Consider the following 102,319-nt stretch of genomic DNA (forward strand, 5'->3'; position numbering starts at 1 on the left):
CCCGCTTACTCCCCCCAGCCACTCGCTCTCCACAGCCTCCCTGGGCTGGGGCAGGGCGGGACGGCTGGAGCCCTGGCCATGGGGTGGGGCTCTAGTGCATGGGATGCGCCAGGCCGGGAGGGAGGCGGCCCCAAGTCTCAGACTCCAGGCGGCCCTCGCTCGAGCAGCACCACCACAAGCACCGCCCCGCCGTTCCCATTTGCCCAGCTCCTGCCTCAGCCCCGCTGCCAGGTCGCAGAGTCCCTCTGCCCGTAGCGCGGCTACTCAGAGCCCGGCGCTCCCAACGCGAAAGCCACCCGCCAGGGCGCCGCGGAGGGGTCACACCCACAGGGGCAGGGGCTGCCCGGCCCCCCGACTCCGCCTGCCAGCGCCTCTCCGGCCAGAGCGCGCCCCAAACTCGGGAGCGCGCACTGCGCCTGCGCCGAGGCGGCGCTGGGGAGAGGCAGGAAGAGGAGCCGAGGGGGCGGTCTCAGGCTGAGGGTTCCGGTGGCGTGTGTGGCGAGCGCTGAGCGGCCCTGCAAGGACCGATGGGGCGGGGCGAGTCCGGCGCGCGCCTGAGTGCACGCCTCCCGCCGGCGACGTTGTGCACGCGGGACCGAGGCGCGCACGCGCGCGCTAGGTCCCCCGTCAGGTTGGGCTTGGGTGTGGCGCCAGAAAGAGGAAGCTCCCCCCCGTCCGCTCTCACTGAGCGCATGCGCAGAACGGGGCGGCCCCGCCCCTGCCCCGTCCCTCCCTACCCCGGCTCCTCACCCATCCTTCTCGCGCTCCCCTCCTGTGGCACCGCCGCGCTGCTCCCCCACCCGCCCCTCACCGCTCCCTCCTGTCTGTGCCATGGATGGGTGAGTACCTGCCTTGCCCCCAGCCGCGCGGCCGGCCCTGTGGGGGGGGAGCCCCGTCTCCGCGCCCCCCCCACGCCGGTCCGGGCGGCCGCTTTGTAGCCGTGGAGCCGGGCGGGGGGCAGGTAGAGGGGACCCGGGGCGATCTCGTGTCCGAGGTGCCTGGCGGGGGTCCCGCTGTCGGCGGAGGGGAGAGTCGCGGCGGCAGGGGGGAGGCGCCAACTTTTCTCCGGCTCTTCCCTGGCCCCTGGTGAGCCCGGAACTTGGTGCGGAGCCTAGGCGAGCCCGCGAGGCCCCTGCGCGAGCCGCGGCTTGCCCCGCTGCCGGCCTCCCTCGCGCCCGCCTCGTAGGTAACGCTGTTGCGCCACCGGGTCACCCGCCCCACGCGGGGGAGTTTCGCTTTGCGGCGGGAGCGGCTGCCGGGCCGGGGAAGTGCCCGGGGAGCTCTGGCCCGGCCCCGGGCTGCCTACCCCCCCGCGCCCCGCAGGAGGAGGCGGCGGCGTGCGCCGTGCTAGGGAAACCAGCCGCCCCGGACAGGCTACACTGGCTGCTGGGAGGGGCGGTGCTGCGAGACGGTAACGCCGAGACGTGGAGCCGCCCAGGCTGCGGGGCATTGTCGGAGCGCGTGATGGTGTCTCGGAGCAGCCTCCCTGCCGCGCGGGAGGTGAAAAGGGTTGAACGCGACAGCGAGACGCTTGGAGTGGCAGGGACGTGTCTGTGCGTCGGAGTTTTCTCTGTTGCAGGCGCTTCGCCGTATGTTTGTCTGCCGTAAACAGCCGTGGGGGGCGGCTGGGGGGGCGGGACCCGCACAGCTGTCAGAGGCACGGCTTAGATTTTGGTGGGCATAGTGCCACTGAATCGGGCGTTGTTGTTCCTGATTTCCAGTGGTGATCAGACTTCCTAGAATCTCTCTCTCCTTTCAAGGAAGATGTGGTCGACTGCGCGAGTGTTTTTAAACGTTCCCAGCAGTGCTCCGTCTCCTCCCCACCCCTGGGCTCTTGACGGACGTAGGGCAGAGACCGATCGCGAGATACCTTCTTGACACTTCTGCATAAACGTGATTAAACCAAATCTATAGATGATGTTTTGAATTCACAGTTCTGAACTGCTTAGTGACAGGTTTTTGAAAACTGTAATTCAAAGCTGCAGTTTGTTTACATCTTTATGGTAGTAAATTTTTGTATGAAGCATGAAACTTCTGGTTTCTGGTAAGCTGGACTACAATCACCACGTTACTGGAACAGGATAGGAGATGCTGCTGTGAAGTTCTGTGTTTGAATGAAGCATAATTGGTTCTCCTCATTTCATTAAGTTAAACCGTATTTGTATCTGCTGTATACCTTAAATACCATTTTATAAAAGCATTGAAGCCATGATCCTGCAAAAACTTGTGTGTTTAACACTTTTTGTGCAGCAAATAGTCCTGTAGACTTCAGTGGACCTCAGACTCATGTCTAATTAAGCACATAACGTATATGTTAACAGAATTGGAATGTTAATCTGTACACTTTGTTCTACAACAAATTTTAAAGGGGGACTATTGATTCAAAACCTAGCTGGTTTAAAATTAAAATGAAAGCCTATCCTATTCCTTTGTTAATTCAAAATCACATCTGAATTTTTTACTTTTGGTATGTACAGGTAACACTTGAATATTGAAACAAATTATGGAACATTTGTATTTCTATAGCACCTAACACAAAGGAACCCAAACTGATCATTGTTTTGTGACACTATAGCCAATAGTAGTACATTCGTGAGGGAATGTGAAATATTCTGTGCACAGTATTTTAAAATTCCGCATATTTCATCAAAATAACAAAACATTTTCAGTTATTTGACAAGTGTTTTGAAATTATCAAAATAATTGAAAATGTTCTGATTAGTGTTTTACTGTTTGACAATTAAAACGTACAGAACTTTGTAGAACTTTAACTTTTTAATTCTTTCTTTCTTTTTTATTTATTTTTGGTGCTGAATACTCTCAAGCATTCCAGGGTTCTCTGTGGGTTAGGGTTAGGTCTGGTGTGGATAGCTTGGTGGGAGATCTGGGTGCAGAGGGAGGAGGAGGGAGATGGTGCACAAGAGGTGCTAGGGCAGTGGCACTCTGCAGTGGGCAGGGGCGAGATGAAAGTGGTTAGGAGTCAGTACAGAGGGCAGTGGGGCTTGGTGGGATGGGAGGGGCAAAGTATGGGTTGCTCCTGATGCAGGGAGTCAGGCTTTGGTGTGTTGGTTTTAGTGGCTGGGGGGGTGTTTCCAGATGCCTGGGTTAGGGAATGAGATCATTGTACAGGGAGCTGCTCTACCTTTCCTTCCAGACCCCCTTCTCCCTGCCCTGGAATCCACCCAAAACCTCTCAACCTCTTTCTCCCCTCCACCCTAGTTCAGAGCTTTCTGCGGTCATAGGAAGCTTCTGGGGCTTAATATGACCCAGTCCCGGCTGTTCCATGCAGAGAAGGGAAAGGTGAACTCCCTTTCCACCCTCCCCAGTCTGGGACTAGTGTCCCTGTGTGCTCAGGGGATGCTCAAACCCCTCTCCCGGGTTTATCAGAGCTGCTGGGAGAGGTGATTGAGCGCTGACTGGTGCAGTTTCGCTTTGCTTCCCCCCAGAAACCATTTTCTGCGGTGAAGAAAAGGGATTCTGTGGGGAGGCATTTTTCTGCTGAGCTGCACGTGTGCAGAATTTCCTCAGAGGTAAATAGGGTTGTTAATTTTCCAGTGGAACATGCTTTTGGAAAATTCTGATTCATTTAAAGCTAAATGTTTTCCAGAAATGCTTGGGTTTTGACAAAATATTGTTAATGGGAACTGATGGTTTTTACCGTCTTAGTATAGAAGTTTGTTTTTTTTTAAACCATTGTTTAAAAACTGCAACAGGTTTATATTCTTAAATATAAAAAAAATTCAAGTCTATCAGAACAAAATATTTGCTGTATCAGAATGAGTAATTTAAAAATTTTATTTCACAGGGAAATTGGGTGTGTTTTTTGTCCTCTTCCAGAACAGATCCCCCCGGCTGCAAAGTAACAGAATTTCATGAGACAAAAATTCTGGTTCCCACCCAAGTCCGGGGAATTCCTCTTTCAGTTTCACTTTTCATAGTTTGTTTTTCCAGGAATAATCATTTTTTTTCCTATTTTAAAGATAGATTGAAATGGTATAATGGGCAGGGGCAGGAGTGGGGAATGGAAGTGATAGGTGGTGCATGTATAAGATCTGAAAAAACTTTACTTTTTGTTGAGTGACAAGATTTTAAATTGAACAGCATCCTTTTCTGTGTATAAATAGTGAAGAGTATACAAACTGAATGGGTGTCTACACTTCCATTTCCCTTTCGAATGAGGTAGAAATTTGCATGTTTGGCACCTCATTTGCATGTTCTAATTTCGAAAGAAGAAAGCCAGTGTAGACGCTGCTCTTTCGAAAGTAAACTGCATCTTCGAAAGAATCTTTCTTCCCTTTATTTAATGGGAAGAAGGATTCTTTCAAAGATGGGGTTTACTTTCGAAACAGTAGCGTCTACACTGGCTTTCTTCTTTCGATAGAAGCTCTTGAAATTCAAATATGCAAATGAGGTGCCAAATACATAAATTTCTACCTCATTTATAGTTTCGATTTACTTCATTTGCATACCTCTTTTGAAAAAGGAATGCAAGTGTAGATGTACCCTATGGGTTTGAATACTTTTTAATTGTATTTGTGTAACTATTTTCAAGTTACTAGTGAAATAAAGATTTTCTTTTGCAGATGGTATTCTTTTAGGATAGTGTGAGACATACTACAAAGTTTTGGTAGCCAAGTACAGCCAGAATACGTAAAGATGGATTACTATTTTTGCCTCTAAATGAGGCTGTGAAAAACAGGAATTTGTCTTTAGTAAAGGATCTTAGGTTTGTTGGTATCTGTTCAGATTTTCAAAACCAACGTGACTTTGTGTCCAGTTTTTGGGATGACCATTTGAGACTTTAAGGAATTCTTCTTTTAGGTGAGCGGCTACTAAACACTCTGAAAATTTGGCACTTCGTAGGTTTCTCAACTTGCACTCCCAAAATAGTTAGTTTTAAAAATTTACAGGCTTAAAAGTCAAGCTTCTTTCAAGGAAGGCATAATAAAAATGTAAATTTTAAACTAAATTCAAATTTTGAGTTTTAATTTTTGAGCTGGTTTTATAACAAAAACATTTTATACCACTTTTTAAGAAAAAGTTCTATTCTGTTTATTGACATTATGTAAACTATATACATGAGGAATTTCATTTTTTTCTGGTATGCTAAGGTTAATTTATACCTAAAAGGAAGGCTTAGTGAATATAAAACTTAATTGGAGAGGATTGATATTTTCCTGTATAAATTTTGGAATTTGAACTTCGCAACATTGTTCTTATGTGTGACAGCCAGAAGGAGAAACAAATGCCCTCTTCATTGTCCCAGGTGAATGTAGTGAAGGGGAAATTGCATTTTAATTAATTTAGATTCTGTGCCAAGATAAAAAGAAAAGTCATGTTATCAGTATTTTTTGTCAACTAAAAGCAGCAGAAAAACTATATCAAATAAACTTAGTTTAGTTGCAACAACTGCAGGAAATACTGGAACAATAAAAATTAACTGAGTAAATGCACTTGAGTATTTGTTTACAATCTATCCAGCCAGTTTATTACTGCATTTAGTCTCTAGTTGCAAGTACTTCCAGCTGACAAGGCTATGAACTCTGCTACAGAATGTTCTAGCCTTTAAAGGTACAGTAATCTCTTGCTCACCTTAATTCTTGGAGCTTCACAGGCCACAACTTTTGGTTAGATTTATAATGCACTTCAGCATTACTTAAGCAGTTCATGCGCCAGTGTAACTACGTTTCTAAAGCAGTGTACTTAAATAGTGCAAAAAGAGTGTAAACAAAATCTGTTATGAAAAAACAAAAAGCAGTCAAGTAGCACTTTAAAGACTAGCAAAATAGTTTATTAGGTGAGCTTTCAAAAGAGCACCTATCCCAAGATCTGGATGTTTCTTGACAAAATGTTATATGTTTTTACTACGTAATCTTTGTCACTTACTGACAATATACCAGCAACGTTTTCCTACAACAGAAAATAAACCAACGTTATTTCCCCTGCCTTGCCCTTCTTCTAGCTTCTGATGGATCATATTCCCCTGAAGGTTAACCAACTCTGGTTGTTAAAGAACTGCGTGGGACTCTTAACTCTGATACCAGTCTCTCGATGTCTTACAAGTTTCAGCTGTAGCTCAGGCACCTTCAGTGATTGCAAATTACTAATCACATAAAATAATGATCTTCTGTATGCTTATTTTAACCAGATAAAAGTGTATCTATGCCATAATTGCGATAGGATATGATATGGTTGGATTTAGTTGTGTAATTAAAAATGGCTAGAATGTATTTGTAATTCTTAGTGTACGCTGGATGATTCAACAGTTGCACAATATCTGTATCCTTGGTTTCGTTTTGTCTGTGTGACTGAAGTGGAACACCGATAATTTTTTCTCAGTAAATTCCCAAGGGACTAGGTGTTTGGTGTGTGATTGAGTGTACTAGAATTTAAAACTTTGGAGGGATAGCCTGTTAATTGGAGTTGAACAAATCTCATAGAGCCTTCATCTTATGCTGAGGAAGAAAGAAGCTAGTAGCTTAATTCTTGAATGCTTGAAAAGTATAGCTCAGGAAATTGTTTCTGCACAATATAATCATAATAGTCTCACTCTTAAAAGGTGTGGCTATGGATGCAGACGTGTGTCTCAACTTTTTCCCATGGTCTAAGAATTCCCATCTGACACATATCACAACTAAGTGTTTTTAGAGCATAGGTCAATGAAAAGTAATACAACTTTTTGTTTAAATGTTCACTGTTCTGTGTTGGGTGGCCTTGTGTTCCAGAAGGTTAATTCTTCACAATGACTGAAGAAAATGGTGAAAATAGTCTGCCTTTTCATGAGTGTGAAAATAAAACCGTTTCTCAACAGAAGTAGCCAGTAAAGCAGGATAAAAGGGAAAAAAGTTTCCTTGGTTACTACTATTAGTACAGTTTCCCAAGCTTCTGTTCCAAAAGCTGGTGGAATGAACACTTATCCATGAAGTCAATGGTCTAATCATTGATCTAGCTGCTAAGATGAATTTTCTTAATCGTAGCACTTCGTCTCTTCAACTTTCTGCCATGCTTATTCATTAAAAGACATGATGCATGCACAATGGAATTTAGACTGGTTAGAGAGGACTCAGATCATCATGGTTCAGCAGTAAATTCTAGGAGCAATTGGATCAGAAGAATGGGATTTTTTTTTTTTCAAACTAAGTGTTTGCACAATTGCCCACATCTATGATCTCATCAATAATCCCTATTAGGACCCCGCAATTTAACCAAAGCATTACATTTTTTTTTAAATATATGCAGCATACATACTCATAAGAATGAAAGTGATACAAAACTAGTATTACATTGAGATATGAACAACAAAGTTTCTGGTCTGTTTCCAAAGCAGGATCCTTTCTGAAGAGTCACTGATAGGTAACTTCTACCTTCTTTAGATCCAAGATGTGCATATCCTTTGGTGGTCACTCGTAGGATGGTCTTTGGTGGGCTCATGAAATACAGTCCCCTTCCATGTGCCGTAGGCAAAAGCTATACAGTAGACCTTCGAGTTACATGAGGGTTGCATTCCCATGCACCTTCATGTAAGTCGGGGGGGCGGGATGGGGGCAATTTTTTCCCCCAGTGAAACGCATATTCTGCAGCTGGGGAAACATCAGGAGCACCTGAAGCTTCTTTGAAAGGTAAGTCCTGAGGTGAGGCGGGGCAGTTGGGGATGGTTAAGCCTGGGGTGGGTTAGGGCTGCAGGAGGGGCCGGGGGGTGGAGTTGAGCTGGGGCCATGTGGCCCTGAAGGAAGTGGGGTTGAGCCAGGGCTGCGCAGGGGTTTGAGCCGGGGTGGTCTGAACTAGGGCCTGACGGTGGGGTTTAGAAAGGGCCTGGGAGAGCAGGATTTTGAGTTGCACTTCACTTGTGTTAATGAGAGTTCAGGGCAACTTGAAATCGCACATTTTGAAGGTTTACTGTATAGAGCTGTTCTGCAGCTGGTTATAATGGTCTGAGGCAGTTTTCTTTTGAACCCTTATTTTAATACTCTTAACACCAAGAATGTGGTTCAGTGCCTCATCTGCCTGATATCTGCATACAAGTCATTTACTTTGCGGGTGCCTGCCTTACCCATGGAACTTATTTTCTTTCTGGCACAAGTTAATGATTTATACACACTGAGACAGCTTCAACAAGAGAGATTGGCCCACCTTAGAATCCCCCATAGGCTGATAGTGTACAGTATTCTCTCAGCTGCAAGTTGTATGTGCTATGGTTCTGTGGATACCCTACAGCACATCATCTGGTGCACTAATGGTCCAGCTTTTGTCTTGTATCAGCATTACATCTATTTAAATCTTAATTTTTAAGGAACAGTTTTACTCCAGTTTTTGTCTTGTAATTGTGGCCCAGTGTGTAGACTAGAATCTGGCATGGATCTGTAGAACACTTATCTGTTGCTTAGTTCATACTGCACAGTGGTGCACATGTTTACCAAGTGAGGATGGGGACTTGTGGAAGAAATAAATGAATATACAATTGAGAACAATAACAACATGATTGTCATCAAGAAGAGGGCATGTCAAGGCTGCAAAGCAAAGCATTCAAAATTTTTTTGTAACTGCCTTTCAAAAACAATGAGAAGGCCTGAAACACCTTGGGGTTAACAGGTTTACTCAGGCATAATCTTTCATGGGTGAAACTCACTTAATCAAATGAACTGAAGTGGAAATACAAAGATGGGTGAATATATAAGAAAATTATGGCAAAAGAAAGATTTTACCATCCATTGTAAATAAAAACTTCAAAACTCGATTACAAAGGGAAACAGCTGAATTGGAGCTCACTTGCAAATTTTAAAGTGTATACACTCATCTCTCATTTAACAAGTACTTTACTAATGAGTACTTGCTAAAACGAGGAACATATATACCTACCTTTATACTAGCCAAAAACTTCGAAATGGCCATGCAAATGGCCATTTCGAAGTTTACTAATGAAGCGCTGAAATACATATTCAGTGCCTCGTTAGCATGCGGGAGGCCGCAGCACTTCGAAATTGACGTGGCTCGCCGCCGTGCAGCTCGTCCAGACAGGGCTCTTTTTTGAAAGGACCCGCCTACTTCGAAGTCCCCTTATTCCTATGAGCACATAGGAATAAGGGGACTTCGAAGTAGGTGGGGTCCTTTTGAAAAGGAGTCCCATCTGGACGAGCCGCGTCAATTTTGAAGTGCCGCGGCCTCCCGCATGCTAATGAGGCGCTGAATATGTATTTCAGCGCTTCATTAGTAAACTTCGAAATGGCCATTTGCATGGCCATTTCGAAGTTTTTGGCCAGTGTAGACACGGCCTATATGAGTGAACTTCCCCCGCTTATGTGAGCAGGGTCCCTGGCCGGGGGCAGGGAGACCTGCAGCCCCAGGCTGAAGCCTTCTCCCTTCCTTCCCTCAGACATGCGGCTGTCTGATAGACCTGCGGCTGGGGGAAGAGAGGGAGAAGGCTCTTAGACTGGTTCACTCCCCTGCAGTGGCAGGAACGTGGAACTGACCAGCCATGAGCTGATCAGTTTCCCTGCCCCGCAAGCCATGGGGAGACTGGAACCAGCCTGCCCCAGGTTCCCAGCGTCTGTCACTCTGAAAGCCAGGAAACTGACCAGCCCTGGTGGTTCCTGGTTCCCCTCCCCTTGCAGGAAAACTCAAGCTATGCAGGGGTTGCAGGCACAACCCCTGGGTAACTCACAGGTTAACTGTATTAGACCCCTCTCCCCACCTGCCCGGCAGACCTCACCCTCAGCCAGGTTTTAACCCCTCCCCCGAGCAGCCCCAAACTACCCCCAGCCTTAGAGACCCCCCAGCAGCCCCACTCTGCCCCCAGCTTTACACCTCCCCAAGAGCCCCAAACTTCCCCCAGTCTTAGACTGCCCCTGCATCCCTCAACAGCCCCAGCCTTAGACATGCCTCTTCCTCCTGCAGCCTCTTCGTTAGGGTTGCTAGGCTGGGTGGCTCCCCTAGCCCTTCTGCTGCCAGCAGTGAACTCAAGTGTTAAGGTTTCAGCACCTTGGCATAAGGTAATTGCTATCTCTAGTGATGGAGATAGCTGCCATCTCCAGCAACTCTCTCTATTGATAGATAGCTGCCTGAGGCAGCAGTATTAAGAAACTGCAAAGAGCTTCTTTAACAGTTACATGCAGCTGGGAACTGCCCAGCTGGCAACCTTTAACAAATCTGGTGGGACCCATGTTTGGGTCCTGACTCACAGGGTGGGAATCCCTGCTATACATACATACAGTACATTATATTTCTGGTGCCAAACTATTCAAATACATTAGATAATTACCTACATTCAGTTAGTTTATGGCAAGTTACAGGCCCTTAGAACAAATTTGAGACTTTTACAGGTATTTTAATGGGAATTTAGTGTTGCTCTTATGAGTTTTCACCTATGAGTAGAAATTTGCGAACTAATTGTGCTTGTATAGTGAGGGATAAGTTGTAATTAGGCCTCACTAGGGATCTAAATTGGCTAACTGTACAGCGGCAACTTCCCCTCACTAGATGGATGTTTTCCCATCAGCTAGATTGAATGGCCACAATCATAACCATAATTTACAGTGGATAGTATCATCTTCCTTTTTCATTCACTGTAGTTCCACTTTAGTTCATCTGATGAGGTGGGTATTACCCATGAAAGTTAACGCCCTAATAAATCTGTTATACTGTAAGGGGCTACAGGACTCCTCATTGTTTTTACAGATACAGACAAATATGGCCCTTCCTCTGTGCCTCTTAAAAATGTTGTAGAAAATAAATAATGTAGAACTAGTTGCAAGATCATTTTATGATGCTATGTCATACATAAAATGTACACTCATTGTGGCAAGGGTTTCTGCAGAAACTTATGTTCTAATATGCCTTTTAAACATATGACAACATACAGGATGCTTTAATATGCAGATGGTTTCAAACTAAAATATTTTTAACCTCTTCAAGTTCTACATGCATACATAAACATATACCTCCTACTTTTAGAAAATTGATTTTTGTTTATATTAAAAGAATAACTGTTTAGATTAAAACTTCCTCATTAAAAATAATTAATAGTATGTGGTCGTAAATGTTATATCTCTGTACAGTTACCAAAACTCAATCTTTTTACTTAACTTATGAGAACATTAGTGTCTTCTGGGGAGCAGTGGGATCATAAGTATTCATTTAAATAAAATAGTAAGATTCCAGGCTTTGTTGTTGTGAGGAAAATTTCTCAAATTGTAAACAACGTATTAATCCACTGTTGGTTATCTGAGACTCCCAAGTAGCTTGAAACAGTTAATGTTAGAGGTAGTGGCTTCTTGGCTCCCCATTTATTTGTATAGTGGTGTTGAGAACTCTAAAGCTTGTATTGGTACAAGTACAGTTTGAACCCCTATAGTGTGGCACCTTGAGGCCTGACCAGTGCTGAATTAGAGAATTTGCCCCAAACCAAAGGAGGTCAGTGTTGTCTAGCAGTATTATCAACACTTTACACTGCTTACTGTGCTCTTTAGAACAGTGTTTTTCAACCAGAGTGCTGTGGGTACTGTCCAAGTTTGCCATGAAATGTCATCAGTTTCCCTTCACTGTAGCTCTTTGCAGTGCCGACGTCGGGGGGAGGGGCTGGGGGTGGGAATTGATGACCCTGTGCCAGCTGGAGCTCAAGCAGCGTGGCTGTCAGAGCATGTATGCTGTGGAGGATTTGAAATCTTAATGCGTTTGATCCTAATTTAGCTTGTTGTACGCACTACTATATTGCAAACCTCTTGAGTCAGACCATAACCATAGTAAATGCAAGTAGATGTGACATTTATGAGCAATCAGTTCAGCTGAAAAAAGTGGTGTGCCATAGAATTGTTTCTCATTGACGTGTGACCTATACGTGAAAGGTTGGGAACCACTGTCTTAGAAGACAAGTAGGGATAATTTAGAGTTTAACAGCAGCATAGAACAACTGAGAGCCAGGCCCAGTGGCTGTAAACAAACTTTATGGGACCCACAGGAAACTTGGTGACACCCATGGCTATCTAAAATCATGACAGATTATAGATGCTGCAGGATGAGTGTGTGCTGGTCTACAGAGGTTCATCCTGTACTGTCTGTTAAGGCCTGGTCTACACCTACAACTTAGATTTACTTTGCTACATAGCTTAGGGTGGAACAATTTGTTCCCCTCTGTGATCTAGACAAGTGTACCAAATTTTCACTTTTGGCACAGCTAGGTCATTGGAAATATTATTGTATCAACCTAGTTACAGCCTCTCAGTGGAGGAAGCATCTAATGTACAAAACAAAAATCAGTCATGTAGCACTTCAACAGAATAATTTATTAGGTGATGAGCTTTCGTGGGGCAGATCCACTTCTTCAGGTCCTAGCCATGCCAGCAAGTGAGTCTGTCCCACGAAAGTTCATCACCTAATAAATTGTTACTCTTTAAAGTGCTACATGACTGTTTTTTTTTATATTAGAATACAGACTAACCCAGCTATCTCTCTGTCACCAATGTACAAAGTTACAGTAGGAAAGCTGCAATAGTTGTGCTGCACTTCTGTAGTGTAGACACATCCATAAGTATTTTATTGCTACTCATTGGGTGGAACTGGAAGTGGGAGTTGGAAGTTGCAGGGAAGGGTATGCAGGGGAAGGAACACAGAGGGAGAGTCATGCTTGAAAAATAGAGGAGAGAGAATAGAAAGAAAAACAGACAAGAACAGTGCATGTCATAATTGTAAACTTTCATTACTGAGTGAAGCTGGATATTGAAAAGCAGTGAACAAATGCTAACAATTCTCTTAGTATATTCAGAATATAGTCTGTTATCCATCTCTATTATGTAATATTTTTATTGAAATCAGTGGGACTGAGATTGATGTGTAGATCTAAATTTATATCACAACCCCAGTCTTGCAAACTCTCATGCTTTTATTGCCACTCTTGCAACATATGGTATCTTCTTAAAAGCTTCTGCTCTTGGAATTGTGGTTAGGTGAGAATCTAGCTTTAGTTTTAGAAATTCATTTGTGACCCTCATGATTGCAGAGAGAAGCTTAAAAACGTTACTCCAAAAACACAAAATTAAAAGATGCATACTGCCCCCACCCCATTTTTATCCTCAATATTTTGGAGGCCTGACTTAACATCTTTGTCCTTTTGGGGTTGTCGTTGCTGAAACAGTATTGAAAAGGTTGAATTCTTTCTACAGATGAGTTTGATATGCCAGCCTAGCATCTGGTGAAGAAGTTAATGGTAGGGAAGGGCAGATGAAATTGAGATCCTTTTGATAGTTGACGTACGTTAATGACATTTTCCTGAATATGTAGAAGGAAGTGATTTTTAAAATGTAACTTTCAGTGCTGCTGCAAAATCCATACAGATAAATTCAGTTTTGAAAAAACAGTGGAAATTTGGGTTTCGCAAATAGACTTGGTGTGCCCTCAGGGGAAAGAAAAATAAATACTGCTGTCTAGCTTTCTTTTTAGGTTTCTTTATTGTGAAGGAATTAAGTCCAGAATGAAAAAATATGTAATTGTATGTGCCCTTTCCACAGTGAGTGAGAGGAATTGCTATCACTTCTGTTTTCCCATCATCTGAAACTTTGCTTTATTCCATGCTGTACATTACTAGATTATCCAGTGTCCTTTGTGCAAAAAAAGAAATATCCACAGCTCATCACATTCTTTCTTTCATAACAATGTTTTTCTTTCTTCGTTTAACCTTATTTATCACTGCCTTTGCAATAACTTGCTCTAACTTTTTCCATTTTTCTCTTCATTTTTTTCATACAGTGTTGTTACAGATCTTATAGCAGTCGGTTTAAAGGTAGGAATCTTTTTCTGTCCTTTTGTATGCACTTGTTACACTCTTTATAGCACATTTTATTTCTTGCTGATACCATGTTGATGTTTATATAAATCATGTTTTGTCCTGTTTGTCAGTAACGTTCCTGTATCTGTATTTCAGCCTTTAATTTTTTTTTAAATGAGCATTCAGCAATCAATCTCCGCCTGTCTTTTACAAGTCCATATGAGGTATTTTTTTGACCAAACTTTAAAAAGTGTTTTTACTGGAGCTAGAATTTAGTGTTACAAACAGCAGCACTAGCTTATACTCTGCGCTGAGGACCAGGGACACAAATTCCAAATTATAACTGAGACAGAGACAATTAGTGTGAATTGTTTTGCTTCTATTTAAGGCCTGTTACATATGTTTTCTGTCTGAGAATCTAGTTCTCAGATCCCTTTCGTTTAGATTTTGTGTGCTATATTAAAAAACTGGAGTAATATGATTTCATTGAAAAATGCCAAATGTTTTAACATTTATTTGTATTGTGGTAGTACCTAGAGATATCAGCCTCTTTGTACTAGGCACTCTACATCTTATAGGCTTGCATGCATATTTTATTATTGACTTGTTATATATTTATCAAGATTTGTATGTAGACAGACTTGTGATTAAAATTAGGACTGTCTCACAGACTTCTAAAATCTTGTTAGTGTATGTAAAACCTGACATTTTGGCATGTAAATATTTTTAGGCTTATGCACAATGATTCTAAATGATCGTATGTGCAGTACCACACCATCAGATCACTTAAAATGTTTGTCGGGTTTAATAGGAATCTTGTAATTAAACAAAAGATATAAATTTGGTGACTGTGAGTACCAGCTCAGCTGATCAGCTCTACAATGAAATCTCATGGCAAAAAACTAGACAGATGGGTGGGGAACTATGTTACATTAGATAATATTTCCCCTTAGGGGTTTGGAAGCAAACACTAATGAGCACTGAAATCAATGTTTCCGTCAACAGGGGGTATTCTTCCATACCCCTTTAGGAATATATTCTACTTATCTTTCTTCCTTCTAAAATATCATATTTCTTCCCCTAGCCCTCCACACACACACACACACACACACACACACACACACACACACACACACACACACACACACACACACACACACACACACACACACACACACACACACACACACACACACACACACACACACAGTCTCTCAGGGCAAAAGTATGAGGAAAAGACAATTTTACTTTTAGTAGGCACATTTGATGAGTTAAACTAGGTGTTCAAATAATCTTTTGTATAAATAAATCTTTCATAACCATGAAGCAACAGGCTCATTGAGCACAGTATAAATTCAGAGAATACTACGAATGGTCACAATATTTTTGTCCTTTTTGATATAGAGCTTCGAACGGAATGATTGCCTATAGGTCTTGATGTCTTCCTCGTTTCAAGTGCTGTTGTGAGAATCCATATAGATAAGTGTGTCAGCCTTTAAGTTAAGCATAGTTGGCTACAATTTTTTTAGTTGCTTAAGAATTAAAAGAAACTTTTTTACTCTGTCTTCTGGTGCCTGTATAAATTCTTTGTTTTGATTATCCACATTAATAGCCTGTCTTGATTCTGTAATATAGTTACACATAGGCAGAGAACCACAAAACAGTTTTGCTGGGCATGTGTAGAATTTCTTGTAGGTATTATTAAATAGAAATAGTGTGTTAGTTGTACAAAATTTAAAGTCTTCTCTTATTTCATATTAATGATTTGTATTTACCTTAAGCACTTTGAGGAACAGTGAATATGATATAACAAATTTTAAATCTCAAAAAGCACGTGTTCCAATATAAGGCCACCCCAAGGATAGAGACTTGTGCTCTATGGTTGTAAGCCTTATTGTATAGCTACGCTGGGAAGAAGTGTGTTCAATTATCAATTTCTTTAATCTAAATATAATTTTGTTAACTTCTTGGCCAGCTTTGGGGGGGCGGGATAGCTCAGTGATTAGAGCATTGATCTTATCAACCTAAGGTTGTGAGTTCAATCCTTGAAGTGGGGGAGTGGCTTTCAAGGGTTTGGGACAGGTTGGATTTAAAAAAAAAAGTCAGGCATGGTGGTACATCACTGCTGTGAGTGCAGGGAACTGAACTTGATAACCTCTCAAGGTTCCTTCCAGTTCTGTGATATGTGTAGAGAGAGAGAACAAGCTCAAAAATGGCATTTTTTTAGTGGCAATTACTTACGTGCAGACGTCCAAGCTCTTATAGCCAGCCCTCCTTTCATGGCCAGGGCTCCTGAGGTGCCGATACACAGTAGTGGCAAGTACTGGCGAAAAAAACACTGCTTATATGCAATCATTTTATAACCTTGTGGGTGTCTTCTTTATCTCATAGTCCTGAAATATGTTCCACCAGGTCAAAAACAATATCTGAGGAATGTGTCTGAGAGATGTGCAAGGTTGTTAGCTTGAGTTCAGTTTAAGCATTTATGCAGCATTATTCTCTAGACTTGGCAAATAAGATATGCTGTCTAGATTGGGAGAATAGTCCACCAATTTTCAACTATCTCTTTACAGGCCATGTTGTTAGAGTTCCACTCTCCAAAGTGGGAAGCCGCCTTGATATCTGAAAGAACTAGATGCAGAAGAGTAACTCTAGTACTCCCTCAAATTTTATCTCTATAGTAGTGAGTGGGAGAATGCGAGATTCTTTCACTTTCAGTCCCAGTTTTGCTCAGTTAATTTTTAAAGAAACTGTTCCATAACCTACTAGATTAAAGAAACAACTGCAGAATCCAGTCTGTTCTGCTTTTATATTCTCAGTGAACTAACCTTGGACAATGTTGTGGAAGGTCATGGGGGAGAATAGAAGAAAATGCGATTTCCTTTACAGATGACACCTTTTATTTATGTATTTATCCCTTGTGTCATATACAGCAAGGTAATACATTTATGGGTGAGGGCTAGCACTGGAGACAGGCAAACTGGAAATTTGCAGAGTATCCAGAAAAGCAATTTATTTTTGTTGAGAGGAAATAACTATTGAAATGTAGTTTTCCACAGTTTTGGGGACCAAAGGCAACCAAATAAATGTAGTGAATTTTTGGTTCAATGTAATAAAATGTAGGAAATATTGAGTGTTTTTTTTCCCCCTTAAAACTGTGTAATTCTTACATCATTTTTGCAGAATGGTTGAGACCTTATTAGCGTGATCAGAAATCTGCTAAATCACCTTTAATTGTGTCTGAGCAACACTGCATACTCTAAAATTTGTGCTGTTTTCCTATTTCTTACCCTCTTCACTCTGATCAAGTCAGTTAGTCTTTGACAAGTCCCATTAGTGTTGTTAACACAGAGACCCCTTCCATTTTTGTGTCTGACACATCAGTTATCTCCCCTTTCCCACCATATCCATTACATCTCAGCAGAATCACTTCAGAACCACAGTCGCATACTCACTCATCTGTTTCACTACTGCTATGTGCCTGACCTGGGTTCTTGAATGCGTCTTTAGTAGTATCATACTTTGTATCTTCCACGGGGACTGAGGGTTCTGCCACATTTCTTGCATGCTTGTGGAAGGGAGACACTAGAGCTTTTGGGTCTTGGACCCTTCTCTAGATGGAGCTGTAAGGAACTAAAGCTATAGCTATGCAGTAGGCAATAAGTTTTGATGTGGGGAGGAGACTCCAGGAGTTTGGTAAGTGGTGAAGGGCTGTACTCTTCCATGATATTAATGGAGGTGGGGTGAAAAAGGAAGCTTGGGGTAGGGCATTGGGCTGCAGGGTCCTGGTGGGGGAGGGGTTGTGACCTGTGGCAGGGGATTGGGAGGTGGAGTGGGGCGGGGTGGCCTAGGGCCTGGGGTGCAGTATGAGTGCAGGAGAGGATTGTGGCCTGGAGGAAGGTGTAGGAAGGAGTGCAGATCTGAGAGGTGTTTATGAAATGGGGGGAAGGTGCAGGGGATTGGTGTGTGACCTGGAGCAGGGATTTGGGAAGAAGGGGTAGGAGGCCAGGTGCAGGCGCTGGCCAGGTGGTGTTTGCTTTTGGCAGCTCCCATCCAGCAGCCCAACGGAACCTTCGGGTAGGCTCCCTGCCTGCCACATCCTTGCAAGCTATTCAAAGCAGCTGTCTTTGAGACTGTTTATGTGAAATTTAAGATGCTGTATAAGCTGATGAAGATAATTCAGTTTCTATTGAACACATATTTGCCATGGATGTGTACATTTTCTCACGGCTGGTTTCTATGATTAGAATTCTGGGCAGCTCATAGGGTGGACCAGGGGGTCGGCAACCTGCAGTTCTAGAGCAGCATGCAGCTCCTTAAGGAATCAGTTGTGGGTCTGGGTGCTGCTGCCGCTGACTCCTCTGAGGCTCTCTGCCCTGCTGCTGCTGAAATAATGGAAGTAAATTGAATTAGTTTAATGGCCTGCAGGATGGCAGGAGGGATCTGGCTGTTAAACCAATTCAATTAGTTCCATTATTTCAGGGGTAGCAGGGCAGGAAGCCGCCCACACTGCAGGTGAAGGAAGTGCGAAGTCCGTAGGAGAGCTGGGGGGAAGGGGCAACCAAGTCTGCCCCTGTTGGAGCTGCACAGCACCACTAAGGATGTGGTACCGGCAGTGGAGAACCAGTGGGAATATGTGCAGCTGGAGACACTTGTCAGCTGAGGCGGGTGAATCCTGGGGATGGAGGCCGTGGGTTTAGGGCTGAGAGGGATTAAGCCTGGGGATGGGGGGGGCGGGTTTGGGGGATGGGGGACAGGTTTGTGGGCTGAGGTGGGTAAAGCCTGGAGATGGGGGATGGGTTTGTGTGCTGAGGTGGATAAAACCTGGAGATGGGGGATGGATTTGTGGGCTGAGGAAGATAGAGAGGCTGGGAATGGGGATGAGGCGTGGAGGGTTGATGTGAACATTGCTCCTTCCTGCTGAAGAGCCTATCCCCAGGCGGAGCATTTTTCTTTTCCTCATTATTTTCCAATTCAGGGGTGAAAGTAACAAACTTTGTTTAACTGGTAAATCTTTTGTGTGTGCTGTCCTTAAAAAAGCAGTTACAGAAAGTACAGTTTGATATTATTTATTACAGACTGTCTCATATTCCCATGCATTACAGCTCTTGAAGCATTGATTTTGTAACTGAATTTGAAAAAATGGCTGCTCTTGCTATTTTGGTTGCAGACCCCTGGTATTGACAGTTTGCATGGCTTTTCATTCCACAGTAGAAATTTTCTGTTTCCTTCCAAAAATGCTGCTACTTAAGTGTGTGTAGCAAGTCAATTTGGAATGTCAAATATTATAAAAGAAAAGTGACAAAGGTCAGCATGAGTCACACACTGCAGATTGCCACATCTTTTTAAAAAATACGATTGTTTGCTTAATATGTTTCTCAGCAGTCGGGGGAATCCATGAAGTTATCCACAGCAACCAAGTTTCTGATAAATTCAATTAATACTTCTAGCTAATTTTTCATATTATTTTTCTTAATGTCATTGCAGAATCAGAAACTTTTTCCTTACTTTGGTGAAAAAGATTAAAATTTTGATATTTGATGACTTCAGAAGTGAAAGTTTTAGATAAACTAATTTATAAGAATCTATTAAATTGTATAAAGTCAGGAAGTTGGGCAGTATTTGAACTTGATCTATATTGAGGATGACCAAACGTACTGACGGTTCTGAGCCGCATAAGACAATCTTCAGAACTTCACAAGCTGGGGAAAGCCTGCTGGAGTGGCTTCAGCTTTTGCTCAAACCTCAAATGCTGACAGCGACACTTTACAGGGCTGAAATCCTGAGATCTTCTCTCTACTTGGCAGAAGCCCTTCCCCCATGATCAGGCTGTAAAGCGGGCATCCTGAGAACCTGTGTCCCCAGTCAGGGAGGTTAAGAGTGGGGGCAGGGGGCTCCATGAGCCACACTTTAATAATAATAATAATAATAATAATAATAGCTTCATGTGGCTCACACACCACAGTTCGGCCGCCTGATCTATATTAAAATGATATAATTTATAGATATGTCATCTTAAATTGCATTGAAACTTTGTCAAAGCTATAGTGATAGAATGCTGAGAGCCAATGATCTAATTATCCCATTAACTGAAACAGTAAAAAGGTGCAGAGGAACCAAGGGGGTAAGATGGGGATGTTATGGACGGATGAGGATGAGGTTTACTGGTTATGGTTAAGGGTATGGTCTGGAGCAGCTCACTGCAGCCAGGGGTTTGCTCCAGCCCTGCAGGGCTGCCATGGACAGAGGTGTGCCAACTGGGCCAGAGTAGTCCTATCTGGGGCAGCCCTGGGGGGGAGGGGTAGGTAGGAAGGTGCGGGGCTGCTGGGGCCACTGTGGGCAGAAATGCTTCAGCTGGGTCTGAGTATCCCTGGTCCCCAGCGCACCCCAAGTGGAAGCTCTCTAGTCGGCCTGAAGCAGCCCCAGTCCCTGGCAGCCTGGCCCAGGAGTACTGTGGGCCAGGGTACTGTGGCCCGGCCTGAGCAGCCTTGTCCACTGTAGGGGGCTGCTCCAGCCCAGCTTCCCTCTCCTCCCCATTTAATTGGTTAACTGGTTAAATGGCATGTTTAGCCGGTTAATCAATTAAATAGGATTTTACATCCCTAGTATAAGAGGCAATGAGAGAGACAGAGTAGAAGTAAAATAGACAAGATTAAGGGAATTCTGTTGGAAGAGATGGTTTCCATCTTGCAAAAGGGGATGATGATTGTTGTCAGATGCTACCAGCATGGTGCTCTGCTCTCTCCAATGTTGGTATCACTTGGCTGCGTGCGTGTTCCCTCTGTGCGCTGCCCCAGCTCTGCAGATAGCTGACACAGCAGACCTGAAGAGAACACCCAATGACCACAGAGTCTAGTAAGGTGCGAAGGCACGTCGGCCAGGTTTATTGCCATATTGGACTCAATAGTAGATCCCTGTAGACTTCTTAGTCTAAGTCAGGGCATACTACAAATATGCATCCACGATCAATGGACTCGGCTTAGTCAGTGGCAGGACTTTCCACTGCCCCCTCGGCCAGACCCAGACCACACCCCAGGAGTACATTCTTATACACAGGTACAAACAATTTACACATCACTCCTGACGTATTGAGGTACAACCCTTGTACGTAGTCAGGTGCCGCCTTCGAACAAAACAACTCTATCCATCATATTACCCTTTTGCCCCTGTCATTGGGATGGGTCGGCCTGTTCTTATCTGTGGAATGTTCCAGGGTAGGGTGTTCTGGTACCATGTCCATACTTCAGTATGCTAGGTAGATATGTTTATGCACCATCAACCCTCTTCTTGCCAACTTCTGTGAGCAATGCATTCCTTTAGCTCACAGCTGAACTTTGCTTTCTGTTAGCAAAGTCTTGACCATTACTTTAGTTCAGGCCTAAGTCCTCATACTGGGCCTGTACTTACTACATTGGTTGTGTTTCGTTGTACATGAAGTTGCTGCAAACAGTGGGAAAGGGTTGGTGGTTAACATAAGAACTCCCTTACAGGATCCGACCAAAGGTGCAGCTAGCCCATTATCCTGTCATTTGACAGTGCCCAGTGCCAGATGCCCCAGTGGGAATGAAGAGCAGGAAATCAAGTGATCCATCCCATGTTGCTCATTGCCAGCGCTGGCAAATAAGGACTGCGGACAGCATCCCTGTCCACCCTAGCTTGCACGCTGGTATTCCAAAAAGGCTTCTCTATGTCCGACATGGGCCTATCATTTTGAAATAGTTTTCGACATAACAGCTGTGCTATTTCGGCATCCCTGTACCCCTCGTTGCAGGAGGCATAAGGGATACTTGAAAATAGTGCATGGTTTTTGGTATTTGGCACTGCCGAAATAACCTATTTCGAACTATACTCAAAATAAGCTACACAGTTTGCATAGCTTATTTTGAATTTAGGCTGCCGTGTGGTTGTAGCCAGACTGTCCTTGAAGAAATCCTCATGACCCTTACTGTTGATATACTTCCAGTGGGTCTGCTGATTTTGGAGAATCATGTTATGTCTTTGCTACTTGCATCAAGTTATGCAGAGTCTGTGGGATTGTGCAAATATAAAAAAGTGACAGTTTTGGGATATAGATGGCATTATAAGATGGAGAAGGCTGCATGCCGTGAACCCTAGTTCTGAAAGGCTGCTGCACAAGTAATTTCTACACCACAGTGTGTTGCAAAAATGTCTCAAAAGTCATTGCACTGGCCAGCAGTACATGGTATACAGGGGTAGCTATTCATGGTGTACTGCCCTTTGCATCCACAGAGGGCACTTCTGTCGAGTATCTGCAGTTCCAAAGCAGGCAACCAAATGTGTCTTCCCGAGAAATATACAAACTTTGATTGCTTTACTCTGATATAATTTGCTTCACCCAAAGTTAGTAATGTAGATGTGGCCATTCTGTTCTTCCATTGGTTTCTAGAATACTGCTAGTAAGAGACTTTGTGATGGTGAAGTATTCAACCAGCAAGAGAAATGGCATTTATTCCATTCTTCAGCTGCTTGCTTATCAAAAACTGCTGCTAGGTTTTCATTGGAGTATGTCTAATTGCCCTTGTCTTTATACCATTAAACGAATGCATCACATTTCTGTATTGAAATAAAAATCTTTCCAGAAGAGAGGACTATTTAGTTTACTTTTTAAACTTGAAACGGATCACTTCAAAAACAATCCTTTCAGTTTCCTGCTACCACAAATGTAAAATGGCATTATCAACTTTGATTTTTAAAAACTGAGTAGAGTAAAAATATATATTTTTGTAGGGAATCCTTCTAATAGTATGCCCTGAATCTTTAAAAGAAAATATACTCTTTGTGGGTAAAAGGATCTGTTCAGCAGGGAAGAACCTGCTTCTGGAGAAGCAATCAAGAAGATGATACACAAAGTTCTATCAACTACATGATGATTTTTTTCAGTAGTTCTTTTTCTAAAGACATCTTGATTTACTAGCCTGTTAGGTGACCTTGGGCGAGTCAGTTCCCCAATGGAAAACGGAACTAATAATAGTGACTTCCTCTGTTTATAAGAACTAGATATTATTGTAACTAGTAGGTGTACAGGTTTCTGACATTTGTGCTTATCAGTTTGACCTTTTGTTTATTACCAGAAAACAGTGTGTCTCAACCTTTTATAAATTTTTTTAAAAAGGGATAAAGTACCCCCAGATCTATGTTGCATACCGTGAAGGGTACACAGACCACCGGTTGAGAAACATGGTGCTAAAATAATCTGAGGTCTTGAAACAAGTGCCATTCAACCTTTCTGGATTACTGTACCCTTTTCGGGAGTCAGATTTGTTTTACATACCACCAAATTAAACCTCCCGAAAATTACTTATAGTAAACTGTTTCATATCTGACAGCCCCAGGACCAGGAGGTTACCAGATATTGAGGTATTCTGGTTAATAGAGAGATACAGTAAACCCCCAAAATACGTGGTTTCAGTTTGCTCGTAACTCGCTTTAACACCAGTTAAGCACAACTTGAAGCTGCTCTGCTGCTGTCAGCCTGCCTAGCTGCCAACAGCTGCGGGCAGCTATGTGGGTTTAAGAGCCCCTTCTCCCTGCCTTCTCCCAGCTGTGTGGCTGTCTGCTTGACAGCAGTGCCACTGGAGGAAGGTGGGGAGAAGCAGCCAGGAAACTGACCAACCCTGCTGGGCTGTTCAGTTTCATGGGTCCCCCAAGGGCGAGGAGCTGGGAACCAAGTGGCCGCATGGTTCCTGGCTCTTCAGCCCAACTTGAGCAAAAATTGGGAGTTACATGGGGTTTGCAGGAACGCAATGCACTGCATAACTCGGGGTTTAACTATATACTTAGCAATGCATAACACTAAAGAAAAGCAAGATAAGATATTAAGAAACAAACAGATGTATGCGGAGTACTTTATTTACCAACAATGGTATTGTATTTGATGTATTTATTGGTATTTACTTTCACTATATAAAGTTATGGAGAATGTAACAAAAATATACTTATGGTTAAAATGCTGGTTATTTGGGAGTTCCAGATGATAGAATGCTGGGTAAGAAAGAGTTAACTGTACGTACAAAAGCATGCAAAAATATCACAAAAGGCTACTACTGAAAACTTGCTGACTTTCTACCATCTTATTTTCAAGTAAATGAACTGGAACTTACATTTCAGCATAAACTTATGAAGCAGTAGAAACAAGTCATTGAATGAATGAATTTTTAGTTCGTATTGACTTTGCTAGTGTTTTTTATGTAGCCTGTTGTAAAACTAGGCAGATATCCAGATAAGTTGATGTACCCCTGGAAGAGCTCTTTGTACCCCCAAAGGTACATGTACCCCTGGCTGAGAGACACTGATCTAAAGAAATAAAATCCATCCAGTCTTGAGTGTGTTTGCTTTTTCTGACTTTATGAATAGGACTTTCTGTGGTAAATCAAATAAATTACATTTGATTAAATTTTTATTGTATATTTCAAGTCCTCCAAGGTAACTATGTGAGCATTTTTAAAATAGTTTTTCCCACCATTTAAAATTGTAATATCAAGACCCACTTCACTAGTTAATTACAGATAGAGGTTTATGGTAATAAATGTAATTTTGAAAATGATTCATGCTAGTTTTAAGTATTTGAATGCTCATCTATTTCAGTATGATCAAGTAGTCTTAAAATGAGTAGGTACTCAAGATCATGTGAAATTAGAATAGCAGTTAATTATCCTCTCCACTTTCTTGCCTTTTAAAGGTCTGTATGATATTGGATGCTTTGTAGCTACTGGTTCACCATTGCACACTGATTTATTTGCATTTTTTGTTCCTGTGATAGACTCTTCAGGAAAGTATGGTAGGAAACACTATAAATATTGATCCCGCTATGAGCCACATGTAAACCAGCCATACAGTAACATCCGATGAATATTGCAGCAATTGGGTTTTCTGGTTGTGTTATACATAAATCTGTGTCAAGAAATATTTTATTTAAATCTGCTTATTTTTAAGATCAGAAATAAAGTTCCTTTGGTTCAGGTTTGACTCATAGTTGTCTTGTTACAAAATTGCTAAAAGGGGGGAAATAAAGTTCTTTTAGGTTCAGTATGCTTTTAAAGAACAATAGCTTTGTGTTTGAAAAGCTATTTTTAAGCCACTGTATCTGAAAAGCCTGGGAATAAGTGACTGTTTTTATTCACAAATATGTTTGAAAGAATATCAATTTTTTTTCTACCGTGTTGAATATGAAATGGGAATAAGATGGCAAACATTTTGTAGCAAGAGAGAAACTCCTATATCTTGGCCATTTTAAAAATCTTAATGAAGTGGGATAATGGTTTATCTTCTATCTCTAAATGCATCCACCAGAACTTCATAAGGATGAAATAATAGTTGAGCGGAAAACAAGACAACTGACTATATTTCATTGACTTCAATGTTGCTGAGGCAATGTGGGAGGATAGGGCACCCCCTTATGTTTTGTCTATGTTTAAAATCTTAAAATAGCAGTCTGTTTTATAGTAGTGCCCTGAAGATCTAAACAAATGTGGACTCCATTCTATTTTTGATGCTGCACACACACACAGCCAGAGTCTTTGTCCCCTAGCAGCCTCATCTACAAGTCCAGCAATATGTGTCAAACCAGCAAGTGGAGTGGGAGAAATGCAACAAACATGTTGTAGTATAGAATGACATAATACTCTTAGATGCGATAAGACAGTTAGTAGACTCAGGCACAACTCCCCATGTGCAAAGCTGTTGTCTGCTGCAGTGCCACCAGAACACTGCTTCTGAGGTGACTATTAAAGTGCTAAAGGAGAATAAGGAGGTCATTTTACAAATTCTACTGGACACATTTTCCCTTGTGTATAGGTTAATGTGCAGATGAATGCTAAATACCAAGTTCATAGTGAATCTGCATAGGTATAATGAATTCAACATAGAATATTTCTGTAGAGTCAGGCTCTGATACAGGCCATTTAACAGGATCTATGAAAAAGAGTAATTGATTCAAATCACCTATCAGAAGCCTTTGCTCTCTGTTTATTAGTCGCATATACCTTTTTTTTTTTATACCATCTTTTTTTAGCAACAAAAGAAGATGAATTTGCTTTAGGTCTTTTCTGAATTGGAAAGCTGAAAATGTTAGTGCAGAGTGCTCTCTTTTTCTTGCTTAGTGCTTCATGCACATATGTCTTAAGTCTGAGCTCATCTGTACTGTAGACAGAGCTGGTCACATGGTGGGATGAAACCTGTGGGAACTAAGGACCATTGCAAACTTCATCATCATCTGCTCCAAGTCCAAGGCGTAATTCTTCAGCATGCCTTCTCAAATATAATCAAGTAACAATGTGCACATTTTAAAACAAACACGAAACTCTTCCAAAACATACTGCAATGCATGAAGATTCCTTGGACAGGGTATGAAGAAGTGAAAGAAGCATGCTAGACCAGTGTTTCTCAACTTTTTATAAAGCACCTTGGAAAAAAAAAATTAAGTACCCCCAGATTTTTCTTGCATACCCCTAAAGGTATATGTCTTTGTCCACGAATGCTTGTGCTCCAAATAAATCTGTTAGCCTGTAAGGTGCCATAGTTGTTTTTACGGATACAGACTAACATGGATACCCCTCTGATAAGGGTTTTAAGGTAATCTGAGGGTTTGAACCAGGTGCCATTCAGCCTTTCCAGATTACTGTACACTTTTCAGGAGTCAGATTTGTTTTGCATTTCACCAAGTTACACCTCACTTAAAAACTACTTACAAAAACATGCAAAATGTTCGCTCCAAACAAAATATCACAGAAGACTACTACTGAAAACTTGCTTTCTACCGTCTTATTAAAGAAATAGTGTGCTTAGATTTCAGTGTAAGGCATATGAAGTAGTAGAAACAAGTCAAAACAAAAAGACAGTCCAGAATGTAGTGCCTTGCATGTTGGTTAGTAACAGAATAGATAGAATATAGACTAACATGACTGTTACTAGAAACAAGTCATTGTCGGAATGAACTTTTACATTGTATTGACTTTACTGCTTTTTTTTTTTAATGTAGCTTGTAAAACTAGGCAAATATCTAAATGAGTTGATGTATCTGCTGAAACTGGCAGGGATAGACACACCTAAATCCCATCAGTGAGTGATTGCGTTAAGGAAACACCCCCCTTGCCTGATCTGCATTGTAGATAAAACAGAAGGACATTGCCATTAGCATACTGAATGGAGAACAGCTTTTCTGAAGCAGAAACCTCACTGAACTATGGAATACTGAAAGCAGAGAAGCACTTTCTTGTGTGAAATCTCTGCTCCAGATGATAAAGATCCCAGGGCTGCTCACACCCAAATTAGTCATTATCAGATGGATTCTAGTAATGGATCCTATTGATATGCAAAATACTGAAACTGCCTTGTTGCACTGTGAGCTCCTTCAAAGAGCACCACCCATAGCTGGGCATGCCTCCATTTACCCATAAACAAATCCAGTGTTGCATGATCATGCTGGGGCCACTGCTTGGCTCCTGCTCTCTGAACCCTTGGCTACCATCACTATCTGGGACACCCGATCAGTGCAAGCTCCACAGAGTGGTGAGCTCTCTCTCGGTATAGCCTGCTGACCTTGACTTATGTAATCACCTATTGGGTTTGCTAGCTATAGCATTTGTAAATACATATTAACTACCCAGAAATAAAACTGGTGGCTTCTCTCTCTTGCTCACTCTTCGTCAGGGGTGTTCTTTTGGCTTTCTCATTTACTCTGCAACAACGCTTCTTGTACCCCTGTTAAAGGTCCCTGTAGTGCCCAGAAATCCTTTGGGTTTGCCCATCGAGTGGGTTACTAGTAGAACTGCTGTTCTGTGAAAGTAGGGTTGGGGGGGTGCTGAACTGGGGTGGCATATGAGGGTGGCAGCTGAAGGTGATGTTTAACCCAGCCACTGAGTCCAAGGGCACATAAGTAACAGAAGCAGCACACTGATAGAATTATTCAACCCACCGAACTCCAAATAAATTAGCATACGCCAGGGTAGCAGGCAAATCTGGTATCAACGCCCAAGGGTATTTATACTAAACTGCACAAGACAGATAAGTCGAAAGCATACTGTAAAGAGCTTCAAAAGGATCTCACAAAAGTAGGTGACCTGGGTAATAAAATTGTAGATGAATTTTAATGTTAAACACAATACATATTGGAAAATATAATCCCAACTATTCATATAAAATTTTGGGGAGTAAATTAGCTGTTACCGTTCAAGAGAGAGATCTTGAAGTCACTGAAAACATGCACTCAATGTGCAATAAAAATCAAAAAAGCAAACAATAGTAGGAATCATTGAGAAAGGGATAGGAATAAGACTTGAGAGTATCTTATTACCTGTATATAAATCCATGTTATGTTCACATACTGAATACTGTGTTCAAATGTGCTCATCTCATCTCATAAAAGACAGGTTGATACTGGAAAAAGTTCAGAGCAGGGCAACAAAAATGATTAGGGGTTTGGAACAGCTGCCATCTGAGGAGAGATTAATAAGACCTGGGACTTTTCAGCATAGAAAATTGTAGGCTGGGGGAGGATATGATAGAGCTCTATACAATCGTTGACTGGTGTGGAGAAGGTAAATCAGAGATTTTACTTACTCATTCCCATAACGGAGCTAGAAGCCACTAAGGCTATGTCTACACTAGCCCCAGCCTTTTGAAAGGGGGATGCTAATGAGACACTCCAGCATATGCTAATGAAGCACTTCTATGAATATGCAGTGCCTCATTAGCATAATGCTGGCCACAGCAATTCGAAAGTGCCATTTTCAAATTGTGTGCCGCCCATGTAGATTTAGGGTGGGGGGGCTTTCCAAAGGACCCCCGGCATTTCAAAAGGCCCTTCTTCCCATTTGGTTTTGGGAAGAAGGGGCTTTCAAAATCCGGTGGGGTCCTTTTGAAAGGCCCTGTCTGCGCGAGTGGCGTGCGTTTCAAAAGTGGCACTTCCGAATCGCCGCAGCTGGCATTATACTAATGAGGCAATATGCAGCATCTCATTAGCATCTGCTGAAGAGTCTCATTAGCATCCCTCTTTCGAAAGGCGGGGGCTAGTGTAGATATGCTTAGGTAAAATTGATGACAGGTTTAAAACCTTTAAAAAGAAGTATTCACTCAATGTCCAGTCAACCTGTAGAACTCTTTGCTAGAAGATACGGTGAAGGCCAAGAGTGTAACAGGATTAAAAAACGAGTTAGATAAATTCATGGAGGATAGGTCTATTAATGAATATTAGCTAGGATGGGCAGGAATGGAGTTCCTAGCCACAATTGTCAGAAGCTGGAAATGGGTAATGGGATAGATCTGTTCATTTCCTATGGAACACTTGCATTGGCCGCTGTTAGAAGACCAGATACTAGAGTAAATGGACTTTTGGTCTGACCCAGTAGGCCATTCTTACGTTCTTAACACTTAGGCCAAGATATTCAAAACTGTGATTGGGCTATGAAGTCCATATTTAGATGCCTAAAGGAAGCTAATGGTTGCCTCCAGAAAAACGGTGAATTCCATGACTAAGCTTCATGAACGGAGAATTTCTGAGAAATGCTGAATTCCATAACTACTGTATTGCAGAAACCCTTAGGGCCTTGATTGAGAGAGTGTGGTTTACGTCTTAGATCTGTTACATTCAGGCCGTCCTATGGATTTCATCTGGGCATTACTGCATCTGTTGATATTTGCTTCACTGTTTTAAAAATATCTCCGTAACCAAAAGCAATAGAAATGTTGTCCTTTAACTGAAAAGGAGCAAAGGGGAGTGGTGTTGTAGTCTCTTGCTAAAATCTGCTCATGATGCATGGACTGAAAATCTTTGTAGTGGATTGCAGAATGTAAAGAAAATTTCTAAATTCAGTTACTAAACAAATGATTTCTTTTCAGAAGGTCTCCTGTATTGTTAGTTAACTTTTGCAAACTGATGCTTAAAATTATCTCACACTGTACGAGTGTATTCAGATTTAAGAATATAGTTTGTGTACGTTGCAGTGAAGTGGTCAAGGTAAAAATAGCAATCACCAGGGGGCTGTCCAGATTTCACTGGTGGATGAGTGTCTGTCAGTAAATGAGCTAGTGCTGATTGAGATTGATGCTGCAAGATCTGTGTTCAAGATCTGGATGTGAGTAGTGTAGTGGTTCAAAAGTTGTAGGTGGGTGCAGTATTGCCAATCATAAGCTAGCCAGTACACCAAAATAAAACACCAAACATCAAGAGACTTGTGGTATAAATGTAATTGGTGAGAATTTAATTATAAAGGGATTTGCAGCATTTCAGAAAGACTATTTGATACATCAGTCTCAATCAGCAGTTTCCTCCATGCTTTCACTCTTTTGAAATGAAGGCAATTTTTTTACCACAGTTTTGAGGTAGGAAAGGGGACTTTTGATTTTAAATCGTAGAAGAATTCAGTGTATGGTAAAACAAATAATCATATAGGCAAAATACTGGAATAGCTATCTTTTATGAATCTCTTTATTTTGTGCTTGTATGGGTCTGTTTCTTTGAGTTGAATCAAATTAAATTTCCAGAGTGCTTGCAATGGTAGTATCATTGGTACATATTGGCCGTGTCACTAGCCCCAAACTTCGAAACTGAGCTCATGGGAATAAGGGGACTTCGAAGTAGGCGGGTCCTTTCGAAAAGGAGCCCTGTCGGGATGAGCCGCGCGGCGGTGAGGCGCATCAATTTCGAAGTGCTGTGGCCGCCTGCATGCTAATGAAGCGCTGAATATGCATTTCAGCGCTTCATTAGTAAACTTCGAAATGGCCATTTGCGTGGCCATTTCAAAGTTTGGGGCTAGTGTAGACATAGCTATTCTGTTAAAATCCTCAAACTTCTTTCAGTTATGTTTGTTAATTTAGTATCTCTTTGTAGTTTTATGTTGTAAGATGCTGTATGTTTTGATCAGTCATCTTCTCACTTGTCTGCAAATTTGAATACCCAATTTAAGTGTTTGCTGGGAGTAGCTAGATTAAGTGTTTTCATTTTTCTTTAAAGTACTCGTTTTATGCTATTCTGAAAGTAGTTTTTAGCATACTTTTGCCATAATCATACCTTTGTTTCTCTATTCCTTTTATGGCATTTTCCCTCTTGAGTTTTGATGTATTTGCTGCTTAAGACTACCAGACTAATGAATGAAACCGATAAAGATGAAAACAGATTGTCATCCTATGTTTTGAGGATGTTGATGGCATCAAAATGAAACTCTTGTAGCATTGAATTCTTTCACTTCAATACTCCAGATCATTCAGTAGCAAATATAATCTTGAAGACTCTTAAGAAACTGATTACAGTTTAGTTCTTGACATACCTGTGTTTTTATATTTTCGTTTGGTCACTTGTGTCCTTCTCCTTGTTTATTGCTTTAGGCACATTGAGTTGGATGAATTCATCATATACAAGTCACTTGTCTGCAGTATTGATGGGAAGCTTTCTCATTTATTACTGTTATAAGAAAATTCACCTTGTGAGCTGAATATTATAAAGACTGGAAACATAAAATAAGCTAGCTTTTATGGAACTAAATTATTCTATTTCTTGCTCACTTGATGTAGTTTCTAGATGGTAGCAAACCAGTCTCTCACAGTGCATCACAACTACACCCTCTCCCCACAACTAAATAAATACCTAAGTGAAATAAGTAAATCGCAGAAAAGGGTGAGGAAGTGAGGTGTGTTTTGTTTTTTTCCTCCTCCTCTCTGTCTGTGTCTGCTTGCCTTCCTCCTTCACCAAGCTCTCAATGGAGGGGACGTTGGTTTCATTTTTTAGCAGCCTGTAGGAGTCTTATGATGTTTGAACAAGAACAGGTCCCTTAGAAGTTCACAAACACTCATGGACATAGCCGTGTGATCGCTAGTAAGAGATGCAATTGCTTCTTGTTGACCCACTACAAAATGGAGAGAGAGGGTGAATCTTTTTATTTTATTTTTTTTTGAGATGATGGAATTGGACTCCCATGTTGACAAAGTTAAAAGAGCAGGTAATATGGTATTCAAGGTCATTTTTTCATCCAAATTTCTACATATAGGCATGCTAAAGAAAGATAAGGGAAGGCCCTAGCTAAGAGCTCAGTATGTAGAAGTAGTTATGGTTTCAGAGGTGCACAGTACCAACAAACAGAGCACGAAGCACTGAGGTTCTACATGACCACGCATAAAATAGCAAAAATCCATCTTTGTCTAATGTCCAAGCAAATGTATCTGCCAGCATTTTTCTGCCCATATATTTCCCTATGCAATGAAGTGGTGTTTGTGTAGATTTTATTCCCTTATTATGTTACATGCACTTTCTACTGTCCTGTAGTAAATCCATGTTTGTGCCTTAGTTTCCCTAGGCACAGCATCAGTGTACAGTGGGTGATGGGAGTTTTGGGTGTGAAGACTTCTTGCGCGTACTCAGTGGCCATGTGCTTTGTAACATGTGCAACCAGGTGACATCTTTTGCTATGGAAGCAGAACAAAGGCTGGAGGAGGTGCTTGGGTTTTGAACTTGGCATTTGGGGAGTGGGGCGGTCTCAGATGGCTGGAGAGGACAGGGGAAAGGCCAGGACCCTGGCTCTGACTCCTCTGGGCTCCTCTCTTCTCCGGATGGATTGCACTGACTACTTCTGTTTTCTGTGCTGACAAGTTTGTTCCACACTGTGTCCTTATTACCTAATAAACCTTCTGTTCTATCTGCTGGCTGAGAGTCTGACTACAGATGGGAGTGTAGGGCCTGCTGACTCAGAATACTCCTTGACACACTGTGAGAAGATTTACAACATCCAACTATTGGTTGCCCTAGCCCTGTGATGTCAAGTGCTTATTGAGCAAGTATGGCCGCTCACTGCTCCGACCGGTTGCACGTCATTTTTCCCAAGCAATGGAAGCTGCGGAAAGTGGTGTCCCAATTCATGCTGCTTTCTGCAGCTCCCACTGACTGGGAATGGTGATCCACAGCTGAAGGGAGCTATGAGCTGTGCAGGTATATAGTGCCCAGTAGCCTGTTAGGTTATTTATTTATTTATTTATTTTAAAACTACTTCTGTTATAATAAATTCTTGAAGGAACATCATCCTTTGGGAAAAGAGAACTTTCTCCAAAGTTAGGTAATGCTTGTTCCATGGCAGGGCAGCATAAGCAACAGTGTGACTTTACTTTGAGCTCATGGCAAAGCTTAACTTTAACCCACTATTGGAAGTAATTAGGAACTGTGCTGGTTTCAAATGAAGAAAACCTGCCTTCCATGTTTACAGTAATAATTGTGAACTTAAGACATTGATAACATGAGAGAAAAAACTTGCATTGTTTCCAGGCATCCAATAAATGAATTTTTTCTACTGAATTGGTTTGGCTTTCTAGTGGTTGGAAGTCTGGAAAAGGGAGTGATTCCTTCCAGTGCTGTCATAGCTTTGTTAAGGAACCAAACGGGTGCCAAATTCATTTGCCAGGTGAAAAAAAGTAATATGCAAGTCAATAGTCAGCTAATTTGCGCCTAAATGCAGCAAGGTATAAAACGCATGCGTAACTTTAAGCACATGAGTAGTTCTGAACTGCTGAAATGGAGCCTTATTGTTTGGGTGATGTAAAATTTAAATGAAGTGGAGATCAAAAACTTTATACGTCTCTCACAACTCTGCAGAGATAGGAAACGGCGTAAAGCCTGTATCCAGTGTAGCATATTTTCCCTTTCACATCTGCACTGAGTGGCATTTTGAAGGGGAGAATGAAGGATCTATACAGTCCCTATCCTGTTTGTCTTTTTCTAGCTATGTGAGTGAGGAGAAAACATGATGTTTGCAGAGTTGTTAACTTTCCTCCAGTACTGCTATTTGTGAAATGGGCATCAAGGAGATGGGCTAAAAGGTGCACTTTGTGTCTCCTTACATCCCTGTGACGCTAACTGGGTGCTAGTTTGGCTCCATTCTTTGAGTGATTGCTTACATCCATTCAACATAGTTGTGTGTTCTCACCACTTGCACCAGTGCCGGAAACAGGTAACTGTCTTTTTGAGTAATATGCGAGATTGTAAGACTTGCCCTTGGACTATACAATTACTTGTATTGAGTTAATGTGGGGCGGGGGGAGGGGAATGGGGTGGATTATACCTCTGCCTGAATTTTCAACTTCTTGCTATTGCAGTTCACACCGAATCCTGTTTGTTACCACAGTCTTGGGGAAATGTTTTCGTCTTTTTTTTTTTAACCTCGTGCCTTGCATATTACCATTTCCCTTATATTTTTTCTCTTTGGTGGCCTTTTATATAGAAATAGGTGAAGATGTGATCTATTTAAAAATTGTGAAACCAAATAAATTGACAAATGGTATTGTGTAAGAGGAGCATCTAAAATTGCTTTGAACTCATGGAAATTGACTGGATTTCAGTTTGACACTGTCTTTTAGAGCTCCTGTCAAGGAGTTTTTTTTCCCCCCAATATGGAACTATACACAGTTACAAAATCTATTTAGTGTACTTTGAAATTTACAGAGGCTTTATTTTTTGAGAACGGTCCATTTGTTCTTTCCCTCAAAGAGAAAGATGCTGTAATTTATGTACATGAAAAGATGCTGTTTAAAGGCACAGTTCTGAAAAAGTCTGGTGTAATATGGCAGAGGGGTTTAACCTTGTCAGTTCCATTTGTTTCTAATTTTTGCATAAAATGAGTTTTTTATTGAGGGAGTGTTACTGCATTTAAAAACTTCTTTTTCAATATTAAAAATCCCTTCCTTTCCCTTTTCTGTGGCTTTTTAATTACAATGTTGTGCGGCTTTTGTTAGGTGCCCAGTATCTTGTTACTGATCTAGCAGAGAGCCTCAATAATTGATACATGAGACAATAGTGTTGCCTACATGCAAACTGAGCCAATGAGCAAGCAGGCTTATGGGACAGCTGCTCTCTGTGTTAAACCAACAGAAGTGTTTCTAGGGAGATTGCTGATTAACCTGTTAAGCCACTGTGTGTTTTTTCTTTGCTTATGATGCTTGCCTTCAATTCATTTGGGCAGTTTGGTTGCATATTGACATGACAGCCTTCTTTGTCTAAGGTTAATTTTGTTTATCTACAATGCCAGACTTATATGGATTCATATTGTCTCTTTTACCTCCAGCCTTTCTGGAAGATATTTCATTTTGTTCTAAATGGCTTCATTATCTATTGTGTATATTATTCTCATTTACGGAAATAGGATTTTTCTCTGCATTTGTACATATGATTACTGGAGGAAAAAGTAAAGTGCAACAGGTATTTAGTGTTTCAAGATGAGAAAAGTATGCTAGGAAACTGCCTCCTCACCCTCTATTCTGCCTCCATTCTTATTTCCTGAGTTAAATAGAGAATTACTTTTTCTCCATTTTGTATGTTCTGAATATTTAATAGTTATGTTTTCAGTATTCCTTGAAAGGAAAAAGATTGTTTACAATGTACTTTTTGTTATGGCAGTTCTTATATTTTTGGGTAAAAATCCTGCAGAACAGCAGTCTGAAATTTAGAGGGTCTATGTGGAAAGAGAAGCTTTATGAAAGGAGAAAACTTCTATTACTCAAAACTAGTCCTTCATTATTGTTTGGGCGGGGGGGTGGCTCTGTGGTTAGAGCACTGTCCTTGTAAATACAGGGTTTTGAGTACAATCCTCAAGGGGGCCATACAAGTGTCCAGGGCAGGTTAGATTAAAAAATGTCAGGGATGGTGACAGGTCCTTCTCTGAGTGCTGGGGACTTGACTTTGATGACCTCTTAGGGTCCCTTCCAGTTCCGCAGGATATGTATATCTCCATGTTTCATTGCAATTATGCTCACTATTTAGAGCAATAGTAACTTACAATTTTTCTTTGTTTAAATTCTGAAGAATGTTAGGCTTGAGAACAGACTCAGTTTCTACTTTTTAAAACTGTTTATATAGCTTTTATATGCCTAATTTCTTCAGTATTGTAGCTGTCTTAGCAATGGTGCCACTTTTAGGCTATGCCTAAAGGACAGTATATGTTGTTGGTTTTCAAGGAATGTAATTATGTATATCTAATTTGTACTGTTTTATTTTCTTCTTTTGATCCTGAAGTTCCATTGATTGATTGATCACATTTGTATTGAGAGTGGTACTTGGTTACTTGATTTGAACACCCAGTAGCATCATGGAACAAAAAGTTTGTTCCCGGAACACTTGGCAACACCTCCTTTTGACTTTGAGAAAGTTCAACCCCCTTGCAATGGGGCAGTTCTGTTCTTTGTACTTCATGTTCCTGTGATTTGTGAGTCTTTCCTCTCTTATGTACAGGAACTCAACATTCAATTGTTTTCATTGCATCTTCTGTAATCTGTTACGGACCTCATATTCATGTTGAATATGTTGTGGTATAAAACATGAGCTTTCTCAAAATCAAAAGGAGGTGTTTGCAAGTGTTCTGGGAACAAACTTTTTGTTCCATGATGCTACTGGGTGTTCAAGTCAAGTAGCCAAGAATGCGAAGATTCTTCAACATGCCTGTATTATATTTTAACACTAGGAAATCTGGTACGAAGGGCTACATTCGCTCTCAGATTCTCCTAACTTTGATTTTTTTTCTTGGAGACAGCGATGGGCTTTTTTCAGCTGATGACTATAAGGCAGGGATCTCAAACTCATGGCCTGCTGGCCATGTGCAGCCCAAGCTGTTCTGCAGTCTGGCCAATGTGCAGCTGCTGGCACAAGTCCCTGCAAGGTTCATACCCAACTCTGTCCACTAACTCTACTACACCACTTCTCCCTAGCCACCTCCCTTGAGGGATGCAGCCTTAGGGATTACTGGGGTGGGGGGAGGGAGGGGTCTGATGTGGAAAGGCAGAAGGGTTCATACCCATTTTATGCATTTACTGTGGCAGCAGAAGCTGTGGGGGAGTAGTGTGATGTGGCTACTTTCCTAGGCCAGTCCGGTTGCTTTGCTTTACCGTGAAAGTAGGAAACAGAGCATCCCAACCCCAGCCCTTTTGGCTGGAGGGCTCTACACATGCTTTCCCTGGTCTACAGGGGTATGCTGGCTGTGGTGTCTAGCTAGCATTTGAAAGGCACTGCTGTGCTGGTGGTGGTGGAGACTAGGGGGTGGGGTGGGTGTTAAATCTGCCAGGTGGTGCATGCAGGCTGGCAGATGGGGCTGATAAATGCATGTGGTGGACGTGGGAAAAAAGGCAGAGGGGTGTTTGAAGGGCTGCTAGGAGGATTTGAGGACTGGCCCTGACCCTAAGCTAAATTGAGTTTGAGGCCCCTGCTGTAAGGTATGTTTAGTGCTGGGTAGTTCTGGGTTCTTTTGTGTAACTTTTGTCACATTCCAGGGTTACGTTTTGATAATGAGCACTAAAAACAGTTTTGTAAACAGGATTTTCTTGGGGATCTGTTTAGTTGTATACCTTGATTTTCTAGGGCAGTGGTGTCCAAAAGCAAGACTCCTGATTGCCACGATGTCCCCACTCACCAGCCAGGTGCCGTCCCCACAGCCAGCCCCCCATTCCCCCGCCTCCACATCCAAGCACCCCTACCCCCAGTGACTCACCGGAGCTACGCAGCCCCAAGAGCCATGCAATGCGGCACCCCCAAGCTCCCAAGCCACTGCTTTGTGCCAGAGGAGCTGCCACACCAGCCCACTGAGCCGCATTCACCACAAGACACTTCAGCAAATGGGGAGCATATTGGACACCACAGTTCTAGGGGAAAGATTCACGAGCTATGTTCTCCCTCACTCAGCCTTATTCAGTACAGTTTGTTATCCTCATTCTCTGTAGTGTGGATCCAGATGGAGTTCTTTTTCAGATCTGTTACCAAATAATTTACCAGACCACGTTATCAGACTACATTCTTCTAGTAGCCTTCCGTTCTCCTAATTAAGGAGCTAGCAGGTTTGAGGTCGTCTTCTATGCTTACTTGACACTGTATACTTTATATGGTATAACGGTGCCACACAGGACTGTAAAGAATCCTTACATTTGAGTGATGTAGTTATGCTGACCTTAAAAGCCCGCCCATATAGACAGCATTGTGCATGTGAGAGAGCATCTTCTATCAACATAGCAATCTCTTATGGAGATGGAGTTAGAGTTCTTTCCTGGTGGCTTAGAGAGTCTTCACCAGGTACACTCCAGTAGCACAGCTACATTGGTACAACTGCACTAATACAAATTTGTAGTGTAGCTCAACAGCAGGTCTACGCCTAGTTAATCTAATTAATACAATGGATAGTTTTTTACTGCTGGCTAAAAGAAAAGCTAGTCATCCTACTGTACTCTTAATGTAAGACTATGGGTATCTAATTTAATATTGCTATAAAATTACAAAATAGGCTCAGCAGAATATACAAGCATTTATAAATACTATAATAAAGTCCTGTGTTGTCTACAGGGAGCTGGATTTAAATGCTGCAGTAAGGTCCCTAGAGTCAGTGAAATTCTTAATTCTTCGCTCAGCCTTATTTCCTATGAAAATGTCTCTATATATGAAAATCTATTGTCTAAATACTCCCCCATTTATTTTACATGAAACAGTGTATTTTACTTCAGTTTTTGATGCTCTGCAGATTTTTGTACTAACAAAGTGTGCCTGTATAGTAGAAGTTTTATGAGGAAGCTGGAAGTTTTTGGTTACTGCATAGCACACAGTTGGACAGCTGTAAAAAGCAGCTTAGGTTCATGAGAAATATTATATGGATGTTTTAGTCAATATGACTAAAGATTTAAGTAGTTCTTATTTCAGTCTGTCTTCAGGCTCCTTAAGATGGCACCGCCTCAGTCCAGTGAGACAAGAGACATTGTTATGGGATAAATGAACCTTTTTCACAGTAATCATAAATTTGAAAGCAATTGTAACCTTACTAAACAGGGACAGCTCAGCACTTTTAATATGCAAATCTTTGGCTGGCTTTTTTTTTTTTTTTGTAGATTTGGGGGCACATTTATTGGAAACTGCTCCTTTCTCAAAGTATTTTTGACTGAATTATTTGTCATTAAGTGCCTTCTGCAAAATAGTCTTGCTCTGGATGTTGCAGGAAGAATATTGTCTCAAAAGAAGCCTGATTTGGGGCCACTGGATGTGTAGATTTCTGAAGGTAAGGGAGAACTTCACATTATGTTTGGCAGGCCTCATTCTGTGTTAGGCTTTTAGTAATGCAGTACAAATCATTGAGCATTACTAATTTTGTTTGTGAAGCTGTGGTAGTTGTTTGAGTGAAGGTGCCCATGTCTATTCCACATGTGGGTATGTGTGTGTTGCATGACCCCAAGTCCAGAAATTCTTCAAAGCATTGTTTGTTGACATGCACATACAAAGTCATTCCTGCTCCTTTTCCTGACCCAGGGCATAATCCTCCTCAGTTCCTTTTGAACACCTCATGGTCTGAGTTGGAATTGTGTCCTCCTTCATTTGCTAGAGGCCTTGACCTGTTCTACCGTCCCTGGGAATTTACACTTTAACCCCCCTGACAAAATACCAGACAAGACTGCTCCCTCTTACCAGTATCCACCTGAGTGTGTGCAAAAGCCAAATGTTTCCGAGGTCCTGCTGTTTCTCAGCCTCCTGTGTTGCCACAGCCCCCACTCACTCCGAACAGGCTAAGAGCCATTTTTTGACATACAAGTTGAGATCTACATACCACCACTGCTGCCGCCCACTTCTCCTGTCCTCTTTGGGTGGGACAGCTTACTCTCTCTGCCCACACGTGGAATAAAATCAAAATGGACATCTAGGTCCTGGAGATCATCAGTCAGGGATACTCTTTTCCTTCTCCCAAACTCCATTCTCAATCACTTTTTTCAGGGATCACTCCTTGAATCTCTGTTATGTGAAATCTCTTTTAGATGGGGTTGTGGAGGTCAGGGGTCATAGAACGTGCTCTGCTTCAGTATGAAGGGAGAGATGGTATTACTCCCCATGTTTCTGAATATCCCCAGAAAGATGGTGGGAGGAGTGCATGGTGGCTCCGGCGGTGATGAGAGCTCCTGCAGCTGTGGTGGCAACCCCAATAGCAGCGATGGCTGTGGTGAGTCGCTGGCATTTACAGTACTTTCTTGAGGATGTGAGAGGGGCCTGGTGGACATTTGGTATTCCTGAAGTCCACAAAATTGGCATCTGATAATTTGAGGGTTTACTGTACTTCAGGGGGTGGGGGAGGGAACTTCAACAGACTGTAGTGTGAAAGAGCAGAGCTGGAATTAATATGCAAGCTTGTCATTGTGACAGTCTGAATGGAGATGGGGAGTGGCTAGCTTACTACAAAAAATAATTTTCTCCCTGTTCATACAAACATTCTCATCAACTGTTGGAAGTGATCCACATCCACCTTGATTGAATTGGCCTCATTTAGTAGTGGTCTGGCTATGGTCTGAAGAAGTGGGTCTGTCACATGAAAGCTCACCTAAAAACTATTTTGCTAGTCTTTAAAGTGCTACTTGACCGCTTTTTGTTTTGATAGTGTATAGACTAGCGTGGCTCCCTCTCTCTTACTATTAAAATTCCTCAGTTTATTTTTCAAATATGGAAGTTCTGGCATTGCACTGGAGAGCACAGGCCATGATTGCACATAGGTGGGAGTTCACTGTGCAGTTGTATTCACCCTCTACCCCCGCCCCCCAACATGCACTCAACACCAAGGCTGCATCCAACCCTGATGTAGTGCAAGGATTGTCCCTCCCCAGAAACACTCCAGGGACCCCTGTCTCCTAGTCAGGTGCACCAGGTGTGGCCAAGCAGACTTAGCATGCCAGGAACCAAGTGTGGCATAGCTTAAGATTTGGGGGCCGGGGGGGGATGGTGGGGGGTGGGAAGCCAAGTGTATATTGAGGGATGCTGTGTGTGGCAGTATAGGTGCAAGCAGCTTATTGTGGGATCTGGGTGCAGGGAGATTGGTATGCACAGGAGCACATTAGGCAGGTTCTGGGTGCAATGGTAACAGAACTCTGTAGGGAATCCAGGTGAAAGTGATTGCAACTTAGCAGGAGGGATATGGATGTTGGGGGATAGAGCTTGGTGGGGAGTGTCTTGGTGTGGGATGTGTAGGTGGTGTAGGCATAGGTCCAGATGCTGGAGAAGGGGGATTCAACAGGGTGGGGATTCAGGTGCAGCTGGTTGGGGCTCAAAAGTTTGGGGATCCTGGGTATGTCTGGCTTGTTGGGTTGGTCTGGATGCAGGTAGAGTGGGGCTCATTGTGGGGTGTTCTGAGTGTGGGAAGGTGACACTTGTTAGTTCCTTTACTTCCCTTTCAGAAGTCATTTTTCGTTAGGGAAGCAAAGAAATATGCAGAGGACATAGATTCTCCATGTGAAAAGGGATGCAAGATTCCACCAGGAGTAACGTCACTGTTCCTGTTTTTCTTTCAAGATTTATTACTTTTCTCAAATTGAAGGTCATTGTGGCTACGTCTACACGTGCACCCAACTTCGAAATAGCTTATTTCGATGTTGCGACATCGAAATAGGCTATTTCGATGAATAACGTCTACACGTCCTCCAGGGCTGGCAACGTCGATGTTCAACTTCGACGTTGCTCAGCCCAACATCGAAATAGGCACAGCGAGGGAACGTCTACACGCCAAAGTAGCACACATCGAAATAAGGGAGCCAGGCACAGCTGCAGACAGGGTCACGGGGCGGACTCAACAGCAAGTCGCTCCCTTAAAGGGCCCCTCCCAGACACACTTTCATTAAACAGTGCAAGATACACAGAGCCAACAACTAGTTGCAGACCCTGTATATGCAGCACGGACCCCCAGCTGCAGCAGCAGCAGCCAGAAGCCCTGGGCTAAGGGCTGCTGCCCACGGTGACCACAGAGCCCCGCAAGGGCTGGAGAGAGAGTATCTCTCAACCCCCCAGCTGATGGCCGCCATGGAGGACCCCGCTATTTCGATGTTGCGGGACGCGGATCGTCTACACGTCCCTACTTCGATGTTGAACGTCAAAGTAGGGCGCTATTCCCATCCGCTCATGGGGTTAGCGACTTCGACGTCTCGCCGCCTAACGTCGATTTCAACTTCGAAATAGCGCCCAACACGTGTAGACGTGACGGGCGCTATTTCGAAGTTGGTGCCGCTACTTCGAAGTAGCGTGCACGTGTAGACGCAGCCTGTGTCCAGTTTACGATTATAAGGCAAGCAAATACATGGAGCTAGGTAGCCTGCCTGCTTGCTTTATTGTATCCTTTCTTATGTAGTTGTTTGTTTTTATTATACAAGATAATAGATTGATAGCTTATCATTGAAGTTTTGGCAGTATGGGTTGAACCTCTCTAGTCTGGCACTCTTATCTGAAAACATCCATTATCTGAGGGTGCCAGACTAGAAAGGTTCAACCAGTACTACAAAACTTACAGTCCCCATCTTGCGTGATGGGATATGATATGTTTGTGTCCTTTAGCACAGATAAGTGGCCTGCTCATTTGCCGTCTGTAAACTTAAGATGCATACCACAAAGAACCTGGAAATAACCACCAAACTGATTCAGATGAGAAATAACAGATATGACAAGGGGATGATTGCCATTAATATGTGTGAATATGCTAGCCCAGGGGTTTGTAACCTGTGGCTCTGGACTTGCATGCAGCTAGCTTTTTGAGGACTTCTTTGTGGCTCCCAACTCTGTAATTGCGAAGTTAAAAAAAAAAAAAAAAAGGGGGGGGGGAGGGAAGCGTCCTGATTATTTTCAATGAATGGGGAACGTCTGAAAGCCCAGATATGAATAACTCCTGTCTGAATAGCAAACAATGTGTTCTTGAAACATTGGATAACTCCCATAATGTCCTCCAGGGAGTGAAAGTCTGGCACACAAGAAGAAATAGAATATGTAAAAGTTTGCGAACATCCTGCAGTAAACATGTATCACGCTACAAATCATTGTGTGCGCTCTTCCTAAAATGGGAGTTCCAAAAAGTAAGTGTGGTGGTGTTTATTAAGGACCATCTTGTATGTATTCACATGCATTGCAGTTCTTGAATTACTGAGTTGTTGTTGTGTGTTTTTAAAAAACAAGTTCGGAAGAAAAAATGTCTCTTGCTATTTTGGTTGCTGACCCCTGCTCTAGTCTATAGAGAAAGCATGCTCCTGATATAATGTGGGCGAAGAAACTACGTTTGGACGTGCAGGTTGGCAACGTAGAGAACGAGCTGTAAAAAAGAGTATCCCAGTATGTTCATTAAGTGTCTTAGATTTTTTCTTGTCTTTCTTAGCTTTATTTTGTGGCTTTATAGCTTTTAAGTTTTTTGTCTTCCACTTGAGCGTTAAGGAGATGTTGGACTTTTTTGGCAAGCCAGAGGTAAGGCTGGTTATTTTGTCTCTTACCACTAGAGTCTCAAGGAAGAGGGTACAGGACTCTAGTCTAGAGGTTTTAGATGAACCTCTGGAATAGTACTGTTTCCTTTTTAATTCTTGTTGGTTATTCTTCCATTTATATCGATAAAAGTCTTTTAAGGCTTTATTTTATTCTCGGCATGAGCATCGTTGTCATGTATTCTGAGGGTCCTTGCAAGGCTGAGTGTAGTTTGACTCTGGGACAAGAACCTTATTTTCTGATTGGATCAATTGGCTAACTTATAACCTTTATCAGCCACAGTGTTCTGCCATGAAGCATACAAATAACTCGCTAATGCAGACATATAGCTTTTTCACATGAACATTTACACTGGAACACATCATATGCTAATTTGTACTAGCAGGATCTTGAAAATTTTGTAACCGCTTAATGAAGCTGCAGATATACACGGTAGACCCCCAACTTACGCAGAGATTGCGTTCCTGCGCAACACCACATAAGTCAAATGTCATGTTACTTGGGGGAGCTAGGAAATTGATCAGTGCTGCAGCACTGGTCAGTTTTCTTGCTCCTGTGGGAGCCCAACTCCCCGCTGCTCACAGGAGACAGAAAACTGAAGGGTACTGCAGCACTGGTCAGTTTCCCCACTCCTGTGAGTGGCGGGCAGCTGAGAGCCAGGCTCTGGTCTGCCCACCACTCACAATAGACAGAAAAATGACCAGCATTGCTGCTCTGGTCAGTTTCCCCGCTCCTGTGGGAGCTGAAGCATGGCTCCCTCATTCCCTGCTCACAAGAGACAGGAAACTGACCAGCACTTCAGTGCTGGTCAGTTTCCCAGCTCCCCTGAGTGGCTGGCAGGCAGGCAGCCTGGAGCCAGGTACCAGCTCCCCACCACGCTGAGTCCTGGTAAACCGAGATGTGTGCAATGTGCACTCAGGGTTCTACTGTACATGTTGGCAAAACTATCATTATCACTGTTCGCTGTAAACTGTGCACTTAGGTGGCCATTTCCTAGGGCTGCTGTCCAGCTGATTGCCCACAGCTAGGTTTTTTGTTTCTGCTGGTGATGCACTTATTTACACGTCCCTCAGTGCACAGACAAATTTTATTCTGTACGTGGATGGAAAAAAAATCCACTGATGGAAAATATTAGAGGGAACATTGATAACTACTGGTCTCTTTCCTGATAAGCTTGCCTGATTCTACATCTAAAGAGCAGCCAGTTCTGTGGTATAAAATGCATTTGAGTATTCCCTGCATTATGTGACTGTAATGGTGACCTTTCAATCCATTTTCAGTGAAACAGCATTGAAACGTAGTTTTGTTGGAATCTTGTCATACCAGTTCTTTGCGCTTCCTCTCATGTTCCAGGCCTCTGTTCATATGTACACTTAAAGAATATGCATAATATTAAACATATATTTAAAAGCTCTTACTAATTCAGACAGACTGTTCTCCACAAGACTCTGGAAGCTTTGTGGAACAGCAGATGTTTGTGCAAATTTGAAGATACGTATTTGTCCCATTGATTTGAATGGAACTTGAATGTGTGCTTTAAGTGAAATAGGAACTTAAGTTATCAAAGTCTCTCTGTCATCTTCTCTCTCTCTGCCCTGATTGTGCCACTTCCCTAGGGGACCTTAGGCCTGGCCTCTACTCCAGGTGCGAGCTCAGGTACCTTCTAATCAGGTAAAATCTGTGAGGTTCCATTTTCTGCCATTTCCCTGAAACTTGTGCTAGTCCACAAATCTCAGGTGGTCATTCCACCACTGTTCTGGATATACCTTTATTTCAGGGCCTGGAGTCCAAGGTTTTATTCATCCCCAGGGGGTTTCCTTCCCTCCCTCCCTGGAAATCAGAGTGGCTGTGGGCTGTCTGTGCAACCTTTTTTTTTCTGCCAAACTTCTGGCTTTACAGTAGCTTTTTTCTGTTCCTTCGCAGCTGGGGTCCTTCATCAGTATGGGATGACTTAGGCTAGTGGTGTCCAGTAGGAGCTCAAAGATGCCACACTTGTGGTAGTCATCTTTCCCTATTTGCCACATTCATCCCCCCCCCTTAAATAAATGCCCTGCCCCTCCCCCTGAGCCAGGCACCCCTAGCCCAGGGGTCAGCAACCTTTCTGAGGTGGAGTGCCTGTCAAGGCCGCCTGCCTAGGTCTCCCTATTCTTCTGCCCTGCATCCCCATTACTGGTGGGGGATCCACTGCAGGGGGCAACGGCCCTGGCCCAGTCCTCCAGCAGAGCCCCATGTTGGGGGCTTGGGCTCCGGCACCATGAGCTGGCAGGGGGCCCTGTGGCAGAGGCTCAAGCTCTGACCCCACACTCCAGAGGAGGGCCCTCCCCAGCCCCACAGCCAGGGCTTGGGCTCCAGCCCCGTGCTCTGGCAGGGGCCCCACAGCAGGGGCTCGGGTTCTGGCCTTTCCCCACACTCTCTGGTGGGGGCCCCACAGCAGGGGCATGGGCTCCAAAAGCCCCATTCACCACAATGCTGTGAGTGGAGACCATATTGGACACCACAGACTTAGGCTGCCTAGTTCTCATGAGCTATGACTGGTCTGCTTAATGGGCTCTTTCTCAATCTCCATAATCTTTCCATTCTAGTGTGGTTGAAACTCCACCACACTTTCTTCCAAAAGTCTTTTTTTAAAAAGAAATATAACTTTTGACGGGCTTGGTCCCAAAAAAAAAGACTCAAAAGACATGTCACCCACTAATGTTGACAGTTTGAGTCAATTTTAAGGTGACTACTGGAAATTTAAGTCTTCATAACGAATTTTTTTCACATACTCTGTTACTATGGTAACAGACATGATGGTTGGTTTGCCTAGTGACTTTTACAACTAAATATGGTATCATTTCAAAATGTGTTTGTTTTTGTGTTGCTTAAATCAATATTTAGTTGACTCCTTGGATATCTGTTGGTAGCAAGGTCTGTTCAAATAAATCTGCATGTGGTTAAATGCTGGTTATCGCAAGACATTAAATATTAATTGTATTATAAGCAATAGATTAAGCAATAGATTCCTCAGTCTTCAGTTTAATATAGCTAAGCTCATTTTCAGAAAACAGTAGCACCTTGAAATACAATTGCCAACCAGTGTGACATGGCTGACTTTTTGCATTTTTTCTTCTTGTTGCTGAAATATTAGTGCGTGTTCTTCAAGATTTCGCAAAAATGTGTGATGGGTTATGTTTTAAAAAGTAAAAGGTAAAATAATCTCAAAGTCCCTGACTGAAGTCATTCATTAATTATTTTAAAAGGGGGACAGTTGCCTAGAAATGCTCTTGCTGATAAACTTGCATTTTATCTTTCAGCGTGGATCTGACGAGCTTCTTTCTTCAAGTATCACTAACGGGCCTTTTACCATGAGCAGTTCTACTCAAGCTACAGGTATATTTAAGAAATGTTAGTTTACTGTGGTTTTATAGGTTATCAGTGTTAGGAAAGTTTTTCAGAAATCTAATTCTTTTTTACTGTGATACTGTGATAATAGTTATGGATTCTAAACCCATTATATCATTCAGTAAACCCTCAAGTTACACGGGGTTGCTTTCCTGCAACCCCCATGTAACTCAAATTTTTATGCAAGTCGGGGAGGGAAGACAGGAACCAGAGTGGCAGGTATTGAGGTCAGCCTGATTCCTGGCTTCCTGTTGCTTGCGAGACCTAGAAAACTGACCTGCATGTGCTGGTCGATTTCCCGGGTCCCACAAGCAGCAGCAGGAAAACAGGAACCAAGTAGCAGCTTGTCGGATTTTTGAATGAGTTTGAATATTAGAAATCTGTGGTTCGCTGCTGAGAAAAATTTTTGAGGTATATAAAAGTCCAGTATTAACACTGTTCCAGGGATTGGCAAATGCAATAGCAAGAAGAGCCATTTTTTTCAAATTCAGTAAAAAACTCAATAATTCAAAAGCTGCAATGCATATGAATTATGAGACAGCCCTTAAATGTCAGACCATGTTTTTGTAACCCCTATTTTAAGAACTGCGCACACACGATTAGTAATTCCATACATGTTTACTGCAGGATGTTCACAAACTTCTTACATATCTATTTCCTTACGCTTTACATGTGTGTTTGTACCACTGTGCTCTGCTGGGGCTCTGACATCTGTAGGTTGCTTTTGGGAAATCCCTATTTTTGTGTTCTGTAGTACGACCGCTTAAAGTTTTTCGTATTTAATAATCACTACTCTGTTTTCAGTTTCTAGGTCAGAAGTCCGGTTTGTAAGGACTGTCCTATAGTAGTTACTTAAATTAGATTCCTATAGCACACCTACTTGAGAGGTAATTGCTAATTACACCCATGCAATGGGATGCCTTTGGTCTCCTCAGAGTTTACTTATTTTACAGTAACAAGTTTCTCAAGATGCTTTTGTACATGTAGATCCCATGACTCTCCTTTGTTATCCATGGGTATGCCATTCTTATCAGATTTCTGTCTTAGTAAAGAACTGAATAATGTCTGCTTCACCCTGCTACCCTTGATATGGGAGGGCACAGGTGTGTAGGATATGTACGTAGTCCCAACAGGCACTAGGGGCTGAAAGATTCCAGGACTGTGCACAGCTAAGGTGGGATCATTGTGGACAAAACGTCTTGTACTCCAATTACTGTAACCACTTTTTTCTTTTGGCAGACAAGTTCTGTAAACTTGGACAAAGATCCTTTGGTTTATGGTGACACAGATGTCCATTTATTGCAATATCCTTGAAAAACCTGACTGAATTCAATGTAAACATTTTGGAGTATGTTGTACTAAATGCTAAGGTTATGTATTTCCATGGGCTGTGATTGATTGTAACTTCTCTGAGGGGGGATATATTACATGACCCCTGGAAAATATTCGGTACAGTCCTTCTGCAGGTCATAACAGTATACCAAACAAGAATGAAGTATTGAGATAAACGGTCAGGTGGTTTGCCTGGAGAATCTCTGCCCAAGAGGGGATAGCTAGAAGCCAGAAGCCTAAAAGTAGGGTGCCCTTGTTAGGCCATGGAAGGGGAATACAGGTACAGTTGCCCTGAACTGTGACATACAAAATGGGAAGAAAGTTTTGTAGTTACAGCTTTTTTCTGCGGATTACAATGTGGTAAGGTATGGCTCCTTATTATGCAACAGGATATAAATAAAAGCACAAAAATATACTTTGTCAGCTAGTCTCACCAGACATTCTGAGGGGTCAGCTTTCTAACCTTATCAGTAACTTAAATGAAAACTATAAACGTAAAAATCATTTTGAATTGTTGTCTATCTCTAATGTAAGATTAAAGAATAAAATATTTCTTATTTAGAAGTGCATTTGATCACACTTGTTAATTGTTTCTGATTATTTTTACCCATGAACATGGGTGGGAGGTGGATTTTTTTTTAAAAAAAATAATTACTTCTATTCATACCCACGGTTTTACTGGTGGTTTTAGTCACATTAGACTCTATCATAATGATTTTACAATCAAAGAATGTAAGCAACAGAAAAAGGGTGACAGAGAAAAACAGAACATAGAGTAAATTTTTATTTATCTGCTATCTCCAGGATCAGCTTTAAAATAGTAAAGGTAACTATTGGACTTTTTCATAATTATAAAGACACCATAATTTCATAATTTAAAGACACCATACTAGAGGCCCAACTTAAATGTATACCCCAAATAAAAAAACACAGTAAGAGACCTAACAAAGAACCACCATGGCTAAACAGCCATGTTAAAAAGGCAGTGAGAGAGAAAAGGGCAGCTTTTAAAAAGTGGAAGTCAAATCCTAGTGAGGAAAATAGAAAGGAACATAAACACTCCCAAATTAAGTGTCATAATGTAGTGAGAAAAGCCAAAAAAGAGTTTGAGGAACAGCTAGCCAAAAATTCAAAAAACGATAGTAAAATGTTTTTTAAATACATTAGAAGCAGGAAGCCCGCTAAAAAAGCAGTGGGGCCCTTGGATGATAAAGATATAAAAGGAGCGATCAGGGAAGACAGTGCCATTGCAGAGCGATTAAATGATTTCTTTGCTTCAGTCTTCACGGCTGAGGATGTTACAGAGGTTCCTAAATCTGAGCCAGCCTTTTTAGGTGACAAATCTGAGGAACTCACTCAGAATGAAGTGACATTAGAGGAGGTTTTGGAATTAATTGATAAGCTGAATAGTAACAAGTCTCCAGGACCGGACGGCATTCACCCAAGGGTTCTGAAAGAACTCAAATGTGAAATTGCGGAGTTATTAACAGTGGTTTGTAACCTATCCTTTAAATCCACTTTGGTACCAAATGACTGGAAGACGGCCAATATAACACCAATATTTAAAAAAGGCTCTAGAGGAGATCCTGGCAATTATAGACCGATAAGTTTAACATCAGTACCAGGCAAATTAGTAGAAACACTAGTAAAGAGTAAAATTGCAAGGCACATAGAAGAGCACGAATTGTTGGGCAAAAGTCAGCATGGTTTCTGCAGAGGGAAGTCGTGTCTAACTAATCTACTAGAATTCTTTGAAGGGGTTAATAAACATGCGGACAAGGGGCACCCAGTGGACATAATATACCTAGATTTCCAGAAGGCCTTTGACACGGTCCCACACCAAAGGCTTTTATGTAAATTAGGTGGTCATGGGATAGGAGGAAAGGTCCTTTCATGGATCGGGAATTGGTTAAAAGACAGAAAACAAAGGGTGGGAATAAATGGTAAATTTTCACAATGGAGGAGGGTAACTAGTGGTGTTCCCCAGGGGTCAGTCCTGGGACCGATCCTGTTCAACTTGTTCATCAATGATCTAGAAAATGAGGTAAGCAGTGAGGTGGCAAAGTTTGCAGATGACACCAAGTTGTTCAGGACAGTCAAAAGCAAAAGGGATTGTGAAGAACTACAAAAAGATCTCAGTAAACTGAGTGATTGGGCAGCAAAATGGCAAATGAAATTTAATGTGGGTAAGTGTAAGGTAATGCATGTTGGAAAAAATAACCCAAATTACACGTACTACATGATGGGGTCAAATTTAGCTACGACAGATCAGGAAAGGGATCTTGGAGTTATAGTGGATAGTTCTCTGAAGACATCCATGCAGTGTGCAGCGGCAGTTAGTAAGGCAAATAGGATGTTAGGAATTATTAAAAAAGGGATCGATAATAAGACAAAAGAGATCATACTTCCCCTATATAAAACTATGGTACGCCCACATCTCGAGTACTGCGTGCAGATGTGGTCTCCTCACCTCAAAAAAGATATATTGGCATTAGAAAAGGTTCAGAAAAGGGCGACTAAGATGATTAGGGGCTTGGAAAGGGTCCCATATGGGGAGAGGCTAGAGAGACTGGGACTTTTCAGTTTGGAAAAAAGGCGATTGAGGGGCGATATGATAGAGGTATATAAAATCATGAATGATGTGGAGAAAGTGAATATAGAAAAATTATTTACCTTTTCCCATAATACAAGAACTAGGGGACACCAAATGAAATTGATGGGTAGTAGGTTCAAAACTAATAAAAGGAAATTTTTCTTCACACAGCGCACAGTCAACCTGTGGAACTCCTTGCCCGAGGAGGCTGTGAAGGCCAGGACTCTATTAGGGTTTAAAAAAGAGCTTGATAAATTTTTGCAGGTTAGGTCCATAAATGGCTATTAGCCAGGGATAAAGTATGGTGCCCTAGCCTTCATAACAAGGGCAGGAGATGGATGGCAGGAGATAAATCACTTGATCATTGTCTTCTGTTCTCCTTCTCTGGGGCACCTGGCATTGGCCACCGTCGGCAGATGGGATGCTGGGCTCGATGGACCTTTGGTCTGACCCAGTATGGCCATTCTTATGTTCTTATGTGTATTGTAGTAATTGTTCTTTCTGTAATATTTTAGCTAATGGGAATGACAACAAGAAATTCAAAGGAGACAGATCTCCCTGCTCCCCTTCTCGTGTCCTTCATCTTCGTAAAATTCCAAGTGATGTCACTGAAGCAGAGGTCATTTCATTAGGTCTCCCTTTTGGCAAAGTAACAAATCTCTTGATGTTGAAAGGAAAAAGCCAGGTATGTAGTTATTTGCAGAACACAGGAGAACACTATGTACAAGTTTACTACTTTGATATTGCATATGGTTGAAGTATTGTAAGACTAATTATTATAGATTTGAGACCTGAACACATCAGTTTTAAAAGACTATTAAACAGTGCAGAGGTATTGCTCACAAAATCTGTGTAAATGCTTAGCATAATATTCCATTTTTTATAGTATTTGAAGAGATACAATAGAATTATCCTGTTACTTAATATGCACTATGGAGAGTAATGCTCCCTATTGCCTGTCTTGTACAAGAGTAATTATACACTGGTAGAGAAATACATTGATGTGGACAGCTGTTCTCAAACATCCTGCTAAGGATAAATAAATATGGTTACTTCCATTTTTGGGGGGGCTGACGGGGGGTGGGCTGGGGTGTTTAAAGAAAAGTCTAAGGCTGTGTCTATACTAGCCCAAAACTTTGAAATGGCCATGCAAATGGCCATTTCGAAGTTTGCTAATGAAGCGCTGAAATACATGTTCAGCGCCTCATTAGAATGCTGAAATTACATGTTCAGCGCCTCATTAGAATGCCAGCAGCCGCGGCACTTTGAAATTGATGTGGCTCGCCGCCGCGTGGCTCATCCAGACAGGGCTCCTTTTTGAAAAGACCCCCACCAACTTTGAAATCCCCTTATTCCTATCTGCTGTTAGGAATAAGGGGATTTGGAAGTTGGTGGGATCCTTTTGAAAAGGAGCCCCATCTGGATAAGCCACGTGGCGGTGAGCCGCGTCAATTTCAAAGTGCCGCGGCTGCTGGCATTCTAATGAGGCGCTGAATATGTATTTCAGTGCTTCATTAGTAAACTTCAGAATGGTCATTTCGAAGTTTTGGGCTAGTGTAGACACAGCCTAACTGTTTTTGCTTAGCTAAGTAAACTCAATTGTTACGTTGTGTAAGTGGAGAAAGCTTTATTTTTAAATTTCATATATTTGGTATTTATTAAGCCAGTATTTTAGGCATTTGTTCTGGTGATACCATTTGACACTAACCAGGTGGTAGTGTGTGCTCTAGCATACTGCTTAACTGAGTACATCTACTCTCCAGTTTGGATGATGGGGTAGTTTGGGACAGCATCTACATTCATGGAATCTATAAAACCAGGGTGCTGTAGTCACTAAAGTTCAGTATAACATGTTTGTTCTTGCAGCACATTGGGGAAATAGCTATCACCAACCATCAGTGGATTATTCTGTTGGCTGCTGTGATGCATTTATTTTGTGTCACAACCACCATCCCTGTGTAGCCCTCAGATTTACTACATGGGTAAAACAGGGCTGGTTTTTTCCAACATGATTGGTTTTGCAAAGTTTAATAATTGTATCCAGAATAACAAATGCTGCAAAATAGTGGGACAAAAATGAACTTGTCCTTATGCCATTTGGCAGTCTATAGGCAGACAAGGCAGCTAGGGTCATGGCTTCCACCATGGTTATGAGGCGCATGTCATGGCTTCAGCTCTTGGGGGTCCCCAATGACCCACAGCAAAAAGTGGAGGACCTCCCCTTAGACGAGCAGAATATGTTCACTGAGAAGACAGACAAGGTCCTTCACTCTGTGAAGGAGTCTCACGCCAGGCTGCATAAAATAGGGATGTGTACACATACACGCACACACCCATTCACAGGCCCTCTACTTTCCCTGTGAGAGTCCATGGGAGCAGTTTCAACAGCAACTGCAATGCTCTGAACCTTGCCAACAGCACAGGTCCCAGAACCAAAGACCCCACAGGCAACAGCGCAGAGCGTCCCACCCTCAACAATCCAAACAGCAGTTTTGAGGATGTGGTTGGGAGTTTGAGAGATCTTTCTACTCCTGCCACAGTACAGTATGGGCTCCATCTCTTCCGCCACAGTCTATGCCCTTTTTTCCCAACGCTGGGCTGCCATTACCTGTCCCATCTACCTCTACCCCCCAACTGCCCCTCTACCTCATTCCTCTTCAGGGATCCCCTTCATGAGCATCTCCTTGAGCAAGAGGTTCAGCACTTCCTACATCTGGGCACCATCAAGCCGTTCCCCACAGAGTTTCAGGGCAGGGGATTTTACTCCACGTACTTCCTAACTCAGAAGAAAAGATGGGGAGGGGGGCTATGTGGAAGCCCATCTTCCCCTCAGGAGGCTCAACAAATACGATCTCTCTTGATGGTTTTCGATGGTGAATCTTGAAACCATTATTCTGGCCCTAGACAGAAATGATTGGCTCTCAGCTCTCAGCCTATGAGATGCTTATTTCTACATCACAATCCACCCAGCACACAGGCATTTCCTTTGGCTTACAGTGGGGTCCCTCCATTATTAATACCACGTCCTCCAGTTTAGGCTGTCCACCGTACCCAGGGTATTCTCCAAAACTCTGGCGGTTGTGTCTGCCCAGCTGCATTGGACAGGGTCATCATCTCCTCCACCTATCTAGATTATCTCATAAAAGGGAAATCATTTCCGGAGGGCTCTCACATGGTGTGGGTCACCACGGACCCCCTGTTAAATTTCCACTTCCACATAAACTACAAGAAGTCCATGCTTCTACCCACACAGTCCCTAGGGTTTATCAGGGCTCTCATAAACACTATCGCTGACAGGACCACTCTGCCCCTCCAGAGATTCCAGGCCCTGTGCAATTTCATCCGGCTGGTGTGACTGTCCCCCACTATCCCAGTGCACCTCAGCCTCAAGCTGCTGCACCACATGGCCGTTACTATGTATGTGGCCAAACTAGTCAGTCTTCACATGCAGTCATGGCCATCCAAATGCTATGTCCCGCCCTGGAACCTGCTGTCCAAGATTGTGGTGGTACCGTCGTGGGTTGTTGCCTTCCTCTAGTGGTACACACGTCCAAACAGTGTTCTTACTGGGGTGCAGTTCCACCAGCCATTCCCATCTCTCACCCTTATTATGGATGCCTTCCTTATGGGATGACGAGGGGTCCCATTTGGGTTCTCGCATGGTCCAGGGCAAATTGTCCATCACTGAGCAAGCGCTCTACATAAGCCTCCCAGAACTCAGAGCAGTCTGCTATGCATGCAGGCATTTCCAGTATCATCTTGCACACGGGTTGGTCAACATTCTCTCAGACAATGCCACCTGTGTGTATTACATCAACTGTCAGGGCAGGATTTGGTCCCCATGCCTGAGTGCAGAGGCCATAAAAGTGTCAACTTGGTGCCTTTGGCATCACATCATTCTGGTGGCCACATATCTCCGTGGGGTGCTGCATGTGATCAGGGACGCCCTTGGTCGCTCATTCGGCAATCTCAATAAGTGGGAGATTGACACAGTGGCCCTCAATCATGTGTTTCAGCTTTGGGCCAGCTGTGAATAGACCTATTTGCAACCATAGTCAACAGAATCTCACCAGTATTGCTCCAGACTGGGTCTGGGGAGACTCTCCCTTGGGGACACCTTCTCCATCAAGTGGGGTGCACCCCTTCTTTATGCATTTCTTCCCCTTTCCTTGGTTCAAAGGCTACTGGTCAAGGTTAGACTAGATCGGGCTTGCCTCATCCTGACAGCCCCGGCATGGCCAAGACAAACTTAGTATCCTTTCCTTTACCGGATGGTAGTGGCCACTCCTTATCCCTTGCAACAACCTTCTGTCTCAGAACTTTGGCCACACCCTTCACCCCGATGCATTCAGGTTGAGCCTTCTTGTATGATTCCTTCATGGCTCCAGAATGCCAAAATTGCATGCTCTGAGGAGGTAAAGACGGATCTTGGTAACAGCAGATGGGAGTCCACACATAAGTCTTGCCTCTGCGAACGTAAGTGGTTCTCATTGGTTGGGCGCTAACCATCCTTTATGTCACAGCACACCCCTTCCTGTCCACCTCAACGACCTGCTACATGTACGTGATTCTGGCCTAGCCCTCGGTATTGTCTGGGTTCATGCCTCAGGATATCCTTTAATGCCCATCCCATCACCAAATGTTTTCTTGATGGGTCTGCAAAACACCTTCCCGTCAGTACGTTCTTCGTTCCCTGTTTGGGACGTTACTCATATACTCAATTTCCTCATGAAACTGCCCTTTGAATGCCTGGCGACACGTTCCTTGCTCTATATGTTGATGAAGGTCTCATTTTTAGTTGCCATCACGTCAACCAGGAGGGTTGGGTAGCTTACTGCTCACATGGTTGAATGTTCTTGTGCCATACCAAGAAAGGGTCACTCTTTGACCTCATCCTAAGTTTCTTCCTAAGGTTCCTTCTCCATTTTGCATCAACGAACTTCTCCCGTTACCTGTGTTCTTACTGAAGCTGCGCTCTGATCCTGCGCATGCAGTGTGGCGCACACTGAACATGTGGCAGGTGTTGGCCTTCTACATCGACTGCACGAGGCCTTGGCGCAAGTCTCCTAGGCTCTTCCTCTCTTTCATGGAGCACTCCAACGGTTTGCCCATTTCGTCTCAATGGCTGTCCCAAGTGAATCTCCACCTGTATTCAGGCTTGCTATGCGCCTCACAGAAGGGAGCTTCTGGGTGCTGTCACCTCACTGCTCATTCTACCTGTGCTGTGTCCTCCATTACTGCCTTTCTTGAGAACATAGCCCTTACAGGCATGTGCAAGGCAGTGACATGGTCTTGCAACAAAATGTTTGCAAAGCAATACACTCTCTCATCTTCCATTTCTTCCTCCATTCAAGTGGGACAAGCAGTTCTGTCGACTGTAATTGTTACTGGGCACTACTCAAAGAAGAGGAAGTTTCCTTGTGGTGGAATGCTGGTTCTTAGAGATGTGTCCCCTGTGGGTGCTCCACTTCCCCTCCCTCTTTCCCCTGGTTTGAAACATCCTGCTCTATTTGCTTAGGTAGAGAAGGATGGGAGGGACATGCGCACCAGATAGCACGGTGAGGTGCTAACACGCATACGTGGCATTGGAAACCACAGCTATAGAAGAATCTGAGTGCCAGTGCAAGGATGCACCGGCCCCCAGAATGAGGCACCCACGAGGATACTCACCTCGAAGAACCATCATTACTGCAAGAGGGACGTAACTCCCTCTTCTGTTGGGTGGTGAGAACATACCATGCATCATATGTTAAGTGTCTCTTTGGAAACATGATCTGGTTGTAGGCTCTTTACCTGTAATATAAATTAAAAAAAGAAACTCGATAACTGCAAATCTCAAATGTTTTGAAAAAATAAATTGTGAATTATATTTGTTGCTAAATGCTGAGGAAATATGTCTGTACTTTTAGTTTACATGAATTTTTCAGGTAAGGTGAATTTTGTACATAAATGATTCTTCAGTCTGTTATGCAAACAATAAAATGTAATATTGCTGTTGATTTTTAGGCTTTCTTGGAAATGGCTTCTGAAGAAGCTGCTGTTACTATGGTGAACTACTACACTCCAGTTACACCTCACCTCCGCAGTCAGCCTGTTTATATTCAGTATTCCAATCACAGAGAACTTAAGACTGACAATCTGCCTAATCAGGCTGTAAGTATAATACTTGCATTTTAAAAAGTGAATACAATAGTACTTTATTTACATTAGTGAACATTAACAAACTGCTTTCTGATCATATAAAATGAGTTGTCAGAGTTGATAGGATATTTCTTCATTCAATCACATTTTAGTCAAGTCAGCTTTTCTAAAAGGGAATTATGTCTGTGACTGAGTCAACAAGTACCTGGGCAAGAATAACCTGATGGTTATAGTGTACTTGGACTTTCAGAAAGTTTTTGACAACATACCTCACCAAATGCTCTTAAGCAAACTAAACAATTGTGGGATAAGAGGGAAGATTATTGCATGGATCAGTAATTAGGTAAAATATAGGAAACAAAACATAGGAATATATGTTCAGTGCTCATAATCAAGAGAGAACAACAAGAAGTCCTGTGGCACCTTATAGACAAACAGGTGTTTTGGAGCATAAGCTTTCATGGGCAAAGACCCGCTTCATCAGGGTCAAGAATTTGTTCCAGAACCAGTGCTGGTTAGCATAGTAATAAATTATCTGAAAAAAGACAGGAGCACTGACATGGCTAAATTTTCAAATGATCAAAAAAAAAAAAACTCGATCATTAAGTTCAGATTTCACTTTGAAAAGTAACAAAGGGATCAGTGTGCAAACGAATAGTGGCATCTGAATTAACTATTACCAATTCAGGAAAAGATCTTTCAGTCTTTGTGGATAGTCCGCGGAAAATATCCATTCAGTGTACAGAAAGTTAGGAATCATTAAGAAAGGGATAAGTAACAAAATAAAAAAATGCCATTATAGAAATCATTGATAAGCAGCATTATGATATATTTTATTTGCATGAGAATAGTTTGTGTCAGTTAGCATGTGTCTTTCTCCTTTTTCAGAGAACCCAAGCTGCATTGCAAGCAGTGAATGCTGTGCAGTCTGGAACCCTAGCCCTTACAGGTGCTCCTGCTACTGAGGGTGGTCTCCTTCCAGGTCAAAGTTCTGTTCTGCGAATTATTGTTGAAAATCTTTTCTACCCTGTCACTTTGGAAGTGCTATATCAGGTAATGAGGTGTGGGGACAAAGAAGAGAAAAATGACTGTTAAATATTACCTTGAGTGTTAGTGTCAGTCTAATAATTGTCTAAAAATTTTACGTTTAACTTGTGTGAGAATAACCACTTCAAGATGAACTGTGGTCATTTTGTCTACCACATGTTTGAATGGATTTAATTAAAATGACCAATTAGTTATTTTTGTTGTTACTAGTGATTCCCATTCTTTGGGTGCTTAGGAAAGATTCTCTGTTACACAGCCTGTAGAATTCATCAAGATTTGCACTTCTTCGAGTTGTCCTCAGAGACAGATTTATGAATCCCTGATCTCAACGGGTTTGTGAAACTCCACTTTTTTCAAATGTTTGCTCATGTCCATTCCATTTTAGGGGTGTGTGTGTGCCATGTGTACTGGTTTTGTTAGTTTTTCCCTCAGTGGTATCTGTAGGGACCCAAGTCAGGCATCCTCTGTAGTGGTGTGGGTTAGACGGGGACTGTGGCCTCCTCATCCCTCAGTTCATTCTTAACCACCCCCACCCCCTGTGATGGTGCTGGAACATCTGCTTGCCTTAGCAAGCTTTGCTTTCTCAAATGTGACAGTATGTCAGTTCTTTTGCTCCCAGTCTGCACAGCAGCACCACTTTCAAAGCATGAGGCATGAATCACCGGGGTACTGTTGCTTATCCACTGAACGTCACCACCAGTCACTAGAGTTGCAGTATGAAGAGCCATTATCCCAATGGGGGTCCCCAGTGGAGGTTTGCAGACAGGGCGCAGGTTCACATCTCTTTATGTCTTCACTCAGAAGGCCAGAGATGATACTGGCTTTGGCAGAGCTGTGTTGCCAGTTAACACATCCATGAACTCATAGCTGCCTCTATTGCTACTGCTTGGGGATCGCCTACTCGGGAATGGACATCAGCAAGCACTCAAAACAAAACACAACAAAAAACCACCCTTCTATAACTGTTATTCTTCAAGACATCTTGCTCATGTCCATTCCAGAGGTGGGGGGTGGGGTGGGGAGCTTGCCATCCTTTTATCCCAATGCTTACGTTGCACCCCTCCAGAGGGTGCCAGAGGCAGTTCCCCTAAAGATGTCCCTAAGGGAAAATCTTTGAACGCATGCATGCGTGAACACACACACACTCACAGACATAGATCTACAATGGAGTGGACGTAAGCAGTGTATCCTAAAGAACAACAGTTACAGAAGGTAACTGTCTTTTTTTCAAACTAAAACTCCCATGCGTTCCATCTTCTGTGGAGACCTAGGACTAAGGCCCTGTCTCTTTATGCCAGTTCTGAGCAAGATTTGTGGCATGTGGCTTGCTAGTTCTCTTGTTATTGGAGAGGACTAGCTAACTTTTGATATTTTATTTATTATTATTTTGGCAGGCAGGGTGGAAGCTGCATGGCTAGTAGAAACTATATTTTCTGAACGATCCTCCAAAACATGGAGTATTAATGGAACTGAGAATTATTTTGTTTGGTGCTGAAATAATATTTTTCAAGAATAATTTTATATCAAGAGATAAAATTGGGTATTAAAGCTGAATTTTTGATACAGTTTTAAAAGTCCCAATTATTCTTGGTTTTAGATTTTCTCCAAGTTTGGAACTGTCTTGAAGATTATCACCTTCACAAAAAACAATCAGTTTCAGGCCTTGCTTCAGTATGCTGATCCAATGAATGCACATTATGCCAAAATGGTAAGTGTAAAGGAACTTTTTGCTTGCTGTGTCAGGTTTAAACAAGAAGACAAAGATATGCTTACTAAAGGCATATAGAGTTTCTCCAAAAAAATTTAAACATTTGCAATACCTGGAAGGTAATGTGCTATTTCACAGCCTGTATTTGTAAGAACAAACCATGTCAGACCAAACTGATAGCTTTCTTCAGTAGGGTAAAATGCCTTGTGGGTAAGGGGAAGTGATAGATGTAGTGTACATAGACTTTAGTAAAGCATGTGATACAGCCTCTCATGACCTTTTTATAAATAAACTAAGGAAATACAAGTTAGATAGGGCTACTGTTAAGTGGGTGGCATATCTGATTGGATAATCATTCCCAGAGAGTAGTTATCAATGATTCATAGTGAAGCTGGAAGGGCAAAACGAGGGCTACTGCAGGGATCACTACTGGGGCCAGTTTTGTTCAATATCACCAACTGTTGAGAAAATTGCATAGAGAGTAAGCTTGTGAACTTTGCAGACAATACTAAGCTGAAAGGGTTGCAAGTACTTTGGAGGATAGGGTTATAATTAAAAATTATCTGGACAAACTAGTGAAATAGTTTGAGATAAATGGATGAAATTCAGTAAGGACAAATAGAAAGTGTGTTTTCCTTAGGAATCAGTTGCATGCTTACAAAATTGGAAATGATTGTTTATGCAGAAAAGGACCTTCCTTATTTGTAGGTAACACCAGCATATTAATGAGTAAAAAGAGAAGGAACAATTGGGAAAGCATATTTAGTTTCTGTATATATCTTGTTGAGTTTACTGAAAAATGTTTGGTACATTATTTGCTACTTTTGATGATGATCACAAAAAGATTAACATTTAAATCAATTTGTATTTGCAGGAGGGTCCTCGTTATAAATTGCTACTATAAGTTATTTTTCATGTAAGTTAAGTCAGGAAAGCAGATTCTTTGCAAATTGCACAGATCCACACTTATGTTGTTTAGGGGCCAAGGGACCAAAAGCCAGAAACATAGCAGAGCTCTGTGGTGGCCAGGTGGCAGGCATTGTAGTGCAGCGGCCCTGGAAGTGAGCCCTGAGGTCATGGTGGACTGGTGGGGAGCCGTGGGGAGCCAGGAGGAGTTGGCGGGGGCTGGCAGATAGCCAGGTGAGCTGGTGGGGATCTGCGGGGACAGACTGGGAGCTAACAGGAAGCTGCAGAGAGCCAGCAAGGCACTGCCAGGGACAGGCAGGGAGCCGCGGGGACAGGCGGGGAGCCACAAGGACAGGTGGAGAGGTGGCAGGCAGCCGGCGGGGAGCTGTTGGGGACCTGGCTTATCTTTTTCTATTTATTAATATATTCTATTTATTCCTATTCTATTTCTATTATTTTTTCTGGGTTATAGGTACGTTATATGTACCACACGTGTGTGAACTGTATGTGTTGGGAATGTATCTCAAGCTAATTACGTTATTTCTTAGGGATATTAATTTCCCTTCATATGCTGAGTAGTAACAGAGAAGGAGCTGTGTTACTCTATATAGTATCAAAACAAAAAACCAGTCAAGTAGCACTTCAAAGACTAACAAAATAATTTATTAGGTGAGCTTTCATGGGACAGACCCACTTCTTCAGACCATAGCCGTACCAGAATATTGGGACCTCTTACTCACTTTAAGACCTCTTTGGCTGGGTGGAATGGTCACACATTGAATGAGAGTCTGATCTGAGAGACTGATGATTAACTGGTAGCCATTTTGTAGTAATGTTTCTGCTTTCTTCATTTAACTTGTAAATGATTAAGGGTGCGTCTACACTTACATTCCTCTGTTGAAAGAGGTATTCAAATGAGGCAAATTGTAAATGCAAACGAGGTATAAATTTGTGTATTTGAAACCTCATTTGCATATTCTAATTTTGAAAGAAGAAAGCCAGTGTAGACGCCGCTCTTTTTGAAGAAAACCCATCTTCGAAAGAATCCTTCTTCCTTTATTCTTCTTTTGAACTAGAATATGCAAATGAGGTCAAATATGCAAATTTATACATCATTTCCGTTTTCAATTTACCTCCTTTGCAGACCTCTCTCGTAAGAGGAATGCAAATGTAGACGCACCTTATGAGTGAAAGAAGTTTTCAATACCAAGAGAATGTTCTATTTGAGGCTAAGTTGGCTGACTGGTAAAAATGTTTGCTACAGATTTGTGGATCATTATTCCTATATACATATCACAAAATCTGAAGTTGTAACTGTTAGTCTGTGGGAAATGTGTTGCCTATGGTTGGTTTTTTTTAAAAACCTTTTGTTTTTTATGATGAAGTGGTATGAGAGTATCCAGGTGTGCTTGTGCAGAAAAGATTTTGATGATACTTCAAAATAGCATTATCAAGACAAATTTGGAAGACAAAATTCAGTTAATACATCCTTTCTGGGTGCAGTGGAGGTAGTTCTATAATGAGTAACTAATTTATTGCTCTTGAGCCACTTTCTAGAAATTCCTATTGTTTGTTGTTCCAGAAAGCCCAAAATGAGTACCACTGCCACTATTTATTTTATAGTACAGTTTAAATAGGGAAGATTTCCAAGGCTTAAGAGCGTGAGCCTTTGGCTTCCTTTAAGGAGACCAGGCTCTGTAGCAATGGACTATGCAAGGTCTCATTCCCTGTGGCTTGGCACAGAGAGATGTAACATATGATGAACCACTAGGTTACACTAATATTTTGGAAGGTAAAGCTGTTTGGCTAAGGCTTAGGGTGCGGCAGTGGTCAGTCTGGAATGAGTCATCAACTTCTGAAAGGTTGCTGAAATTGTGGATTTTCAATACAAATTTGTAAGAAAAGTGATGTGTGACCAGATAACATGGTTTGCCTTTTTAAACTTTACAACCACTTTTTCTATAGGCTCTGGATGGCCAGAATATCTACAATGCATGCTGCACTCTGCGCATTGATTTCTCCAAGTTAACAAGCCTTAATGTAAAATACAACAATGACAAAAGCAGAGACTTCACTCGCCTTGACCTTCCTTCTGGTGATGGCCAGCCTTCCCTTGACCCCACCGTGACTGCTGCTTTTGGTAAGGAAACTCCTCTTCTGGGTAAATATAATGGACCAACTAACTCTGCTTTAATGTTGTGCTGCCCTTTGGGAATGGCCACCCTTGTTTTCCAAGGTTCCTAAAGGAGAGTCCAAAGTACTCAGAGCCATTAAAGTATGTGTATATTCATCATCATCATCATCATCAATGAATATGCAGCGCCTCATTAGCGTAATGGTGGCCACGGTGATTCGAAAGTGTGGCTTTTCGAATCATGTGCCGCCTGTGGAGATGGGACCTTCCAAAAAGACCCTCCCACCGCCCCAGTTTTTGAAAGCCCTTCTTCGATCACCAGGTAGGAAGAATGGCTTTCGAAAACTTGGGGGTGCTTTTGAAAGGTCCTGTCTCCACGGGCGGCGCATGATTAGAAAAGCCACACTTTCGAATTGCCCCGGCCCCCGTTATTCTAATGAGTCACTGCATATTCATTGCAGCGCCTCATTAGCATCTTTCAAACCTGCTCAGTTAACATGCCCATTTCGAAAGGAAGGGGCACGTGTAGACCCAGCCTTTGAGTGTTACAGTTCTGGTAAGTTGACTCAGGTTTTACTAAGTTGCCTAAAACAGTTACAGGGAAAGAATGATTATGGTACAGCAGATATAGTAAAGACTTGGATATGATGCAGAGTTTACATTACACATTTGCGTGCTGTGGCTAGTGTATGCAGCATCTACTTACCTTGCCAGGTCCTGTCTAAATTAGCAAATAATTCTCCACCAGTGCAGCAAAAGGGTGGAACTGATTGTAGATAGTGGTAAAGATGCCATAATCCTGCCATCTAATCCTCAGGGTTAAGATGTCCACAATCATAAGAAGCCTAACCACCTCGGGCAGTAAAAAGTTTTAAAAAATCACATTTCTAGCATCTGGCACAGAGAACTTGATTGGACAAGAGTGATGAGAATTAGATGTGCATATGAAATGTAATAGTTGAGATGTTCTTGTCTTTGGGAGACAATATGTTTCAGGTTAGTCTCTATCTGCAAGTCTGAACTGGAGAACTAGGGGTTCGTTGTTTCCAACAGGAGTAGAAGTATGAGTGCAGATAGGGCTCTAGGGTCAGAGGTTAAGATGACATGATAGTGAAGAAGCTGGAATGCTGGGCTTTCAATTTAGTTATAACCAGTAGAAGCTACAATGATGGAGAATGCAGCTAAAGCAAACAACAGGCTTTGGATATTGGAGCCTTTTAAAGTAATTACTAAAACTCACAGCTGTATTTAAAACCATTTAAATGTTAAAATATTTTTGTAAATATTTAAAAACTTCGCATGCATTTTGGAATAATTTTGATTTGAAAAAGCTTTTTCCCATAAGGCATAATAGATTTTCTGAGTTTGCTTAAAATCTTCAGTCAGCGACAAGCAGAGGATTTTGTAGGGATGCTAAAATTCCTGATTGTCCTGTATTAGCTGTAATCTATTCTCACATGTCTGTGTGGTATCGGTGTTCAACATGCAAATCCCATCTGGCAAAATAAAAGCCCTTTGTCATTGCTTCTTCAGTAATGAATGATGATAGAAACTAGAACTGTGAATAAATGATTAGTATCCATATTGTTTAAACTTGTCAGTATAATACATCAGTGAGTGTTTTACAAGTGTAAAATGTGCTGTGATTAATGCTTGGAATTGTTTGTATAAGGGATACTTTGTGACTACAGATAAGAGAGGTATCAAGGTGCCAAAATCATTTGTCAGAGCAAAGGTGTCTGCTTCTGTTATTAATGTTGCAGTTCCAACAGTATTGATATACCAGCTAATATCCAGGTTATTTTAGAAAATGTATCTGATTCATTGTATCATTTTTGACTTTAAGTATTAAAATATGAGCATACCAGGATCATGTTATTGTTATTACATATGTTATTTATTGATACATTTACATGTTGTGTAGATAAGCCCCTTCATTTAAACAGATTAAAAAAATCCTAGATTTTACAAAAAGTATTACTATTTTGAGAGATGTGGATACTCCACACTAGGTGTCTGTATGCTCCTGTGCTGTTGATCAGTGTCTTTCAGAGCACTGTCCCTGGGGCTGTGCCCTCAGTGGCTCACTGTCATACATGTATCCCTGCCCCTTCCTTCTTTCCCATCCCTGGCCAGAAAGAGAGAGCTCTGCCGTATTCTTCAGAGTTTTTCTATTAATTTTTTCTCTTGCTGTTAGATAAGTACTTGTCCTCCCCTATTCTTTAGATAGTACATCCACTTTTTTGTCTTTAAGTGTTTTTTCGTCTCTCCTTCCCTCTCATAGTTAGCCATTACAATCCCTGGCTCTCCAGATTTTAAACATTGTAATTCATGCAATTATGATGGGTAGTCACAATGCATGTGTTGCCATGGGGAAGCCCAAATTCCCCAAAAATGCCCACATTGCTCCAGGCTCAAAGTACGAGCTCATGGGGACATGGGTACACACCTAAAATTGATTTTCCTTGGAAATCTTCATCCTGCCTCAGACCTGGGTCCCGACTGAGTTGGAACAAAGCAGTCTCTTAAAGGCAAAAGGTCTTCCCAAAAAAGCACCTCATCAGCGCTGCAAAAAGTCATGCCAGCAAAATGGCACTGTCAGACCACCTTGGTGAAGAGCCCATCACCAGCGCCATGCCTCAGTACTTGTGACACTCTGTGAGTCAATGGCATCTCCAGCACTGCCCAGAAATCCAGTTCACAGTAATCCCATGCTGATGCAACACACTTCAAGTTGTCGGCCACATACATTACAGCACCGCCTGGCACTGAAACTGCTGCACTGGCAGCAAAGGCACTGATGCTGGCATTGACCATTCCATTGGTGCTGACTTTCAACACTATCATGGCACTGCATTCATCATTGCTATCATGGGCACCGATAGAGCCGACGGTATCACAGTCTGCTCCACCAGAACCTCCTATGGCACTGTCTACCCCTGCACCGCAATTCATTCACCACAGAGATCTTTTAGTGTCCTCTAATTTTAACAACCCCTTCGTCAACATCGACTTTTCTCCATCAACAGCAGCACTGCTTCAAAACCTCTCTCCTGCTAAATTCACCAGCGAAGATGAGGATGTCGAAGTGACTTCAGACCTCCGGGAGTCAGAGATTTGTGCCCAGGGTATAGACACCCCTGGATTCTATCCCCAATGCTATACCCACCACAGTGGCAATATTGGAATTCATGGGCTCCTCATCGTGAACACCGGTCACATAAACACCACTTTGCTCCTTAAGAGTCATCCTCATTCCTCTGTAGCCAAACAGGCAGAAACAGATGACGTTCCACCTCAGCCAACCCCCGCAGACACATCACCAGACACTGACTGTTCTTCTCCAGACACAGCAATCATGCTACTCCCTGGCCCCACGCAGATAACGTCACCTCTTCCAAGAACTTAATTGGGTGGCAATGGACCCCAGCATCACCTTGGAGGAGGTACCTGAGAAAGAGGCCCCAAAGGCCTTATGGATGAGGCAGTGGCTTTCTAAGCCAGGAATTGTGGGTTCAAGTCCCACCTGAGGTGAAGGCTGTTCTCATTACAAACTTATGGATACATTGTGAACCGAACTTCTTCTAAACCCCCTCTACCTATCAACACCTCAGTCATGGATCCAGCTGGGAATATTTGGGAAAGGCTGGCCATGGTACCACCCTACATGTAAGTGAGCGGACAGAAAGCATTATGTTCTTCCCCAAGGATCTGAATTCCTCTTAATTCATTCCATTCCAAATTCTCTCATTGACGCTGCTCACCAGAGTAATAAACAATTTTGATCAACATGATCAGATTGTGTTAGTTACCACCTGGACCTTCTTGGCCACAACGTGTACACATCATCCATGCTTCAATTTTATGTAGCTTACCACACTGCACTTCTTGATAAATACAACCATAGGAACTATTTAAAATTTAATGATTTTATTAATGACATTCTGAGTGCCAAAAAACCCCAACAATTTAAAGCGGTTATAGCTGAGGGTCCCACAAACTCTCAAATGGCCTTAAAAGTTGCTCTTGATGCTACAGGCCCAACTGCAAGATCAGCTGCCATGGTATTTATGAGGTGAGCGGCCTTCCCACATAAAATCCAATCAACAGTGGAAGAGCTCCCCTTAGAAAGAGAGAAGATATTCTCAGCAAATACCAACAATGTCCTACACGCGGTGAAGGACTCCAGAGCCAGAATCCTTTCTCTGCAATTCATATACCTGCAACTAGAAGAACACAGGACAGATACTGCCCCTTATTCAAGGCCAAGATTCCTACCATACCCACAATACAACCAGAGACAAGTCCACCAACAGTACCAATGCAACAGAAGCAGGTCCCAAAGTCACTGTTCTCCTTCAGATAATATGTACCAAACCTCTCTGCCTAATGAGCAAATTTTAAGGGCATTGTCAAGGGATTGGAAAACCGTTCATGCTCTCCAACATCACCATTGGTCAGAATGGCATATCAACAAAGCCATTAATTACATTTTCCAACAATGTGGTCACCTTTCAATAGACCTTTTTTGCGACCTACAACAACAAAATGCAAAACTTCCTGTTCCAGAGTGGGAATAGACAAAGGTCTCTCAGAGATGGTTTTTCTCATCAAATGGAATTCTGGCCTTCCCTGCACATTTCCACTAAGCCCCTTGCTCAACAGAGTAGGGCAAAAAATGAGAGCGCTCACATGATACTTATAGCTTCTTCATGGCTCAGACAACCCCAGTTCCTGCTTCTCACCAGATAGTCAGTCTCCCAGCCACTCACTCTGCTGCCCATCCCCACCGTCCAGTACAAAACAAGACTGCGGTTACAACATCCCCACCTCAAAGGCTGGCATGTCAGTGGTTCTCAGCTCAAGATCTAGAATGCTCAGAGGACGTCCAACAGGTACTACTTCACGGCAGAGCCTAGACCATTTTTAAAACATACATGCAAAAACCGAAGAGATTTTTCCCATTGATGCACCTCACCCAACCATTCTAGACTCTCTTCTACCTCTGAAACAGTCAGGCCTCTCTGAGTTCCGTTACAGTGCATGTTGCAGCCACAACAGCGTTGCATAGCAGATTAGATGACAGATCCTCGCTTGCGCACCCAAAGACCAAGAGATTTTTAAAAGGTCTCCAAGAGTTCTACCCTGATGTCAGACCACCTCTGTACCCATATGATCTCCACCTAGTGCTGAATGCCCCTTACTCGCCAGCCTTTTGAACTAGTGGCTACTTGTTCCCTTCTGCATCTTTCCATGAAGACCATGTTTATTGTTTCCATTACAACTGCTTGGTGGGTTGGAGAAGTCGCTGCATGTATGGCTGGGCTGCCGTATACTATTTTTTGAAGGATAAGGTCGTGTTACAAACTCACCTAAAGTTCCCACCAAAGATGTGATCCTCTTTCCTTATATACCAAACCGTTCAACTTTCTGTGTTTTTCCCAAAGTCACATGCTAACACCTTCAAGGCAACTGTGTGCATCTAGATGCTTGAAGAAAACTTTCCTTTTGCCTCTAAAGAACTGAACCATTCAGATCCTCACCCCGGTTGTCTTATGCATAGCAGACAGTGAAAAGGGAGAGCCATCTCCTCAGATTTTTGCACTGGATTTCGGACCTTACTCGACTCTGCTATGCCTCTGACACTAATTCCCCCACCAACATAAGTGTGTGTTCCTCCAGAGCTGCAGCAGCTTCCATAGCCTCTTATAAGGTCCCAACGTCTGACGTGTGCACCTGCCCACTTAGTTCTCTGACCAGTCTTCTGCTAGATACTATAGCCTCACACAAGGACCACTCTGACCTTAAATGAACTAAGCTGTTCTATCCACTGCTTTTCTTCCAGATCTGAAGTCCTGCTTCCTTAAATGTACATACTGCTTTACAGTCACGTACTGTGGATGAACGATGGGGACGTGACTCAAAGAAGAGGTTACTCATCTTGTGCAATAACTGATGCTCTTCAAGATGAGTGTCCCTGTGGGTGCTCCATGACCCTCCCTTCCTCCCCTCTACTTTGAACTTCCCTGCCTACCTCTCTCTCCAAATTAGAGTGTGACTGAAAAGGGGGATGTGGGGGGCAGGGCACATGTGCATGACAGCAAGCCAGCAAGGGTGTGCTGTGCACACATCATGCCTGCACAGTCCCAGGGCCAGTGCTCTGGAAGACTCTGATCAGCAGCACAGGGGCACACCAACACCCACTGTGGAGCACCCAGAGAGACGCTCATCTCAAAGTGCATCAGTTACAGCGCAAGCTGAGTATCCACCTCTTATTTAACCACCATCACTTCATTAGGCTAAATCTCCCCCGCAGCAACTTCGAAGCATGAAACTTTGAAGCGCTGGCTTGCGTGTAGCCATGGGTCAGTTGTGGGTACTTCAAAGTGCCTGCGCTACTTCAAAGTCTTTTTAGTCCAAAATTTCGAGGTGTAAAGGGACTTCGAAGTAGCATGGGCACTTCAGAGTACCTGCGGCTGAACTGGAGCTAAACACAAGCTGGCGCTTCGAAGTTGCTGTGGGGGGAGGTTTAGCCTAATGAAGTGCTGCATATGCACCACAGAACTTCATTAGTAAATTCCCAACACCCTAATTACCATGCCCTTCTGAATCTGGGGCTAGACTGGACGTAGCCTATGAGACTGATACGAATGTCTGTGTATACGCAGAGATGCCTGTTGACATAAGGCTGTGTATTCATCTAAAAGATAAGCATGAGAAACAAGCATGCAAGCTCTGAAGTGCATGCACATCTGGGCTACGTCTACACGTGCAGCCAACATCGAAATAGTCTATTTCGATGAATAACGTCTACACGTCCTCCAGGGCCGGCAACGTCGATGTTCAACTTCGACGTTGCTCAGCCCAACATCGAAATAGGCGCAGCGAGGGAACGTCTACACGTCAAAGTAGCACACATCGAAATAGGGATGCCAGGCACAGCTGCAGACAGGGTCACAGGGCGGACTCAACAGCAAGCCGCTCCCTTAAAGGGCCCCTCCCAGACACAGTTGCACTAAACAACACAAGATACACAGAGCCGACAACTGGTTGCAGACCCTGTGCCTGCAGCATAGATCTCCAGCTGCCGCAGAAGCAGCCAGAAGCCCTGGGCTAAGGGCTGCTGCCCACGGTGACCATAGAGCCCCGCAGGGGCTGGAGAGAGAGCATCTCTCAACCCCCCAGCTGATGGCCGCCATGGAGGACCCGGCAATTTCGACGTTGCGGGACGCGGATCGTCTACACGGTCCCTACTTCGACGTTGAACGTCGAAGTAGGGCGCTATTCCTATCTCCTCATGAGGTTAGCGACTTCGACATCTCGCCGCCTAACGTCGAAGTTAACTTCGAAATAGCTCCCGACGCGTGTAGATGCGACGGGCGCTATTTCGAAGTTGGTGCCGCTACTTCGAAGTAGCGTGCACGTGTAGACGCAGCTCTGAAGAAACTGATGAACCACATACTCATTTCAAGATGTTAGCAGATAAAGGTTTAAAGATCTGACACATTCAAGTGGAAAGAAAATAAACCTGCACCACAATACATTTCAGAACAGAAGGGAGTATTTAAATTTTTAAAAAACAAAACAAAATTGAATGTAAATAGTTATAGACTAATAATATTGAGTCTACAAGAGTAAACTATTTATTCAAATGAAAAGTTTTATTTGTAGGTTAGAATTATATTGTTTTTCTAAACTCAGATGGCATTTGTTTTGAATTTATTTTAGTTGTGCATGAGGCATTGAATGTCATTCATTAAAGCATTAATCCACTGAATATTTCTCCCCATTCTTCTGTCCACCAAAATAAACATGGATGTTTACCCTGAAACAGTTTTTTCCAAAGATTTTCACCATTTTTTTTGGTTAGGGGTAATTAACATCAATAAATTCCCAGGGAAATTTAAATAATTGAACAAAAATGATGGGCCGTATGTGCAGACTACATCTCTCTGAAGTGGTGGATTAAAATGTGGATGTGTATAAATAGGCAAGCCCAATTTAATATTTCATTTTAAAAAGGGGGAGGGATTGTGTATGCATGCTTGGGTGGTTTTTAAATTAGATTTAAAAGAAAAGAAAATAAGTTAAGTAAGCAATCTTTATTATAGCTCAGCTCTGACACACACATACATACATCCCTGCCCCCGTGCATTTGAGCCAGTGGGGCTCACGCTTTAGCTTTTTTGTCCTCCTGCCCAGAATGAAAAGGCTTGCATGGGTTCAGGCTTTGCTTTCCCATCCTGGGGTTGTGTAATAATTTTTGTTGTCATAGGGTCAGGGGAATTGGGGGAAGGAGGTGGCGGGGCATCATCACAGTGCAATGAAGTTTGAGCTCTTCCATGCTATGGTGTTTGAACTTAGATGGACACTGCTTTACCCCTCTGCTTTTTCTGCCTCATAACTCTCTAGAAGAGTAACCTTTGCCCCAGACTAGTTGATGAAGAGCTGGGAAGGCTGATGCAGAGAAAAAGATATAAAATTCTAAAGATGTTTTAAAAAAAAAAAAAAAAAAGAAAAGAAAAGAAAAGTTCAACTAGAGAGTTCATTGAATAGGGGCCTGGTGTGAGAAGGTAGAATCTAGTCACTGCTTACTGAAAAATGCTTGCATAATAAACATCTTCTGAAATATTTAGTGTTCACCGTATCTTGAGATTTTTGTTGTAGACAAACCAGTGTAAATTCTGATTGCATCTTTTAGCCTTGTAAATACAATGGTTTCCTTAATTATCATCTTTGGTTGCTGAATCTGAGTTCTGTGAAATACAGCAAAACCTTTGGGTGAGCATTCTTCTGAAATTTCAGTGACATGAAACATCTCTCTGATAGTCTTTCTACTTGCTAAGTATATTTAAAATAGATTTTAATTGGATATGTCTGAATTCTAGGCACCACAGGAATAATCTCTTCGCCATATGCAGGGGCTGCTGGATTTGCCCCAGCTATTGGTTTTCCTCAAGCTGCAGGTAACTTTTCTTTTTTTTTTTTTTTTTTTTTTCCTTTGGTCTGGTTAATCAGAAGACTGACTTTAATTGTTGAAATTCAGCTATTTAAACAGAATGATAATGTAGCAATATTAGGATATATTTGTTTATAAAGAGCAGTGTAGCTATTGTTGGTTTCCGCTAAGAAATTAAACATAGCAAAAAGGGATGCTTAAAAGAGACAAAACTGTAGATGACAGTAATTCTAAAAAATTAAGTTTACTCTGGCACTTTTGCCACTCAACTTTTTATTTGTAAAATATGCTTACAACTTTATTACTCAATATCTACTTGCAATGTTACTGGCACTTAATTTTGAGATTTGTATTTTGGAGTGACTCTCATGAAAAGTGTAAAATCCAAAAGTCTACAGTTAAAAATCAAGCTCAACTAAACACTCGTTTGATCCTCAGAATCGCTCACTTACCCATGGGTCCCCCTTCTTCTCCCATCCCACTGATCTAGCCCTGTTTTTGCCTGACAGGATTATGTGACAGAAGAGACTAAACCAAGAAAATGTGGGTGGATTTCTATTGGATTTGGATGTATTGTCCCAGGGAAGGAGCTAGGAGCCATTGGTCTATATTGTTAATGGTCTTTTAGGAGAACCAACTAAAATATATCTTGAGAGCATTTTATTATTGAACTTATTTTTATATAAATCAGTATCACATAATTTGAATTGGTTTTTAGCCTTTTGTTTTCCACTTCTTTTGGGGTTTATATTAAGTGTTATTTTTCAGGTCTTTCAGTCCCAGCTGTTCCTGGAGCACTTGGTCCTCTCACAATTACCACCTCTGCAATGACTGGACGGATGGCTATTCCCGGAGTTACTGGTGTTCCAGGAAATTCTGTTTTGCTTGTCAGCAATCTCAATCCTGATGTAAGCGGTGATGGGGGTGGGGGAGTCGAACCATACAAGTAGTTGATAGTTAGATGTTAGCATAGAATGCATATTAAAATATGTCCTAAAGTCTAAATTGGACAGAGGAGAGAAGATAAACTTTTTTTTACCTTGTTCGTGTCAAAAAGGGCACAGCAACCATAGTGCTCACTGTAAGGAATTTGCAATATCAGCAAACATCAGATCCACAATCTAGCTTCGGAGACCCTTATAAGAGCACAGTCATCCTCATTAGAAACAAGTATAATGTTGAGGTATAACAATGGACATACCATTGGACTTTCTAATTGGAAGAAACAACGTCTTGAGAGGCTGCAGCTCTTCTAGTCAGTAGACCTCTAAAGTGAAGAGCATATACATCTAGATACTGTCAAATGCACTGAAAGAAAAAGTCAAAATATTTTAAAAGACAGGCAGCTGTCAATTAATGAAAATAGGTGTGGTCTCTTTAGGTAGGGAGGAGCCTCTTGGTGCCACTCCCACCCTTAGAGAGGATTCTCCACAAAAGAGATGGGTGGGAGATGATGAGATAGTAAGGTGACCCTTCGAAACTCTAACAGGTTCTTTTCAAGCTTTGTCATTTTTCTCTGTGGAAAAAAAATTGCAGGTGGTTTAGAGTCCAACAGTAACATACAGGCTTATGAGTGCCCTTTGACATACATTTTTAGAAAACACTTTTTGAAATGAATTGATACATGCTACCCTGTAAAATCATTGTGTGTTTATAAATATGCCTACCTTGTAATTATTGTTTACTTCGGTACATTTGTAAAATTACTAGACAACCAAAATGTTATTTAAATATACGGAGATATGCATCTCATAGAGCTGGAAGGGACGTGGGAGCTTAAGTTCAGTCCCCTGCCCTGTTGGCAGGACCAAGCACCATCCCCCCCTCCCAGCCCCTCCCTATTTTTTTTTTTTTTTTAAATTAATCTGTTTACCTCAGATCCCTAAATGGCCACCTGAAGGACTGCATTCATGACCCTGGGTTTAGCGGGCCAGTGCTCAAACCACTGAACTCTCCTTCCCCAGTCACAGCTATATGACTTCAGTATTTGTTTTATATAGCAAATGTGAATGTGCCATGGGCAGAATTTCTCACTACCTTTCCTCAGGTTTTCTTGAAACTTAGCTAAAATATGTATGAGGAAGAGGCGTCTGATATTATTTACAAGTTTCTTCACTGAGTCTTAATTTTGATAGTGTTTGTGGCTGTTCAGAGTTACTTTGTCACAGATATGTAAAATAGCTGCTTGCTATTTCATACAGGTCTTTCAGGTTCCCATAACTTACTGTACCTCTAGAATTCTCTAATGGATGTCACTGAAATATAAGCACTCTATTTCACATTTCCAGTATTTCAAAATCTTCATTTGCAAAGTTCTGATTGTATGCATGTAATACCTGAAATGACACAATGATGCAATTGTGAAAAAAGCAAAGAAAAATCAGTATATATTATCTTCCTAACCTCTTGCTAGTTACTTTCTTAGCTTGAAAGTAAATGTTGTCACAGTTAAAAAGTTTAAAAAACAAAAAAACAAAACCAAAGAAACAAAAAAAAAGAACCACACAACCACCTTTTATGCTGTAGTGTCCAGAATAAACTTTTCCTACGGCCTTGTGGGCTGGCCGGCGTCTGGCTTATTACAAATATTGGCTTCACAGTTGGGATAATCTTATTCTTCGAAAAGATCAGTCTACCGTACAAGGCCAGATAAAATTCTCACTCCCAGGATCTTTACAGAGGAGCTTAAGAGCTTTTTGGGTACAAAAGGGACCAGGTTATGAAAGCTAGCTTTCTTTTTCTCTCTTGCCTCTAAAATTTATGTATAATTTAGTTCTGTGCTAATTCTCCTTGCATACGTAAGCCACAGAAGTTATCACATCCGTTATATACAACCCCAGTAAGTTGGAACAGGGAATAAAGGAGATAGGTTTTAAGGTTATCTTTCTAACTTTTTCAAACAAATGTTGGGTTGTACCCTGGTTACTGTAGTAGAAGGCTGGGAGTGCCTCCTGCTGGTGACTAAAGATGACACTCTCATTCCTAAGTAAGCATATACTACTAAACCACATGCATATGTGAAACATAGATCAAATGTATTTGTGGCACTGCTGTTTTGTTAGCTACTCACTGCAATTCTAAAAAACTAATGCAAAGAACATTGAATGCATGCTACAGTGTAAGCTAACCAGATGATGCCAAGCCTTTGGACAGGGAATCCAATACTGGGAATGCTGGACATGTGCTAGTTGTAGAGTACCCCTGTTAGTGACTTTGATGTAAGGGTACAGTTCTGCTTCCATAGCTACTGTGTTTGGGATGCATGCTTCTTGTAGTTTCACGTGTATGATTCAGCTTCCTCTGCTTCCTGCATTTAGCTCTTAGCCATGCTGTTGAGCCTGCAATACAAGCTCCATCATGATACCTGAATTCAGGAACCTCGCCTTGCCCTCTCACACTACATAGCTATTTATTTTTAGTGACAAATGGCAAGCCTGTATGGCTGAAATTGGAGCTTGCTTCAAGATAAGCTGAAGGAAAAGGCCTTAGTTTCCTTGGGCAGTCTGTTGTTACACTGTATCTTAAACTGGCAGATGTGGAATGTGTTTTGTCTTCTGATTTAAAAATAAGTTTATTCTTTTAAAATTTAGAGAAATAGTTTTGTTTTGGTCTCCCTCAGTTTTGTACATGAGCCTTGTTTTTATAATTAGGCATCATTTATAAATTAACACCATTTTATAATAGTAATAGACATAATTTACTAGATATTTTGTTTTGAATGGACTTTGTAGACTCTTGGTATAAAATATCTCACTAGAAAGCTGTAATTTTTGAGGATAGCATTAGGTTGAGATGGGGAATAGTTGAGAGAAAGCAAATGGGTAGCCCAAATAATTTTGCAGCTGTCTTCTTTCTGGTCTATAGGAAATAATGCTTAGAATTGTGTCCTTAAGGCTTGTTTCTCTAGATTCTAATTCAACAAACCATCCCTATTAAGAAAACACTGAAGCTCTACGACCCTGGGGGTTTGGGGGTGTGCATGGGAGAGCAAAGCCAACCCACAAGGTTTTGTGGGTGGATGCGGGGGACTGTACCCTGAGCCCTGCTCGCTACGGCTAAAACTTGAGTCATGCTGCTCACAGCAGAATCCTTTGGGCTGTGGTCCCAGGCAGTGGGGCTTGGTCTTTGGCTTCAGCCTTGGGCCCCTCTAAGTCTTAACCCCAGCTCTGGCAACCCTATTAAAAACAGGGTCACGACCCACTCTGAGGTCCTAGCCTACAATTTGGTAACAGCTTCTCTATAGAAGGTAAGTTCTTACTATATCATATGAAGAAGAATGCAGCATATTAGGGTTGTGAACTTCTGCAAATTTTATGTCTGTTGCAAACATTTTGCACGTGCTTAGAAAATGCATGTTAAAAGAAGCCTAATGCTGCATCCTTTGGGGGTGAACAGATGAAGTTATTGGGTCAAAATATGAAAAGAATTAGTCTTTTTTTTTTTTAAATAAACATCATGCTTTTACCAGTTTAAAGTAGTAGTTACTGACCAAAATAGTTGACTATAATTACTTACTGCATGGTGAATAGTCTCAGAGGTGTTAGTCTTTAGCTTCAAAAGTAATAAGCAGTGCTGTAGCACCTTGCAGAGTAACAGATTTATTGGGTCATGAGCTTTCATGGGTAAGGTCTACTTCTTTAGAGTTCTTAAAATCCATGGATGGCATGATCCTAAAATTTGTTTTTTGTTTTGTCATTTATACAGGCTATCACACCCCATGGACTTTTTATCCTGTTTGGTAAGGTTTTTATTGTCTCTATTTTTACAGGATATTTTTGAAATGTACTCTTGAGAAACTGTAGCATCAGTGTTGTTCATCTAAAAAACTGATTTAATTAATATTTCATTTTTGTTCCTTATCCAGAGAAACATAGTTACCTGTCACATCAAATCACTTTACGTATGAGTCAGACTTGCATGTTTTCAAACAGGAGATATCAAAAGAACATGCTGGGTTTAAGATGACAATAACTTGGATCAGTAGGAGAACAAAAGAGAAAAAACTTTCAGAGCAGGAAGGCCCAGCCTAGATATGATGCCTTAGTAGGTTCTGAATATATGTTCCCTTTCATTTTTGCCTCCCCTTGTTATATGTCACCATAGTGTTGGGGAGAGAGGCAGCACTAGAAGAAATAAATTGGTGGGTTCATGCATGCACAGATTCTTGTTCATTTTTTATTGGTGTCTTGGGTCTGTTCTATATGTTGTCCTAAGACCCTGCCTTAATATTGTTGTCAGATTTGGCCACTAAAATAACTGTCCATGGGGTTAGTACTGAAAGAGATGCCACACAGTTCCTAGTTTCTTCAGAAAAATGCCTGCAGCGACATAACTTTGAAAGCTCTTCATCCAAAGATCCTTGCCAAACTGTTTTAAACTGATTGATTTTTTTTCTCCATTTTTGCTGTTGAACTTCAGTGACACAAGTTTGACACATGACTGTTTTGCACTGTAGATAATCAAATGCTTCAGGCAAGTTAATACACTGAAAGTACCTTTTCTCAATGTCCACAGGGGTGTATGGTGATGTACATCGAGTGAAGATCATGTTTAACAAAAAAGAAAATGCTTTAGTTCAGATGGCGGATGCAACCCAGGCTCAACTAGGTACTAATAAGCACATTTTCATTGGCGTGTTTGTTGTGCTGATACCTGCAGTTTCCATTTCAACAATTAATTTCACAATTGATTAGATTTTCAGAAGAGCTATAGGGGTTTGCCACTCCTCAATGTGCTATTCAGAATTACTATTCAATTATTGCTTTATACATTGTAAATGGCTACAGATCAAAACTTTTTTCAGTAAATTATTCTGTTACTTCAGGCAATTCAGATAACTTACAAGGGAAAAAATTAAAATAGTAGTAAAACCCACTAGCAAAATCCAACCTCCTGTTAGTACAAAATGAGTTTAAAACTTTGCTTGCTCAGGATTTTGCCAAAGTAATAAGAGTAAAGCATTATCTGAAATATCGGTTGACAACTATGAGTTGTAGGCATTAATAATTTTAGTGTATGCACTCTATCACAGTGATTGGCACAGGAATATCAAACACGTAATTTAGTGCGTTACTGAGCTGTTTGTCCTAAAGTATGAAGTAAATCTCTTTTGGGTGAGATGAACTTATTTAGACACAAGACTCCTAAAGATTTTGAAAGCATTTTCCTTTATTTTAATTATTCAAATATTCAATCAAAATAAACAGAACTAAAAAATAAAAAGACTTAGAAATTTTTGTTGTTAAATTTAGAGGTTGTATTACATCCCTTATGGTTATGTTTAGAATGCTAACATTGTGCTGTCAAAGATGGAAGCTTTGCTTAATGATAATAGCAATTACTATTACATTTGAATGTGATGTCCAGTTGAATAAACTGGTAAACGTGAAGTTTTAGTCATTCAAACAGGACAGGGATTTTTTTTCTCAGTTTGTTTTTCTGTTCAGATAGTACTTTTCACATTTGTGTTCTAGCAATGAGTCACTTAAATGGGCAGAGACTTTATGGAAAGGTGCTCCGTGCCACTCTTTCAAAGCATCAGACTGTTCAGCTTCCTCGTGAGGGACAAGAGGACCAAGGTCTGACTAAGGACTATAGCAATAGCCCTTTACATCGCTTCAAGAAGCCTGGCTCTAAGAATTTCCAAAATATTTTCCCTCCATCTGCTACTCTGCATCTCTCCAACATTCCGTAAGTATCCACATATGTGCAACTTGGTTTGCAAAGAAACTTGTCAAAAATGAGGCTCTTCTTAAAACATCTGTAGTTTGGCACACGTCTAAATATTTTTCTTTGCCTTTTTCAATTTGCTAACATTTAGTGATTCTTTCCTGTTGGTCAAAAACCATAATAATGGGTTTCCATGTCTGTATTCTTTTTTAACTAGAGAATTAGCAGTGTATTCATTTGCAAACATAACTCTCAGTGACCACGTCCTGAGACAGTTATTGTGTTGCACCTTAAAGAGACAAACTGAGTTTTTAAAAGACAAAGTTCTTATACAGCTTGTGCCTTCCTGGTCTGGCACCCTCAGGATGTGATCGCTCTGGAACCAGGGAATTTACTGGACCAGGGATGTAAGTACCAACAACAATAGACAGTTTGGGATTGACCATGTTGGGTACACAGGGGGTGAAGGTGGTGGAAGGAAGGAAGGTACTCAGGAGAAGCAGGGTGGCTGCAGAAACCTGTGGGTGGGGACCAGAAGTGCAGCCCCACGGGAATGCACGAAGTCCTGTGGCCATTGGGCTGTGTTCCTGGCTGTGGGGCTTCACAACTGTCTGCCTCTCTTTTCTCTCTTCCCCTCACCTCGCCCCTGCTTCAGCTTTTCCTCCTTGAATGCAGCTGATGAGTTACTTGGGAGGTTGCTGTGCAGGGGGACTCCTCAGCTTTTCCCTGTGAGTGCTCCAACCCAGGAACACTGATGGGGGATGCAGGACCACAGATGTTGTTGAACTAAAGTGCATATTTTAGTGTTCCAACCCGTTGTGTTCCCAGCAGTGACTATGTGGATACAGCCCATTTCTCTGTTTGTCTGCGGCACGGATTTTTTTGCACATCCTACCCCTCATTACACAGGGCTCAGATGGCTCGGGCTGGCAGGTGGGCAGCTGGCCCCAGCAGCGTGGGGCTTGGGTGGCTGGCTCTGCCAGTGTGGGGCTTAGGTGGGTGGCTGGTGGTTGAGTGGCTGGCCCTAGCAGCAGGGAGGAGGCTCGGGTGGGCAGCTCTGGCAGGGCAGGTCTTGAGCTGGCCAGGTGGCTGACATGGGCAGTTCTGGTGGCTCGCATAGCGCTCAGGCAGCTGGCCAGCTGGGGCTGCACCAGGCACCTGCAAGGGGCCAAGAAAAAATATTTGTACTTTTTTTAATTTCAAATAACATTTTTATATCAAGTTTTTGTGTTCATTTGAAATTATGTATTGCATTTTTTGTTAAAAGGGGGTTGGATGATAAGGGTAAAGAAGAGGTTGGGGAGGTGTGAAGGTTTCTAAAAAATCTGAAGGGGGGGGTGATGCCAGAAAGTTTGGGAACCACTGGTCTAGACACTTGGTCTACATCTAGATTACAGGGATTTGTCGGCAGAAGCTTTTGTTGGAAGGTATCTTCTGTCGGCACATTGTGGCCAAACTGCCAAGTGGATCACAATAGCAGTCCGCTCCGTCAGCAGAGAGTGGCCAGACTGCCCGGCCGATCTATCAGAAAAACAGCCAACCATATGCACAGCAGACAGGGCTCCCCAGTGTACCAGAAGCCCTGTCTGTCAATGGAGGGCACCCCTAGAATGTCCAGACCGGCTTTCTGACGACAGAGACGACATTCCTCATGGGGATTGGGGTACAGCTGTTGACGACAAAAGTCCTGCATTCTGTCAACTTACTGTTGACAGAACACCTTGGGAATCTGGACACTGTGTGGGTTTTGCTGACAAAACCTCTAGTGTAGACATTGCCTGGGAGACTGAGTCTGCATGGAGTTAAGTTGGTCAAGGTAAAATTTGGGCCTCAGGTTTTACATGGGAAGCTTGAAATGGAAGCTCAGAAGAACAGAGTATAAAATCAATAACAGGATTATATTTAGTATAAGGTTTTTTGGTGCCATTTTTTGTTTTACAGACCTTCAGTTACTGTTGATGACCTGAAGAGCCTTTTTGCAGATACTGGATGTACTGTGAAAGCCTTCAAATTCTTCCAGTAAGTTTTCTCAGAGCATTTAATATTTTTTTCTATAGAAACTTGACTATTAAAGGATAGTGAACTTTTTTAACGTATAGAAAATGTGTACCCAAAGAAATTTTATAGATAAAGGTATAACTACCATAGCATCACTGTATTATGAAGTATAATATAGTATGCAGTTGTTGTTGTTGCCTGGAATTTTTAAGGTGATGGGATATAGATCCCCAAATTAAAATTTAGACAGAGAACTGCAGCATCTTCCCTTTTATTCAAAGAGAGCGCTGATTCCTAAAATCTTATCTGAAAGATGGCATTTGCAGCAGTATAGTGTTCTGAAGCACTATTTGGGGGTATCAGTTGAATACAGATTCAGGGATTTTTGAAAGGCCAACACACAAACTCTCCTTAGAGGCTCGCCAGCCATATGTATCTGTCCTTTTTAGCTTTGAGATGCAACAGGATCATGGAAGAAAGTGGAACCACGGCAGACGTAGAGATTTATTTATTTCTGTCATCTTCATTGCTTGTTCAGATTCTTGTATTATACAGAATTTCAGTGGATAACACCGTGTGTGAAAAACTGTAGCATAAGTTCTGGAGGGTATTAGTGTAATCAAGAATTGCTTAGAATTAATTTTGTTTTTCTGTTGAACTTCAGGAAAGATCGCAAAATGGCTCTCATCCAGTTGGGCTCTGTGGAAGAAGCAATCCAGGCTCTCATTGAACTTCATAATCATGACCTTGGAGAAAACCATCACCTCAGAGTTTCTTTCTCCAAATCTACAATCTGATTTTCTGTGAACTTTCCTATTAAGACTGCATCACAGTTTCAGTAAAACCTTCAGAGAGAGACTGAAACAGCTAAGACCAACTCTGCCTCTTAAAAAAAAGAATATGAAACTCATGCTGAGTTTGATGTTCATGTGTATTCACGTACACAGTAAAGAAACAAGGGATGATCTTTCAATTTTTTTTCTGCTGGTTGTGCGATCATAGGTTTAATATTCCTCCAGAAACAGTCTATTCTATGGAATTAATCTTTAGCAACTATATTTACAACCAAATTCCCTCCTTTGAATTATATTTCAGGAACACTCTTTTAGTTTTTGTTCCAAATTAGTGTTACACAACATTTCAAAGCCACTTTAAAATATGCCATTCAAAGAATGCTTCAGATGAAATACCTAATCTTCTTTTCCTCTTTATGGATTAGACACTAATTTGAATGTGGAAGAGTGCTTGAATTTCCCAGTTAAAAGCAAGCTTAAATAATATTTATTGTTGAACGGTGTATCCATATTTTGGATAACTTTTCTGAATATGTCATGTGTTTAAAAAAAAACTGCAGTTGTTTATAGGCATGAAATTATTGACAGAAAAGGCAGTGCCTTGGTCTCCCCTTGGAGTAAAATAAAATCAAAATAAGATCTTTTGAAATGTGATACCAATGACACTAGAATAATGGAATAAAATCATGGAATGACAGCGTCAGATATTTGGGTTTTTTGATTATGAAATGATGTTGTGTAATATGACTTTGGAGCAATTGAAAGGAGAAAATAGTCCTGATTCAAACAGTTTTTTACATTTCTTTTCAGAAAAAAAGTTTACAGTTTTAAGGAAAATATTCAGGTCTATCATATGGTTTGGCAAATTTTTAAGAAGTTATTTTTGGTAAGGTTGTCTTTAAAAGAAAAATAAATTAAAGTCGGGATTTTTGTACCACTATAATCTCTATTACTTAAATCAGAATTACTGTGTATTTACTTAATTTCTTATTACGTGCCTTATTATGTGCTTATGATACAGTAGCTTAGAGTTTTACCTAAGGTATCTTGAAAACTGTATTGTGGGCTTGGTGAGAGATTTTTTTCTTGTTCTATTAGTTTTTAAATGTTTTCATTGTGATTTTTTAAAAAAAATTTTGAATAAGTAATAGTCTGAATTCAAATTTTTGGTGCTTTGGTGTAGCAATGGGAAGGTGGGAATTAGGGTAACTCAGTGCACATCTTGTAGGCCTCTTAAATTTTACCTGGTTATGGTTAGCTGACACCTATATTTGTAAAAATGAATTTGTGTCTAGATTTTATCTAATTTTTCATAATATTTTGTCTCAGGATGCCTTTTTTTCCCCTTAGTACTGTGTTTATGTACCAAAAGTTGACTTGCTCTCCTTTATAAATATCATAACTTCAATATTGAATGTCCACTTCTGTTTGGAGAACAAGTTGAGAAGCAATTCTTACTAATTTTGTTGAATGTAGGTATGAATTTTAGAGTTATTTCTGTGATTGTGTTACACAATGTTATGGTTTTCTAAAGAAATATCCTTTTCAGAAGTTATGTCCGCTGAAATTTGATGAAGTTTTAAGAGATATTTCTCTCAAACATAAATGGTTGTTTATTTCTGCTTTTATAACTGCTATGAAAGAAGGAAATATGTAATTTTTTTTCTGCTGTAATGGTCTGTGGGACACATTCATCTGTGTTTCTCATTAATCTGTATGTTTCTTTCCCTAATCCCAGTTGAGGATTGGCAGACTGGGAGAATTCTGCAAATTGTAAAGATCCACATTTATATGAGGGTGATGGTCTCTGTAGGAAAAACTGAGTAATTACCCTGACACAGAAGTTAGATAACATTGTTTTAAACATTTCTGCAGAATGATAGGATAAGGAGCAGGGTACTGATTTGCCTTCCTAAATTATAGCTTTTTAGGAAGTACAATTGGCTTTTCAGAATGAAGTTGGCAAAACTCTATACATTTTATTGTAATATAAATGTCATTTGACAGCTGACATCACGTTTGTCTAGATAGTTATGATACTGTGGTTTCACTGAAAGGTTTAATGAGATAGGGGGAATTATGAAGGGTAATTTTTGGCACCTGTGATCATCTCTCTTCACCACCTTCAAATAGCTGGTCCTTTATGGGAAAACGTCAAACTAGTTTCATAATTCAGTTATGTGCGGAATTCCTTGGTTTCATAACAATCTGAAAACAAAAGAATGCATAATGTTGATTTTTCTAGCACAATCTAGCACCTTTCATTTGCAGATAGGTTCTGCTTCAGCAAGGTACTTAATTCACCTTACATCACAAGTAGTTTCACCGATATCAGTGGGACTATTCATACAGCTTTTAGGCATGTGTGCATTGCTGCATTTGGGCAGTAATTAATATGCCTCCCTACTGCACTTATCAGTGACAGCTGCATAATTTATTAAGACTTTGCCCATGTAACGTGGCCAACACATTGTTTTTTCTTTTTGTTTTTTGGTGGTGTTTAAGAATTGCTGCTAAAAGGGAAAGGAATTATACTGCAGATGAATGTAATGGAAGCTGAGAAAAGCAACCTTTTACGTTTTGAGTATTGGCATTGGCATGTATAATATTGAGTGGATGTGTGTGAATACTGTGTGTATAATATGCTATGTGTGTATACAAATATACACAACATGCATTTTAATTTATTGACTGTAACAGAAGATGGGAATGCTTGAACTAATCTAAAAAGATGAGGGATTTTTTTGTGTGATTACAAATGGGGAGAACATGTTTGATTTGTGAACTTAAAAAATGTAGCAAAGCTTAGTATCTGGAAAAAGTCAGTTTTGGACAACTTGCAGTTTCAGTTGTAGGGGTCTACAGATTATAGGTTGGTACAGATATCTGACCTTTAGTTTCTTTAAAAGAAAAAAAATCTGTGGTGGTGGATATTTTGAATCTTCCATATGCCTTTGTTTCATCAGACATTTATCCCGTGTCTTCAGTAATCCACTTTTGCTGATGATCTGTAGTGTGTTATTCCTGCCAACTTACTTTTAATTTTGTTACTTCGTTAAGGATTCTGTCTCCCTGGGAGGATTCTTACATAAGATGCAGACAGCTCACAAATTTCAAAAATAGCATTTTAATGTGTTTGCTTTTAAACTGAGAGTTCTCATTAAAGCTCCATCGGTTTTAATTTGTTTCCTTGTATAACAAAAATAGTCCCTCACTTAGATATTTCTTTGGGGAAAGATCAGGCCAAAACTGAGAGAGTCACTTACACAGCTAAATCCTTAATTTGACAAAGAGCAGCTCTCTCTGTGCAGGCAGGCAATTTGCATAAAAACCTTGTATGAGCAAGGTTTATTAGAGATGATGAGCTTTGGAATATACACTCTGAACTGGAAGATAATTTAAGCCCCACATTTCTAATACAGAATATTCAAATTTAGTTTGTATTGATCATATCCTGAAGACAGGTACCAAAAACATTCAGATACAGATTTTTTTCCCATTTCGATTTAAGCACAAATAAATTGCAGTAAGCAAAAGCCACTCTGTAGGGATTAAGCAGAACAAAACTACTCCCTATCCTCTATTCTTACATTCAGCGTGCTTAGAGTATGTTTTCTGCCAGTCCAAATATTTTTGTAAATTAACTGAAATTCACAGCAACTTCTGCAACTTTTAAAGTTTTCAATTTTTTATGCTTTCTTAATTTGACTGTATCTTGTACCCATGCCCCTTCAACAGCACTCTTCTTTCTGCACTGACACACTGTGAGGTCCATTCTGTACCTACATGTTGAAAGTGTCACCTAACGAGAGTTGCCCATCTGGCATTTCCTGTTCTTCAGATTGAAAAATGTCGATCTGTGTGCAGAAGTAAATTCTTGATGCTGCTGGAAAAGTATACCAGTTTAGTGTCTCGCTGTGTTCCTTCTGCTATACATTTAATTAGTTTGTGTGGAGCTTTCTTGTAAGAGTCTCTTGAGAATTTTTTTTTAAACTTCTGGTATACCTGCTAACATGTACTGCTGTTTTTTAAACTAGAAAGAAAGGAAAAAAGTTACAGCCGTTTTTGTTTGCCTTTACCCTTTGTCTTGGTGTGTTAACAAGAGCAAAGCTGCCAGACTTAAAAACATTCTACTGTTGTGATAAAACACTTGAGATTGCACAGGGCTTTTTCTTTAAATGAACTTCAACTCATGTTGTTTTCTGATGAGCTGTGTGTTGTATACAAGACTGTTTTCAACCTTTTTTCAGAGCAAACTGTAACAATTTGGAATTGTGAATTATTTCAGAAGAATTGAAAATTTCTAAAATACTTAATTTCAGGGTTTAAGGAGGAAAAAAATGGGACCAAAGTTTATGTGCCTTCAGTACTCTTAATTGTCTTTTTTTCTTATCTATTTCAGTCTTAAGTGGAAACAATGCTCTTGTTTTCAGGAAAATGTGTATTTATATAATTAAAAATAATGTTGTTCCACTCCTTGTCCATACATGCATCAAATTGCAAGTGTTTCAGGAAGGTTGCAGTTATCCCTCTGCCTCTGCTGTTGCTATATTCATTGTACTGCAGTATACAGAAATCCAAAAATAATCTGCTTGTGGTGGTTATAACAGCTTTTACCTGGGGAAGTCCCTTACAAATGGGGGTGCTTGGATAGCTGAAAGTCTTCATTAATAGCATACAGGTGAAGGAAAGCTCTTGTACCTTTTACCAAGCTACTTATCGGCACCATGAACAGTTTTTCAGTTCTTAGATTTGTGCACACTGTGTGTGATATTTATGGTAGTCTGATCAGCTACATGTTTGTGATTAGTCTTTTTAACCACATTCAAATTCTTCTTGGTATGTTACTCAGTTTCTGCAGAAGTTCATCCCAGACCCACAGCAGCACAAGTCATAAAAGTTGCTGACCAAGCAAATTCTTGTATCAGAATGTCACCTCATTGCTCTGACCAAAGACTGTCTGTTCTGGTTTTACTGAGACACTTTGTGAAAACTTGTGTTTTCTCTCAAGCTCCTCTCTGAAACAAGACCCAGTGCAAAGTGACCTTTTATTTGAATCTACTATTGGTGAATGGACCACTTAGTAGAAAATGGGATTTTAATGTGAACCAAATGATATGGGATAAAGCAAGGGTTTAATGGACTATTTTAGTACTGTATTCAAGAAAAAATAGCTAGGAGTTACTGGCATTCATTCATTTTACATGATCTGTTCAGAAAGGTCCCTTTTTCAGCTTACAAGAATGTTCATCTAACACAAAAAAATGCTGTAAATATTTGTAACAACTTTTTTTACCAGGCAAAAAAAGGTTTTTGGGAACAAGTTAAAGTGTAAAATGGTTTTTATAAAAACATCAATTGTCTTGTATATTTTGATAAGCAACAGTACCAGCTTTCATTTGTAAAGCAGTTTGTGGTGTTGGTGGAAAAGGATTCCATGTCTGTTGAGATGACTTGTTATAAATGCAAAGAAGATGAAATATTAAAAAAACTATTTTCTAATTGCGTAGTGCATGATTAATTTGAACTTGTGTACATACAATATATTCCATTTATTTTAAGTTTGTGTATTTGCTGATTATTACTTGAGTATCTCTACTTAACTCTTTTCTTAACGCTAGTTGTTGTAGCATGCCTTTTAATAAATGTCATTACATCTGTTCTCTCCTAAATTTTTCTGCGTTCTCGTCTATTGCTTTAGGTTTCCCTTGTTTTTAATTGTAAAGCTAATGATGTCTTATTTTCCTTTTTTCATTCCTCCCACCCCCAGCTGCCTATTCGTCTGTCTAGACTTAACTTCTTTATTTAAAAAGTGTTTTAATAGGATCAGAGCTTATTTTAAAAGAGAAAATACTCATGCTATAGGAATGTCATAACATTTATATGCAAGAAGGGTGAAACACCTTGTTTCCAATACAGTGGAAAAGGGTTTTTTTTCCATTGCAGTTGCTAATCCACCTCTGCTGGTAGAGCATTCTGCTGTGACCTAGCCATGTCTTCACCTGGGTTTAGGTCAGCGTAGGAATGGCTCTGAGGGGTAATTTTTTTTCCCCACATCCTTAGGGGATGTAGCTATGTCAATGAAACTGTTAAGGTAGGCCAGGCATTGGACTCCCTTATGTTCACCTTCACCAATTTACTGCAAGAGTGACTAAGCTGGTGTAACTTAGATGGCAAGGTTCCAAAATGTGGCCTGCTTTAACGTATACCTTTCTAAATCCTTATGTTAGTTGCTTTTCTCACTGTGCTCCTGTCTGCTAGCCTGTTGGTATGTGTTGCACTTGCATTAGATTCTGACGCATTAGGCCAAATTCAAAGGTGATTTGTGGCGGCTTCTTTACGCAGGGAAGTTGGTGTAAAATAATGTAAAGCACAAAAGTTATTGTAAAGGAACTACCCACATGGACACTTATTTCACACTAAAAGGGGCACTTTCTGCACTTAAAATCTTAGCTATTAAAAAGCATAGCAGCAGAGATGTAGCTATTCAAAGACTAACAAAATGACTTATTTGGTGGTGAGCTTTCGTGGGGCAAACCCACTTCTTGAGATCAGTTTCATTTCCAATACAGACATAAGTACAGAGGACCAAAAAGGAAAAAAAATGAAATAAAAACTAACAAATCAAATACGATTGAAGGAAGCGGGGGGGGGGATAGTTACGAGCATCAAAGGAAGGGAAGCAGCCCTTGTAATGCGTGAGGTGGTTGATGTCTCACGATGATAAACATAGATCTCAACTACCTCACGCATTACAAGGACTGCTTCCCTTCCTTTGGTGCTCGTAATTATCTCAGACAGGACAACTGGAAATGAAACTGATCTGAAGAAGTGGGTCTGTCCCACGAAAGCTCATCAATGAATAAATCATTTTGTTAGTATTTAAAGTGCTACATTTCTGCTGCTTTGTTTTGTTGGAGTACAAACTAACATGCCTACCTCTCTCTTACTATAAAAAAGCATGTTTAGTGTAGACTTGGGCCATGTCTACACAGCAGTGCTATTCTGAAATAAGCTGTTCTGGAAGAGTCATTCTGGAATAGCTTATTTCAAAATAACACTGCTACGCACAAGAGCACTTAGCAATTTTGAAATGCAGCGTCTACCCACAATGAGCCTATTCCAAAGCAGAGCCATTGGGTGCACTATGGCTTATTTTGAAATTGGTGCTGCTCCTTATAGAATGAGGTCTGCCTATTTCAAAATGAGCCAGTAAGCATTGTGTAGACCAGGCATGTCCAACGCGCAGCCCACTGGCCGCATGTGGCCCTGGACAGCTAGTAATGCGGCCCCACAAGATCGTAAACTTTTAACATTATTATGTGAGTTATATACATTAACTATATTATATATATTATGTGCGGCCCAGGCAAGCCAAAAGTTTGGACACCTATGGTGTAGACACTAGGAAAGCTATTTTAAAATAACTGTTGTTTTGAAATATCTTTGCTGAGTAGATGTATCTCAAAGCTGCATCTACATGCCCCTCTCTTTCAGAAGGGGCATGCAAATACAGCTGATCAGAAATACAAATGAGGTGCAGATTTAAATATCTCACACCTTATTTGCATATTCCTGTGTGATCCAGTTTCGGGAAGAGTCATTTCCAAAAGCCAAAGCAGCAATGTGGATGGGGTTCCTTTGAAAGGAAACCTCCCCGCTTTTGAAAGCACCCTTCTTCCTAATTTTTTTCAGAAGCCAGCTCGTGGGAATATGCCAATGAGGCATGAGATATTTAAATCCTCACCTCATTTGCATTTCTGATTGCATTTCTCCCTTCCAAAAGGGAGGGGCCAAGTAGAAGTAGGTCAATTGCCTAGATGGAATATTAGTGCAAAATAGCTGTTCAGCCATTGTTGTTCTGAATTCAGCTATAGGTACAAGCTCTAAATTACATATTGGTAGTTGGACATGAATGTTAACAAACACCAAAGTAAGAGGAATCCAAAAGGAGTGCTAAAAGCATCCCTTAGCTGGTGTGGTCAGTGCTCAATTTACTTAGCTCTGTGGTTCAAATAGGCAACTGAGTGTAGAAATTTAATTTTAAATTAAAATGTCACTTAAAACTCTACAGATATCCGACATCTAGTGCTAAGAACACGCACAGCAGTAGTAGTGAAGTCTAATGGAAGTATTGCTAATAATTCCTGATACATTAAATGAAGTCCTCCAGGGTGACAAAAAATCAAGCACAGTTGGCTTGGGATGTATTGAACTTCGCTAGGGTAAAATGCTGCTTGCCCAGTTGGTTAGACTTAACTAATCTTGTATGAGTCTTAATTTTGTATGCAACCCTTAAATGAGCCCTGGGGGGCCGGGAGGAGGGGAAGTACTTTGTTTCCACCAAGATAGAACTCTCTTAATGATTATATTTTGGGCAGAGCAGTCCTGTGAATGATTAATCCACTTTCTTCCCCTAAATTGCAGAATAGTTGTATGTCCCTGAAAATGAGGAGTATCCGTGCTGCTAAACAGAAAAACCTGTCCTCAGTGTCACTGTGCTTTTCAGTGGATTTGGCAAAGTAACAGAAAATGGGGCAATCGCTTACAGCAGGTGTGGACACATCTGTGCCTCAGGACCACCCCCAGCATTATCGTGATGTAATGTTACCACTCTGCTCTCCATGAAGTTTCCCAGTGAGCCCCACTCTTAGAGCACTCCCACACAGCTCTGCAGGGAGTTGGACAGCAAAGAGATCTGCATGTGGTGAGCCTTCTGGTAGCTCGATTTCACCACTATATATGGGCAGCTACTGACCCTGGCTGAGGAGCAGAAGCCACTTTGTTACACACCACAGGTAAGCAGTGGGGCGGAGAAGCAAAGAATGAAATTTTACGTAATAAACTAGTATGACAAAGCATGGAATGAGAGCAGAGTGTAAGGGGAGAAAGTGAGCAGGCTAAATGCAGAGCTTTAACATGTCGGTGGTACTTGGTAGCATTAGCTGGTCTGTTGTTCTGCTGGTGGCATGGCTTTGTGCAAGCTTCCAGCTGCATGGGGAAGGGGGCGTGGAGCTGAGCTCCCGCCTTGCATCCCAATGAAAATCAGCTTGCGTGCCACTCTTGGTACCCTCGCCAGGGGTTGCTGCCCCTGGTCTACACTGTTCTTTCAGAAGTCTCATGGCATACACCCAGGGTTTTACTGCAGGGGGTGGGGATTGCAGCTTTGGTGCATTGCCTGCCCTCATATTGCTTCTGGCTGAAATCTGCAGAGCTGCCAGTTGGAATTCAAATCACACTTTTAAAAGTATTCCTCTCTTAATTCTGAAAGTTCTGCAAGCATGACATCAGTGCTTCATTCCCCTGTTGAGGATTGTCCCTGCTTGTTAGTAGGAATCTGCAGAGGACATTTCGAACATTTATTTGCTGGTAACAAAAATTTTCTGGGTATGTTGTCTACTGTTTCAAAATGAACCCAGGTGCTGTTTTTATCTTGCGTTACTTGAGGTAAGAGCATTTGAGGAGCATTTACACAAAAGTAAAGAGTAGCATGTGCAGTGGTCCCCAATAAATTTTTTGTTTTTAAGGTTATGCACTTTGCTTCCTGAGCTAAATATCACCTACAACATGTGTCTCTAGAAACTATGGCTATGCCTACCCCAGAGCTTTGGGTAGCTATGTACTGCTCTAAACCTGCTGGAAGGCCCCACATTGACACCAGAAAGATGGCAAACTCGGAGAAAGCTGAAAAGTTCAGAGAGACCCTCCAGGAAATCTGCGTAGCGGCCCTGGGGGTGCCGATGTGACATCCAAATGGCAACATCTGAGGGATACAGTTTACAACATGGCCTTGTCGGTGTTTGGAAGAAGAGCTTGAAACACGAACGACTGGTTCGAAGCTAACTCCGATGAGATGATTCCAGTCATTGAAAAGAAGCGCGCTGCACTCCTGGAGTACAAACGCTCACCGAGCCAGAGTACCCAGCAAGCACTCAGAGCGGCCAGAAGAACAGTACAGCAGACAGCCAGGCGCTGTGCCAACAACCACTGGCTCCAGCTATGCAGCAGCATCCAGACCTGTGCTGACTTTGGTAATCTCAGAGGAATGTATGAGGGTATGAAGAAGGCATTAGGACCCACCCAGAACAAGATGGCACCTCTGAAATCCAAATCTGGTGAAGTCATCGCTGACAAAGCCAAACAGATGGAGCGCTGGGTTGAGCACTACTCCGAGCTGTACTCACGCGAGAACGTTGTGGTTGACACAGCCCTTGATGCCGTCGAGCTCCTACCAGTAATGGACAAACTGGATCAGGAACCAACTGTGGATGAACTGAAGAGAGCCATCGACAGCATTGCAGCAGGAAAGGCCCCTGGCCAGGATGGTATACCACCAGAAGTAATCAAGTGTGCCACGGACACACTCCTGGAACCCCTACGTGAGCTACTGTGCCTGTTCTGGAAAGAGGGTGAGGTTCCACAGGATATGCACGACGCTAACATTGTAACGTTGTATAAGAACAAAGGAGACAGAAGTGACTGCAACAACTACCGTGGAATCTCCCTCCTAAGCGTCACTGGTAAACTTCGCTTGTGTCATCCTTGGCAGACTCCAGAAGATTGCTGAGAGGGTGTACCCCGAATCGCAGTGCAGATTCCGCACAGAGAGGTCTACCGTTGACATGGTCTTCTCTCTAAGGCAGCTGCAGAAGAAGTGCAGGGAGCAGAGGAAGCCACTCTACATAGCCTTCATCGACCTGACCAAGGCCTTTGACTTTGGTCAGCAGGGATGGTCTGTTCAAACTGCTCCACAAGATAGGCTGTCCTCCACGGTTACTCAAGATGATCCAGTCGTTCCACGAAGACACAAGAGGAACCATCCAATATGACGGCGCATTATCGGATGCTTTCAGAATCAGGAGCGGCATCAAACAAGGATGCGTGCTTGCTCCGATGTTGTTCGGGATCTTCTTCGCACTCCTCCTGAAGCATGCCTTTGGATCTTCAACAGAGGGCATCTTGCTGCACACAAGATCTGACGGGAAACTGTTTAACCTTGCAAGGCTGAAAGCTAAGTCTAAGGTGCGGGAAGTCCTCATCAGAGACATGCTGTTTGCAGACGATGCTGCTGTAGTGTCTCACACAGAAGACCAGCTTCAAAAACTGCTGGATTAGTTCTCCAAAGCATGCAAGGACTTTGGGCTTACCATCAGCCTAAAGAAGACAAACGTACTTGGTCAGGATGTTGCGGAATCCCCATCAATCAGCATTGACAACTATACGTTAGAGGTCGTCCACGCGTTCGTTTACCTCGGGTCCACCATCACTGACACGCTGTCATTGGACACTGAGCTAAATAGGAGGATCGGAAAAGCGGCCACAACTCTGTCCAGACTCAGCAAGAGAGTGTGGAATAACAACAAGCTGTACACTCACACCAAAATGCAAGTCTACAGAGCCTGCATCCTCAGCACCCTCCTTTATGGCAGTGAGACTTGGACCCTGTATGCCTGCCAGGAAAAGAGGCTGAACGTCTTCCACTTGCGCTGCCTCAGGAGCATCCTTGGAATATCGTGGAAGGACAGAGTGACCAACACCGCCGTCCTCGAGCAAGCTGGAATCCCAACCATGCACACCCTCCTCAGGCAGCGTCGGCTCTGCTGGCTTGGCCACGTCCACAGGATGAATGATGGAAGGATTCCAAAAGATATCCTGTATGGTGAGCTAGCCTCTGGCAAAAGACCTCCCGGACGCCCCCAGTTGCGCTACAAAGATGTCTGCAAAAGAGACCTCAGAGAGGTAGACATCGAGCTGGACAACTGGGAAGAACTAGCAGACGACCGCAGCAGATGGAGGCAGGGGTTACACAAGGGCCTTCAGAAGGGCGAGATGAGGATCAGACAGCTAGCAGAGGAGAAGCGAGCGCACAGAAAGCACACTAAGGACTTGCCAGACACCCACCACATCTGCAAGAGATGCAGCAAGGACTGTCACTCATGTGGGTCTTCACAGTCACAGTAGATGCTGTAAATGAAGTCCTCAATTGAAGCTATAAAGGGCGCGATCCATAGTCTATGCAGACTGAAGGATGCCTACTACAGGCCTACCCCAGAGAGTTTTGTCGACAAAACTTGTGGAGTGTCTACACACACAATGCCTTTTGTCAACACAACTCAGCACTTCTGCTGACAGCGTTCTGCTTCTCCAATAAGGACTAATGCCTTTGCCCTCCCACCCCCTGTTAGTAGACAGGGCTTCCAGTTCACTAAATCGTAGGGCTGGAAGGGACCTTAGGAGGTCATGTGGTCAAGGCCCTCCTTCAAGCAGGATCAACCCCTGCTCAGTCATCCCCAACAGGACGTTGTCCAGCCAGGACTTACAAACCTCAAGGGATGGAGAATCCACCACCTGTCTTGGCAACGCCTACACCTCTTCCTCTTCAACTTCTGACCATTACTCCTTGTTCTACCATCTGACACCACTGAGAACAGTTTCTCACCCTCCTCGTTAGAGCTCCCCTTCAGGAAGTTGAAGGCTGCTATTAAAACACCCTTACGTCTTCTCTTCTGTAAACTAAAGCCCAAATCCCTCAGCCTATCATCATAAGTATTGTGCACCAGCCCCTTAATCATTTTTGTTGCCCTCCACTGAACCTGTTCCAGCAAATCCACATCCTTTTTATACCGGGGGGCCCAAAACTGGACACAATATTCCAGATGTGGCCTCACCAGTGCACAACAGAGGGGAATAACTACTTCTCTAGATCTGTTCGAAATGCTCCTCCTAATGCACCCTAGTATGCCGTTAACCTTCTTGGCTTCAAGGGCACACTGTTTACTCATACCCAGTCTTTCATCTACCATAACCCCTAGGCCCCTTTCCACCATACTGCTGCTGAGCCAGTCAGTCCCCAGCCTATAACAATGCTGTGATGGGGTTCAGGGGGTCCCCAAGCTCTGCACTCCATCCACAGGCAGGAGTGTTTGGGGTTCTGGGGTCCCCAAGCTCTGCACCCCGTCCACAGGCAGGAGTGACTTCCACTCAGCAGAACAGCAGGTTTATTAGCCAACAGGGCACAGCATCATACAGAGGAGTCAGTACAGCAGGCAGAGACAGTCAGTCCAATTCATACTGGGGAGAGTAGGCCCCGAGGGTCCCCCCAAGCTGGGGCCTTGCCCCCTCCTTTGTCCGTCTCTCTCACAGCCCAGACTGACTGCTTTCCAACTCCCAGTTGCAATTCAAACCCCTGAGGCTCCACCTCCTCCTTTGTCTGCAGCCCAGAGGTGTCACCTCAGCAGGAGCCCCACACCTTCTGTGAGCCACTCACATACACACGTATGTCCCACTACATCACAAATGCTTGGGATTTTTCTGCACCAGGTGCAGGACTTTACACGTCTTGTTGAGCCACATCAGATTGCTTTTGGCCCAGTCCTCCAATTTATCCAGGTCACTCTGGATTCTCTTTCTACCCTCCAACGTATCTACCTCTCCCACAAGTTTTGTGTCATCTGCAAACTTGCTGATGGTACAATCCAGTGCCTCATCCAGGTCATTAATAAAGATGTTGAATAACACCGGCCCCAGAATCGAGCCTTGTGGCACTCCGCTTGCAACTGACCGCCATCCAGATATTGAGCCATCGACCACTACCCATTGGGCCCAACCACCAAGCCAGCTTTCTATCCATCTTATAGTCCAAGGATCCAATCCATATTTCCTTAACTTATGGACAAGAATGATGTGGGAGACCGTATCAAAAGCTTTGCTGAAGTAAAAGTATATCATTTCCACTGACTTCCCCATGTCCACAGAGCCTGTTACCTTGTTATAGAAGCTAATCAGATTGGTCAGGCAGGACTTGCCCCTGGTGAGTGCATGTTGGCTACTTTTGATCACTTTCCCCTCTTCCAAGTGCTCCGTAATGGATTCCTTGAGGATCCCCTCCATTATTTTCCCAGGGATTGAGGTAAGGCTGACTGATCTATATTCTCCTGGATTGTCGTCGTTTCCTTTTTTAAAGATGAGCACTCCATTTGCCCTTTTCCAGTCATCCAGGATCTCCCCTGATCTCCAAGAGTCTTCAAAGATAATGGCCAAAGGTTCAGCAATGACCTCTACCAATTCCCTCAGTACCCTTGGGTGCATTAAATCCAGACCCATGGATTTGTGTACATCTAGTTTTTCTAGATAGCTCAGAACTTGTTCCTTCCCCACAGATGGCTGCCCTCCACCTTCCCATACTGCCTTGTCTAGGCCTGTCGTGTGGTAATTGACTTCGTCCGTGAAGACTGAGGCAAAAAAAGCATTGAGTACTTCAGCTTTTCCTGCATCATCTGTCACTAGGTTACCTGCCTCATCCAGTAATGGCCCCACACCTTCTCTGATAACCCGTTTATTGTTAACATGCCTGCAGAAATCCTTCTTGTTACTCTTCACATCCCTTGCCTGCTGCAGTTCCAATTGTGCATTCACTTTCCTGATTACTCCCCGGCATTCTCCAGCCATTTATTTATACTCCTCCTTAGTCAACTGTCCGTTTCCATTTCTTATATGCATCCTTTTTGAGTTTAAACTGCCTAAGGATTTTCCTGTTAAGCCAAGCTGGTGGCCTACCATGTTTCCATTTCTTACCAATTTCTTCACCAGGCAGCCCTGTTTGCTTTAGCTTCCAGTTGTCCATTCTGTCCAGAGAGCAGCAGGACAGTCTGGTCTTTTTCTGCCGATGGAGCAGATTGCTCTTTCAATCCACTTTTGTGTGTGGAAATGGTCAGTTGACAGAAGTATTGCTGGAAGAGCTCTTCCGACATAACTTCTGTTAACAGATTGCTGTAGTGTAGACATAGCCCAACTGTTTGGAGTGTTCCGATTATGGGTAACTATATTTATCTTCTTTAGTTGGCACAAACCTTTCATGACACAGAAGCAATTTTAAAAGTTTTTTTGCCGAGAGTTCCTGTGAAAGATTTTTTCACTCTAGATGATCACACCAACCTCAAAAGCCATTTGTATAGCATGCTACAACCCACTAATTTAGTATATAAGTATTATTGTCCCATTTTTAAAGATAGAGAAATTCAGGCTTACTTTTAAATAGCAATACTTTGGCCACAGTAAACCTGTGACTACTTAGAGCTGTGTAGGAACTAACGAAAGTTTAGCATTACAGCTCTTGTTAAACGGAAAACACCCTCGCTACGTGCCAGATCGGAAAACAGCAGTGCTGCAGCATCTAATTTAATGCTTCTGTAAATATCAGGGTAATGTGCACTAAGGGGTGGGCATACTTCTAAACTGCAGTAAGGTCAAGCACATTAATTGGTCAGTGCAGATTGTGTTGCTGCACTTGAATGCAGCACTGTTTAAAAAAAAAAGAGAGAGTGGGCATTTTTAGTGCTCATGAGAAGGAACGATGTGCAACACATTTGTGCCCTTTTGAAATCATACGGCTGTGGAGCACATGACTCCACATTTAGCTGGTACATGAGAATCTCCCTGAACTCTTTTAGCCACCTAAAACACGATCACTATGAGGCTTTTGGTAAACTTTTTTTTTTTTTTTTTTTTTTAAACGTTTAAGGGCTGGTTTGGGTGTGTAGGGGAAAAATGGTGACAACAAGCCCTAAGTGGGGAAGATAGGATCTTATCAAAGAACCCATATTTACATCACTTGCTAGTTCTCAGCATGTCTAACCAGCTTTCCTTTTATCTTCCAACTGTTTTCTACAGCCAAGCCCTTAACAGGAGTTTGAGTATCAGTGGCCTAACAGAACCTAGCAAAATTTCACCCCCTCTCTGCACAGTTGTACTCAGCTGCTTCCTCTGTAATCATCTGATTTGGAAACACTTAGTAAATGATGTAGCTAAGGTTCCTCCTTTAACTTGTAATCATAAAAATAGCTTTGTTTGCGTGGCGAGTTCTAAAATATTTTCTCTTGAATTGCTTATGCTAGTATGCTGGTAATAAACAAGTGAGGTAAAGGCAGGACTATAAGGAATCATGGAAATTGGTATCCTTGTTGTCAAAGCCTGGTGGCGTTACGTATGTGGGGGGAAAATGTATCCTATATTTGCATTTTCTTGCTGTGAATTGGTGATTTGAATCCATCTTTGGCAATCCATTTGCAGTGAAGTCTTGGTCCACCTTTTCCCCCACCTCCAGAAAGACTGTAAAGAGAACAAAGAGCAACCGGGCACCTAACTGCCATTTGTGCACCAGAAACGTCAGTTTCGATGTCCAGAGTTGCTCTGATTTAATTCCCAGTTCCTACAGATTCACCCAAGACTCACTCTCAGTCTTGAGAGTTCTGTGTCCACTACAGATCGGTCTTAAGGGGAGATTCTGGGAAGTAGAAGCTTCTTTTCACTTCTCTAGTAAACAAAATGCAACGAGCTATTTGAACATTTTGTTTCAACATTAACTGTACTTCTGACACCCATCCTTTGCCTTCCTCAAGGGCATCCACAAGATTTCAGGATCCCAGTCCTCACCACTCCTGTGAGGCAGATCTTGTGTCTCCCCCTCCAGACCAGGATTTAGCGGTGGAGTCACTGTATCTGTGATTTTCCCCAGCAGGTCTGCCCAGATTCCAGCACCATGTGGTTGACCTTCCTCCAGAGGTATAACAGTTAATGACAAATGCTACGCTAGATGTGTAAGATTTAAAGTACTGCCCAGGATTATACCTCGCACTTATTACATGTTGATTGCACAGTTATTAAATACAGTTCTGATAGTGACAGAATAAGAGAACAAAAGAATGTGAAAATACACGCCTTCCCCCACACCACCACGTCTTCAATCTCTTGCAACAGTGACTATACAGTAAATTATTTCTGAAAAGTCTGGCAGCCACATCAGGTGTTTAGCAATGAACATCCTGTGTTGCCCTGGGATATTTCAACCACTTAAGTTCCTCTTTAGACAAACGGAAAAGTAGCAAATGAGTTCGCTTGAGATTCATTGAATACTGTCATGACCCTGGTTCTGAAAGGTGTGGAGTAATTTTTGACTCCCATTAAGTTAGATGGGAACACTTGCTAGGCCCAGACTGGGTAATTGTATGGTTAAATCCAAATGTACGTAGATCCCTGTGCGAATTATTCCATGTCCAACATGCGGCATGTTTCCTTTCAGCCTAATTTGCTCAGGAGATTCTTCTAGTTTCTCTCTAAAAAGAAATCTGTAGTGTGATATATCTCATACAGCCACACCAGACTGAGAAAAGCTAATCCCTTAAAGTCTAAATTGTGACCAAAATATCACTTAAAATATATTGTCACAAGGGCAGTTTTCTTTATTGTGATATCCAGCAGGATTTTGCAAGAACTGAAGTTGGCATCCCAGATCCGCTATTGGTGTAAGGAGGAGCAGAACCGTTGGTTCAATGGTTAGCACCCAATTACACCAGCAGTGGATCTAGTCTATAGAAGGCAAATCTTAGTTGAAAGGGAACAAAAGCAGAAGGAAACCATGAAATTGCATTTGCAGGCATAAGCAAATAAAGACCAGCTGTCCTTATTTCAAGATGATCACAAGGTTTTCAAATAGTGGAAGTCCATTGGGCAGCAACGCAGAGCGATTGTGCCTTGCTTAGATATAGGGTATTTTCATGAAACAGCTCAGAGATGTAAAGGCCTGGGCAAATCTGTTTATAGGAGGTAACTATTGTTTGCTCCTGCTGCTTGCATTGCTTAGGATAATTATATCTTTTGCAAATAACCGTTTAAGATATCTAGGCTTCTCTAGTCCATCATTTGATCCATTGACCTTCAGAGGTTCAGCTACCTGGCTTGCCCTGCCTCACCAGGATGGGTCTCTACTTTTCTTAATTAAGCAACACTTTTCTGACCTAAAGCCAGTGTTCACTATAATATTTTCCATCCCTGGGCAGAATACATTTTGTTATGTGCACTAATCAGTTGCGTGGTGCCTGAATTTCTCCTGGGTGGCTGCCCAAGAGCTAGCTTACAGGGAACGCCCCCTAACCACGATTTTCTTGCAGAAAACTGTCCTTGTGCAACTGGCGTAATCTCTCAATTCCCCTCTCTAATACCTGAGCAGGGAAGTTCAGGGTTCAGTCACATTTGGGTACATGTGTGAAGACAATACAGTAAAGCAGTGTTAATACAAATGAGAATCAAGCCCATGTAAGTAAAAATAGGCCTGAGCTTCCAAGTTGGATCCAAACACTCCCAAAACTTGAGAGAGATTCAGCTCTATAGTTTTGGTTCAAGTTAATATGTAGTTTTGCTTTTGCTGAAAATCTTTGAATTAATCTGTCCCTTTTTTTTTCTTTTTCACTTCTTTAAAAGATGTATTTTTAAGTAGTTGCATTCACCAAATAGTTGCACGAGGCAGGTACGAATCAATGCCTCAGCTCCATACTTTATGCATCCAAGGACACATGTAATTATGTTTAGTCACATGATAATGCTAATATTGCCTCTTTCTTTTTGCACCCAACTACATCACCCAACCTGAGCGTGTGATAGCAACTTTGACCAAAAGTAGGGCCCATTGCAACCAGCTGTACTATGATAGTGCTTCTAGATTATTTTATAGCATGTTTACCTGTTGGAAGGTGCCACAGTTTCCCAAGGGTTCTGCTGGTTCATATTCAGTTTGTTTTCAGAACCAAACAGAAATTTACCTTGAGAAGTGAAATTCCACAATTTGAGGGTGAGTCCCATTTTTGTGGATGTATCTGTAATTGAATCTTTGTATGCAACATGACTAATGAGAGAGAGAGACAGGGAGGGTGAGGTAATCTCCTTTATTGGACCAACTTCTGCTGGTGAGAGAGACAAGCTTGTTTCTCATCAATAGTAGTTGGTCCAATAAAAGAGATCACCTCACTCACCTTGTCTCTCTAATATCCCGGGAATAATATGGCTACACCAATGCGGCATCTATTTGCATCCAGTTCTGGGCCCTCCAGTATAGAAAGATGTGGATGCACTGGAGCAGGTTTAGCGGAGGGCAACCAAAATGATTAGGGGGTTGTAGCACATGACCTATGAGAACAGGCTGAGATATTTGGGCTTATTTAATTTGCAGAAGAGAAGAATGAAAGGCGATTTGATAGCAGCGTTCAGCTTTACTGAAGAGGGGCTCAAAAGAGGATGGAGAGAGGCTGTTGTCAGTAGTGACGGATGGCAGAATAAGGAGCAAAGATCTTAAGTCACAGTGGGGGAAGTCTAGGATGGATTTTAAGAAAAACTTTCACAAGGAGGGTGGTGAAGGATTGGAATGCATTACCTACAGATGTGGTGGAATCTCCATCCCTAGAAAGTCCTGGTTTGACAAAGTCCTGGCTGGAATCATTTAGTTAGGGTTGATCCTGCTTTGGGCCGGGAGCTGGACTTGATGGCTTCCTGAGGTCTCTTCTCAGCACTAAGAGTCTGTGATATAACAACAGAGAAGCTTTTCCTTGATCTCTAGCTTATTATGGAAGCAAATAAGAACTACATATCTTGTAACTTTTGTGCCTGAATATTTTGCAAATAAAGCTAGTGTAGAAGTCTTTAAAATATGGTATGTCTAAAGTCTCTTTCTTAATATTAAATACATTAAATTCTCTAAAACATCTTACTACAAATATCAAAACTTCTATGTGTGTTGATACAAAAGATTAGCAAGGATATGCCCTAAGGGTGCTGCAAAATATGCCAGGTTATATTTTGACACTGAAATGCTTGAGCCATGTGTAAGTGAATCTCTTTTGTATTAATTCTGAGCATGGAGAAAATAGTTAAGACTGGATTGGCTGATAGGGACCTCATGTTAAAGGAGGTCCCGTTTTTGAGCAAAGCACTACACATTTTGCCCATAATCCTGGTAACTTTTCCTTTTTGCTCATAAGTTTCCCTTTTGTGTGACCATTTTGATCACTACTTTTCAGCCTAGACCATCTTCCGCTGGTAGGAGGAGGCAAATACTGGGAAAATATTTATATAAGTGAATCTGCAAAGGCCAATGATTCTTCCATTAAACAATTGTGTGTCTGCTCAGCAAGAAAGCACTTGTACAGTGCTAGAAATCATTCCAGGCTCTAAGTGTGGAAAACTCTTCCATTGCCACTCTTTCTCTCCCTGCCAGTATATTTAGACCCACTGTTGACAGAAGGGAAGAGTCTTGTAGGAATACTGTAAACTATCTCAAGATAAACAAGTATTGTCAGCACTGCAATTAATAACAAAAGAAGACTGGGTGACCTTTTCTTTCACTAGCAACTTGACTCTTGTCTTATGACTGTGTGTGAATGTCATCGCTCACAATCTCCCCATTAGATTACCAGTAAATGTATAAATAATATAGTTATACATAATTGAATTTGAAAAGACTAAAGCGCATGTGCACAGAGCTTGTGCTTCATTTGTAATCATCCAGCCAAATAAGGGATGGCTTTCTCCCCTCCCCCTTCCCTGCCCCCCAAAAAGGCATGATGTTCTTAAAAAGCTCTGCTCAGCCTTCTGGCTAACACTGTGTGTAGAATCAGTCTAATGGAGTAACAAGTGGAGGGTGCTTCCTCTTTAAGAGGTAATAACTGTATCCTGAGCAGAATAAAGTGAGGGTGAAGGCTGAGCTGTTTATGCAGCACAAACTCTCACCAGAAGTCAAAAAGGTTTATTGTTGCAGGATACGAGTATTACAGTGTTAATATAAAACACTTTTCCTCCTTCCTTATGTCTTCCTTCTCTTCTCCCCCTTTTTCCCAGAAAGTTGTCGTGTTCTTGCTCACCTACTAACAATAACACCCATTTCCTATATAGTGCTTTTCTTCAGTAGATCTCAACACAGTTCCCAATCTTTTAAAGGATTTATCTTCACAACCTCTCCAGCTATGTCTAGATTACAGGGATTTGTCAACAGAAGATTTTGTTGATAGATCGCTGCCACTCTCTCAACAAAACGGCCAACCAGAAGCACAGCAGACAAGGCTACCCAGTGTCCCAGAAGCCGTTTGTTGACAGAGGACCCTCCAGAGCAGCCAGACAGGCTGTCTGTTGACAGAGGCATTATTCCTTGTGGGATATGATATAGCATATGATTGTCAGCAAAAGTTCAGCATTTTGTTGACTTACAGGCAATAGAACGCCTTGGGAAGCTGGCTGCTCCCCGGGTTTTGTCAACAAAATGCCAGTTTTGCCAACAAAACCCTTTAGTCTAATCATAGCCCCAGTGCGGTAGGGATCTCCATTAACCCCATGTTACACATGGGGAACTGAGACACAGAGAGGTGAGGTGACTTGCCCAAGATCACACAGGAATTTTGTGACAGAGCTCAGAAATGAACCCAGGGCTCTCAAGTCTTCCTCTCACAACTTTTCTTACATTTCATTGTTGGGTTTCAGAACTGAACAGGAACTAGAGACAGGGATTCTACCACTGTTCTGTTATTTTTTTAAAAATGTGAAGCAAATATGAGTGTTAGCAACCTTACTGTCTTGGAGGAAAAAAAGCAGGATGGGAAAACAGCTCTGTTAATTAAATAGCCCTAAGGTACAGGCTGTTGAGTCTTCATATGGATTATTTTGCTTTTAATTGTCTGAACTCTCAATCTACACAGGCAACATAGTTGCAGAGCTCCAGTGATACAGGAACAAATTCTTTCTCTCTTTAATATTATCACCTGCGAAGGGGAGCCATCACCTGCCAAGGCTCCTCATACATTGTTAAAGTCTCTTCCCCGAAGAGCATCTAAAGAAAACAAGACAGTAAAAAAGTAGGAGAGGGA

General features: G+C 42.0%; 1 protein-coding gene across 6 annotated transcripts; it reads left to right on the forward strand.

Annotated features, from left to right (window-relative positions):
• The first annotated feature begins 735 nt into the window (after window positions 1-735).
• On the forward strand, window positions 736-84,205 carry PTBP3 (polypyrimidine tract binding protein 3). 6 transcript variants are annotated; one of them, XM_074994674.1, is made up of 15 exons: window positions 751-839; window positions 13,735-13,768; window positions 46,271-46,346; window positions 50,799-50,968; window positions 56,290-56,436; window positions 57,313-57,477; window positions 59,069-59,179; window positions 62,051-62,225; window positions 71,108-71,185; window positions 71,947-72,086; window positions 75,883-75,916; window positions 76,693-76,785; window positions 77,652-77,868; window positions 79,789-79,866; window positions 80,510-84,205. In XM_074994674.1, the coding sequence occupies exons 1-15, from the start codon at window positions 832-834 to the stop codon at window positions 80,640-80,642; spliced, it is 1,659 nt and encodes a 552-aa protein (XP_074850775.1). In that variant the 5' UTR covers window positions 751-831; the 3' UTR covers window positions 80,643-84,205. The 6 variants fall into 6 exon arrangements, with proteins under 6 accessions (XP_074850777.1, XP_074850775.1, XP_074850779.1 ...); XM_074994678.1 differs by lacking the exon at window positions 13,735-13,768 and having other exon boundaries at window positions 757-839; XM_074994679.1 differs by lacking the exon at window positions 46,271-46,346 and having other exon boundaries at window positions 798-839.
• The last annotated feature ends 18,114 nt before the right edge of the window (window positions 84,206-102,319 follow it).

The sequence above is a fragment of the Carettochelys insculpta genome, chromosome 5 (genome assembly GCF_033958435.1).
Source record: "Carettochelys insculpta isolate YL-2023 chromosome 5, ASM3395843v1, whole genome shotgun sequence".
Taxonomy (NCBI): Eukaryota; Metazoa; Chordata; order Testudines; family Carettochelyidae; genus Carettochelys; species Carettochelys insculpta.

Excerpts from the sequence above, each read along its gene's own strand:
- PTBP3 (XM_074994674.1), top strand. Across the intron at positions 13,769-46,270 it reads TTATAGCAGTCGGTTTAAAG|CGTGGATCTGACGAGCTTCT; the intron begins GTAGGAATCTTT and ends TTTATCTTTCAG. Across the intron at positions 72,087-75,882 it reads TCAGCAATCTCAATCCTGAT|GCTATCACACCCCATGGACT; the intron begins GTAAGCGGTGAT and ends TCATTTATACAG.